A 144179-nucleotide genomic window follows, 5' to 3' on the forward strand; every position below is an offset into this window, starting at 1 on the left:
GGCAAGAAGAACTAGACTTCTGGTCAGTTGAATACAGGGTTATAAATACGAAATCAAATAGGGGTAATGCAGGAGTAGGTTTAATAATGAATAGGAAAATAGGAATGCGGGTAAGCTACTGCAAACAGCATAGTGAACGCATTATTGTGGCCAAGATAGATACGAAGCCCACGCCTACCACAACAGTACAAGTTTGTATGCCAACTAGCTCCACAGATGACGAAGAGATTGATGAAATGTATGATGAGATAAAATAATTTATTCAGATAGTGAAGGGAGACGGAAATTTAATTGTCATGGGTGACTGGAGCTCGATAGTAGGAAAAAGAAGAGAAGGAAACGTAGCAGATGAATAGGGAATGGGAGTAAGGAATGAAAGAGGAAGCCGTCTGGTAGAATTTTGCACAGAGCATAACTTAATCATAGCTAACACTTGGTTCAAGAATCATAAAAGAAGGTTGTACACATGGAAGAACCCTGGAGATACTGGAAGGTCTCAGATAGATTATATAATGGTAAGACAGAGATTCAGGAACCAAGTATTAAATTGTAAGACATTTCCAGGGGCAGATGTGGACTCTGTCCACAATCTATTGGTTGTGAACTGTAGATTAAAACTGAAAAAACTGCAAGAAGGTGGGAATTTGAGGAGATGGGACCTGGATAAACTGAAAGAACCAGAGGTTGTAGACAGCCTCAGGGAGACCATTAGGGAACGATTGACAAGCATGGGGGAAAGAAATACAGTAGAAGAAGAATGGGTAGCTTCGAGAGATGAAATAGTGAAGGTAGCACAGGATCAAATAGGTAAAAAGGCTAGGGCTAATATAAATCCTTAGGTAACAGAAGAGATATTGGATTTAATTGATGAAAGGAGAAAATACAAAAATGCAGTAAATGAAGAAGGAAAAAGGAATACAAACGTCTCAAAAATGAGATCGACAGGAAGTGCAAAATAGCTAAGCAGGAATGGCTAGAGTACAAATGTAAGGATGTAGAGGCGTATATCACTAGGGGTAAGATAGATAGTGCCTACAGAAAAATTAAAGAGACCTTTGGAGAAAAGAGAATCACTTGCATGAATATCAAGAGCTCAGATGAAAAGCCAGTTCTAATAAAAGAAGGGAAAGCAGAAAGGTGGAAGGAGTGTATAGAGGGTCTATACAAGGGCGATGTTATTGAGGACAATATTATAGAAATGGAAGGGAATTTAGATGAAGATGAAATAGGAGACATGATACTGCGTGAAGAGTTTGACAGAGCACTGAAAGACCTAAGTCGAAACAAGGCCCCGGGAGTAGACAACATTCCATTAGAACTACTGACAGCCTTGGGAGAGCCAGGCCTAACAAAACTCTACCATCTAGTGAGCAAGATTTATGAGACAGGCGAAATACCCCCAGACTTCAAGAAGAATATAATAATTCGAATCCCAAAGAAAGTAGGTGTTGACAGATGTGAAAATTACCGAACTATCAGTTTAGTAAGCCACGGCTGCAAAAGACTAACACGAATTCTTTACAGACGAATGGAAAACTGGTAGAAGCGGACCTCGGGGATGATCAGTTTGGATTCCGTAGAAATGTTGGAACACGTGAGGCAATACTGACTCTACGACCGACTTATAAAATAGATTAAGAAAAGGCAAACCTACGTTTCTAGCATTTGTAGACTTAGAGAAGGTTTTTGACAATGTTGACTGGAATACTCTCTTTCAAATTCTGACGGAGGCAGGGGTAAAATAAAGGTAGCGAAAAGCTATTTGCAATTTGTACAGAAACCAGATGGCAGTTGTAAGAGTCGAGAGGCATGAAAGGGAAGCAATGGTTGGGAAGGGAGTGAGACGTGGTTGTAGTCTCTCCCGATGTTATTAAATCTGTATATTGAGCAAACAGTAAAGGAAACAAAAGAAAAATTGGGAGTAGGAATTAAAATCCATGGAGAAGAAATAAAAACTTTGAGGTTCGCCAATGACATTGTAATTCTGTTAGAGACAGCAAGGGACCTGGACGAGAAGCTGAACGGAATGGACAGTATTTTGAAAGGAGGATAGAACATGAACATCAACAAAAGCAAAACGAGGATAATGGAAAGAAGTCGAATTAAAGCGGGAGATTCTGTGAGAATTAGATTAGGAAATGAGACACTTAAAGTAGTAAATGAGTTTTGCTATTTGGGGAGTAAATAACTGATGATGGTCGAAGTAGAGAGGATATAAAATGTAGACTGGCAATGGCAAGGAAACCGTTTCTGAAAAAGAGAAATTTGCTAACATCGAGTATAGATTTAAGTGTCAGGAAGTCGTTTTTGAAAGTATTTGTATGGAAGTGAAACGTGGACGATAAATAGTTTAGACAAGAAGAGAATAGAAGCTTTCGAAATGGGGCGCTGCAGAAGAATGCTGAAGATTAGATGGGTAGATCACATAACTAATGAGGAGGTATTGAACAGAATTGTAGAGAAGAGAAATTCATGGCACAACTTGACTAGAAGAAGGGATCGGTTGGTAGGGCATATTCTGATGCATCAAGGGATCACCAATTTAGTATTGGAGGGCAGCGTGGAGGGTAAAAATCGTAGAGGGAGACCAAGAGATGAATACACTAAACAGATTCAGAAGGATGTAGGTTGCAGTAGGTACTGGGAGATGAAGAAGCTTGCACAGGATAGAGTAGCATGGAAAGCTGCATCAAACCAGTCTCTGGACTGAAGACCACAACAACCACCTCCACATGATTTATGTACAATTAATTGGATTTTTTTTTAAATGACTAGCATTTTTTTTATTGTTTTGGTTCCTTCGTTCAGATATCAATTACATCAAGAAACACACAACAACATCCAAAATTGTTGAGATTACAACTTAATAACTATTTCAAATGGGCTGACCATACCACACAACTCCCGTAACTTCGTTTCCATACATGTATTTACATTTAGCTTTCACGTTACCGTGCAACCTCTGTGGTACTACTGCAAAGATCGATATACGTACTCATGAAGTCGATTTAGGTTTATTTACGTCACTATGACGTAGGGTTCTGCCCACCTAGCGTGAGATGAATGCTACACATCTTCAATAGCCACAGAAAATAGTCTGAAAACAGTGATATCTTTAATTATAAGAAAATTTATTATTATCAGGGATTTTTTGTTGTATTCTTTCTTCTTGTTCGAGTAGCCATGATGCTAGCAAGACGCACGTTAATCTGCCTTCTGAACTTACCATTCCTGAGAACGCATGCTGCTGCAGCGTGATTACCTGTAAATACCACATTAATACAATAAATGCTCAAAGTGATCTCCGTCAACCTCAATGCATTTGGCAATACGTGTAATGACATTCCTCTCAACAGCGAGTAGTTCGCCTTTCGTAATGTTCGCACATGCATTGACAATGCGCTGACCTATGTTGTCAGGCGTTATCGGTGGATCAAGATAGGAGATATCCTTCAACTTTCCCCACAGAAAGAAATCCGGGGACGTCAGATACGGTGACCGTGCGGGCCATGGTATGGTGCTTCGACGACCAATCCACCTGTCATGAAATATGCTATTCAATACCGCTTCAACCGCACGCGAGCTATGTGCCGGACATCCATCATGTTGGAAGTACATCGGCATTCTGTCATGCAGTGAAACATCTTGTAGTAACATCGGTAGAATATCACGTAAGAAATCAGCATACATTGCACCATTTAGATTGTCATCGATAAAATGGGGGCCAATTATGCTTCCTCCCATAATGCCGCACCATACATTAACCCGCCAAGGTCGCTGATATTCCACTTGTCGCAGCCATCGTGGATTTTCCGTTGCCCAATAGTGCATATTATGCTGGTTTACGTTACCGCTGTTGGTGAATGGCGCTTCGTCTCTAAATAGAACGCGTGCAAAAAATCTGTCATCGTCCGTAATTTCTCTTGTGACCCGTGGCAGAACTGTACACGACGTTCAAAGTCGTCGCCATGCAATTCCTGGTGCATAGAAATAGGGTACGGGTGCAATCGATGTTGATGTAGCATTTTCAACCCCGACGTTTTTGAGATTCCCGATTCTGGCGCAACTTGTCTGTTACTGATGTGCGTATTAGCCGCGACAGCAGCTACACACCTACTTGGACATCATAATTTGTTGCAGGTCGTGGTTGACGTTTCACATGTGGCTGAACACTTCCTGTTTCCTTAAATAACGTAACTATCCGGCGAACAGTCCGGACACTTGGATGATGTCGTCCGAGCAGCATACATAGCACACGCCCGTTGGACATTTTGATCACAATAGTCATACATCAACACGATATCGACCTTTTCCGCAATTGGCAAACGGTCCATTTTAACACAGATAATGTATCACGGAGCAAATACCGTCCGCACTGGCGGAATGTTACGTGATACCACATACTTATACGTTTGTGACTGTCACAGCGCCATCTATCACAAAGCGAAAAAAGTGGTCCAACTAAAACATTCATATTTCTTTACGTACTACACGAATATGTAATAAAAAATGGGGGTTCCTATTTAAAAAACGCAGTTGATATCCGTTTGACCTATGGCAGCGCCATCTAGCGGGCCAACTGTAGCGCTATCTGGTTTCCTCCCTTCAAGCTAAAGGAGTTTCGTTCTTTGTAGTTTTTTCGTTTGATGCTTACTTCGTGAGATATTTGGCCCGGTGACTATCAATGGACCATCCTGTATATACTGTGTGTGTGTGTGTGTGTTGGTAGGTATGTTTATGTGATATTGTACGTGTATATATATGTATGTATGTATGTATATGTGCCGTGTGTATGTAAAAGTAAAATACTTTTTTGAAGATTGTATTTTAATATTTAATCTCTACTCAGCTCGTTAGTGGCTAGTCGAATTGGTTTTCATTCTTAGCACACAATGACCGCTTTCCTCACGTTATGTGTGAGCTGTGTATTAGGCATAGTTTGTAGTATGTTGAATGAATGTGTTTCTATAGAGCGATGCCTCTCATCATCACTTTCTGTCATGATGAGAGAACTGAGAGGTTGAAAGCTGGTGTTGGCACATAGCCTACTCCTCACAAATAGTACCAAGAAGGCCATCGGACTTATCGTCCCCATTCGAAACTCTCTTTGCTTTGTGGGCAGCTATTAATGCAAAAGCTTTGTTCAACATGTACCTAATATTCTTGAACCCTTATCATCTGTATTTAACGTTTTCAGTCTCAGAGATGAATGTTTGATGTTGTCTGTTCAGGTAATCTAAAATATGATTCTCGTCGCAATTACTAACGAGAATCATAATCTTCCACAATTTTTATATTGTTATTGAGGCACATAATAAGTGGTGCTTTGTGCGGACATCAGAAAGTAAATTACACGTGAAGTCCCACACTAACACCGCTGTACAGCAATAGTGGCGCATTGTCAGAAGACAATATATGTATTATCCGGATGACCTGCATGCTCAGGTCTGCTGCAGCGGAGTTAACGGGCGCATCTCATTGTGCGACGGAAATGGAGCGACATCTGGAAACGTCCTCGGAAGTTGAAGTACGTGGGAAAGTACGATTTTTGTGGGCAAAACATCTAAATTGCACACAGATTCACTACGAAATTCTGGACGTACGTGGATCAAATGCTGTGTCACGTCCAGCCTTAGACAAACGGTGTCAACAATTAGACCAACGCTGCACAGACGTAGATGATGCTGATCAGGACACTCAAATCTTGCATCCTGCTATTTCCATCTTTTGGGCAAGCTGCAGGAACATGTGGAGGGGAAAGGTGTTTTAATACAGCAATTGTTGAATAGCTCCTTGACAAAGAGCATTCTAATATCGAAGAACTGAAGGATTAGTAATGTTGCAACCATAGTCTACAAAGACTTAGTGACTATGTTGTGAAATAGTGTCATGTCACTTTGACGTGTAGTTCAGTATTCAATAAATAGTTACTTGACCAACCGTGATAATATGTAACTTACTTTTTGAAGCCCCCTCATCTAACGAATTTATGATGTCGATTTACTGCTACACATTAACAGATTTGAAAAGTTGTGGCCTGTTTGCAACTAAATATCTAAGACTTTAGCCTCACGAGTCTGTTTTCTGATTCACTGTTTTAAGGTAATTTTGGGATAATGCATACAGGACAATATCACACGTATTCCTGCCTCACCACCTGCTCTATTCACTTGTCTCCCAGTCTGTGACATCTCCCCCTAATACTGTAAAATAACCAGTAAATTTAAGTGCGGCCGTCTACAAGTTTTCCCGTGGTAGTTCTGCAACTACGGCGCCTGAGGCAAGCTGTGTTTAAAAGCATCCAGTTAACATTATTGATCCAGATTTGTCTTAAGCAAAAATTCTTCTATCCTCATTAGAGATTAATATATTAATTACTGCTATAAACTCGGCTCCAGCACAGGAGCCCAACCTATGTCTGCGATTATAATACAATCGGACTTAAAAACTTCGTTGGTATCCACATGTGGTTTCAGCAAACTTTCTACGGGAATCATTGCAGTTTATAAGGGAGTTAAAATTTGGGTTATTTTCATGCAAACTCCTTCAGTTGGCTAACACTGTATTCACATTTTTTTGTCGGATTTGCGTAAGGAATGTTACCCTATGTATTTAACTAGACTTAAACCCTCCCCCCCCCCCCCCTCCTCTGAATTCAGATAATAATTTATCGTGCGTTTGGGGGGTTTCTCGATCCCAAAAAATACATGTGCCGCCATGATATGGCATTACATACATATTATGTACTCTACTACCCTGGTAATCTCTTTCTGATTGTAATGTACGCCTGACCTGTTGAAAGACGCTCTACTCTTCTCCGCACGGTAGTGAAGGCCGAGAAAACAGCATCGAAGATAATCACAAAATTGTCTCTTCCTCTCATTGAAGTCTTATACTACACTACACACTAAGGAATGCAACCTGTTCTCAGAACGAGATTGCAAAAAGCTAGATCAGTTTGCACCCCATGTGGGAGGCATGTTGTCTTTACTAATTTAGCCAGCCGCATATTGGACCCGAGGATGGCATTGTTCGTGCCGACATGAACCGATATTTGCTGTCAGCTACACTCAGTGCGCTCCATTGTCGCCGTCGATGGCACCTCAGTGTCGCAGACGAAAACTCCCCACATGCATACTGAGAGGACTCCAGCCTTTCTTCCCGACCTGCCTGTTACTTGCAGGAGATGCTCCATCCCCTGCTAAGGCTGCAGCTTGAAATGGCCAGAAAAGCCACCAGCGCTTGTCCGAATCTTCCACGGAGATCTACCACAGTCCCATCGAACTGCGTATCCCGTATTTCTTCAGTACTTGTGTGAGATGGGAGCTTCTGTAGCCCGTGCTAAGCTGGTGGTTTCTTATGCTAATTGTAAGACTGCTCATCAATACATATTGGGGCAGTGATTTGTTACATTGCGGAACATCTACTTGTTGTTACAACCTACGATAATCGACGACAGCCTGTGTCATCAAGACGTTGCTGTCCACAGGTTATGCCTCTGGTGGCGATGATTTTACATGAATCAAGATAATAATGGTGCATTCGGGACCAGATGACCTGTAAGAGGCCCATAGTCTCTACAACCTCGAAGACGGAATGTCTGATACTTTGGGTACACACGACCAGACAGGGATCAGATGCGGTAGTATCACCCACATCATGCCCAACCTGCATCCTACTGCCATGCCTAAGTTTAGCCGTGAAATGACATGTCAGACATGCGTCAGGTCGTGCTCCATTCGTTATGTTGCCAGGAGCGCTCTCCATTCCACACAGTAGATTTTGCTAATTAAATTGCACACGAGTGTATAAAGAACAATAGTGTCGAAGACCCGTCTGGAAATGGCTGACAAAGCAATGAGGCACTCAGAAAACAAAGTGTGATGTAACTGCAAGTTTGAACACGTACACATCATCGGCGGCTATTAGTGTTGTTACCAACTCCTTATTTTCGATTAAATGGTGGACTCAACTTATATACATTGACGGAAAGAAGGCACCACCCTCAAGGACAAACTCATTTTGTTACCAAATGACAGGAGGTTCATCATTGTTGGAGTATGTGATGTGTTCGGACCAAATGAAAGACAAATGTCAAGGACAAGCTCATTTTGTTGCCAAATGAAAGGCGGTTCGTCATTGTAGGAGTATGTGATAAGTTCAGACCAAATGAAAGACAAATGCCCCCGTGAAGAGCCTCCAAACAGTCACATCACTACAAAGTATACTTTCCTCTAGCTGCAATGCAGGCGTGTATTCTCGCATGCAAGCGGTCATAAAGCTGCCGAATGGCATCCCGCGATAGGTTTTCCCAAGCTTCATGCACGTTTTGTTGTGATGCGGTAATGGTTCTTGTTCAATTGGCGAGATATGTTCAGTGTGCGAGAGATCCGGTGAGCTTACTGGCCAGATCAGCTGTAGAACTAGATCACGTTGCGCCGCAGCAGCCGTATGTGTACGTGCACTGTCCTGCTGAAAGTGCACATCACCTTCCTGTCGAAGAAACTGCAGTAGCGCGGGGAAACAGCTTGTACGATGTAGCGGTCACTGGTTACTTTAACCAGCAGAAACACCAAAAGTGACCACGGGTTGTAACTGATCATTCCCCCACACCATGAAGGCCGCTCGCACAGTGCGTCGACTTCTGCATGTGAAGCCGGTCGGAGTGGACGTGCGGGTCTGGGCGCTACAGTCTAGAACCGAGCGACCGCTACGGTCGCAGGTTCGAATCCTGCCTCGGGCATGGATGTGTGTGATGTCCTTAGGTTAGTTAGGTTTAATTAGTTCTACGTTCTAGGTGACTGATGACCTCAGAAGTTAAGTCGCATAGTGCTCAGAGCCATTTGAACCATTTCCTGCATGCGACTGTACTACGTGGAAGTCCAGAACGTGGACTACGTGTGTTGGAAGGTTCCACAAATCACTTCTGACAACAGCGACACACCATCTTGTGCAGCAGTCCGTCAATACGTCGATCCAACTTCCTGCACGCCCACAATAGGGACAGGTTCAAGTGGCTGAAGGAAGGAAGAGTGGGTTTAACGTCCCGTCGACATCGAAATCATTAGACTCGGAGCATAAGCTTGGATTGTGTCAAGGATGGGAAAGAAATCGGCCGTGCCCTCTAAAAGGAACTATCCCGTCATTTGCCTGGAGCGATTCAGGGAAATCACTGATAACCTAAATCGGTATGGCCGGATGCGGCTTTGGACCACTGTCCTCCTCAAAGCGAGTCCAGTGTAACAACACTGCGGCAACTCGCTCGGTGTAAATGATTGAACGTGTTCAACAGGTGTACGTACACCGTCGGCGTGGGATGGTTGTCTTCACATCTCAACTAAGCACAGTTACTGCATGCGGAGCCAAAACATAGTGCGCACAGACATGCCTGCTGAGTGGCATCTGATCGTTTATGACTGTCAAAAACGCATCACTAACGCTTCAGCCCTTCAGTTCCTACGTATTGTAACCAGATACCACCCATTGCTGGCGGTGTTTTTTTCCGACAGCGCATAAAGTCCATAGTTGCAATATCTCAGTGTTTCACGGAGAGTCTCTGTTAGTTAAAATAATTACGGGTTGTTACACCACTTGTTAGTGACAATTAAGGGAACTTTAGAGTGTTCTCAGTAAGGATGGAACGTTGAAGAGTTCCGCTTCCAAACAACGATGAGGTCACTTCGTTTGATGAAAAGCCGCGGAGGAAAGGTATTGTCTCTACGATTCTGTCAATAAGATAGGGCAATAGCGGAATTCATCTGACCTAGACAAGGATTATTTACCCACGAAAACTGGAGAAGGAAGCATCACAATTATTTCTGTCACCATCTACATCCGCATATCACCTTACGGTGTGTAAGTGAGGTTACTTGATAGCACCAATATCTTTCCATTATGTTTTACTCCCTTCCTTGTTCCATTCGCCAACAGCGTCTGAAAAGAATGGTTCCTGGTAAACATCCGCGTGATCTACGAGTATAATAACCCTGATTTTCTCGTTGTGGTTACCTCGCGAGAAGTATGCGGGAGGACGTAATATGTTGCCCCACTCCTCCCCGAAAGAATGGTCTCTGACTTTTCGTAGTTAACAGCTCTCTGTCGCACAGTGTCTCTTTCGTAGCGTATAGTACGGTAATTTACTTAGCATATCAGTCACGCTGCCGCGCCAATTAAACGATCCCGCCACGAAACGCACCGCTCTAGCTGAGTATTGATATAGATTTCATACTCTTGAATTCATGTATTTGTACCTTCTTAGTCATTATGTGAGGTACAGTTTGGAGAAAGTAGGATGTTGCTTGATTCGTATTGGAACGTGGGCTCCCGGCTTGTGAGAGACCCTCCGATATGAACAAAGCGTTTCTTTTAATTTCTACACTGGAGTTCTTTGTGACGTTCTGATATCGATTAACCATACTCGGGGTGAAACTTGCAGGGGCTCATTGAAATTCCTTTATGATGCTACATGCACGGTGGATGTGGTATTAGTGAGCATAATGTCCGTGTGTAGAAGGGGGAAGGCGGGCGATTTATCTAGACCGAGGGCAGACCCTGATGGTCCGGAGACTCGGCACGAGCATTTCGAAAACTGCACAATTTGTCGGTCGCTCGAGGAGTGCTGTGGTGTGTGTCTTCAACACTTGGCGAACCAAGGTGAAACCACACCCAGACGCCATGTGGTTGGGCGGTCACCCCTTGTTACAGATGTCGGACGTCGTAGGCTGCGCAGACTGGTAAAACAGTACAGTCGGCGAACTGTGGCGGAACTAATATCACACTTTAGTACTGGACAGAGTGCAAATGTGTCTGAACAAACAGTGAACCGAACACTCCTAACGACGGGCCTCCGTGGCCGACGACCCATGCATGTGCCAATATTAGCACCACGACGTTGGCAACTACGACTGAAATTGGCATGTGGCCATCGGCACTGACGTTGGCGCAGTAGAAGAGCATTGCATGGTCTGATTAATCCCGATACTTTCTTCATCATGCCGATGAGAGGGCGCGAATCCTTCGTCTTCCAAGGGAACAATTTTTTCACGCCTGTGCTACGCAACGGAGAGAAGCTGGTGGCGGCTCCATGATGCTCTGGGGAACATTCACGTGGGCATAAATGGGTCCAGCGAACCTCGTGCAAGGCACCATGACAGTCAAGGAGTACCGTATACTGGGTACAGACTACGTACACCTCTTCATGACTATCACGTTTCCCGACGGCAGTGACATTTTTCAACAATATAATGTGCCATGTCACAAGCCAAAAAGTGTGATGGAATGGTTCGAGGACCACATTGGCGAGTTCCAATTGACGTGCCGGCTCCCCAACTAGCCCTATCTGACCCAGATCGGAAACAGCTGGGATTCGGGTGCAGATGTGGACTTCCCATTTCTTTCTGTGAACCCCGGCCTATGATCCGTATCATCCACTGCTAAATTTACGTAATACCTTAAGTCTTTCCGGACAGATACACTACTGGCTATTAAAATTGCTACACCACGAAGATGACGTGCTACAGACGCGAAATTTAACCGACAAGAAGAAGATTCTGTGATATGCAAATGATTAGCTTTACAGAGCATTCATATAAAGTTGGCGCCGGTGGCGACACCTACAACGTGCTGTCATGAGGAAAGTTTCCAACCGATTTCTCATACACAAACAGCAGTTGACCGGCGTTGCCTGGTGAAACGTTGTTGTGATGCCTCGTGTAAGGAGGAGAAATGCGTACCATCACGATTTCGACTTTGATAAAGGTCGGATTGTAGCCTATGGCGATTGCGGGTTATCGTATAGCGACATTGCTACTCGCGTCGGTCGAGATCCAATGACTGTTAGCAGAATATGGAATCGGTGGGTTAGGAGGGTAATACGGAACGCCGTGCTGGATCCCAACGGCCTCGTATCATTAGCAGTCGAGAGACAGGCATCTTATCCGCATGGCTGTAACGGATCGTGCAGCCACGTCTCGGTCCCTGAGTCAACAGTGGGGGACGTTTGCAAGACAACAAACATCTGCACGAACAGTTCTACGACGTTGGCAGCAGCATAGACTATCAGCTCGGAGACCATGGCTGAGGTTATCCTTGAAGCTGCATCACTGACAGCAGCGCCTACGATGGTGTACTCAACGACGAACCTTGGTGCACGAATGGCAAAACGTAATTTTTTCGGATGAATCCAGGTTCTGTGTACAGCATCATGATGGTCACATCCTTGTTTGGCGACATCGAGGTGAACGCACATTGGAAGCGTGTATTCGTCATCGCCATACTGGCTTATCACCCGGCGTGATGGTATGGGGTGTCATTAGTTACACGTCTCGGTCACCTCTTGTTCGCACTGACGGCACTTTGAACAGTGGACGTTACATTTCAGATGTGTTACGACCCGTGGCTCTACCCTTCATCCGATCCCTACAAAACCCTAGATTTCAGCAGGATACAGATACAGAAAATGTTCGACTGCTGCCCTAGCCAGCACAATCTCCAGATCCCTCACCAATTGAAAACGTCTGGTCAATGGTGGCCGAGCAACTGGCTCGTCACAATACGCGAGTCACTACCCTTGATCAACTGTGCTATCGTGTTGAAGCTGCATGGGCAGCTGTACCTGTACACGCCATCCAAGCTCTGTTTGACTCAATGCCTAGGCGTATCAAGGCCGTTATTACGGCCAGAGGTGGTTTTTCTGGGTACTGATTTCTCAGGATCTATGCACCCAAATTGCGTGAAAATGTAATCACATGTCAGTTCTAGTATAATATATATGTCCAATGAATACCCGTTTATAATCTGCATTTCTTCTTTGTGTAGCAATTTTAATGACCAGTAGTGTATTTCTAGAAACATGGTGGTACTGACTTAAATCAGTGTTTAACCATCGATCACGTAGTCAAGCAAATCTTTTCGTTTCTTTTCGCGTATATGATTATTTTTTACTGTTCAGTTATCCTTCTTTATAGCTGGCACGGACTATTTCAAAGCGTTCCTAAATTCAATAGCAATTTTATAACTATGTATCTCCTTGTACAAAAGTGTCGTGGACGAACGGTCTCAGAGGCTCAAAAACATTAAATACCTTGGCGCTGATTTCTACTGTTGTGGACCCTTTACGCTTACCTGAGATACTTTCGCTTCGGACGAAGTGTGCTCATTAATAACTATGTAACGAGTTGTGCTTTTTTTGCCAAATTTTCTATAGTATACCAGTTTCTCTGTTCTTCAGACAAATTTTTCCTTCACTTGGTTACGCTATTGAACTGTTTAGTAGGGATCTGGAAGTCACAATAAATAACATACCTAAACTCACACAGTAGTGTAGGTCACTGGGCAACATACATTACTACGTTCAATACAGGTTGTAGTATCTACGGCTGTTTAAAAAAATATTATCTGACTCGAAATGTGTTAGGCAGCACACTTTCGTTAGGCGAAGCTGTACGGAATACGCGTGGAACAACTTTCACACATACATAAAGCACCTGATCAAATATTCGTAGCAATCATATCGCTCTTCTTACTGTAATTTTTTGAAGCTGTTTCATCTATAAAATTCGGTCATTATTATGATTTCTTTCCTTTTGTTGACTCTCAACACTGAGTCAATAAGTCAAGATTCAAATTAATTATTCACTATATCACTGGAATAGTTTCGTTTCCCTTGTAAGTCTTCAGTCTTTAATACTTGCCCTCACAGAACAAACTATTTTTCGATTGGCTTTTCTGCCATAACCGCAGCATAAACTCAGAAAATAATTCTGGACGATGGATTCAAGCTAAATCTCCGTATCTACCAGTAGTTCATTTACAACGGAGCGATACTCATTTACAGTAGAAATGCTGCCGTAAATGAGTAAAGGATGAACTGATGGTAGATATGGACATTTAGCTTGAATCCATCGTCCAGGATTATTTTGCGACTTTATGTGGCGTTTATTAGTTTCCCGATCCGAAGAGAGTTGCAAAGATATTGAGTTCGGTATGTCAGAGATTCTAATGCGAGCGTTGTCTGTAATCGGGCCCTGAGGAATCAGGACTTGCTGAACATGATCTCTGTACGGGGCAGCTGTGTGAACCAAGGGTACTGCTGCCACAAAACCATGTTAGCGATAGACATCTGTTCGTTTATTATGGTTCTTGGACAAAATGACACAGTGATGACAGAATGAGCTTACAGACGCGGATGGGAGGAAAGGCTTCTTGCCATAGGCAAAATATAGGAAAAGAATTGTGGAGTAACTCGCGTACCTCTCCCGATTAATTGTTAAACCTTTTTGCTTTTTGCTCCCCCTCTGTGCCTGCGGCTTTCGTGGCCACTCGTATATCTCGCCATCCACTTGGTACGGCTCTGGTGGTGGATCCAGTCTCACCAGACAAGTAGCCGTTATTCAGCCTGGAGTTCGGCGGCATCGACACTGTTTAGTCCTGTACAGTGGTCGCTTCGAGCGGCAAATACGCAGCAATGGTAACTAAAATTTTTGTTTATCAAAATATTGATTATAAAAAATGGTAGAGTTTCTGCTCACATACCTTCCTTCACCCCTTGCACCGCGGAGTGGCCAGTAATTAACCAGATTTCTCTGCAACGACCGTATTTCCGATAAACTATGTACCATTTTCTATGTGAATCAATAGTAAAATTTTTATACTATAGTCTGGGAGACGAGTCTTTGGTATTGACAGCTCGGTAGCGTCTTTCCGTTGCCTAGCGACCGCAGGCAGGCAGCCAATGACGGCCTGACTTTGAGTGGGTAGCAAGGGCCACGTTGCCGCTCTGAAACCCGGTCGCGCGCGCTCATGAAACTTACCAGTGTCTCGCGTGCAGGCGGTGCGGTCGTTCGTCGTTTGTCTGAAGTTGAATTCGCAGTTTATTTCGTTTTTGTTGTTTTTAGTGTTTCTTTGTTTATGTTTCGTTGTAAACAATGTCTAGTGCGGCGGGTAGTACCAGCCCAACACAAGAAGTGAAACGGAGGAAGAAAAGTGTGCTACACACCCAGGCCCGTGAATTCGTGTGCTCTGTGAGGGATTACTTTGAGAAAGAAAAGGACAAAGGTGGGCCCTTAATTCCTGTTGTTCAGGTTGTGAAGAGAACTGCAGCAGCATTGAAAATAAGTAAGAACACTGTTGTAAAGATAGGGAAAGAACAGTATAGTGTAGATTGTGACGAAAGTGGCACAACAAAGCTGCACACACCAGGAAAGAAGCGACCGAGAAATAAGCAGGTGACAGCTTTGGACGATATTCAGAAAGACGCTATTCGTCATCATCTATTATAAGAGAAGGGAACATCCCACTCTATCTAAATTACAGGTGTCGCTTCAGAAAGACGATCTTTTTAAAGGGAGCAAATTTTCATTGCGTACAGTGTTGAAAGACATAGGCTCCAGCTATTCACTGTTTAACGGACGCAAAATATTAATGGAAAGGACAGATGTAGTTGCATGGCGGTGCAGATTTCTGCGCAGGATCATGGGTGTGGAATTCGAAAGTATAGTGTGGTTAGTTGAAACTTGGGTCAATGCCAGCCATTCTTTACGTAGAGGCTGGAATGATGGAACGCCCGAGGGGACAATGGCAGTGCCTGTTGGCAAAGGAGGGCGTATTATTGTCTTACATGCAGGAACATCGAAAGGTTTTGTGCCAAACTGCTTGAAAATGTTTCGGTCAAAAAAGACGGGAGATTGCCATGAAGAAATGAACAGTGTAGTATTTCAAGAATGGTTCGAGACATCGTTTATGACGAATCTGACAAGTCCATCAGTGATTGTTATGGACAATGCGCCTTATCATTCCGTTGTTCACGATAAGGCACCAACCTTGGCAACAAAAAAAGACGATATCATTCAGTGGTTGAAACGGCGAGGAGTAGATTTCAGAGAAGATTTAAGGAAGGCGGAACTGCTCGAAATTGTGGCACAAAAGAAACCCCAATTTACAACATATGTTATTGACGAGATTGCTAAAAGGCACGGGCATGAAATCGTTCGGCTTCCTCCATACCACTGTCACTTCAATGCAATTGAAGGAGTGTTGGCGCAGATAAAAAATTACATTGCTGCAAACAATAAAAAAATTCACGATCTCTGAAGTGGAAACTCTCCTTCCAGCAGCTATCAATAAAGTGACAAGCGAGACGTGGGCTAAAATTGTAAACAGCACTGCAAGTGCCATCAGAGAGGCGGCCAAAACCGAAGGGGTTGTGGAAGAATGCATCGAAAATTTAATTATACATCTGGGAGAGAGCAGTGATAGTTCGAGTAGTGCTGAGGAAGACAATATCAAATCAAATTCTGACAGTGATGTGAGTGGTGTTTTTCCATTACAGTAACTACAACGTATTCAGGAATGTAAGGAGGGAGTTTGCTATCGATCTACAACCAGATCATCATATTGTGAGTACTTTCTTCAGATTATAACTCTTAATACACTGACCAATTATTCTGTAGCTTGTAGTAGAACAAATTAATAATGCTAATACTTAACAATGGAAACCAAAACTGCTAATGTTCAACAACTTGCGAAAATAGTTTTCATTGCAGTTGTGAAGTTTAACAAATAACTTTATTATGTTTCAGCATCTTAGATACTTGTACTAAATAGCTCTTATCAGTTTTCGAGTTAATATATTTCAAGCATCAACTTTAAATAAATTCACGCGTACCAATACGACTTGTATTTTGTCTCGCTTTTATTTCTGCTGCAAGAGAATGCGTGTAGCAGACAGGGCGCCGCGTGCTGTGAGCCACGTTCGGCAACAGCGCCGTCTGCCCGCCGGAACTGTCAGTACCAATCACTCGTCTCACGGACTATAGTTAATAAATTTTAAATCGTTGCTGCAATACGCTTTTATTTGAGATTTTGTGGAAGTCGATTACAAAATTTTGGAAATTAATCGCTTTCGACAGCATAATTATATGGACACGAATGGCTTTCTATGTGTTAGCCGCTTGGGTAGGCTTATCACGAGTCAGCGGGAAATCGGGATTGCAGGAGGGAAGGAAAGAAATTACAGCTACAGTTGCGAGACGCAAACTACTCAAGTCATGGTGATTAGAGTTACGAAGTGAACGATCCATCACATAAGGGGTAGACGACAAGCTCTTCATCTGCTGTATCTCTTTCGCTGGAATCCGTTCCAATTTCAACCGCCGCATCAGCTTCCTTATCACAGTCCTCGTCATGTGTTGCATATTCATCCTCACTCTCCAGACCAACTTTGATTATTATATTCTCTATTACATTTGAAACGTCCCCTTTTGAAAATTATAAATGACTGTGCTGATAAACCTCTTACGTTATTTGATTTTCAAACAGTTGAGCAAAACTGAACGTGCTCAGACATTTCTCTCTTTACTCATTCTGATCATCAATAAACTGAGACACAATATTTTTAGCGCAACGCAATCCGACTTTCAATAATCCCTACAAAAGAATGGCCCTGACTAACAATAACCTATAATTTCATGAATAACTTACCTCACAAAAATCTTCGTTACTCGAACTACGGCAATATAGCGAGCGCCAATATTGCCAGCTAAATAAAAGATTCTAACTACTGAAGGCACTAACTACTTATAGACATAGTCAGCAAATTAAAGATTTTGATAGAGAACAATCAATGTATTTACCTTAATAATGTTCAAAAGTCATTATATATATATATATATATATATATATATATATATATATATATATATATATCAGTTCATGACTTCCAGTCTTACAAATTTACTCTTTCTGATGGACACACGTCCAGATCGTCCGCTCTCAAAATTCTGTCATCTCTCCACACATCCACCACTGCTGGCGGCTCACCTCCAACTGCACAATGATATGCGCTGTTCACATCCAACTGCCCAACACTACAATAGTGAATATTTCAACAATGCAAACCAGCCACAGACTGCACACAGCACAGCCTGTGATTTTCATACAGAGCGCTACGTGGCGTTACCAACATAAAACCTAAACAGCCTACTTACATATTCTCTATCTGTTATTAAATTCTCAACACTGGTTATCACATTCTCTATTATCTGTTCTCTTTTATGTTCTCTCTACGCCAATGTTCAATCTCAATTCCTTATACATGTTCACAAGCTTTTAATCACTTATATTTGATCATGTCAGATGGATGCTCTTTGTTTCTTTGCTTTAGGATGATTACATTTTTCTGTAATTTTTTGTTTGACGTATTCCAAATTAGCTCTATAGGACTTAAACCACAGTTGTATGGTGGGGACCTCAGAACAGTATAACTCTTACTTTTTAAAACTGCGTCTGTTTTAAAGACAGGCTTTAGCTGATTATAGCGCACAATTTGTAAACCATCATTTCTTGATAAGGTCGGTTCAAAACTGAATTTGTTCTCAATGGTCCATGCCTTTTTGCTTGTTGCAATGGTTGACACTTTGTCTGAAGGGTATGATACAGTGCGTTATTTTTTCATGGTACAATTCTCACGTACCCACGTTTCGCCCTTAAATAGCATTGTGTTATTTGATCCCCTTGCATTATTTCTGATTTCTCTCTAGTATTCTGCATACTTTTCAACAATGTCGATACGTTCTGTTACCGTAGTTCTCTTCATTTTTCAAATAAAATCCCATCTCTATCAAAATTTTTCGAAATGTTTCCATCCTCTCATGAAAATTTATCTGTTTTTGAAAATATGAGCAGTTTTCTCAACCTTGGGATGGCCATCTACATCTACATCGATACTAGTGAAATCACATATAAGTGCCTGGCAGAGGGTTCATCGAACCACCTTCACAATTCTCTATTAATCCTATCGCATGTAGCATAGCACACGGAAAGAACGAATATCTGTATCTTTCCGTACGAGCTCTGATTTCTCTTATTTTATCGTGGTGATCGTGTCTCCGTATGTAGGTCGGTGTCAACAAAATATTTTCGCATTCGGAGGAGAACGTTGGTGATTGGAATTTCGTGAGAAGATTCCGTCGCAATGAAAAACGCCTTTCTTTTAATGATGTCCAGCCCAAATCCTGTACCATTTCTGTGACACTCTCTCCCATATTTCGCAATAATACAAAACGTGTTGCCCTTCTTTGAAATTTTTCGATGTACTCCGTCAGTCCTATCTGATAAGGATCCCACACTGCGCAGCAGTATTCTAAAAGAGGACGGACACGCGTAGTGCAGGCAGTCTCCTTAGCAGATCTGTTACATTTTCTAAGTGTCCTGCCAATAAAACGCAGTCTTGGGTTAGCCTGCCCCAGAACATTTTCTGAGTGTTCCTTCCAATTTAAGTTGTTCGTAATTGTAATTCCTGGGTATGCAGTTGAATTTATGGCCTTTATATTTGACTGATTTATCGTTTAACCGAAGTTTAACGAATTCCTTTTAGCACTCATGTTGATAACCTCACACTTGTCATTCTTTAGAGTCAACTGCCAATTTTCACACCACTCAGATATCTATTCTAAATCGTTTTGCTATTTGTTTTCATCTTGTGATGACTTTAGTATTCGATAAACGACAGCGTCATCTGCAAACAACCTAAGGCAGCTGCTCAGATTGTCTCCCAAATAGTTTATATCGATAAGTAACAGCAAAGGACCTATAACACTACCTTGGGGAAGGCCAGAAATCACTTCTGTTTTACTCGATGACTTTCCGTCAGTTACTAGGAACTGTGACCTCTCTGACAGGAAGTCACAAATCCAGTCACATAACTGAGACGATATTCCACAAGCAAGCAATTCCCCTATAAGCCGCTTTTGTGGTACAGTGTCAAAAGCCTTCTGGAAATTCGGAAATACAGAATCGATCTGAAATCCCTTGATAATAGTTTTCTTCTGCAGATGACACTCCAAAAATTTTCCTCGAATAAATGCTTTATCGAAGTCGTCTAGAGGAACTAGGTGTTCTAACTTTTTCCCCAGTGTCTTCTGCTTACGTAAAGTCTTTCGCAATATATTTTAGTGTCTTTCTATCTTGCTCACTGTTGTTGTCCCTCGCAAGCTTGCTTGCTGTAGACGTGTCATTACCTGATTCTGCCTTTTTTTCCTTCCTGGCAAAATTGTAAAATTTCGAACATAAGATTTGTTTCACCTGAATGTCTCGACATCCATCTCTGCATTACACTTCGATAACTTATGGATAACGCCGTACTGCAATGCCGACGATATTTCACGAGACGCTGAACCACGTGACAGCATAAGCATAACTGACGTAAAAACATTGACTGTGCGTTGCGTATTTCTTAGTCATCAGTGTATTTGTTTCCTGTGACGTTAACGCTTGTTAACAACTATCATGGATGGCCAAGTGCAATAATATCGTTGTTAGGTACCATTTTGTTATGTGCAAATAATAAACAAAAGAATTAATAACCATTGATAAAGAATTATGGTGTGGAGTAAATCCCACACATTAACTCCGTAGAATAGTTGTCCACTGCAGTTGAAAGCTGGTGTTGTCGCTTGTTTGGCGTTTGTGATCAGTCCTGATGCTGCAAATGTACGCAGTTCACTTCAGTGGATTCTCGCTACTGATGTTGTGCCCTGCGTGTATTTGCAGCCTCGGGACTGATTACAAACGCCAAAGAAGCGACATTAACAGCTTTCCACTGCAGTGGACAACTGCACCACAGGGTTAATGTTAATTTCCATTTCATTTAGTGTCACATTATAGACTACAACGAGAGAAAGTTTCTTGTTGCTGAAAAGTCATCTGTGAGGAAACTGCGCGTGACTGTTAGCAGTCTTGAAACCTGCTTGATAGAAAAGTGTGGACGTTCCTTTACAGTGCCAGTCACTATGGAGTCAGATTGTTTCAACTTTATTTAGCAGGCTCAAGGCAAAATATCTGGAGGCAACAGAGTGGTATCATCATTTTTTAAGAAGTTCGATAACCAGATGAATAGTAAGGTATCGTTTCCTATTACTGCAAAAACAGGGAGAAATTATCAGGCCCACCAAAAACAAGAATTTGAAGAATTATTCGAATGATTAAAACGAGTGAGAGCCGAGCAACTATGTCGAATCACAGACCTGCTGATTTCCCTAGCTTCGGATTAACTGGGTACTTAGGGATATTTCATCCTCCAAGTCCAGATCTAACAACAATGTTAAGGAAGAGCAATTCAGTACATCCCCACACAGTTCACGGCAACGATGAAGTGGCTGTTCTTTTGCACTGGAAATCAAAAGAAAAGAAAAATTGAGAAATTTATTCAAGAGAAAAATTTCGTATATTTGTTACTCTAGCCACTGTATTGCACCCATAATTTTGACTGTTGCAATTTTTACGTCAAGTAATATGCATGATCGAAATTAAATATTAATCAGCATCATAATAATTATTTCTATCAGATTGCGTGCGGCATACTCTAACTGCCTTTGAGAATTTTTCAGTATTGGTGTCAGATTCGTTATTAGCAAAATCCCCATTATATCGGTTTCAGTCCTTAGAGACCGAGGTTATCAATTATGGCCATGTTTCCGCAATTCTGAGTCATCGTGCCGTTGGGTAAACTAGTGTTTGTTAAAATTTTATCAAATTTTAAGAGTTCGAGTGTGGTACTTGATTAAAACAAACAGAAGACCTCTTTCTCTCAGAAGAAGAGACTATGAACGAAGCTCGTCAGTTACGAGTTTGGTTGGAGTATAAGTTTCTGAGGTGGCGCCGACCTCTCGCACTCCATGACGCCACGGAATCTCTCGCCAGGTTGGACCTGTCACACGTAAATGATCCGCCTTTTTTCATTCATTCTTTTTCCCGGGCCTCGTCTCAAAAAATTTTGTGTCTGAAGCTTCGCTGATATAAGGCATAGTGTCAGTCCCATAGTATTTAACTCCTTAAGACGATGGCCGTGACGAACATCGAAATTGTTATCCTGTTTGATGCAGTTTGAAAACAGAGGAGACTGTATTCAATCCGGAAATATTAATGATTAAGTTGCAGATTTATATACTGAAACAGGCCCTTACGGAAATATGAAAAAATATCATGCATACTACTTAAATAAAATCGCCACTTTAATAAAATCACATTTTTATTCAGTTGATGACAAAATATCAGGCACCTTCACAAGGATGTAGCCAGGATTTTTTGTCAAAAACAGTGGAGGAGCCCGATTTGTTAAGAGGATTTTACAACGACTCAGTTATTCTAAAAATCTACATAAAGAACAATAAACCATTTTATTCGAAATTTGTTTCTGAGTTCTCATCAAGCAGAGAAATAATGTCGTCATTTAGCAGTGTCGTATATTGGCGAACCACTAAGAAGCTGTGATGTTCCAATCTCCCTTCACCATTCCAGGTCATTTTACACTCTTTCTCTTTCAGTCTGGATTTGAGCCGAGGAAGTGATCAGGAATGCACGAGCGCTTATCTTTTGGGGCACCGCTTTTGGAATATGGAGAACTGTGTTCGATAGAGAACCAAGAACAATTTTTGGTCGCGAAAATGAGAACGATTCGGAATTATTCAACCTCACACTTTCTCAAATTTCCTCATTTAAGTATATATTTGTCACTTCTTGCAGTGTAAGAAAGATTAATTTTGGCATTAAAGAACATCACAGCAACAAATACATGAGCCTAAATGAGGAGCATCTGGATTAACATTTATGTGTGATACGGCTTTAAGTGCCGGGAGTCTCGGAAGAGATGAGCGTCTCCTCGCCTTCGATGCAGCTCTTTCCATTTAATCAGAGGGGCTCCAACGTTAAGGGAATCTAATCTGTCAGGAGAGAAAGGTGTCCCGAAGAAGCTGCCTGCGGCCTATATTAAGGGACCAACCTCAGCATATGCCCAAACTGGAAACGAGAATCCACTGACAATGACTGTCGAGGTTTCCCGCGGATGGATACAAATCACCTCGCCTCTCGGATCCAGGGATTGCTAACTCACCGCCTCAACACGCAGAGCTTCCCGAAGTCTGTGAAGAATTTGGAAAAACTGATTGTTGTACATAGTTTTTTTTTTAATGCATGAATCCTGACACTGAATGTTTTTCTCTTACATATGCATGTTTAATTATTTGACAGTGCATGAATGAGTGCATATTGTAGCATTTAACTGAGCATGAAACTGCTCGAACTATGGAATCTGCTGTCGTCACATATCCCTTCCGCTCTCCACAACACCCTCCACTTCTCCCTCGCCATCGTTCCGTAACGGAACTGGTTTTCGTAATTGATACCACCCAGGTGGCCAGATTGAATGATATTTTGTCATTTTGGCTACTAATGATAGAATATTGAGCAAATTTTTTAAAGAGAAGCAGCCATCACCATTTAGGCGATATTTTTGTTGAACAACGCAATTTTTTGGCGACACATTCGAATCCAAGTGTATTTTTGTGCACACACTTTAATTTATTTGTTAAAAATTTACCGTCTCGCTGCTTTGTGAAATATTGAGATATTGCAACCCCAAAGTTCTACAAGCCTCAACATTACGATTCCAGTGCCAACATTAAACAATTTCAGATAGGTAATTAGCTATTATAGTAGTGCATACATATTTTTAACTTACCATAACGCTAGCGGACGAATCAAAATCGGTTTTCCACTTCTTTCTTGTTACAAACTTATCCGTAATTAGAAACTGTCACTAAAAGGTAGCACCTATATTAAATTCAACTGCAAGTAAAAACTGAACTGATTTACAACTGAGCTCAATCAGAGTCAAGAATTGCTCCTTGGTAAAACAGGGATGGGCGATAGCCGTTAGTGCTATGGATGTCCAGACAGTTCAGATGTATCGTTTGATACTGCGTGTCCCTTTTTCGCATGACTGAAAATGAAAATATATTTCACTAAAAACCAACGATGTCATGTGTACTTTCATTTAGGTGACAGGAAGGGTCCGGATCCCTTGGGTAGACTGATTCATTGCACAGCGCGTCGGCCAGCTTCTTTGTTGTACGAGTAGTCGTTTTATGTACCTGTCATTTCAGATCGGTAAGAAGAGAACTGATTTGCTGTTCAATTTCATTGCATCCCGGTCGAATACAAGTAATCCAAAGCAAGGCAATATCTGTTGCACTGCACAGCACAGCATAGTTGTAGACGCCAAATTGCTAACACCGAGCATTGTGCAAGGAATCGTGGTCACCCCAAGACGAGAGTGTAACCGTTTATAGAGGAGCCTAAATAACTAAAACTGGTCATGGCTTTAATAGGAAAGAAATTAATGAAATAGTGTATGCTGATTTTTAAACAGATGATCAGCAAGCCACGACTCTCGAGCACACTACGATATGTACTAAATGATATTATTAATGCATAGAATAACATGGTGTTTGTTTGTTACATGGTCGCGAGAAAGCAGAAACATGGTTTCCTGTGCCTATTATTAAAATGTGAAATTACGTTGGTATTACTGAAATGAAAAATGTTATGTTACGTAAAATGTTGACAGTCTCTGTTAGTGTTCAGCCACGAACATTGCATATAAATGTGAACGTTTGATATACGAGTAAGTGGTGTTATGAACAAATCAGTGTGGATTTGCAGAAAATAAATGCATGGTGTAATAACTGGCAGTTAACTCTCAATATCAGTAAGTGTAATCTACTGCGTATAACAAGACGAAAATGCCCATTAGTGTTCGAGTACAAAATAAATGCCCAGTCTTTGGTAGCGGTAACATCCGTCAAGTATCTGGGTGTGACTATTCGAAATGATCTCAAATGGAATGATAAGATTACACAAGCAACGGGCAAGGCGAACTGTAGATTGCGGATTACTGGTAGAATAATGAAGCGATGCAGTCCTTCAACAAAGGAAATAGCTTACAATACGTTAGTTCGTCCAGTCTTAGAGACTTGTTCGTCTGTATGGGAGCCTTACCAATTGGGTCTGATTCAAGAGATTGAGAAGGTCCAAAGAAGAGAGGCAAGGTTCGTGACTGGTACATTTAGCCATCGCGAGAGCGTTACAGATCTCATAGAAAGTTTCAAGTGGGACACACTTGCAGATAGACGGCGCGCTATGCGGAAGGGGCTGCTCACTAAATTCCAAAATCCGATCTTCGCCGAGGATGTAGAGCATATATTATTACCACCAACTTTCAAATCGCGCAATGATCACCATTCAAAGATAAGGGAAATTAGAGCTTGTACTGAGGCGATTTTCCCTCGCGTGATCCGCGAGTGGAATAGTCGGGAGGAAATATGACTTTGGCGCGAATTGTGCCCTCCGACACACCGATTGGTGGCTAGCGGAGTATATATGTAGATGTAGATGTTCGGCAACAGCACACAACTGTTGTGAAATAAAACATCGAGACGGATACATTAATAGAGATGTATGTACCCGAACTGTGAATTTTATTTCCAAAATGTTTACTTGAAGAGAGTTATTAACCCACCCTTATGATCAAGAGTATTTCATCTGAATGACTGATTAACATTCTGCCTGCAAGAAATCATCACGACATAACATCTTTGAAAAGTAGTACTTACGAAAATTGAAAATTTGTGCCAGACAGAGTGATCTTTGCCTAGTGCAAATATTTTGACTGAGAGTTATAGCGAAAGATTACTTCCTAATATAAAACATTATCAGAATCAAGAGACTATTTTCTTCAAATCGTAAGTGTGACAGTTACACTCTTTACTGATTTGGTATAGGCCGACCGGTTGTAGGCCCTCCAACCTGGAATCGCGCTGCCGCTACGGTCGCAGGTTCGAATCCCGCTTCGGGCATGGATATGTGTGATGCCCTTAGCTTAGTTAGGTTTAAGTAGTTCTAAGTCTAGAGGACTGATGACCTCAGATGTTAAGTCCCATAGTCCTTAGAGCCATTTGAACCATCTGATTTGGTATAGAATTTGTAATTTATGGGATCCACAGCAACAGAAGGAATACTGAATTTAGATTACCATAATTTCACGAGATTCTTCTTAAATAATGCTCATTAACAATAGCAGAGGTGTTTGTGCTCCTGATCCGTAGAAATTGGCAACTGAAATAATAAAAATAAATGTCGTGTTGTAACGCTACCGCCCTTAAACGGACGTACGTTAGCTGTATAAAGCCTGTACTGTAATAAGTTCACGGGCTTCACCTTATAAACAAGGATGTTAGTACATAAGTTGACCGCGTGTACCTAATAGAAGCAAGATCGGACTTGTACTCAGTTAATAACTACAGTGATGCATCAAGCAAATGTAAAGTATAATCGCTCGTTCGCATGGACAAGAAGTACTCACAGTGGATGCTACCTATCATTAATAATTCGGTCGCCAGCCTACTTAGGCAATGAGTGAGTTTTTCCTTGTACAAGTGAGTGCATGTACAAGCATAGTAACACGTAGTAATGATGCGTTGTATGGCAAAGTTTGGAACCAGAAAAATCCACTGAACGAAAGCTTTCTATTTTTCTACTAATTTGGACGAGCTAAATTTACACAATACCACACAGCAATGGTTACTATGAACTGCATTCTGTATATTGATCAGACTGAAATCGGGCATAGATTTTCCTAGGATAAGCAATTTTGAAGCCCACATACAATGACACTATTCAAATTGGAAAACAACACTAATACACTTAGGATTAATATAGAACTTAACTTTACTAGACAAATCTGATCAACACATTTCAAGGTTTGAAAGAATGGACAAGAGAAGGGGGGGGGGGGGCCGTGAAACTGTAATGGTCGTTATACTGAAACTGTTAAGTACTAAAAGGCAAATTAACACACAAAATTATCTATCTATGGATAACTACTCTTTTGTCTTACTTCTGAATAATTTAACTGTCATTAGTTCTGTCTCAGATTAATTAAATAACATCGTTAACTCAATTCAAAAAACTCTCTTCCAAGTTAGTCATACTTTTGTTCTTTACCAACATTTACAATAACACACAGACTTTTTAAACTTCTTTATAGCATAGATTGATCTACTGATAATTCTTATTAGCATTGATTTTAGATTTTCAGTTCAGGATACTCGGGTTGCACAATACGAGGTAAGGATCCTGTCTAGGTCAGTGATCAGGATAAGTCATGGCTAAAGCAATTCTGGTAAAAGTCACGTTATTATTGAACAATTAGAAACAGTTTCGACACTGGTCCACACAGATACACTTCTAAAGATGAAATAAATGTTTGACCTGTGCAAGTCGGTGCGGCGGTTGGCGGGCAGCGAGGTAGCGGGCAGCGCGGCACACATACAAGCACGGCTAAGGCTCACACTACATCGGCACTTTCCATCTTCTTAGCGTCGTAATCTTTCCAACTTTGTGCCTCAGAATATAGCCATGCCAAGTAGTCATCGGAATCGGTGCATCCGAGGCTCAATGGAATCCACTTTTCCCGGGTAGCCGCCTCGGTACGGTACGTGTTCCTCTGACCAATTCACCACTCCGACTCTTACTGTTGCTCGCCTCCGACTGACTACTGAGCCCGTTGTGCCGAACCGCGCCCAGTGTGCGTTTTCCCGCGCTCGCCTGCCTCCACCTTTTCCCGCTCCCCTACAGGTAGGGTATTCACCACAGGTTTTCTACTACACATATCCTAATGCATTACCTACGTATGGACCAAGTGTTTAAATTACAATATTCACATCTGACAATAGTTTTAACATTAAGTACACTTTCTTTTAATTATCACATTATTTGAAATCCAACATAAATAATAATATTCATTTCAAAAGTTGCTCACTGTTTCTTTAACATGACACGAAAAGAGAAAGAAATAAAATCAAACATTGTTCACACTAATTTATCGAAATTCATAAAGAAAAAAATTATTATATGTACAGTTGTCGTTACAGTGTGACTAGGGCCTCCCATCGGATAGAATAATAGAACAGAATAATAGTGACGACAGAATAGAATAATGGAAACGACAGATATTGCGTCCAGGGGTAGAATGTATAAATAATCTACCAAGGGTTAACGTTTTGCTATTACCCCTCGAAGACGTAATTAATACAAAACTATCGTGAGAGGTTACTTGAGCTGATTATATATACGAGGGGCGTTTGATAAGTCCTTGCAAAGTCCGAGGGAGATGGCACCACCAGCGCGTATCGAGGTCATGTTTAGTTAGTAGCACTTTTGGAAAGAACGCACACCAAGTTTCAGCCATATTGGTCTATTTCTTTGTGTTTGGCATTCGTGTGAATCAGGGAAATCGAGTGATTGTCAAAAAATGTACGAAAAGAATTTCGTGTGGTGATTAAACATTACTTTATGAAAGGCAAAACGCCTCAGGAGACTAGAGAGAAGCTTGATAAACATTACGGTGACTCTGTCCCTTCGATTAGAACAGTTTATAAGTGGTTTCAAAATTTTCGGAGTGGCCATATGGGCACAAGTGATGCTGAACGTTCTGGACGACCTGTGGAGCTTACAACTCCAGAAATCTTTGATAAAGTCCATGATATGGTGATGGATGACAGAATAGTTAAGGTGAGTGAGATTGCCAGTGCTGTGGGCATCTCGAATGAACGGCTAGATAATATTTTACATAAACATTTGGACATGAGAAAGCTATCCGCAAGATGGATTCCGCGATTGCTCACGCTTGACCAAAAACCGAATCATGTGAAGTGTTGTAAGGATGGTTTGCAGATGTTCAGGAAGAATCCGCAGGCCTTTAAGCGTCGTTTCGTCACTGTGAATGAAACATGGATACATTACTATACTCCTGAGACCAGACAAGAATCTAAACAATGGGCTACCAAGGAAGAATCTGCACCAAAAAAGGAGAAGAGCATTCCTTCGGCCGGAAACGTTATGGCGGCTGTCTTTTGGGATTCGCAAGGGATAATCCTCATCGAATATCTGGAAAAGGATGAAACTATTACAGGTGAATATTACTCATCGTTATTGGACCGTTTGAAAACCGAGCTGCCAGGAAAACGCCGGCGATTGGACCGCAAGAAAGTCCTTTTCCATCACGACAATGCACCAGCAGTTGTGGTCGCAAAATTAAAGGAAACACGATTCCAACTCGTTTCACATCACCCCTTTTCTCCAGACTTGGCTCCCTCGGACTACTATTTGTTTCCCAATTTGAAGAAATGGCTGGCGGGACAACGATTTTATCCAAACGAGGAGGTGATTGCAGCAACTAATAGCTATTTTGCAGACTCGGACAGTTCCTACTATTCGGAAGGGATCAACACATTAGAACCGCGTTGGACGAAGTGCATAAGTCTAAAAAGAGACTGTGTCGAAAAATAAAAAAGGGGTACCCCAAACATGTTAGTAGTTTTTATTTTTGCACTGACTTTTCAAACGCCCCTTGTATATTGTTGAACAGTTCGACAAGCGAACTGCACCAAGTCATTAACGAGCTACCGTATGTGTATTATTAACGTGACGAAACTTAGTGCGGATGCTTATCGTATAATCTGTTACTGAGACAGTCTGCGTTACCGTCATAACTGGCAACGCATTTCAATTCATCACTGCGCATTTCATACAGTCACCGACGTTCAACGAATGAATAAGATATTTAACAAATAAATTTGAATGAAATATCTATCTGCCTCATGCCTTTTACTTTTTTTCTGAATAACGTCTTGCGAAACCTGTTTGACTTAAATAATATGGAAAAAACATCTTTAACACAACAACTGACACGATGATTGAAGTGGCCGTAGTTAAATAGTTACTCTTATAAACCATACTGGTTCAGATCAGTTGTGCACATTTCAGAAATAAATCCATGTCTTCCATCAAGTGGGTCGGTGGCAAAAATTGTACATCTACAGGGGTTGCACAAAGATATCTAAACAGCACAAGAAGTGCACGTTTGAACCTAAATGCAGATGATAGGCAAGCCTGCAGGCTACGCCGTTGTATTTGACTTCGAACGGCACCTGTGCAATGCACTCAATACGTTGCAGGTGTCAGACGTGGTCATAACACAGGTCTACGTAGTTGTGGGTGCATAACGTAGAGCTAAATGAATTCGAACGTGGGCAAATTGTTGGTCCTCGCTTGTAGATCCTTCCGTACCGAGGGTAGCCAAAGGGTTTGGCCTATCAGGAGACACTGGATCAAGGATGTATAACGCATACAGGGAGAGCGAAGAAATATGATCAGCTAACACAAAAAGAGGAGGAAATTATGTGTTGAGTGACCGTGACAGACGGTCACTGAAGAGTTCAAAAAATGGTTCAAATGGCTGTAAGCATATAGGACTTAACATCTGAGGTCATCAGTCCCCTATACTTAGAACTACTTAAACGTAACTAACCTAAAGACATCACACACATCCACGCCCAAGGCAGGATTCGAACCTGCGAGCGTAGCAGCCGCGCGGTTCCACACTGAAGCGCCTAGAACCGCTCAGTTACAGCAGCCGGCTTCATTGAAGAGGATTGTGACGAATAATAACAGGACGACAGCTGTAAAAGTCACTGTGGAACTGAATGTCCCAATCGCGAATCCTATCAGCTCCAAAAAAAATAGGAAGGGAGCTCCATAAGCAGGGAATTGCAAGGCGAGCTGAAATTTCCGAACCGCACTCCAGTGATGAGAGTGCCTGTAACGGGAAAAGGCTGTGCTGAAGCCGTAAAACCTGGTGTATGGAGCGACGGAAAGTCATTTGGTGAGATGAGTCTTGTTTTAGCAGTGTCCAACTTCTGGCAGAATTTACGTCTCAAGAGCGAAATATAAAGGGAGATCGGCGATTATTTGGGCAATCATATCGTGGTATTCCATGAGCGCCATGGTTACTGTCCAAGGTCGCATTACTGCCACAGATTATGTGAGCATTTTGGCTGATCAGGTCCATCCCATATCGTGGTACTCCATGAGCGCCATGATTACTGTCCGAGGTTGCATTACTGCCACAAATTATGAGAGCATTTTGGCTGATCAGGTCGATCCCATATCGTGGTATTCCATGAGCCCCAGTCCGCAGCTCGTGGTCGTGTTGTAGCGTTCTCGCTTCCTACGCCCGGGTTCCCGGGTTCGATTCCCGGCGGGGTCAGGGATTTTCTCTGCCTCGTGATGACTGGGTGTTGTGTGCTGTCCTTAGATTAGTTAGGTTTAAGTAGTTCTAAGTTCTAGGGGACTGATGATCATAGATGTTATGTCCCATAGTGCTCAGAGCCATGAGCCCCATGTTTACTGTCCAAGGTCGCATTACTGCCACAGATTATGTGACCATTTTGGCTGATCAGGTCCATCCTATGGTACAACGTTTGTTCCTCAATGGTGATGCTGTGTTCCAAGACGACAGGGCCCATGTTCACACAGGTCGCATCGTCCAGGATTGGTTTTGTGAGAAAGAGGACGAACTTTCGTATCTCTCCTGGCTAACACAGGCATTATATCTCAACATTATCGAATTTTTGTAGTCTACTTCGGGGAGTAGAGTACGTGATCGTCATCCACTTCCATCATTGTTATTGAAACTTGCCGCTATTTTCCGACATGAATCATATAAAGTTTCTCGGGTCTCCAGCCGGTTGGTAGCGTTGAAATATCGCGACGTTTCTGGTAGTGTCATTCTACCCACCTTCTGGCGAAGTGTCGAGATTCGCCAGAAGATGGGTAGTATGACGCTACCCGAAGCGTCGCGATATATCAACGCTACCACCCGGCTGGGGACCCGAGAAACCTTCATCAACAGTTTACGCCGGGATAGCCTACAGTCACGTATAAAGAATGATATAATATTCCCTTGAGAAACCATACATGAGCTGTGTTTATCCATGCCGATGCGACTGGAAGCTGCTTTGACTGCAGGGTTCCTGCATCTTATTAGACACGATAATGTATTTTTTGAGTTTCCAAGTTTTAGTACGTGGAGCTCTCCCATGAATCAAACACACCTGTGACTATTCAGATGGTTCAAATGGCTCTAAGGACTATGGGAGTTAACATCTGAGGTCATCAGTCCCCTAGACTTAGAACTACTTAATCCTAACCTAAGGACATCACACGCATCCATGCCCGAGGCAGGATTCTAACCTGCGACCGTAGCAGCAGCGCAGTTCCGGACTCAAGCGTTTAGAACCGCTGGGCCACAGCTGCCGGCTACGACTATTCGTGCTGTCCTTTGTATTGTGAGTGCAGTTGAATTGTTACTTTTATTTGGCAAAATTGTGAGCTTAGACTGGGTGTTTCCTGAGATAACACACTGTTTATTTTGGAAACAAGATAACGTACACTTTATTTCCGAAAACGTAGTTCAGGATGAATCTCAGATATACCGTATGTTCAGTAGTCTCGAATAACAGAACACAAAAGCGTGCACTATTGAATGCGTAAATTCTAATCTCTTTCAGTGTTACCTAAGATAAAAATTCACTAGTTTCTAAGTTTTTTCTATTTTTAGGTGAGAAAATTTTACTATATATTCAGTACTGAGACTTGCTTTTCATATTTCCTCACGTTTGCTTACACGGCCTTCAAGTTATAAATGCCAGCATAGAGAGAGAAAGAATGGGTGTGCTCAAGCGACTGTATAATAGAGGTAAAGGGAGTAACAAACGAGGTAACATTAAACGGACACAGAGCCGTATCTCACTTCTATACCCGACCCCGCTAAACAAGAGAATATCGCGCGCACAGTTTGACAACAGCGCTGCACGGAACGGAGCAAGAAATTTCTACCGCTGTGCCACCACCGACGTTAGCGCTATATGCAAAGCGTGAATAATGTAAAAGCACGATAAATACTGCTGCGAGATGTACACTGTGCAACGTGGAGCGGCGGTTAGCGTCCCTGGTTGCCATGTCGTGGGCTGGAAGTCCAAACCCAGTCACCAGCAAACATTTGTTATTTAATATTTATTTCAGTGCTGAATGCTGTATGTGCTTCAATAACCACCCTGCTTTCAGATTTGGACTTGATTGTGGCTACGACATGGCTATTTACGCATTAAATGAAAGATTCCAGTACACTATTGTAGTGAAAATTTAAAAAAAGGATTTTCTCTAAAGAAGTGACGTTGAAACACGATACATGCATAGGAGAGTGACACACGTAAGTAAAGAAACTAGGAAATGAGAATTAAAACGTCGAACCCATAACAGCTGTACAATTTTAATAAACATATTTGGAACAACTAATAAAGGATTATTATTAAATATTTTGGAGAATATCGAGATATATGCCCATTATAGAGATGAACCGTCAGTGCTTCTCAATGAACAGTTGGATTTTTGTGAAAAATATTTTTATGATCTCTTTATTCTATGAACACGTATGTATTCTCTTGTTCAGAAAATCATAGGACCCAGTTCTAACCATGGCAGAAATGTACCTTATAACACTACATAAATATTTATATCACAGTCTTAAAATTCCAACTAGAAATATTACGAAATATGACTCCATCTTTATAAATCAGTTTTATGACATTTTAAAAAAGTGTATGTAATATCATAGCACTCTGCAGCTGATCATTCCAGTATTACATATATTACCAGCGGCAAATAAGGTTAATATAAGACAGACAGACTGCATCTAGCATAGGTGTACACATGCAGCCGAGTGACAACTCACATATCGATATGATGCCGCAACGCCTAAGACCTTCACAACGTCGTTGACTTTGAAACCATTGAGGTAGTACCACCTAAGCCCATAGAGGGCACACTGAGTATACATGGTCTTTACAATTATTTTAAACCTTTTAATTGATATTTTATACAATTTTAAGTAGTTCCATGGTTGTAAAGAGATATTTTATACATAACTATTTTTATGTTATTATTGTACTTTGTTTTTTTTACGTTTTGACAAGTATGTGTACCCGTTTTACACTGATTGGTTCACGTGAGGTAGAGGGAGAAGAGGTAGGCGGAGCATCTTCGTATTTAAACGTATGCCCGTCACTTGCTGGCACCAGTTGACTTCACAGCAGCTGAGAAGAGTGCTCCACCTACCATCTTCGAAGGATGCCATGGATATAACAAGTCTTATTGTATTTTATCCTTATAAGCATTTTGTCATATTTTATTGTCAATCTAGTAAGGTTTCTATTACTTTCTAAATTAAATGACAAGTCTGATGATGGTCATGTGATATGACCGAAACCGGTCCCCTATCTTCTTGTAGCATAACAATTGTGTTCTTTATTTTTATTTTTTATCTTATTTTTATCTTAACTGTCAAGAACTATGTATAAATATAAAAAAAATATCTGCATAGAAGTGCCGCAATGAAAACAGCCCGCAAAATTTTTTAGAATAGTTTATAGTGCCACACAAGTTCATAACTTGTAGCTGGAATCTTGACGTGACACAAAGTGAAGGTGGATGGCAATACGCGAAAGAGGTGGTAAGTATACACATGATGTAACAACTGATGATACACCAAGTACCATAAACACATGTAAAGAGGTGGTAAGTATATGGATAATGTAACCAATGATAATATACCAAGTATCATAAACACTCGTTATTGTCTCTTAGAACATCAAAAGGGCACTATGCGTCCGTGAAACCATAGGGCTGAGAAACTTTTTTGAGAACCCGTTCATTTCAAAAATATTTAATAGTAAGCGTTTTATACGCCCTCCGAAAGAAACTGCTAGTTAACAGCAATTGCGTTATGTCTCCTGTTTCCTTGTCTGACATTCTCAGTGCGGTTTGTCCTTTACAGGAACTCGATGTAAGTAAGAATGAACCGATCCACGGTAAGTACACATTCTTACTACAGTACAGTCCTGTTAATCCGAACTAATTGGGACCGGACCTTGATCGGATTATCGATTTGTTCTGATTAGCCGGAATTATGGTGACAAGTTTCTAGAATGAAGTATACCAAGCAGATAAGTAGGTTCACCATGGTAACAAATGGGAACAAGTGTGGGAACAATGGCTCACTCTCACACCCTGCCCCCGTTGTTGTGCATTGTTGAGACCTTTGTAGGGTCTGAGGTCAGTGCACTGCCAGTTGGATCGCAAAGCGCTTGGTTATAGTTATCGATTGCTGGCACCCGTAACAGTTTTATTGTATTCGTTCAGGTGTAGTAGTGTTCGTATTTTCGTCATGAGTAAACGGAAACAATGTATGTTTGTGATTGGAAGAAGAACCGAGTGAAACTTGAACAGCCCTGTGCAACGTCTTCGGGAAAAACACTCGAAATTCGGCAGACTTTGAAAAAGGTCCCAGTATGGCAGTGAATGAAGCTCTTTTCCTTTGGTTTACGCAGGAAAGAGAAAGGGGAACTCATTTGAGTGGAGCACTGGTTCAGGAGAAGGCTGTTTACCTGGAAAAGTTAATGAATGGTGATGAGTCTTTTAGTGTGAGTATGGGTTGGTTGGACAGATTAAAAAATCCATCAGCTAACAATTACTGGAGAGAAGCTTTCTTCTGACCATGATGCAGCGAAGGAATACGCGGGTGAGTTTGAAAAATGATAAGAGAGGGAAACTATTCTCCCCAACAAATTTATAACGCTGACGAGAATGGCCTTAATTTTAGGGCATTTCAAACAAAAAGCCTGGCATCAAAAGCAGAAGACCATGCTCCTGGTTTTAAAAAGTGCAAAGATCGTGTGACTTTATTGGCGTTCAGCAACGCTGCTGGTAATCACAAGCTGCCTTTGATGCTAATCGGCAAATCTGCTAGGTCCAGAGCTTTTAAAACCTACAACATGAAGTACCTGCCCGTATATTATCGCAATCAGAAAAAAGCATGGATGGATGGTAAGCTGTGCAAAGAATGGTTTCACGGCCAGTTTACTCCCTCTGTTCGACGGTTTTCTACGGTCAAAAAAAAAAAAAAAAGATCAAATGTGTGTGAAATCTTATGGGACCTAACTGCTAATGTCATCAGTCCCTAAGCTTACACACTACTTAACCTAAATTATCCTAAGGACAAACACACACACCCATGCCCGAGGGAGGACTCGAACCTCCGCCGGGGCCAGCCGCACAAATCATTTGTCTTCCCGTGCAATTCTTCTGATTGATAGCCCGCCATCTCACCCGAGCACTGAGGGATTATGTGATGGAGAAATTGTTTTTGCCGCCTAATGTTACAACACTTCTAGAGCCGATGGACCAATGCGTACTGCTAACATTAAAACATTTACAGAAAAAAATTTTAAGAGTGCTGATCCAAGATGATAGCATTCTTTTAGTGGAAGAAATTTTAAAAAATCAATATGAAGGATGTTGTTTATTGGGCCGTTGAGGCATGAGAGATTATTTCAGAAAATACTCTGAGAAAATCGTGGAGGAAACTGTGGACATCTCTTGTATTTCGGGACAACCTAGTTGAAAATAAAGTGTAAAATCTACTACAAATGATACAAAAATACCTGGATGTGAAGAAGCTAGTGAAGGAGACGTAGATGAGTGGATGGCAGCGGATGGGGCATGTGTGGAGAAACTTATCGACGCTGATTTAGTTGCTGCTGTAACTCAAGACCAGGAAGAAGTGAACTGCTGTGACGGAAGTGACAATGAGCCTGAAAGCGACAAAGGAGAGCTGGTGCCACACAGTGACGTAGCAGCAGAAGCCCTTGACCTCGCGCTACGTTATTTGGAGTAATAGCCCACTGCTACACCTGCTGATTTGATATGTATGAGACGACGGCGCAACTATGCGTCATATAACAGACTGTCTTCATTACGTCAAAAAACTATGACTGAGTTTTTGTCATCTAAAAAGTAGGGATAAAATATCCACTGTATTTTAGTAAGTTTCACAGCTTTTCTTTCATTGTTATGCACTGTTTAAACATAATGTTTTCTTGCCGATTTTTCTAATACGTGTTTACTGCACTGTGTAAATTAAAACAGTGTGTATGTACAGCAGTTAACCGCACAGTTTTCCATACTTAAACATTTTTCCGTGTTCGGATTAACCGAACGTTCGGATTACTGGGGTTCTGATTAGCGGGACTCTGCTGTATAGGGTAGTTCCCACTTTACTGGTTATCTCACATTCTGGAAACCAATCATAATTTCTAATGACAGGTTGAATTTTAACTTGATATTGACCTCTACAGCAGTTTAAATGCCGACAGTCTTCTGGCCATTATTCATTTTCAAATTTCTGCATCACCTTAAAATCAGAGAGCGGTAGAGTGATACTCATTACAGGATCTGCCTTGTCACTGCCAAGACCTAAATGGGCTGAGGTCCACAGAAAGGAGATTCTTCGATCTCTGCTTTTGTTGCCGGCCGAAGTGGCCGAGCGGTTCTAGGCGCTTCAGTCTGGAACCGCGCGACCGCTACGGTCGCAGGTTCGAATCCTGTCCCGGGCATGGATGTGTGTGATATCCTTAGGTTAGTTAGGTTTAAGTAGTTCTAAGTTCTAGGGGACTGATGACCTCAGAAGTTAAGTCCCATAGTGCTCAGAGCCATTTGAACCATTTTTTTCTGCTTTTGTTCTATAGTGTTTTTCGTAAAAATTCAAAGGTTTGGAGGTTCATATTAATGTCCCACTTTGGGGGAGGGGGGGATGAAGGGGGTGTAACGGCGCTCAACGGTGAAATTACCAGCACCAGCTTTCGCTAGTTGACGGATTGCAATGTACTTTATTTAGACTGTAAGTGGTGACGTAAAGCCATCACTTGCCAACGCTGCGTTCGCCAGGAACCAGAGCTTCTTTCCACTACGCAGGACTGTCGTAGAGAAACGTGGTAGCATCCACTCGTGACGGAAACTGCCCAGTATTAGCAAACACACTCGGTCGGGGTACAGCGATACAAATATAGATCAAAATTCCAGCGTTCGCAGATGCCACCGATTTGTAGCACACAAAATTCATTCTACACGCTGTTCTTCGGATCAGCTAGACAAATCGTTTAACACACGCAGGAAAATATTCAGAGTTGACAGACTCAAAGCACGTATTATCAAGAATTAAATTTTTACTGATACTAATTTTTTGTATATGTAAACAGTACGAGTAGCCTTGGAGCGCTGCAAAGCATCTTAATTTGGTCTCGCATCCAAGCTGTGCAGAATGTCTACTGCAGTTACATTTGCCTTCCACACCCTGTGTAAGTGGTAAAGCGGAGAGCACACGGTCCGTCCCGAAGGAAAGGTGACTGATGAAATAAAATAGGAGACGTTTATTTTTAGTTAATATTACTTCTTATTCAAAAGGGACCCCTTGTGAGCAAATTCACAACCGGCAGATTTGGAAAAATTGTTCGAAACAGTCGGCCGTTGTGGCTGAGCGGTTCTAGGCGCTTCAGTCTGGAACCGCGCGGCCGCTACGGTCGCAGGTTCGAATCCTGCCTCGGGTATGGATGTGTGTGATGTCTTAGGTTAGTTAGGTTTAAGTAGTTCTAAGTTCTAGGGGACTGATAACCACAGCAGTTGAGTCCCATAGTGCTCAGAGCCATTTGAACCATTTTTTTTTTTTTTGGGAAGAGACGGAAGTCAGACCGAGCCATATGAAGCGAATAATGCGGGTGTGGCAACAATTGATACGTTAGTTTGGGTAATTTTGCCATGGCGACGGCACATGTGTGCGGGCGCGCACTGTCTTGATGGACAGACTGCTAAACCTGGTCGTTTTCGCGTATCTTTTATTGCAATTTGTCCAGGAGTTTAGCATAGTATTCTACAGTAATTGTTTGCTCAGTGGGGAGATAATGTACAAACAGAATCCCCTTCGCATCCCAGAACACTGATGCCATGACCTTTCCCGGCGAAGGAATTGTCTGCTTTCATTGGTGGCGGTGAATCAGCATGTTTCCACTGCTTTGACAGTTGTTTGCACCCACGTTTCATCTGTGGTCGCAAACCGGCACAAAAAATCTTGTTCATTTCTCCTAAAATGAGCCAAACATGGTTCTGATATGTCCATTCTCATGCGTTTTTGATCCAGCATCAAGAGTCGCGGCACCCATCTTGAAGATAATTTTTTCATTTCTAATTTATCAGTTAAAATGTGATATACCCTTTCAGATGACATCAGGCAAGCATGAGCAATTTCACCCACTTTCAATCGGCAATCCTCCATGACCATTTGGGCAACTTTGCAATGATTTCTGAAGTACTGACACATCTTGGCTGGCCACTGCGCAGATCATCATCTAAGTTCTCACGACCAAATTTAAATTCATTTGTTCACTTGGCAAGAGTTGAATATGAAAGAGCAGAGTCGCCTGATGTATTCTGGAAATCGGCATGAATGTCCTTTGCTTTCATACCTTTCTTTACGAAGTACTTAATTACTTCCCGAATCTCGATTTTTTACGCCGTCGCAAATCAGTACGCGGGAACAACAACAGAGCCACGTCACCGACACGGCTTTCTTCCAAGAGCACGGGCGTCGCACATATTTACAGGCAACAGTCCAATGAATATCACGTGAACAACTCGTTGCCCTCGCGCTGACCTCTCTTGGTGATTCAGAGAACTTTTCAAACCACTCTCGTCTAAGGCGGGTGCTCGAGCACCGCGACATAGTTTTGAGCCAAGAGGTCGCGTACAGTGTGCGCCAGTGCACCATCATGGAACAAAAGCTTAACGATATTCAGAAGTAGCCCGGGTAGTCCTCGCACATCAACGATTTAAAATACCGAAGTAGTAATCTGTAGTCAACGTTTCACATTCTGGAGCGAATTCTTTGTGGGTAATTCAGTTTGAATCAAAGAAAGTGGTGGGCAGTGTCTTGGCACGACTCTTCTCTTTTTTTGGGCTGAACTTTTCCAATGGCGCTTTGCAAGTGGTTCATACTTAAAACATCACACGTCATCACCTGTTACGATGCAAAACATGAAGTCTGTATCCCTAGCAGCGAATATTTTCATGTCTCTACAGTGTTCCCCAATTAACCTGGTAGATGCAAAACCATCATGTAGACGAAATTAAACACCGTTTGAACATTTTCTGCCACTCGAACTGTCAATGAGGCTCCTGGACGTGGATCATCTTCAATGTTCTCTCTACCATGACGAAATAGTGCATACCAGGTAACAACGTTTGTATGACTTACTGCTTCACTGCCATAAACAGTTTGTACCATTTGAAATGTGTCTGTGGCAGTTTTACCTAATCTAAAACAAAACTTAATGTTCATGCTAGCTCCACTGTTCATTTCACGACCAAGTTCAGAACATACTGCTTAAGCTTCGATTACTACGAGTAGTCTGCGACGCCAGCGTTGTTAAATTTAAAACGCAAGGAAGTCGAATAACACACTAGTCAATTCATGCATTCGTCTATAAATGGCATTAGTATATACGCGAATAAACCTTTTCTGTGGGACGGACTGTGTATACAGCGCGAGCAGAAACAGTCTGAAAAGCTTGTAATGGCGTTGCAGGGTAGGTTGTGCTGAGAAATAATTGTTGAAAAAAAATCAATACGTTGCGGCATTTCCGAATTAATTAGCACCGAAGTCAGCCAATCAGGCCTTGTGCGCAAATTCAAGCGGCCCAGCAAAGATGGTGTTGCCAAACGTGCTCTTCGTTTAGTTTCCTAAAACTGAGCAAGGCAGCGATACAAAAACTGGATATGGGACGGTAGCAACAGTCTCGTGCGCTATCGTCTGTGCTATGATATTTTTTTTTTATTAATTTAAAGAGTGGAATCCTCCAGGCCCGCGACGGCATGGTGACCAACACAGAGGTTTGTTATTTTTAATCGAGGAGTTCACAGAACGTGGGTCTGTGCTGTTGTCGGTGCCTCTGGGTAGGCTTAGGCACTAACACGGGGCCCATCGGGGTCACAAAATGGACGAAAGTGATTGATGAGTGCAGGTTCAAGGGCAGAGGGAAAAAACTGCCAAGCAAGCGCCACGAGGAAAAACCCCTGCGACAGTTTGCATGGGTGGTAAGAGCAGTTGAAGGTTTTATTGCTTTCTGCGACAGATCATGCAAGGGTAAGGTTAGTTACTGGGTATTGTGCAATGCTAGGTGCAAATTTCATCGCTAAGGCTCGTCAAAATGAGTATCAATCCGAAACAATGAGAGATACGGCTCTGGCTGGGCCTCGACAACCTCTCTCGGCCAGCTGAAGCGCCTCCACAATTGTAACGTGCCATCGACTGGTTGTAAATCTATCGGAGAGGGTGAAGGTTACGTGGGTTTTGGTTTTGTATATTGTGCACATTGACTTCCCTGCTTTGCCGGTTCGTATGCTCTGTTCATCATAAGAATAAACCTGATGTAAACAAACACAAACGTGATGACTGGTCATAAGCCGTAACACACGCACACTGGTATTGTAACGCTCTTAGAAGTAGGTCCTGCCTATGTGTTAGATATATTATTATTAAGTTACGTTAAATGAAACTTTAAATATTCTAATATATTAAGCTATGTACTTGTTATTTCAAAAATCGTGTACAGTCACAGTCTTTGTATTGTTGTGACCAGATTGTCGCGCTGTTAATACGCAGTATAAAAATGGCTGAGGCTGCTTCTCCTGCTCCTTAGTGAAACACGCTGCTCCTTAGTGAAACAAGCGTGTGGAACACGGTTAAAAAGTGTAGAGAAATAGGTTGCTCTTAATGTTTTACATACATTTGCAGCAAAAATCGCCTTTGAAGTGTTCCGAGGGACTGCATTTAAAACAGCTAGAGATATAAATGCGTATTGGAAATATAGCGGAATCGGTAGCGTAGTAGACTGAAACATCTCGTGCAGTTCGTGGATCGCTGGTTCAAATCTCACCTTAATCATCTTCTTTTTTTCGTTCAGTGTTAAATATTTAAATACCCGCACTCGTAATGGTAAAATTCACCATCATTTTTAATGAATTACTCACGTCGTCTTGTTTCGAAGCACAAATTGCACGCGAGATTTCAGTTTCCATTTCAAATATAAATTCTTAATTATCGATATTTTATGAAAGATTGCTAATAAAGGTTGCTTAAATTAAGAAAACATAATTTAAATTTTTAGGGTAGAAATGAAAAACTAAATACTCAATGTCCATTGTATTATACTACAGGTGTAGTCTCACACGAACCATAGTGATAGCGTTGCCGGCCGGGGTGGCCGAGCGGTTCTAGGCGCTACAGTCTGGAATCGCGCGACGCTACGGTCGCAGGTTGGAATCCTGCCCTCGGGGCATGGATGTATGTGATGTCCTTAGGTTAGTTAGGTTTAAGTAGTTTTAAGTTCTAGGGGACTGATGACCTCAGAAGTTATGTCCCATAGTGCTCAGATCCATTTGAACCATTTGATAGCGTCGGAGAGACATGAAAAACAATAATTTTCACAGAATAGAGCACACCATACAAATGCTGCATTGCTACGTTTGCCACTGTACCATTACAATATGAAACCAGCAGATCTGGAGCCAAGTTAAGGGATTTGACTCGAGAAACCAGACTGTTAAGCTGTCAGACGTACTGGAATTAACGCACGCAGCTTTTTCAAACGTTCCAGCACAACGCTGGCGGGATATAGAACGGCACATCATAAAATCAAATGGTGCAAATGGCTCTGAGCACTATTGGACTTAACATCTGAGGTCATCAGTCCCCTAAAACTTACAACTGCTTAAACATAACTAACCTAAGGACAACACACATATCCATGCCTGAGGCAGGATTCGAACCTGCGACCGTATCGGTCGCGCGGTTCCAGATTGTAGCGCCTAGAACCGCTCGGCCACTCCGGCCGGCACATCATAAAAGAAAAGGAGAAAATGCGGCGCCTATATGACTTCGTGGATTCTGTCGTTGATCGACTCGTTATCCACGTAGCATATGACAGTTCCAGAACTGAAACGTGTTTCACTAATTCGGATAAGAAAGGAGCTAAGAGATTACCAGAAGAATGACTCTAATTAATACCTTCAGTGGATTCAGTATTCAACAGCACAGTGAAATCCCTACATGGTCGCGGAGGAGGTTCGAGTCTTCGCTCGGGAATGGGTGTGCGTGTTTGTCCTTAGGATAATTTAGGTTAAGTAGTGTGTAAGCTTAGGGACTGATGACCTTAGCAGTTAGGTCCCATAAGATTTCACACACATTTGACCATTTTTTTTTTTTTTTTTTGAAATCCCTACAGAATGCTTTTGCATCACACACAGCTCGCTCAGAAAAATTACCCTGTGTTTAAGTTAGGAATTTTCATCACTCCTGTTTGTAATTAAAATACTGTGTTAGGCGAGAACGACGGCGTTTTAATATGCCTTCTGTCTGGTCACGTAAGAATCGTGTGCTAGTGCTGGAGTTTTGCCGAAGATTATTTCATTCTCTTTAAAAATTAAATGACATTCAAAGCTATATCATTTCTCCGTTCGTCTCTTTTTACATCTGAACTGCAACTGCTCACATCATTGCAGCTTAGCTGGATCAACTGGCTGGCCCGTGCTGTCCTAGTATAATGCGCCGGTAAATCCGTTGTCCCGCGTTATCGCTCAGTTTATGTAACAGCATAAAACGTATCCTTATGATCGTACTTGACTGTACTGGACACAGCTTGACTTCCGCTCCACGTGAAACGAAATCCATTAAGATTCAAGCAATGTTTACATCAGGTTTATGCTTATGATGAACAGATTATACTGCCAGTCAGCTTTGCTGAGATGTAGGGGTTTATCCGTATTTGCGTTATTTGCTCTTCCTCGAGAGCCATTCTGAACACCATACAAGATCTTAACTATCCCAAATGTCTAGTGCCCGGAAAGACAGACATAATGTTCCCTCTGCTGTGTAGAATCGTACGGCCACGTAATGCTACAGCTTGAGACAAGAAGTGGGCTTGTTTGCGTAAAGAAAAGTATGGCTCAAATGGGTCTGAGTACTATGGGACTTAATATCTGAGGTCATCAGTCGCCTATAACCTGGAACTATGTAAACCTAACTAACCTAAGGACATCACACACATCCATGCCCGAGGCAGGGTTCGAACCTACGACCGTAGCAGTAGCGCGATTCCGGATTGAAGCGCCTAGAACCACTCGGCCACCGCGGCCGGCAAAAGAAAAGTATCCACACGAACAGTGCGACGATGTGTGGAGAACCACGGACCACCATCACAGTAACAATAATGTTGCTGATTCCGTCGACGCGACATCAGAGAGATGTGCACCGACAATAGTGCTTCTAACGATAACACTGGACACAGGAGTCGAGCCACATCGTACTTTCAGACGATTTCCAGTTCTGCATATACTTGTGTGGAAGTGCCCAGGAGAACGACCGTTGCCAAAATGCATCCGTCACCGTCACATAGGCCCACCACGTGGAGTAATGCTATTGCGTGATTTGGGTACACTGCACGATTACCTCTAGTTCGCATACCAAGTAATTTGTTGAGCGGCCGGTACATTTCCTACATGTAACGGCTGTGTTCTGTCTTTGGGGTCTCCGCGACGTTATATTTCTACAGCAGCGGTGGTCAAAAATAACGCCCGCGGGCCGTAACCTGGTTCAAGTATGACGGAGCCGGACTGTTCAGATATTTAAAAATATCGGTAATCTGATATATAAGTATTGATTTATTATTTGATGTTCCGTACATCAAAATCTAGCTGCCTGTTTAACTCCTTAGAGTATGAATTGAAAGGAAAACGATACACAATCACGCTTGACGATAACCACTTTGCTAACAATGGTACTGCATGCAAATGGTACAATAAAAGGTTTCCTCACGTATCGGAAATGTTCACAACACTGTATATCGAATTATCTGTTCTTTGTTCTCATTTCTGTAAACGCTAAAGTCTATTCACCGAGAGCTTGGACGAAACATAGACAGTGTCACGTGAGCGACTACGCTCGTTTCCAGAGAAAGCATTCGGTATTCACGTGATACGTAGGGGTGTGGAAAATCCTTGGCGCACGCTTTGCAGCTGGCGGCGTTCGGCCGGCTGCCGAGCTGTCACAGCGGACCGTGACAAACCTGGGCAACGATGTACGAAATAAATTTAACAATAATATTAAACTGAGTTCATTCTGTCGAAACAGGTTTATTTTCATAACAAAACGCTCCATTCAAACACAATTAATTGTTAATTTTAATAATAATACCAGTAATAATAATGATTAAGGACGAAACAAGGTTCACTCTATCGAACTTGAACTGTTTTCATTGAGATTTATAACAAACCGCTCCTCTCTCTCCTCTATAATGCAGTCTAATTTCCACATTTGAGTTTCCACTTTTTCTACGACATGGGGGACACAATTGTTCCAATCCTCTGCAGTCAGTGTTCTTACTGCTTCTTCTAGCAGTACTTTAACTTCGGCATTTTGTATGTTTTGTTTTTCGCTGCAACATAGCCTTTGATTCTGGACCACACTGACTCGATGGCGTTTAATTCACAGTGGTACGGAGGATTTCTGAGAATAGTTTTACCTGCATTCTTCGTCATTTCATCATTGCGTATTCGTTGTGCGCTGTTCTGTGATTTTTAAAATATATCTAAAAGTTCTTTCTTCAACATACCGTCTTCGAAATCGATGTTTTTGGATTTTAGCCACTCTGATATTTCGTGCTTATTGGAATTCACATTGGTAACTTTTTCTTTTCTCCGAGAATGGTACGGCGCGTTATCAAGAACAATAACCGCATTTTCCTGAAGCCGAGGTAGAACATCTTGAAACCGTTTCTCGAAGGTTTTGGCGCACATCTCCTCATGATAATCTCCACTTTTCTTGGATTCGGAAGTCCACAAACATCCTTCAACGCCGGCCGGAGTGGCCGAGCGGTTCCAGGCTCTGCAGTCTGGAACCGCGCGACCCCTACGGTCGCAGGTTCGAATCCTGCCTCGGGCGGGCATGTATATGTGTGATGTCCTTAGGTTAGTTAGGTTTAAGTAGTTCTACGTTCTAGGGGACTGATGACCACAGTAGCTAAGTCCCATAGTGCTCAGAGCCATTTGAACCATCCTTCAACGAACCCTGCTTTAGTGCCAATGTGTGCGATAATCAGACGTTTCCCTTTACCTGATGGGCCCTTGCTTCCGGTGGATAATCCGGACAGAAACACATGTTTTGAGGAATTTATAGTGTCATCTACCCAGACGTAACATCGGGTATGTCCTGCGCTCACCCACGTCTCGTCCAAATAGTAAATGGGTCTGCCTTCATCTCTCAATCGTTTAATGATTCGAAGATAACGCCGCCTACATAAAATGATATTATCCCTGTCTATTAGCATGCTATCGCGCCCACGCCGGACATATTTGAAATTCATTTCTCTCAATAACTTATAAAATGTAGTTCGAAAATTGCCCAGATCTGCATCTTCGTTCACGACTGTAAGCACTTTGTCAATTGTTGACAATTCGTTACGAAAAAAAAAATCGTGTTCTTTCCTTCGTATGGCATTTCTATCGAAGTCATCAACACTTTCAGAAAGTTTCTGTCGTAATTTTCCTTTCTTGGGAGACTTCAAAGAGTTTGTGGCTTTGTACTCACTTATCGCACGATACACTGAAGAACGTCCAACACCTGTAGCTGCAGCTGCAGCTGTTTTAGAAACAATGTCACTCATCGACTGCTCTGGATGTAACAGTTCCGTTTTATACACATTAAGCACCATGTGCTTCTCAGAAGAACTTAATGATTTCTTCTTTGCTCGCTTCTTAGGTGGACTCAGAACTGACACGTTGACCTCGCTCGCTGAATCCGTGGATGACATAATGAGGACAGCCGTATGTGATGTTAATGAAATAAGTGAATATATAAAATAAGAAACCATGCGATGCTATTGGGTGCGCACATAAACAGTGAATGCTCAGCGTGACTACAAACACATATACTTACTCTAATAATCAACAACTTGCCTTTCAAGCGTCTTTACAGACGAACTTACGATATCCTGAAATCGCCGCTGCACAACACCCACTAACGAGCTCACACCTGCAACTGAGGCGGCCACACTGACTGAGCGCCGCGCCTGCGAACCGCACAATGCATCGCACATAAAGGACAAACGGTTGCACCCATCGCATTCGAACAAACTACAAAATTAAATTCAAACTTTTCTGAAACTTTTCTCGCTTACACCCCCCACAAAAAAAATTTAAAGGGGAAAAGTTTGTCACTTACAAAATTTCGAATGATGATTTGGTAAAAGTTCTGCATCAGACGTGAGATTTTAATTTATTACTTCACTATTACTGACTCTATTGGGCAGAAAATTTGCAGACGTCATCAACGTATAGTACTGAAGGCAATTATAAAATTATTATGCTGTGCGACACACAGTTTAGGAGATATGGCGTGATAAATATAGAGTAACGCGAAAAAACAACTTTTCCTGAAAGCTTATATATTTCTCTTTTTCAGTGACAATAAATTTTAATGTAATGTAACAAAAGGTGTCGGAAGGTAGTTCTCGGATCACTGTATCACGTTCAGGTGCCAAATTATAAAAAACACGACTTTAATTTTTAATTTCTGACGCCCCTGCCTAGTACACCCCTCGACGGCAGCGCTGTGGTCACGCGCCTTGCCGTGTTTACAGTACGTCTCTTGTTTCGGTGAATGGAGTTTAGTGACGTAGCAGTTGTAATGTCAAAATTGGGTGGTGGAGTTAAACGTTGCACCATCTGTTCGTAGCGCCTAGCGCCGACTACGTCATAATTTCCCCTCAAACGTCTCCATCCACCGCATAAGGCCAATCTTGTCATTTAGATTTTCGTTGTTACTTGCCAATTGAAGAAACAGCGCACTAGATGCGTGAAAGTTGTTTTTTAGTGCAACTGGTGTGCTATTTCATCACATGGGGAATCTTGTTATTCTATTCGACCCCCCTCCCCCCTTCTCGCCGAGTGCAATCGGACGTTTTCTTTGTGCCGCCTGTACTTGCTTCATAGTCACAAAATATCGGCGCTCCATTGCCATTTCGAAACCGTCATATGAATACATCGATGATAATAACCGTCGACACATATCGATTCTTTCCGGGAGAAGTATCGATATATCAGCTGTGCTTCCGTCACGCGACGCTGTCTGTACGAGCGTGAGGGGCAATGCGATGGGCGCCGCATTTCAGTGGCAATGCAGTCGCAGTGTATGAAATCTTATTTATATTTCATATTTTTGAAAAACACATGTATTATTTAATCAGTTTTGCCGCACTGAAGGCATATAATTTTTATCTTGTACAAACTGTCGACATATGAACAGTCGCAGACAATTTCACACACTTTTGCGCTCAAGTCGACAAGTAACTGTGACTTCTTTAATTTCGTAATCCAAAATACGTCTTTCACACACGTATGTTGATCAAAATATTATAGCACTTTTGCAGTCTTATTGTGGAGACGTGGAAACTCTACCCGAGGAAAGTTGTGTAGACCTCATGGATAATGTTAACGTTAAAGGTATTCGTCTTTAAAATACGTCTTGCGTTTCAGATCAGTCTCTTACATCCACTCATGCACAGGGGTACTTTCAACTGAAATGGCAAACGGTCTCGAAAACAGATGTAAGGTTGGCAGTGTCCTCAAAACGAGTAATCAACTAAACTTGTAATTATTTCGAGGCCACAATGAGTTCAAATCTCGCGTTTTCTTTAACACCAGTGAGCTTAGGGAACTACACTGTCCCGGCCGCGGTGGTCTAGCGGTTCTAGGCGCTCAGTCCGGAACCGCGCGACTGCTACGGTCGCAGGTTCGAATCCTGCCTCGGGCATGGATGCGTGTGATGTCCTTAGGTTAGTTAGGTTTAAGTAGTTCTAAGTTCTAGGTGACTGATGACCACAGATGTTAAGTCCCATAGTGCTCAGAGCCATTTGAACCATTTGACCTGCACTGTGTAAGTCAGAATGTGTCCGTTCTACACGTGATTTTCTCTTTAAATCTATCCCCAACAAGTCAGAAATTTGACCTGCACTGTGTAAGTCAGAATGTGTCCGTTCTACACGTGATTTTCTCTTTAAATCTATCCCCAACAAGTCAGAAATAAGTTGTATCTCTAGTTCCGATGCTCTGCTGTAGGCAGTGTGCAATCAAATCCACTTACAATGTGATGTTTACAATCTATTCCGGATGTTCTAATATTCGTTCCTGCACTTTTTTTTTTATTCGCAATTTCAACAACAGTGAGTTTTACATCGAAAAATCATTCCACGTATGGTCCTTGATTTAGCCAAAGTGCCTTGCAGTAATATACAGTATAAAATTCCTTACTTTATTTATTTATTTTTTTACGCGTCAAGTTCCGTAGGACCAAACTGAAGAGCAAATCTCCAAGAACATGGAACGTGTCAGTACATGAAATTACAACGTAAAAATAGTAACATACAAAAATAAAATGTTTATGAACCCAAAAAAAAGTAAAGCCATAAGTTTAAGCAAACGCAATCAACAACATAACATAAGAATCAGCTTAAATATTCAAGGAACTCGTTAACAGTACAGAATGAATGACGCATGAGGCACTCTTCAGTTTTCATTTGAAAGCGCGTGGAATACTGCTAAGATTTTTGAATTCTTCTGGTAGCTTACTGAAATGGATGCAGCGGTATACTGCATACCTTTCTGCACAAGAGTTAAGGAAGTCCGATCCAAATGCAGGTTGGATTTCTGCCGGGTATTAACTGAATGAAAGGTGCTTATTCTTGGGAATATATATATTGAGCGACCAGTGTCAAAATACCCAGACTAGGGGTCGATAAGAAGTTCGCGAGCTTACACCACTTATTGCCCGAATCGCTCGTTTCTGAGCCAAAAATATCATTTTAGAATGGGAAGAATTACCCCAAAATATAATACCATACGACATAAGCGAATGAAAATAAGCAGAATAGACTAATTTTCTTGTCGAACGATCATTTACTTCGAATAGTAAAAATGGCAGCATTAAGTCTTTGAACAAGATCCTGAACGTGGGCTTTTCACGAAAGTTTACTATCTATCTGAACACCTAGAAATTTCAACTGTTCAGTTTCACTAATCATATGCCCATCCTGAAAAATTAAAACGTCGGATTTTGTTGAACTGTGTGTTAGAAATTGAAAAAACTGAGTCTTACTATGATTTAGCGTTAGTTTATTTTCTACAAGCCATGAACTTACGTCTTGAACTGCACTACTTGAAACCGAGCCATTGTTGCACACAACATTCTTTACTACCAAGCTAGTCTCATCAGCAGATAGAAACATTTTGGAGTTACCTATAATTCTAGAGGACATATCATTTATATAAATAAGGAACAGGAGTGGCCCCAACACTGATCCCTGGGGTACCCCACCATTTGACTGTACCCCCACTCAGCCCCACATCACAGTCATTTTCAACACTGTGAATAACAACCTTTTGCTGTCTGTTGTGAAAGAGAATATAAAGTTTTCAGTTGTTAAATGACTTCTACAGCCGAACTGTACATTTTATAGCAAATTATGAGATATAAAATGATCAATTATCCTTACAAACGCAGCCTTTTCATTAACTTTAGCAAACACTGATGGCATAAAAATAGGTCTAAAATTGTCTACATTATCCCTTGCTCCCTTTTTATAAAGTGGCTTTACTACTGAGTACTTTAATCGTTTAGGAAAAATTACAAATATGACTAAAACAGGGCTAACATGTGCAGTACAGTAATTAAATATTCTACTAGGCACACCATCATATCCATGAGAGTCCTTAATTTTCATTGGTTTAAATATTGACTCAATTCTCTCCCTTGTCTGTGTCACAAAGGAGTACTTCAGACTTCGATCTTGGAAAGACATTTGCCAAGAGAGTTATATGATTCCCTGTTGAAACTGAATGTTTATTTTATTCACCAGCAATGCCCAGCAAATGACTGTTAAATACTGTACATATATCTGATTTATCAGTAACAGAATTATTTTTGCTATTAACTGACTTTATATCGTCGACTTTGTGCTGCTGACGTTTCAATTTTGTCCTGTGAATTAGCTATAGTATTTGCGTATCACATACTCTATTCCTTTCTAATGACATTTTAAGAACCTTACAATACCGTTTGTAATGGGTTTCTATAGCTTCATCGTGACTACTTCAAACATTTTGATATCAATCCGACTTTGTTCGACATGCCAGCCTTCTCCCACTAGTCAGCCACCCAGGCCGCCTTTTACTGCTAGAACCTCGTTTAGAACGTTCTAATGGGAAGCAAATCTCAAAGAGCATTATACTTGTCATCTATGTTATCGGCACTATAAACATCCTTCCACTCTTGTTCCTTAACGAGGTTTAAAAAACTCTCTGTTCCCATTGGATTAACTTTCCTGCAGAATTTGTAATCATATTTGACATTTGTTTCAGTACAAAAGCATTTTAGTGTTTAGATTTGTGCATCATGGTCCGAAAGGCCATTTACCCTTTTACTAACAGAATGCCCGTCTAGTAATGAAGGATGAATAAAAATATTGTCTATGGCTGTGCTACTGTTCCCCTGCATCCTAGTTAGAAAAAACAGAGTCTGTATCAGATCATATGAATTTAGGAGATCACCCAACATCATTTTTCTTGTACTATCATATACAAAATTATTATTGAAGTCATATAACTAATTTCTGGTACTTATGAATTCTTCTCGGGTATCAGCCGAGTGGTGGCGTCGTCTTGTCGCAACGTTTCGATGAGTTTCGTACCCATCCTCTTCCGGCGAAGTGTCTGCTGCTGCTTTCATCTATTACTTTCCCCTCTTTGGGGAAGTGTGAGGGGGAGTTTGTAGCCTTTCAGCTTTTACTCCCCTGTGTACGTGTGTGTGATTTTTCTATAGTTTTTTGGTGTCTGTGATATGTGATGATTGTTGTGAATGTGTCTGGTATTTGCCTGAGGTAGGCGAGATGATTGGTGCTATATGGGAAGGAACAGGATTAGGGATTGGGTATTGGGATTTTCTCTTCGACTTAATCGTCGAAGATCGTCATAGGGCGCTTGTGCTTTTCGCGGGACATGTCATACCGACCTAGGGAGTGGAGGAGTGCGTTTCCGGATCTGGAAGAACCCTCATAGAAGGCCCTTGCCAGATCCTGGAAACGCTCTCTCAGGAGTGGGATTTCGGCTGCGGCGTGCAGGTCGTCTGTGGGGAATCCAAGAGGTAGATGCAGTGCCCTTCTGAGGGCGCGGTTCTGCAGCCTCTGGAGTTTGTCCAGGTGCCGCTTTGCCGCGTATCCTCAGACAGGGCACACATACTCCATTACTGGCCGGATCAGGGCCTGGTACACATTTACTGCTACTGGGCAGGGAAGGGAGCTGGTTGTGTTCAGGATAGGGTATAGGATGGACATTCTGGCGCAGACCTTCCTGTGGACCTCGTCTATGTGGGGTTTCCACGTAAGATGAGAGTCCAAGTTTACGCCAAGGTACTTGGCGGTTCTGGGCCAGGGGAGTTGGGTTCCATTTAGGTGAAGGTGGAGGGGAGGGGGGGGGGGGACGTTGAGGAGGTTCGCGCCTTCCGAGCCTGCGGGTAATCAGCATCGCCTGCGTCTTCTCAGAGTTGATGGTGATGCGCCAGCGACGGGCCCAGGTTTCTGTGTCGTCTCAAACCCTTTGTAGCCCCTACGAATGACCAGGTCCTTGTTCGCATTTCTCGTGTTGAAGGCTGTGTCGTCTGCGTACTGCGCAGTGTGCACCAGGGGGGCCTTTAGAGTGTCCGCAGTGTACAAACTGTACAATACGCGCCCCAGGACCGATCCCTGTGGCACCCCAGCACGAATACGCCTTCTGGTGGAGGTGGCAGTTTCTACTTTGACGGAGAAAGTCCTATTCGTGAGATAGCTCTTGATCAGCCGAACTATGCTCCCAGGAAACCCTTGTGTGTACAACTTGTAGAGTAGCCCTCTATGCCATACTGAATCAAAGGCTTTGGCTACGTCTAGTAGCACTATCCCGCAGTAGCCTCTGTGGTTGAAGCCCTCTGTGGCTGCTTCAACCATTCTCATGACCTGTTGTGTGGCAGAGTGGTTCTGCCGGAACCCAAATTGGAAATCCGGCAGAATTTGCTCTCTGGTAATATGTTCTTGTATGGGTCTTAGCAGGAGGCGCTCATAGATCTTGCTGAGAGTTGACAAGAGGCTAATCGGCCTGTAGTGCTGCGGGAATAGATGGTCTTTCCCTGGTTTGTGTATCGCGACCACTTCCGCATGTTTCCAGCAAGCTGGGAACTCGCGGGAACGAGTAATCTCTTTGAGGACGTTCGCGAGGTGTGTGATCGCTGTGGGTGGGAGTTTTTTGACTAACTGGTTTGTGACACTATCGTGCCCTGGCGCCTTTTTTGTAGGGAGGGACCTGATTACTCTTGCCACGTCCTCGGGGGCAAGAAGTATAGGTTCGTCATCTGGGTCCTCCTCAGCATTGAGGAAGACAGCCAGTTGACGACTGACTACCTCTTCATGCTCTTCATCCTGGGGTTCTGCCGTTTGAAACTGCTTCTCGAAGGAGTCGGCGAGGGCGTTGGCCTTCCTAACATGGCTGTAGACCAGTCCCCGCTCGCCGTGCAGTGGCGGCATCCTAGCGCGTCTTTTTGTGAACTGTTTGGTTGCTTGCCATAGTGTATGATCGTCTACTTTGAGAGCTGTGAGGCGGTTTTGCCATTACTGGTTTCTGTGCTCATTGAGCGCTACCTTCAGTTCTCTCTGTAGACGATTGAGCAGCCTCCTGGTGGCCTGATTTCTGGTGATCTTCCACTATTTTGCCACTCTGTTCTTATGTCGGATTTGAGCTAGCAAGTGTTCCGGGAGCTGTATTTCCGGTGGAGGGCCATCCCTTTGTGGAGGGGTGGCCTCTTCTGCTGCCTGCAAGATGGTGCCTGTCAAGTCTTGTAGCGCTTGTTCTACTGTTTCGGCAGTAGTTGGCGGAGCACGAGCGATATCAGAGGCGACAGTTTCTTGGTATCGCTCCCAGTCTGTGCGTTTGTAAGACGTCTGGTACTGTGGGAGTGCTACCCATTCTCCCACATCGACTTCTAGAATCACTGGGTTGTGGTCGGAGGACATTCTGTTGATTGTCCTTGCGGCCACAAATCCTGCGATCCTCCTAGTGAGAGCGATGTCCAACACATCGGGCCTGCTTCCGTTTTTCGGAAAATGTGTGGGCTCGACTGGACCCCATGTTTCGAAGTGGTGGGTGCGCGCTAGTTGTTGCAGTTTGGCGCCTGCTCTGGAGGTTACTCTAGAATTCCAGTCAGGGTGTTTGGCATTGAAGTCTCCCCCTATTACGAGTTTGCCTTCAATTTGCCCTAGAGCAGCTATGTCTCCCTCATCTATCTGGTCATGTGGGGGTCGGTAGACTGCAACAATTGTTAGGGGTCCGGTGGCAGTGGTTACTTCCACCGCCACTGCTTCGATTTTATTGGTAGCTGGTAAGAATACCTGGTGGTGGGGGATCCCTCTTTTTATGTGTATGGCCACTCCTCCGCCTTGGGTTGGCCTGTCTTTGCGCTAGCTAACATAGTTGGGGACTGTCGCTTTTATTCCCGGTTTTAGGTGGGTTTCCCCCATCATGCATATGTCGATGGAGAACTCCTTCATGAGTTCTCTGAACTCGACCTCTTGATTAACAATGCCATCTGCGTTAAAGACGCACATTGTCAGGCCTTGGATGTTTGGTTGTCTATTCGTGATGGGGTTTTGATACTACTGAGGAAGTTGCAGAGGGGAGCGACTGCTGGACTGTTGCCTGAAGGGCAGCGAGGATCTGTGTTTTCTGCTTCTGGGCTTCCCTGAATTCCTTCATCATTTCCATGGCGAGGTTCATGGTCTGCAGCATTACGCCTAATAACTGATCCATGGGGGTGGAGTGTGTGTGGGGTTCCCTAGGGCTTTCTCTGTCATGGTGGACCTGGTCGTTGTTGCTGTGTATTTCCCGGTGTTGTTCTTGTGATAGTGTCTGGTGTTGTGGTGGTTGGGCAATGCTTTCATGGTTCCTCGGGGGAGAAACCACTTCCGCATATGTTACCCTTGGTGTGCCCAGCCTTGGTTTTACCCAGGCCTTGTCTGTGTGTGTTGTCATGTTTTGTTTTCTTGTGTGTCTGGGTGGGTTTATGGTGTTTTCTTTTCGTGTGTGTGGGGGGGGGGGGGGGGGCGGCCTTTGCGCCCTTGACCTGCTGTGTATGTCGTTCATGGATCTCACAACTTTGGTAACCCGCTGTGTGGTTTTTGCCACACAGCGCGCACCTTATTTGCGGGTCCATGTGTTTTATGTTGCAAGTTCTTGTGTCATGGGCCTCGGCGCATTTTCTGCACCTCACTGCCATGGAGCAGTGTGACGCAATGTGGTTGAGGCCCTGACATCTGAAGCACTGCACCGTCTTGTTTTTGCGGCGCAGTGGTTCAGTGGTCACAGGGACTGCCAGGATCATCTTAATATCCCTTTTGTTTTGTGGGACGTCTGGCAGTGTGACCTGATACAGGGGCCATTTGCTCCATATGTTTGCCGGCCGAAGTGGCCGTGCAGTTAAAGGCGCTGCAGTTTGGAACCGCAAGACCGCTACAGTCTCAGGTTCGAATCCTGCCTCGGGCATGGATGTTTGTGATGTCCTTAGGTTAGTTAGGTTTAACTAGTTCTAAGTTCTAGGGGACTAATGACCTCAGCAGTTGAGTCCCATAGTGCTCAGAGCCATTTCTCCCTATGTTGCCCATCTGCTGGACCGCCTTGACGACGTACCGCTGGGCAGTCAGGTCTGTTTTGATCGCCTGGGGGGCCACTCGTCTCGGTAGGTCTCTGATGACAATGTTCCGTGTCGTTGTTGTGGGGAATGTGTAGTGGGGTATGCTTTTGTTGTTGAGAAGTGTTTTGATTGTGGTGTAGTGCTCGAGTGTGTGTACTGTTATTTTTATTTTGTCACCACCAGCAGGTTTTGCCTGGAAATTGCCTCCCCCGATTGCTGTTTTCACATTTCGAAGAGTTCCTCATAATGCTGAGTAAACTCCGCGACGATCGGAGGGAGGTGGTGGGTGACCTGATTTTGTGTTTGTGTTGTTGTGTCTTGTGGTGTCTCTGGCTCATCGGCCACCGCCTGAAACCTGTTCGGGGTGGGTTCCACTCCCCGGGCCAGCAGAAGCCTCGGCTGGCGAAAGCTTTTCCTCGCCAGCACGAAACCATCCGAATCCTGCCCGGTTACGCGGTTCCCTTCCAGTGCCGGTGTTTCCTGGTCCCCTCCCAGGACGACGACAGGTGCTGTCGGGGGCGCAGGCTCCTCAGAGGGTGTGGAAGTGGTTGGGCATATCTATATAGCTGTCGTCCGCTACTGTAGGCCGACCAATCACGTTCCTCCAGAAGGGGGTACCGCGTCGGTGTTGGCGGGGGGGGGGGGGGGGGCGCGTCGGTGTTGGTGTGGGGGGTGACGGGGGGGGGAGGGGAGGGGGCACTGCGCGGCCCGGCGTCGAGACCCGGTGGCTACCCAATCTGTCTGCGGACGCCGCTTCCTTCAGATCGGAGCTTTCCTGTCATATTTTGTCAGTTGTGGGATTCCACGCTGCACTGAGCTGAAAACCGCTATCCCTGTTTACTAAATTGTTGTGCAGACGTATCTCCAGTGCCTCTTTGAAGATCGAGTCCCAGAAACCATTGGCGCTGCACAGCTTCTTCGTTTTTTTCGAATTCTCCTGCTTCAGGTAATACATTTAATTTCGTCTTAAACATTCTGTCATCAGTTCTCAGTACATACTGTGGCTGTTTAAGTCTTTCTGTCTAAACGTAGCTGACACCATATTCCTTTAACTACTGCAAAAATTTGGCTCTGAGCACTATGGGACTCAACTGCTGTGGTCATAAGTCCCCTAGAACTTAGAACTACTTAAACCTAACTAACCTAAGGACAGCACACAACACCCAGCCATCACGAGGCAGAGAAAATCCCTGACCCCGCCGGGAATCGAACCCGGGAACCCGGGCGTGGGAAGCGAGAACGCTACCGCACGACCACGAGATGCGGTCTTAACTACTGCAGCCGTTACGAAGTGATTGTCTTGCCATGCCAAACCGATCTGCACAGTCCAACGTGTAACGCGAACACTGCTTGACAAAATGACGACTAGATCTACCATTACCGCCTCTCTTCCCCCGGCTGCCAGCGTTCGGGTAGTTTATAGGCGGAGCTTGGCGTGCTTCCTTCGCTACCCACACCACCCCCTCCGCCCTTCAGATTTCGTTCAGGATGCTGTGAACATGCTGCACACGAATCTCAACAAACATGCATCAGTCATGTGTTTTACATGAATTCCTTTCTTCTCACAATCTTCAAATGAATCATGAAAGTCTATTTTTGTACATTTTTTTAGCGACTTTACGACTGGTTTGTTATTGTGACTGAGATAGGCAACGTCCTGTATTAACATAGCAAATTCCACGCCGTTTTTCATAACTGGCCGATATACACTAAAACCAGTGAACACTAAAACATAGTGAAGATTACATGTGATTAAAGTGATCTTGACACAACACATAACCTGCGTGAAAATATACAAATGATTATGGTTACAGATTAGTACATTACGATCTGATTTTAAAAATTCACTGCAGTGTGCCACCAGTTAAATGCGAGTTCCATAGGACATAAATGAGTATTTTGTTACGATGTGGCACTTGTCAGTTAGCTTACAAATGTAATATGCTATATCATTGAAGAGTATAGCAGCATGCTGAACATTTCATTAATCTTAAGCTATCTTCTTTTTACATGTGGTGATTTATTCTTCTATAAAGATATTATAGAACTACTTATTTAGAAATATACACACACATAAATACAGAGAGATTTCGTGATGGTGTTAACAAACTTTCAGGGATGAAGGTGGTGAGTAAATGTATCAATCTGCGGTAAGGGATCCTGGCCTGGAAAACGACCAGATCGAATGTTATAGGCGGAAATCATTCTGACAGCTGTTGCTAAGACTGTAAGGTATTCAAGGTGGCAATACTGACAAAAACAAGAAAAATATCTAGTAAACATGAGCTCTAAAAGGATACCTTATGGGCCATGAGCACTGTTCATCTTCGCTCTTCTTAAGTACAACATATCTTCTACTGAACAAGTGCAGACGTCCGTCTGTTTTATTCTGTCTAAATACAGTCTACGATCGTGGCATCTGTTTGGCCCACCTTCTACAGTAGCCCAGTTGAGAGTCTCTATGCAGTCGCTGCCGAACAACCCTGTCATACCGACGTGACATTCTCCTCAGCAGGTACGCATGCTGTTTGTCTGCCATGCCTGGCCACCTGTCTTATGCCTCGTTCTTCGATGTCTCCTTTGACCCTCAGTATAGAGCGCGTCTACTTCTACATCTATATCTACATGATTACTCTACTACTCACAATAAAGTGCCTGGCAGAGGGTTCTATGAACCACCTTCAAGCTGTCTCTCTACCGTTACACTCTCGAACGGTACACGAAAAAACGAGCACTTAAAATGTTTCTGTGCGATCCCTGATTTATTTTATCGTCATGATCATTTCTCCCTATGTAGGTAGGTGCGAACAGAATGTTTTCGTAATCGGAGGAGAAAACTGGTGATTGTAATTTCATGAGAAGATCTCGTCGCAAGGAAAAACGCCCTTGTTTTAATGATTGCCGCTCCAATTCACGTATTATGTCTGTGGCTCTATGTCCCCTATTTCGCGAAAGTAAAAAACGAGCCACCCTTGTTTGAACTTTTTCGATGTCATTCGCTAGTCCCACCTGATGCGGATCCCACACCGTACGACAGTGCCCGAGAATAGGGCAGACAAGTGTGGTGTAAGTAGTCTCTTTAGTAGACCTGTTGCACCTTCTAAGTGTTCTGCCAATGAGTCGCAGTCTTTGGTTTGCTCTACCCACAACATTATCTATGTTATCGTTCCAATTTAGGTTATTTGTAATTATAGTCCCTAATCATCTAGTTGCATTTACAACCTTAAGATTTGCACGACTTGTCGCGTAATCGAAATTTAGCGGATTTCTTTTAGTACTCATGTGAATAACTTCACACTTTTCTTTATTCAGGGTCACTTGCCACTTTTCGCATCATATCTTTTCTCTGTTACCTCCTGATGTTCGCTTTCGGCTATTGATCCGCCGGATTAACTTCACGCTACCTGCCACGTTCCCGATGGGTGTCAACCCTTCACCACCTTGGCTTCGTGCGGTGGCCCTTGTTCACCTTGGACTTCATTCGCTTCCTAAGGACTCTACTCCAAATTCGAGATATCACTGTAAGTGTCTCGATCTTTGCATGGAACTTAGCTATAGTACCATCGTGTACACTAATGGTTCTCGGACTGAACATGGTTTCGGGTGTGCATTCGTCAGCGACACCGACCATTTTATTTATCGGTTTCCGAAACTGTGCTAGGTGGTTACAGAAGAGCTCTTCATCCTGTATCAGGCCACACATTGCATCTGGTACACAGGCTTTTCAGTTGTGTCTTCTGCTCCAAGTGGCCTTCAGAGCCCCTGTGTGCTGTACACAACCCAACAGGTCCAACAAAGCTTCCAGTTCCTTACTCTTGAGGGAGCCATTGTGATGTTGATGTGGGTCTCTCGTAGCGTCGGTCTGACAGGCAACGAGGCTGCTGACGCTGCTGGCTCTTCCAGACCTTCCGATGATCTTCGTGTTGCCGTCTGTCGGCAGGTTGCGCCAGTTTGTCATCACCACTGGTCTTCCCTTCATAGTAACAAACTCCAGAGAATTAAACTTCTCCCAGTTGCCTGGATGACTTCCTCTCGGCCCTTTCGCCGCGAAGAGATCATTTTAGCTAGGTTGCGTATTGGGCACTGTCGTTTTAGCTATCGCCGCTTGTTTGGTGACCCCCTCCACTTTGTGCTCATTGTCAGCAACCTTTGACGGTTCGCCATTTGCTGACCGAAGGCCTTTTTTTTAACCACTTACGTTCTATAGTCTGATTTAAAGTAGTTGTCACTTGACGTTTGCACTGCGAAGTTGCGGCGTTACAACGTCAAGCACTGGCTGGAGGCAGCCGCCTCAGCGCATCGCTACCCCCAGCGATAGAAAATCGTTTTAAAGCCTGTATCTTCTACAAAAAGTAAGTAAAAAATTACAAACCCACATATGATGTATATCTCTATAATGTCTCTCAATCTGTCAAATATCTATTCTTAGTTTTAATTAGGACAAGAATTACGTTAATTTGTTTGAAATCATGTAAATTCTCGATTTCGCAAACAGCTTCTAACTCATCAAGTCATTACTGAAAAACTATTGGTGTCACAGCAAAATATTTTTTTCCATTCATTACCAAGATAATGCACTCGGCAAAGAATCGTTAAAGGTTTTCGTAATGCATCACGTTTCCTGTATATAAATTTCTGAAAATAGCGTTTTTGTGCAACCCTATCAGCACTGAACTCGAAACAAGTATGATGTTTAAAATCTCTATCTCCTATAAATATTATGTAAATATTTTGAAATTTACGTACAGTATCGGTCTCAGTGGTATCTATAAGCATATCAAATATCTTTTCTTAATTTTAATTAGGGCCGTTGTTACATTAACTATTGAAGTGTGAGAAATTTTCGCGTCCGGAAAAGTTTTCTTCTTTAGATTGCAAATCTCGAAAACTATTACACACACTGAATAACATCTTGGTGTGTATACAAAATGAAATTGATCAAGTCTTCGACACTTTGTTGTAAGACACCTTCATTGTTCCATGCGTCCTGTATCACTCCTTTCACGTGATGCACTACCTTCTGCCAGTCTTCCGATGTCACAATTTCAACTGCCTCTTTCAAAAGGCGTTCCACTTCGGTTAATATGAATTTCTTATTTTCTGCAGCAATATGCCGTTTAACCTGAGCCCAAATCAGCTCTATTGCGTTGAAATGGCAATGGTAAGGAGGAAATCTGAGCACTTTATGCCCGTATTTTTTTGCTGCTTCATCCACAATGTAAATCGGATTCTTCAGCATGTGTTGCGATACAAGTTATAGTAATTCTGCCCTTGTCAAATTACTGTCGGACTGTACCTTATGTTTCTTTAACCAGCTAACAATGTCGTTTTTCCTCGTTGCCTTTGTGGGTGCTTTATCTTGTATTACTGAGTGATAAGGAGCGTTATCCACAACAATGAGAGAGCTTTTTTGTTAAGTTCTGGAGCACACAGTCTTCAAACCATTTCTCAAAAGTATTGTGGTTCATCTCTTCGTGGTAGTCGGAGGTCTTATTTGAACTGACTAGCAGCAGACAATTTGGAATGAAACCTTTTCAATTTCCGGCAAGTGCTACAATTATCTTTTTTCCTCTGCCGATCGGAGCTGCCATACTACCGCTGATAGTACCGTCTGTCCAGCCTTTTTTAAAATTGTATCCTGCATTCACCCACGTTTCATCAAGCCAAATGATATCATCAAAATTTGTCCCCACTAATTCTCTAAGAAAGCGGCATCGCCAGGCTGCAATATCTTGGCGTTCCATTAGTAACTTTCTGCCAGAGATGGATTTATAGCGGAATCCTAACATTTTCACGACTTGTAACAAAGACGATTTACTACCCTGAAACAGGTCAGCCGTTGTGAGGGTAGCATGTAGGTTTTTGAGTGTTGGATACTCCTTCCTCGAATAAAATGCGTATATTTGACGACGAATGGCATCTTCCTGAAAAAGAGTCAAGTTTTGTGACCCTCTTCTCTAGTCTTTTTCCCAGGTGTCTCCTATTCAGATGATTCACTTGAGCCTTCTTTCGCGAATTTCTCCTTGCAGATTCTTATTACTGATCGTTCGCAAACTTGCAGAGCAGCTGCAGTTCGCTCCACCACCTTATCCAAAGGAATGAAAGGCCCTCCTGCATCCCCCTCTCTCTCCAAACACTCCCTTAAGGAACACATGTATTCACGCACCTGACTGCGCAAAACGACGCCATGTCCGCCACTTTTTGAAGGTCTGCGAGGAGTGTGCAACCTCGGCCTCCCTCTCTTGCGACTGCTTTCATCAGACATCGTAAACACGCGAAGCTACAAGTCACTCAAATCTCTTACCCGCACGTCTGCAATGGCTCGCTGAGGACTGGGTGGCACATTGCCTTAGTCAGCTCAGCAGAGCGAAGTGGCAACGCAGTGGCAGCCGATATCGCCGGTTGCCATTGGTTTATTGGTGGCGGGGGCCCTGCAGTTCGTTGCCTGTCAAGTGACAACTAGTTTAAATCAGACTTTTAATGTATGTTTGCCGTCCGAGTTACCAGTTGTTTTAGCGGATGACGTGCAGGCTGTCGACCGCATTTACTTTTTATCAGTGTTAGGAATGTGACGAAGGACATTTAATCTTCATTCCGAGACCTCCGTTGTCTCTACGGTGCATTTTGGGAACTCTTCTCTAAGAGGAATTCTTTGTTTTTAGCTCTCTTTCCTTCTGTCGATTGGGGTTTATATGTAGTTGCTTTTAACTCCTTTTTCGTCTTACAGTGTGGTAACTGTAAGACGGAAGAGTTGTGAGGGGAGTGCGGGGAGAGGAGGAAGCAAGCATTGGCTGGCGAGGATGACGAGCCGAAGGGGGGGGGGGGGGGGTGGAGGACAAGGCACGTCTATCAGTTGCAGTGCTGGCACTACAAATTGCGCGTCATGCTTACACGAAAGCAGACGAAAGGCTTGGAAGTAAAACTCGCTTTAAATGTTGTTCGTAAACGAAACTGAAATCGTCATGTACATTAAAATATATATATATATATATATATATATATATATATATATATATATATATATATATATATATATATATATATATATATATATGAATGTATGTATGTTTGTCTACTATGGGCTCAAAAACCATTTGGAAATGTACTGTAATATGAATGTGTTTCGAAATAATACAGTAACCAGTGGTGTTTCCATACAGAGCAATACGGTAGCAAGGAAAAATGAAATATAAGGTGATTCGGACGAAATATTCGCAGCATTCAATCACACGCAGTATAATTTTGCTAGCATCGCTACGTAATACTGGTTTCCTTCTAACCGTAGGCCTACCGGTAGGGGTTCTTGGCGACTCCCGAGATGGGCCAGCAACTGCCTCTTCACTCATTTTGATAATGTTTAGCACAACTGCACAATAAAAACACGCAGAACAGTACAGCGCAAAACAATAACGAAGCAGACGACAATGGCCTTGTACAACACAGTCGGCTACGTAATGTTGGCAGCAGTCGAAACTGCGTGCCTACCGAAGCCTCCCGACGTTTACCGACTTCTACCGATTCGCGACTAGGGAGAGGTCTGCCATCTAAAAGTTTACACACTGTATTGTTCTAAGATTCAGACATGGTCGCGTACGACCTTAGTTGTTTCTGCGCCCTAAAACAAAACATACAGTTGGGAATGTGGACAACGGTCAACTGTATAATAAAACCACGACAATGAAAATCTGTGCCGGATCGAGTTCGAACCCGGATTTCCTGCTTTCCACGAAAAGTTGCCTTTCCATTTGGCTACCCGAGGACGACTTACGGCGACATCCAAAGATCAGTATGTCGTCAACCGTGTGTCTATATCTTGTTCTCGTACATAATTGATATATATTCTCGATTAGGGGAGACATTTTACTCGAAAGCCACCTGCCCCGTGCCTGTGTCTTTCCGAATGCAATGATCCTTTGGACACGCATACATGACGGATGTGCGAGTACAGGCTGTACATACATGTTTGTTAACATGAGGAACTTTGGAAATGGCGGTCAGCCGTGCTCCGATAGCCAAATCGTAAGGCGACCACTCGCGCTAAACGGGAAAGCCGGACTCACGTCCCGGTCCGGCACAAATTTTCATTGTCGTCATTCCGTTATTTAGCTGATGGTTGTCCATATTCGGAACTCCTAACACACTTCATGTTTTTGATAACGGCTGTAGTTGCCACAGTGCCTCTAAATGCGGACGTGCATACATCTCCGAAGCAACTTTACACTCTAATCGGAATAACACAGGCACTGCAATATCGTATTTATCCGCCGATACCGGGCAAGCAACTTTCACGTAAAAGTTCCCCCCTGTATGGGAATATACATAATGGATGTACGAGTACAGGTTATAGACACGTGGCTGGCGATATACTGTATGTATCATTGGGTGTGGTCGTGAGTAGTGCTCGGATAGAAAAATGGTAAAGCGGCAGCTCGCGATAATCGGTAAATCCGGTTTTCAGTCCCGGTCCTGCACAAATTTTCATTGTCGTCATTCCATTATTTAGATGATGGTTGTCCACAGTCGCAGCTCCGAACACAGTTAAAGTATGTGATAGTAGATTACCTTGGTAAACAGCTGTTGTTCTTACTACGGTCGTTACACACACACAATGAAAATTAAAGACAATGGCTGAAGCTATAAAACTCAGAGCAATGGATATTACGGTGTAAATTTGCTTATACTAGAAAGCACGCTTAAAATAAAAAGAAGTGGGTTAAAACTAAGCTGAAAATTCATTACGGCACTTCCACAGCGCTCGTGTTTCTGCTTTAACAACGCAGCAGACAGGACCTGCGGACTGCCATAGAGTGCCGTTACCAGAGCAGATAAAAAGTTCTCCACCATTTATTTCCGTAACGTGAAGGGTATACTTTCCTACCAGTGTGAGGTAATGTCCATGCTCACGTTCTCGCTATTATTTAGGTGAAACGATACGGCGACTACGCTATTCATCACGAAGTCTTTTCCCTGAAGCAACAAACTGCGGTTACATACCTAGCTATCGGTTCCCACCAACGTGTGCAATGTTCGGGTTGGGTCACAGAGGCAAAATATTTTTCCTCAGCTCACACCACTACACGTGGGTCATTTTTTACTATACTTTATGTACAATGACGGGGAAAAGACGCAACACCAAAAAGAAAAAAAAACTGATGTAGGACAATGAAATATCGGGCGCGCATTTGTCTAAGCAACATTGCAAGATCACATGTAAGCGATAAGCCATTACAAATGTGAAATGTTAGTACATTAATAATTGGTGTAACAGCCAGAATGTTGAACGCAAGCATGCATACGAGCTTGCATTGTGTTGTACGGGTGCCGAATGTCAGTTTGTGGGATGGAGTTAAATGTCTGTTGCACATGATCGATCAACACAAAGACGGATAATGTTGGTTGTGGATGACGCTGGAGTTGTCCGATGATGTCCCATACGAGCTCGACGCAAAACACGTCTGGTGATCTAGCATGTCGAGGCAACACGTCGTCACACTATAGAGCATGTTCGTTTACAACAACGACATGTGGACGAGCGTTATCCTGTCGGAAAACACGCCCAGCAACACTGTTGATGAATGGCAGCACAACAGGTCTAATAAGCAGATTTACGTACAGGTTTGCAGTCAGTATGTATAGGATAACCAAGAGTGCTCCTGCCATCATTCGTTGTTGTACAGCACACCATAACTCCAGGTGTATGTACATGGTGTCTAGTCCACAGACAGAATGAGATTTTCACTCTGCAGCGGAGTGTGGGCTGATATGAAACTTCCTGACAGATTAAAACTGTGTGCCGTACCGAGACTCGAACTCGGGACCTTTGCCTTTCGCGGGCAAGTGCTCTACCAACTGAGCTACCCAAGCACGACTCATGACCCGTCCTCACAGCTTCAATTCTGCCATTACCTCGTCTCCTACCTTCCAAACTTCACAGAAGCTCTCCTCAGTGCACACTCTGCTGCAGAGTGAAAATCTCATTCTGGAAACATCCCCTACGCTGTGGCTGAGCCATGTCTCCGCAATATCCTTTCTTCCAGGAGTGCTAGTTCTGCAAGGTTCGCAGAAGAGCTTCTATGAAGTTTTGTAGGTAGGAGACGAGGTACTGGCAGAATTGAAGCTGTGAGGACGGGGTGTGAGTCGTGCTTGGGTAGCTCAGTCGGTAGAGTACTTGCCCGCGAAAGGCAAAAGTCCCGAGTTCGAGTCTCGGTCCGGCACACAGTTTTAATCCCCCAGGAAGTTTCATAGTCCACAGACAGGTTGGTTGCAGGCGCTCAGCTGGCCTCCTTCTAGCCAATACATGTTCATCAATTGCACCGAAGCAGAACCAGCTTTCAACAGAAAACACAACAGACCTCCGCCCAGCCCTTCAATGAGCTCCCACTTGTCGCCACTGAAATCGCAAATGGCGGTATTTTTGGTTAGTGGAATGCACGCTACAGAGCATCTGACTCGGAGCTGTCCTCGAAGTAAACCACTTGTAACAGTTCGTTGTGTCACTGTGTTGCCAACTGCTGTTCAGATTGCTACTGCAGATGCAGTACGATGCGCCAGATCCATACGCCGGACACGACAGTCTTCCCTCTCTGTAGGGCCACATTACCATCCGGAGCCTGGTCTTCTTGCGACCGTTCATGCCAGCAGCCATGTACAGCGGCTACAATCGTGCCAAGTCTTTCTGCAGTATCGCAAAAGGAACATTTTAAACGTCTCGTAGTCCTATTACAGGACCACGTTCAAACTCAGTGTGGTGTTGATAATGGCGTCTTTGTCGCCTTAAAGTTATTCTTGACTAACATTAACTAACCACGTCCAGTCTCAGACGTAAGTAACGCCCACGACAGTTACAGCGTGTATTTAAAGAAAACCTTATTTTTAATCTCATCTTGTTGTTGTTGTTGTGGTCTTCAGTCCTGAGACTGGATTGATGCAGCTCTCCATGCTACTCTATCCTGTGCAAGCTTCTTCATCTCCCAGTACCTACTGCAGCCTACATCCTTCTGAACCTGCTTAGTGTATTCATCTCTTGGTCTCCCTCTACGATTTTTACCCTCCACACTGCCCTCGAATACTAAATTGGTGATCCCTCGATGTCTCAGAACATGTCCTACCAACCGATCCCTTCTTCTAGTCAAGTTTTACCATAAAGCCCTTTACTCCCCAATTCTGTTCAATACCTCCTCATTAGTTCTACCCATCTAATCTTCAGCATTCTTCTGTAGCACCACATTTCGAAAGCTTCTGTTCCCTTCTTATCTAAACTATTTGTCGTCCACATTTCACTTCCATACATGGCTACACTCCATAAAAATACTTTCATAAACGACTTCCTGACATTTAAATCTATACTCGATGTTAACAAATTTTTCTTCTTCAGAAACGCTTTCCTTGCCATTGCCAGTCTACATTTTATGTCCTCTCTACTTCGACCATCATCAGTTATTTTGCTCCCCAAACAGCAAAACTCCTTTACTACTTTAATTGTCTCATTTCCTAATCTAATTCCCTCTGCATCACCCGACTTAATTCGACTACATTCCATTATCCCCGTTTTGCTTTTGTTGATGTTCATCTTATACCCTCCTTTCAAGACACTGTCCAGTCCGTTCAACTGCTCTTCCAAGTCCTTTGCTGTCACAGACAGAATTGCAATGTCATCGGCGAACCTCAAAGTTTTTATTTCTTCTCCATGGATTTTAATACCTACTCCGAACTTTTTCTTTGTTTCCTTTATTGCTTGCTCAATATAAAGATTGAATAACAACGGGGATAGGCTACAACCCTGTCTCACTCCCTTCCCAACCACTGCTTCCCTTTCATACCCCTCGACTCGTATGACTGCCATCTGCTTTCTGTACAAATTATAAATAGCCTTTCGCTCTCTGTATTTTAATCTCATAGTGGTGCTAATAGCGCTACTCTTACATATATGGGGCGAAATTTGAATACACATATTTCAGATGTAGAAACACACTGACCAATTTTCGTTTATGCCACTTGCGATTTTTTCCCGTCGTCTATATCCGAATCTAATTTAGTTGTAGATTTTATTAAGAGACATAAGCACACACACAACAATTTTATAAACCGGTTAATTCCTCTAGAAAATATCATGAAACATAAATTATTTCGTTTGTTTCCAAACCAGATTCGCAAGAGATCAGTCAAATATTATTTTGACTTAACCGTTACTATATCAGTGGAAGAAAACGAATTTAGCAGTAATACTGATTTTTTTCCCCCTACCGTTGTGTAAAATCGAAACCTCCAGAATAATTCACAGAATATCTGCCTAAAAATACTATACACGTAATATGGAACGACACCATAATTGTTTCCATTCACGGGAAGAAGAACAGACAAAACGCAAAAAAGTGCGAATATATTGTAGTCCTTTGTTAGTTGCACACAACTTTTCTTAAGAAAATTCACACAAAAGCTCTATAAACATACATAAGTTGGTTTAAGAAGTGCTTGCCAGTATATCACAAACCGGCCTTTGAAAGCTATAACGCTATACATAAAACGATGCAAGGATTATTTATTTAACTTTGTCCAGGGTTTACATATTCCAAGAAACGTTTCAACACCATGTCGACGGAAGCAGTCTTAACAATACCTGAATAAAAAGGAATCGAATCTAAATAGGTCATTTATTTCAACATTCTAAGCAGAGGACTTTGTCTAGACCACTAATGTTGTGAGGATCTCCTAATCGGTCTTTACTCTCTCTACTGTTACTGCAGCCTCTCTCTGCTTTGAGAAGCAATAACAAAAGATAAGAATCGTTCGTTTCGCCCCTCAGTAGAGCGGTGCACATCTTAATGGATACCAAAGAGAGTACAAGAGCCACTCTCTGAAACGTCTGAAGAGGGAAATAGTTTCTCATAAGATTTCTCATAAGACTGAAAGACACATGAATAAAATTTTACAGGTTGAAAGGTGGCTACACTGAGCCACAGCGCCAGAGATCGCTAGAGAGCATTCTTCCGCCGCCTCCACTGGCGGTGATTATTGAGATGTCGTAGTGGGAGTGCTTGTCCAGGACTCGTAGTAGTCAGTTCGTGTTCAGATGTGCTAGTAGGGAGTGCTTGCTGAGATGTGATACTGAAAAGTTCTTGTTGAGATGTGGTAATAGCGAGTCGGTGTGGAGATATATTGTAATGATTAGAGTGATTTTGGTCAATATATGAAGGTAACGAAACTTGATTATTTTTCATTATTTCCATGTTTTAAATAATGCGTCATTACAGGTTCAGTCAACAAAGCATCTGGCTTGTGTTCTTGGATTAGAGTGTAATTCTGGTTCTCTTGAGTAATTATGGTATTTTTATTTTCTTTAATTAATTCAGTATAAATTATATTTAAAATTTCTTGTGTTGTTGAAGAAGAACCGTGCCAGATGCGTACGTTGAGTTATACTTCCACACGCAGAACAGTTACACTTGTGCTTTGGTTTCGTAGGTTTTATAGTTGCTGGGGACTTAATTAATTAATTGTGTTAATGAAAATTTCCATTTCATTCTTTGTTGTTGTTCTATGCAGTCAGATAGCGTAATAATACTAGTCAGGGCCAACCGTTACGAGACTTCGTAACCGAACAGACAGTTACTGAAACAAAAAATTAAAATTATTTTCATTATATATTAATTAAGCCCCCATGCAAGGTCACAATGTCGTGTCGGCCAGAACTGTTAGAAAATTAAGTGTTGATAAGATGGGAAGTTGACATTAATTGTAGTTCAAGTATTAGTATTTAACTAGCTATTTACAGAATGTGAGATAACTTCTTTTGTTAGAGTGAACACACGTGTAGTTTATGACGTTATGTAGTTATGGTGTTATTGCTACCAAGCTGATTTTTCACTGATAATCATGTAATGTTACTGGACAAGTATTAGTAATTTTTGAACAAAAGTATTTCTCGAAATAGCAGTGAGAGAGGACGGGTCACTTTCTCACTAATTTTCGTATTCAAGGGTACTCTTTAATGTTGTTATTACACCCTAGCCCTTTAACTGCTCTGAACGTGTTAACGCGCGCCTTCGTACCTGTCCCTGTGTCCTCTGAACGTGTTTATGCGCGGCACCAGTTCTTCTACGTAGTACTCTGAACGTGTCTACGTGCCCGTTAACACGTCCAGAGCAGTTAAAGGGCTAGACATCATTTTTGTGAGACGACAGGAAGTTATCAACTTGAACAGGCATTGATGGGAGTATGTACGTTGTTAATGCATGTGGGATCTTCATGGTGGCTTTCCTTCGAGAGGTATCTTTTGGAGTTGAGAACAAGCAGGCAGTTTCGTCATTTAAAGCAAATCTTGCAGTGAACATTTAGGGCTTTAACACATGAATATATTAGGGAAATGAACATCTTGTAGCGCTTACTAGGGACAGAACGCTGGCCCCAATAATTTCTCACACCATTGTGCAAACAGTGCTTTCGGTCGAAGAAGCGAAAAAGCTGCCTACCTGGATCTACATGTTAGGCGCCTCCGGCCACGGCAGGGACAGGTACGTAAGAGAGAAGTAGGTCGCCCGGCCAAGGCATTTTGACGGTGTTCTAAATGCTCATTGCGTAAAGGGATGGCGGCCATCAAAATTCGTGAGTTTCCATGTTCGCCTTGGATAGCTGTTGTCATGGGTGCTTTTAGGTCGTGTCGTCCCTCTGCCTGCTGAGTTTTTGGGAAGCCTTGGGGCTTTGGAAGAATTTTAGAACAGAGTGCAATATTTATGGCGGCTCCGAATTCTCTGTGTTGGGACACAAAAGCAGTTCTCTTAGTTTAGCCGAGGCCCTAATCGGACATGCTGTAACGTTAGTCCCATCCAGATAATGATCTCTGTGATAAATTTGTTGTTCGCTTTAGGCTTAAATGGAAACTCAAAACACGCTGCCTAAAATGGCTATGGAAAAAAACCGGTCAGGAGCTACGCAGATGAGTGGGAGCATGGTTTCAGACCATTTCAGCATTGGGTGACAACGCCGTCAGAAGTACTAAGAACAGGAGAACGTAGCATAGTCAAAATCTAAGAGTAGAGAGCGCTTGGAGTAAAGTTGACAGGTGTTTGGTGAAGAAAATAAGTTAATGCTAAGTGTTGTGTGGAATGAACATGTTGGTTGATGAGTGGATGCAGTGACATCCTATCACAGCAGTGTGCATGATGGTAAATAATACTAACAAAACTCTCACACACAGTCTAGCGACACTTCACTCAAATTTTTAAGATAATTGTAGCTGTTAAGGATGTCACGTTAAGTCAATACGATACCACTTATTTCTTCTGTTCGTTTTTATGACGATTACTCAAATAATAGCATATACATTGATACTGTATTTCTCTCAAGAAGCTTGTGTTTGTGTGGCTGTTTTATTCATAAGAAACTATTTGCAAAAATTGATGTAAAACCTTGGCACTGAAGCATACCATGAGGACAGTGAAGGTCTTGGGAGCTGTCAAACCCACTATCAATGCATTCTGTGGGGCCTCGTGAGGCAACACCATGCGGCTGGTGACATGACCACGAGGCAGCTTGAAGGAGGACGCCTGCAGCGCAGGTGGCCCAGAAACTTACCAAGTGGAGGTCCAGTCGGCAGTGATCAATGAATGCCAGGACAGCTGGGGGTTAGCCTGCGCCTTTGCAGCATAATGAGAATGAAAGTGGAGGGGAAACTGCTCCACATACCACAACTGCCATAAACCAGCCTACTCTGGGAGGCTATGAATGGAGGCGGCCCACTGGACAAAAGCGGTCTACCATTGATGTCACATCACTCCCTCAACAGCCTGGCAAATGGCCTGGTGCAGAGAAACTGACAGCTGACAGCAACCACTCACCGAGCAGTTGCGAATGTCATCCAGTGGACAAGAGGCCCGTCCCTGACATCACGCCACACCCTCAAAAGGTCTGCAGACATTCTGGCGCCCCAACAAAATCTGAAGGAATCTCCCAGTTTTACACACCCCTCTACAGATGGCGTTCAGAGTCGGAGGGCAATGATCTGTATGAGTTGCTCCTGCAGTCATGCATCATGGCGGAGATTAGCACTGGTGATTGTGGAGACAACTTGCTAAACAGAAGCGTCTTGAAAGACAAGAAATCATCACAAGGAGTGGGGCTGCACACCAAATGCAATGTTGTCTCACCACAAAATCCAAGGGAAGACTACACACCTTCAGCTACAGGGTTAAGAGACGACAAGACAAGGCCAGAGACGTCACTTCCTGAGCTACAGGTGTTGGGCACCATCCATTAACACCCGTGTCTCATTTCCAGATGTCCTGTCCATCACACCTGACAGTGCACCAGACTGTCAATCGCTGCCAGGTCGGGATGATGCCAACAGCGCAGCTGCCTTATTGATGTTGCCATGGACAAGATGAAGGCCCAGAGCCATTCGCCGCTGCTCCTACATCAAGCACTGAGTGAAGGGCAACCCTCATTCTAGCCCAACCTAGCTGCACCTTGATTTTCCAATCAGTCCAGAGACCGTTTGTGTGTGTGTTTAGTGCCTTGTTCTATCTGTGTGACTTTGCAGATGTAGATTGTCTCCCCAGGGACCATTGTGGAGGGAGCAATAGGATGTTTCGTGACGCTGATTCTCGTGTAATTCTGTATGTTTTCTTGTGGAACTGATTTAATTTTTTGATACAGCTACTCTGGTGAACATAGTTTGTCAAGCATTTATGTAAATTCTGTCTGTAAAGTGTGATGTGCCAATGACTTTATGGTAGTTGACATAATATTACACTGCCCCCTCAGGAATACCCACAACACATGTCGTGTGTTACTTGCTTGTTTAGACTCTGAGAATGAGTGTGTATCTTAAATTATAATTATTGTCCATTTACGTATAATGTATGACTGGAACCTGGTGGATGACTGAGCATGGGTAAACCAGTCAGGCAGAGAACAGTTCGAAATCCACAGAATTGTATTATGATTAGGGACATTAATCGTCTCCGACCTTAGAAATAGTGTGAGTGAGGTAAAAAATATTGCTGTGAGACCTTTTTAACCACTTAGTAATTGCTAGCTGAAGTCTGTGGTGTAGCAACGTCCCTAGAGTCCACATGAATCAAACTACACTCATCAATGTTGATATGTTCTTCTTGCAGACCTGCAGCTTTGTGTGAGTGAGTGACCCCTGTGCTCAATGAAGTTAAGTTAGGATGCTATTTTATGTGCGACCTTGGTTGGCAAAGTCGCCCCCCCCCACACTTACATTATCTTTGCGAGATCTCAGTACTGTTTCATGATTTCCTCTGTTCCATGCCACATCATAACATTTTGAAGTGAGACACTACACATGACGAAATGAACCGTAGGTAAGGGGGGGTGGCGGTGGCAGTGAGGGGGGATGAGTCACTCTCTCACTTATTTTCATATTCAAGGGTACTCTTTAATGTTGTTATTGCTCCATAGACATCATTTTTGTGAGACAACAGGATCAACATCAGCGGCACTCATGGGAGCATGTACGTTGTTAATGTATGGAACATCTTTATGATAGCTCTCCTTTCAGTAGTATTTTCTGGGTTGAAAACAAATGGCTCAGATGGCTCTGAGCACTATGGGACTCAACTGCTGAGGTCATTAGTCCCCTAGAACTTAGAACTAGTTAAACCTAACTAACCTAAGGACATCACAAACATCCATGCCCGAGGCAGGATTCGAACCTGCGACCGTAGCGGTCTCGCGGTTCCAGACTGCAGCGCCTTTAACCGCACGGCCACTTCGGCCGGCGGTTGAAAACAAGCAGGCAGTTTCGTCATTTAACAATAAACTTGTAGTGGACATTTGGGGCTTAAGCCACAAGCAGCTATTAGGGAAAGGAATATCTCGAAGCACTTACCAAGGACAGAATGCCGGTCCCAAGAATTTCTCGGAATGGTGTGCAGACAATGCTTTTGGCCAAAGAGGCAAATAAACTGCCTACGTAGATTTACTTCTTAGGCTTCTCTGGCCGTGGCAGGGATGGGGATGAAAGAGAGAAGTAGGTAGCCTGGCCAAGGCATTTTGACAATGTCATAAATGCCCATTGTGTAAAGGTATGGCAGCCATAAAAATTCGTGAGTTTGCATGTTCACCTTGGACCAGTCGCTATCGAGGGAGCCGTCAGGTGCTGTGCCCTTCTGCCTGCCGAGATTTTTGGGAAGCCTTGGGACTTTGGAAGAGTTTTAGAATGGAACGCAACATTTATGACAGTTCTGAAATGGTCTGTGTTGGGACACAAAAACACTTGTCTTAGTTTAGCTGAGGCCTTCGGTCAGACATGCTTTAACATTCAGCCCATCCAGACAATAATCTCTGTTATAAATGTGTTCTTCACTTTAGGCCTAAACAGAAACGCGAAAGATGCTGTGTTAAGATGCCTTGGGAAGCACAATTCGGGAGCATAATATCTTCTCCTCTCTGTGTGGGAATTTAAGAGTCAGAGATTTGCTGCTTCTCCAGAAAAGAAAAGAATATTATTAACTTTGATTAGTAGTGGCTGAAAGGTAGAACAGATTAGTTAGTGGAGAAACATGGCGCTCGTGAAGTCTCGTGATTGACACAAAACTCTTGTGTGGGCAGTTGCGTGAGTGTTTGGTGAGTTTACCGAGGTTTGATGGAAAGAAAGGAGTGGAGAATCCTGGTCTTTTGATTCAGACTCCGGTCTGGAGAGGATATTCTGGTCTTCAGCCTAGTTATGAGTAGGTTGCTCTTGGGACACTCGCCTTGAGCGTGACTTTGCACTGGCGATGGTCTTGACTGAGGAGCCTGTGGTGAAGTCTTATCTGTACCAACAGTTTAGACTTTTGTCATTTGAGATAACTCACCGTGATGAGGACTGTGTTATTTGTATCAGGTCTGTCGCCTTGACATTTGATCTCCTTACGAGCACTACCATATAAGTGAGTCAAATTGGTTCATGGTATGACAAGTGGACGGGAATGTCACACCCTGGATTCTACTGAGATCTCAGGGCTCCATCAGAGAGTAAATGCAATGTGTCTAAAAGATCGCCAGCCAGCGACTTTGCATATTTCGTGCCCACGGTAACGAATAACAGGCGGCATACATCGCTATGTTGCAGAATCTTGCACCATGACCATCGCTTGAGACAGTGCTATGCATCCAGAAAAGGGTATACTACTGCTTCTCTGGCTTTTAGGGCAAACAGAATCACAGTCTCGCCACTTGTTTTCAGTTGCACCAATGTAGAATAACTTCTGTGTAGAATAAATCCACCGAAGTCTATTCAGCGTTAGGTATCCTTTGATTACGTTATCCATGTTTTGAGACAGAGTAAACAGATTAAACAGATAAACCATAGTCTTCGCGACCAAGTCACCAACCAGTTGTTGCGTCTATTTGTGCTGCCAACAGTTCACGATTGGCTTGTCATCTCGCTTAACCTATGTTATTGTCCTATTTTATGGTCAATAAACTTTTGCCATAATTTTTATGAAAGATTAATTCTGTGTTGATACATTACTTTCCCATCAATAATTGACTACAATAATGAGAGGACCACAATTTCATTAAACTATATTAGCATGAAAGTCTTATTTAAGATTCTGATAAAATGATGACCTCCAATGCAGGCTAGCGACAACAACCAGTCTCAAAGGGCAGAATCAATTTGGCAGGTGCATGGGTCAGGTAGATAAATGGAAAGCTTGTAACTCAAAGTGATATGCTGTCAGAGCGTAAACTTATAGTCGCCTGTAGCCTTTCAAATCAAACCGCAATACCTGTGTAGTCTTGCAGTAGACATGCAGTAACAAAAAAAAAAAAAAAAAAAAAAAAAAAAAAAAAAAAAAAAAAAAAAAAAAAGTAATAAATACAGCAGACAGGAGGCAGATTGTAATTCATTGACGAATGTCTTGAGGGGAGTGATTTTATCATGAAACGCTTCATATTTTAAGAAATTATTCCACCTGCTCTTAGCTACTGCTTAAGTATTTGCGATATTTATAATCTGAAGATGTCAAAAGAACCATGTGATAGGTTACGGAGCTGTTCGCGTGGATATATTACTCAGATAATCTGCTGACATGGTGGAATGCATTATAAGAATGCAGCTATGCTTAAAAGACAAACTGATGTAGTTTCAAAACCGGTGCTGTTCCTTGAGCTGCTGTGAAATAACTTTTGCTAGTGGTGGCGCAATATGCTCAGCGACAAGCATTTATAAGCTGTTATGCACCATCTACTGAAAATATTTCTGAATTAATGTTTCGTGTGGCGCCCAGACGTCCAAACTCTGCTACAAAACATATTTGTGAACGGACGAGGCCCATGGGGAGTTATTTTGAAAGTTCGAAATGGACGCAACAGGGGAGATAACGATCTTTTTATAGGGGGCTGTGGTTCCATCCATGTCATGCTTTTAGCAAAGACACGGCATAAACACGTGGGAAAGAGGCCATAAAGCTGAATCTTTTTTTCCTTTTCTCCCAATTAATTTTCAGTGTCGCTGGTTGGTCAAATCTGTGTATGCGGAGCAAGGGGCGGTCTCCCAGCTTCGAATGCCGCGCTCCAGCTCATGATTGGCTTGCACTAAAGTGGGAGAAGTCTAAGATGTAAATGTGCTATGCTACCGACCTGGCTAGTAATGCTGAGAAAATGAGAACACACTCTTGTACTGGCGCTTCGCTAGTAAAGAACTGCAGGTCTTCACCTAAACGGTGAGATTTGTGTCCTTTGCTAGTGTGCCAGTCACCATCTGAACCGTCAGAGGTACTGCTTCTAGCATCACGCACACAACAAGTGATGCATACATGTACCTACTTGTCTTGAGTCGGCCGTCTAAACGTTTGACATATTCCGTCAACCATAGTCGTGGCATGGAGTCAAATTGGTTTGGCAGACCAGCAAACGGGTCCACCAGCACACTGGAATACTCAGGGTTCTCAGAGACTCATAAGGAAGTACCTGCTTTCCGAATTAGCTCAATGCGCGACCACATACTTGTATTTTTCGGGCGCACACCATTAATAACAGATTGGTGCCGTCCATGAGTCCAGTCGCTGAGCGCTTCGTGGTGTGCTGCCCTGACCTGCAGAAGGGTCGAGTATTCGCTACTACAGTGTAGGGCTCCAATATATGTTTCTCAGTACCCTGTTCTTTGGAACCATATTTTTCTTTATGGAATAGTAGAGTATAGATGTTTGATAGTAGCGTAGTTTTGGGGCCATACCATGGATTCACATGTATGAAGTCAGGTAAAGCGATTTGTTCTGGTTAGTGTCGTGTGATGATCCCCAGCTGATCACTTTGTTCACCATAGACCGCATATTAGTGAAAGCGTTTGTCAAATGAAAATGTTTCTGTGACGTTTCATTAGCCATTTATTGTCTTGTGATGCCAAGAATGAATAAATCTATTGTTATTTAGACAACAACTCCTCCTAGTGTTCTGATTAACATTACCTTTGTCATTTTTATTAAAGTAATGACTGCAATTGAAAGTAGGAAGCTTGCAAATTGGCAAACTGCTGACAGGATCTAAGTCCTTGGCACTTCCGTGATGCTGTCATTTTGCGTCCTTGCTAAATATGTCCAGTCCACATTATGATGAAATAAAAAAAAAGGAAAAATATGGTTCATTAGTATGTTGTAAATACATAATTCTCTGATCGTGTTGTTTATGTGTTTATTTGTTTTATTTGCAGTGTATTTGTGTCAGTGACTTCTGTGTCACATGTCGTCCGTTTTCCCCTCGTTGCTAACAGCGTGGTCGCATTATTTTTGTGGTGTTTACTATTGCGTTTGTTTTTTATTTGGTTGTTTTTTATTCTGAATCTCGTGTACTATTCTCGTAGTCTCGAGCTGCATACGGTTTTGCTAAAAAATTTTTTTTGACGTAATTGTATTGTACTGCATATGTCTCGTGAGCTAGATAATACGGTTGTCCACGTGTTGCACGGGTAATTAAAGTTTGTTGTGGATAGAGAATTTGAATGATAACGAGAAGTAGGGCACGGAGACAAGTAGACTGGGAGCGGGAAAATAAAGCTTACGTGATGGAGAAGGAGCGCAATGAAACGGTAGACGGACAGTTTGAACGTAGGGTGACGTTGCTGTTGAACGGTGTTAGCAACAACGATGCTGTGCAGGGAAATTTAGGAGACGAAATCGATATGGCTTTTCTTAAGCGGACAAACTGTGTCAGGTCGCGTGTGATAGAAGATGTGAGCATACCACAGCACATTGAAGCAAAGGTGCTTATCATAAATCCGGAAAGAGAAGACAGGGTGGTATCAGAACACAATTATGCGGATACAACACCGCAGAAATCAAGTATGAGTTCGGTCGATCACTGTACTGAGGAAAAGGATAAGGACTTCAATCTGGCGGCATTTTTAATGGGAACGGAGAAGAAACTTGATGGACTAAACGGAAAGGAGGAGAAAATTAATGAGACAAGTACGAACATTAAAAATATCGGTGCTCAGGTAAATCAGATGCTAGAGGAACACAAGTCATGGGCAAATAAACTCCAGGAAACCGTACATAAAGTAAACACCGAAGTAATCAAAAGTTTAAAGATTTCACACGATCTAAGGAGACGGCAGAGAGCGCCAAGACAATAGCAAGTTTCGCAAGAGTAGCACTTGAAGCATCGAAAGCACGTAAACGCACATAACAGCAAGGACGAGAGGCAGTGGTCAATTTGAACAAGAAAGTCGAAAGCGTGGGAAAGCGGCCAAATGACGCGGAGCAGCGTATCGACACGAAACTACGCGAAGCCACGAATCTTCATGCGACAGCGGCCATGGACAAATCAGCATCTGAGCTGCGCAAATTAGGGACTTGTTCGGACGTGACATCTGCAGCTCGAGTGAACTAGACTGAAGAGGTCCGGACTCTCCTTTCGTTCAAATCTCAACAGGAAGCTATCAACACGCGTATGGAGAAGAAATAGGAGGAGGCGCTAAGGAAACAATTTCAAATGCGGCCAAGCACGAACGCAACAAAACCAGAAACAAATCTGGACGGGACGGATAACTGCATACCGTTAGCAGCGAGCAGAGGACATTGTTAGATGAACGTCGCATTTTCATGAAGTCATGGAGGCAGCACAAATGAGGGGACGTCGAAGGAGAACATCCAAAGGACTGATATTTTTTGTAGGACGGAAGTTGTCGACGAAACGCCATTTAATTTTCAACACTTCTTGCAAATCCAACAATTCGAAATTTTCCGAGATGAAGGTAATTTTACTCACCCACGTACTTGGATATCACAATTTGACCCCTCTTTACCTCCGAATTGGCCGTTAAAAAAAATTAGACTTTGTTGTGGGCACTTGCAAGGGGCAGTTGCGGAGAAAATGTGCGGAATATCAGCGACGTGTAGAAGTTACCAGGAGTTCAAGGACAGCTTCCTAAGAGATCTACTGGTCCAAGGAGACACAACAGTGCATAAGGCACGAGATGATTGATGTCAGAGATTCCGAGAGTTCAGGCTAAAAAAGCCCAGTCAAGTTCCTTGATGCAAAGATTGACAAGAACCAGTATCTTGATGTACCGTGCTCTACCGGTGAATTCGTACGTCACTGTCACACCAAACTTCCGTCAGCATATCAACAAGTATTAGCTGGCAGCTGTAATGTGGAGCTCAGTGCTTTCCGTAACACTCTTTACGAATTACAGTACGCATTCCGAGCAGAGAATATCAGAGAACACAGAGGAAACTCTGACAAATACGTCGTAGGCCCTATGTCGTGTCCACAATATAACCATTAAATAATAGGAACGGAAATGTACGGAATGGAACGCCTTACGGAAACCATTCACGGTCGGGAAATTTCGGGAATAATGAAGTTGAACAACGAAGAGCCTGGTATGCGAACCGCAATAGTTATATACTACACGACAGAGGCTGGAATGGAAGGAGGAATCAAGGATACGGACCACTAAACAGCGGATGGCGAAACCATGGATCCGGTTTCAATGATAATGGAAGATGTGCGCGAATGAACGACGGAGGAAACGTAAGTGGAAGTCAGGTCGAGGAAATTGAGATTCCGGGACAGAACCCAGGTCGAGGGGCGCCAGGAAATGACAACCAACGCCACTGACTTTCTCAACAAGGCACAGATAGTTTAATGGTCGGTGACAGCCGAGCATAAGCATAGTAGCATAAGTTTTGTTTAGTTATAATAGCTTTAAGGACAACAATTATTTCTTCAGATACTTTTGTGATTCACTATGGTAATTAACATAGGAACGTCTCCCATTACTGCTAGTCGTAAGAGTTAGGCATTGTCAGAATTTCACTGTACAAGCATTTCTTCGTAACATGTCTCAAGTTTATAAATGTAGAGCTGGTCATGAAAGAGCTCATTAATTACAATTGTTGAGTGTAGAAAAGTGCCGAATTCACGACCGGAACTTTTTTGTTTATTTGAGTTCTATTTCGCGCGAGTTAATATGTTCTCATAACAGTTTTGCAGTTTGCACGGAACGACAGAATCAGGTGTCACAACAACGACAGAATTTTGTGTCTTGGAGTCCGAAACAAATTCACATGTATTGGAAACGGAATTCTTCTCGTAATATCGTGGAGTTAAGCTCCAATTATATTTCTTCTGTTTATTGTGTGTGCATTACAGTAAACTCCCTTGTACGATCCGGTATATAATTCGTGTTTTAGTGCCTGAGAGGGGCGTCGTTGAGATTAGTTTGCGAGACCCATGGAGGTATTTTGCAGGATGGTCGTGTATTGTCCAAGCGAGAGGCGTGTTGACTTTCTTGTTGTTTCGCCGTGATTTGTGGCCAACTCCCCGTACAATGTGTCTTCGCTGTGGCTGATTATTATCATCGCCAATGGCGCGATATATTCGTGGTTTGTATTTGTCTATGGATGTTGCCTTTGGTGCGATGTTTCTCGCGAATGAGATATTTTATTCGAGTGTGGTTACACAGATGAGCTATCCCTTCTGATGCAATTGTTGTTCACCGTGGTTACTCGCTTGTGGTTTTCGCACGTGGTTTTTCGCACTATTGTGCGATGATATACGTGTGGGCTTTCGCGAGTAGTTCGCGAGCGCCTGAGTGGTAGATCTTGGGCGATAGTTTGTACTACGTGGCATGAGCACGGAATGTGCGAGCACTTTGGTATGTTTTTGCAGAGTGAACGAGGCACACCATCAATTTGTGAGAAAGAGAAGAATGGAAGAAATGTAGCTTTGCAGTCAAATGTTGATAATACCTTGTGCTTTTTTATTTTTGTTTCAGGAGCTGGAGTGGAAAATTTGTACACCAACCTGAGAAAATTTTGTGTCAATTTCAGCAAAAAGAGAATTTTGCAGAATAATTATTTTGTCACACAGGAGAGCGAACAGATTGGTGACATCGACACTCATGGAGATTCACGCCATACACCAGCGCTGGTGCCACCATAACGACAGAGTAATGGGAAGTATAGTACCTCCAATAGTTCATATTTTTTATTGAGAAGTTGGTTTCTATGAATAAGTAGTAGACTTAGATAGTATGAGAGTGACTGAAGTGAATGTGTAGTCTAAGCCGGCTTAGTACTTTGAATTGAATGAAAGGTTGTGGGAACTTAACACGTCACTATCATACATGACAACTCCTCACCACTACTTAAGATTATAAAGATTTAGACACAGAAAATTAATAATTTAAAATTAATGCTGTAATAAAATCGAAGAATAGTTGTAGAATAGAATAATATTTTATTTTTGTCAAAAGAGCTCTGTAAACCATTTTTTTTAATTCTTGGAGTAATCATGTAAAGCAATCCTTTACAATTTCATTATAATTCTATCTGTATTTATGGTGTAAACATATTTATAAAAACATGGCATTAAATCCTCATGTAAACATTGTGTAGACTATGGGAGCTGAGTGCGTGATGATGTATCAGGCAGTTGGAGAGGTTGCATCACCGGAGTGGCTATAGCAACTGAGCAGACGGGAAGCCAAGGACTGAAGTGGCACTTAGGGTCGTCCACCAGCCCTGTGAGCTTGGGACTGGCGCAGCAGGCGGCAGTGACCCACATAGTGACCGCAGGGCAGCTGGTCGACATGTCATGGGCTGCGTGAATGGAGGCAGCTGCGGAATATCCTCTTCGTGCCAAAAGCTGTCAACGAAGTTCCTGAGGGACCTACCGCTGAATAGGAGGGCGAGCGCGCGCCACTGGGATAGGGCTGCAGAGTGCTGGAGGCATGGATCAACACAGACGGCAATGGCGAGAGGTGATTCCCCTCAAACTTGTGTCCATATGCTGCCCAAGTCATCCCATTAATGTCTTCGACAGCGGCAACGCATTGCCGCCTACCACGTCATCCAAGACGGTCAGTAATCTAGATGCTACTGATTGCTGGCCACAGAAAAGGTCCTGCCACACCGAGGGTGCTGCTTGTACTGTATATGCCGAATAAAAGCGGTAACCCACATTGGCAAACTCATTGCACATAGCTGCCACATCTAACCTGTTACATGACATGTGTCATGCTGTGTTTATTCATGTGGCAATTGTAAATTTAAAAATCAAACACCTTAAAGACCTTTGAGAAGGGAACTGTAGGAGGTATTTGTTGTTTTCAATTCGTTTGTTTCGTATGTGCCTTGATGATTTCACTTTTTACAGGATTACATGTATTTTCTTTGTTTTCTTACCAAGTTTTGTTTTTTCTTAATGAACTCATGTATTATTTTTCGTTTTGTGTGAAGATTCACTTGTTTTATGTCACTTATATCTTGTTTTTTGTGTTAACACTTACGTCTTTGTACTAAAGGAATAGACTGACATGTGTTAAATAAATAAGTTGAACAGGTGACAAATGCAAAATGAACACTAGGAATCTTTTATACTGGGTGAATGTAAGAACGTTTGTGATCTATGTTCTGTCGAGGTATGAATGCAGCCATGTGTTTAATTGAGCACTGGTAGTAATTTTCCATGGGGCAGAGAACCCTCAAGAAAACATTATTATATTCTGGTTAGGGAAATAACCTTCTCTGGCCCCAATTTCATGATGAATGAGTAGATAAATGTCTGCATGACCCTGTAACCATTTAATAATTGTCATTGAAGTCCGGATCTACAAGATTATGACCCGATGTATGCCCACCACATTTTTATTTGTTTGTTGACTTTTGTAGGCATACAGCAGAGATTGTATGCATGACCCCTGCTTGAATGTGGTAAAGACAGGGTATAACAGTCCGCTGGGGTTTATGGTGAACAAAGATTGATTCTTGTTTATTTCTTTGATAATGAGCCCACCAAAGTGTCACAATTTATTCTTTTCCATGTCACGCTAACCAATTTAAAGTGTGACACTCACTAAGAATAAATTTGAGAAGAACGGGAAGGTTGTGAGACATTGCAGGGCACTCTTACTTCCGATACGGTGTTATGCTTCTTAATGTTCTTAGGTAAGATGATCTCTATTACTTGGTTGCTATACTGGATGCGATATGACTTGCTGAAATTGTTGGCAGTAGCTAATGCTCTAGCTTCTGTGCTCTAGTGAAGGAACAGTTATAAGCTTTACCTGCGTTCAGAGGAAGAAGGTGCTGATTTAAACGACTGCAGTAAAAGCGTACAGCGGCTGAGGGCCGAGGGGAGAGTTTTTTCTGCAGAACCTGGGTTAAAAATGTTGTGTACTGCTCAGTTCCTCGGTCTCGTTGTGCAGACATGTTGGATGGCGCCGATCGTTTGGCAGCTGCGTCCACATAGGTTGGCTGGCGCCAAAAAGTCGCTGCTGCTATGGGCAGGGCTATGATGACCGGCAATAAAGCAGAGGATACGCCCTTGCTAGGCAGGAAGCCGATGATACGACTGTGTGTTTCTGCGAATTTCAGTGGGACAGGTCAGTGACGTCCAGACTCTGCTACAAAACAAATTTGTGAAGGCACGAGGCTTTTAGTGAGTTTATGGCCGTTCTTTGGAAAGTTCGAAATGGGCGCAACAGGGGAGATAACGATCTTTTTATAGGGGGCTGTGGTTCCATCCAGGTCATGCTTTTAGCAAAGTCACGGCTTAAACGCGTGGGAAAGAGGCCACAAAGCTGAATCTTTTTTCCTTTTCTCCCAATTAATTTTTAAAGTCGCTGGTTGGTCGGATCTGTGTATGCAAAGCAAGGGGCGGTCCCCCAGCTTCGAATGCCGCACTTCAGCTCATGATTGCCTTGCGCTGAAGTGGAAGCAGTCTAAGACGTAAATGTGCAATGCTACCGAGCTGGCGAGGAAAGCTGAGAAAATGAGAAGAACACACTCTTGTACTGGCGCTTCGCTAGTAAAAAACTGTGAGAATCGTGTCCTTTGCTATTTGCCACTTAGAGCCTGTGCCAGTCACTTCTGAACCGTCAGTGGCACTGCTTCTAGCATCATGCAAACAACAAGTGATGCATACATGTACTTACTTGTCTTGAGTCGGCCGTCTAAACATTTGACATATTCCGTCAAGCATAGTCGTGGCATGGAGTCAAATTAGTTTGGCAGACAAGCAAACGGGTCAACCTGCACGCTGGAATCCACCGGGGTTTCAAAGGCTCATAGGGAATTAATTGCATTCCGAATTAGCCGAACGCGAGACCACATACTTGTATTTTTCGCCGGTCAGAGTGGCCGTGCGGTTCTAGGCGCTACAGTCTGGAACCGCGTGACAGCTACGGTCGCAGGCTCGAATCCTGCCTCGGGCATGGATGTGTGTGATGTCCGTAGGTTAGTTAGGTTTAAGTAGTTCTAAGTTCTAGGGGACTGATGACCACAGCAGTTAAGTCCCATAGTGCTCAGAGCCATTTGAACCCTTTGTATTTTTCGGGCGTGCACCATTAATATCAGGTTGCTGCCGTCAATGACTCCAGGCACTGAACGCTTCGTGGTGAGCTGCCCTGACTTGCAGAAGGGTAGAGTATTCGCTGCTGTGGCCTAGGGCTCCAATACATGTTTCTCAGCACCCTGTTTTTTGGAACCACATTTTTTATGGAATAGTAGTGTACAGATGCTCGATAGTAGCGTAGTTCTTGGGCCATACCATGGATTCACATGTATGAAGTCAGGTAAAGTGATTAGTTCTGGTTAGTGTCGTCTGATGATCCCCAGCTGATCACTTTGTTCACCATAAAAAAAATGGTTCAAATGGCTCTGAGCACTATGGGACTTAACTGCTGAGGTCATCAGTCCCCGAGAACTTAGAACTACTTAAACCTAACTAACCTAAGGACATCACACACATCCATGCGCGAGGCAGGATTTGAACCTGTGACCGCAGCGTGTTCACCATAGACCGCATATTAGAGAAAGCGTTTGTCAAATATAAATGTCTCTGTGACGTTTCTTTAGCCATTTCTTTTTGTCTTGTGATGCCAAGAATGAATAAATCTATTGTTATTTAGACAACAACTCCTCCTAGTGTTATGATTAACATTACCTTTGTCATTTTTTTAAAAGTAATGACTGCAATTGAAAGCAGGCAGCTTGCAAGCTTATAAGTTCTAAAGTCTTAACCACTGGCTGAATTAATAATAACAACCACATGTTGCGAGCATCAATGAGCAGCAGAGAATTACGGTTGTGTTCAGTACTCAGGTTGGCAGAGTAGTACTCTTTCTTTTTACAACACATTAGTTTTTTCAAATAATAAGTCGTCAGATGCAAAATAAGAAATAAAAATTATAAACAATCTATGTTGAGTTACCTTGGAGCAATACATATTGCTTAGCTTTTTGTAGCTACAGCTTTGCAGACGGTACTAACTCCTTAGTGAAGAAAAATCGTAATAGCGGAGATAGCAACGAAAACTAATTACTTGTTGGTTTAAATTGTGAAATAGAGTCATATGGTGCAATACTAGAAACACATCATCCTAATGTAGGTTTCTTGCGATTTGCCTAAAATGATCGGTGAACTCCAGAGTGCTATTTGTGCAAGCACTCTTGAAATTTTGTAAAAAGACACTACTGCAATACCTCAGCATATGATTTTCTTCAAAAAGTTTCTTTTAAAATATAAAGGGGTACAGACATTTATTTCAGACCCAGAAAATATTCAGATTGATAATGGTGTCTAATAATAGTCATTTTAATCTCTCGCCATTGACCGTTCATGTAATGTATGTATGTGCGTATGTATTCAACAGGGATATAGGAACGACGGAGGGTTTCGTCCCGCTGTAGCCCTCAGTGGTTCACAACACCACAACAGGCCATAGCAGTCTACCCACCCCACCGCCTCCCCACACTGAACGCAGTGTTATTGTGCGCTTCGGCCCCAGTGGATCCCCCCCTGCCCCCCCCCCCCCCCCCCCCGTTAACGTCTCACATACCAAACGAGTGTATCCGCAAATATTTACGTAGTAGTATAATTATGGTGTACGCAGAAACGGTGTTTGTGCATTAATCGCCGACACAGTTAAACTGAGGCCGAATAAGGGGAACCAGCCCGCATTCACCGAGGTTAATGGAAAAACGCCCTAAAAAATCATCCACGGGCTGGCCGGCCCATTGGACCTCGACACTAATCCGTCGGGCGGATTCGTGCCAGGGACCGGCACGCCTTCCTACTCGAGAAGCAGTGCATTAGACCGCACGGCCAGCTGGGCGGGAGTGTAATATAAGTTTTATAATCTAGTAATGAGTGTTCACCTACATATTAGCCTATAAAGTTGGGCTGATTGGATCATTTAATATAAACCTAACAGTTACAAGTTTTGGCGTTCAGGATGCTTCCCGTATATTAAGCATCAGCATGGGAAATGCTCTTATCATAGCACAAAAAAGACAAATATGTCTTGGGCAGGGTCAGGGATGTAAAAGAAGGGAACTAGGTTAGCGACTTATCTGTCAACTTCAAATACATTTAAATCAGAACATCTTGATATGCGCTCACTCTTTTACTAGCTAGTATTGATCCCATGTCACGCAATTTAATGAATTGTGTCAAGTAAAGTACCATGGTATATGATGTCATATCGTATGACATGACACATGCCATCAAGCCTCCAACATGTCATTTGTCATATTGTGCAATGTGACACAACACGTCATTAAAGTTTAGGATTCACGTATCCCCACTTTGGGATACTTCCTATTTTAGATGGATACTCTCGGATACTGCCTGTTGTAGGTGCATCCCACTTTATAGTTGCACATAAATTTGTGTCTATTTTGTTGTTACACCCCTCACTATACATTTGATATGGGATGTGTTTTGGGGAGAAATGGTCTCCTCGGAGAAAAAGTCGACCCCCGTACTCTCAATGTATGCTCTTCAGCCATAAGATTTTATATATTGTTTACTACGGATCACGAATCTTCACGATTCTGGGCACAGTATCAAGGACTTTAGCCTCTAACTTGCAGGATGCAGGTGTGCCAACACATTGCGGCTAAGAGAGCTCACTGCGTAAAAAAGTGCGAATATGTCAAGATGGTTTGACTGAAATATTTTTGAAGCTGCCAGAAAAGTCGAGAAGCTAGCTCCTTTTCATTACATCCCTAACTCCGCCGAGGACATGATCGCCTTTTTTTTGGCTCTAAGAAGGGTTTTGTTCATTCCAGCTCCCAACTTTTATTATACCATAATTTTGACATCAAGCCCCCATAGCTTGGCAAGCGATGTTGATTTTGTTGACTCGGGATACGACTAATCCGGTATAAGGTCTTTTGGTTGAGTTGGGCATCGTTAGTCTGCCTTCTCTGCATTTGGTATGGCTGAACATGTCCACTACAGCCTGCTGTATTGTAAGAGCCCACAGGCCCCACCACCACGTCGAGAGGATGCCCGCTGTATCGTGGCAGCGGATAAAGCTTTCACAAAGCAACAGAACAGTCTCTAATTAGATGTATTTGTCTGTCATCGTACAAAATTTGAAATGACTCGCGCAAGTCTGGAACACAGACGTCGCGAATTAATTAATTAAAACACTTTTTTTGCACTTGAAATGCGAATGAGGATAGATTTTTAAAAGCAAATTTTCAGTTTTATTGTAATAATGCATTTGTTATTTGATTCACTTTAAACAGTTCCCGCGCATTCAGTTCACGTAAGATTAAATATCACGTGCTAGATTTTGCTCGACCTTAATCCATCGTGTCTCGACAACGGATAAAGATTACTGGATGAAAAAATTTCGTTTCGGCTTTACCCATTTATCTCCCTCCGTGCAAAATTTTAAGCGATTCCTACAGGATTAAAGTATAGAAGTGAAGGGCTTCAAAAAATTCCTACAAAACGCGTTTTTTCATGTAAAATCCAAACGGAGGAAGATTTTTTCAAACGGTGAAAACTAATCTTAGGCCAAAATTCGATACATTGTTGGACCAAATTTTAAGCATCAGTCTCGCTCCAGTACAGAGTTATTTAAGGGCGACCGTTTTTGTACGTGAAATCCGAACGAAGGTGACTTTTTTCAAGCGTAAAATCCTAACGGTGCACACACAAATGGTACCATTAGCTGAGCACTAACTTCAGCCCAATTAAAATATTTTGCAAAACGAATTAACCTATTCGTACGATCTCCCTGGACGCGTAGCTCCGGTTCGTCGCTCAAACGTTGCGTAACATATTGTAACATAGCTGTAGTAAGACAGATGTTCGAATAGTTATACAAATGGCTACTGATCCGGGCTAAACCAGAAACCTTTTATCCCTTGTCCATAGCTCAAATAGGAATCGAGCATCGAAACCTCCCAAACCGCGACTTTGCCTGCGGCCTTTTCATGTGTATGCACTGTAACAATTGTTTTCTTCAGACCGGACCGGAGCATAAGGTGACCATTCCCAACTGTATGTGGACATAAGAAACGAATCTTCTTAGCCCGTGCAATGTATACTGATGCGAAAATATAACTGCGTACGCCGCGCGGAATTAGCCGAGCGGTCTAGGCGCTGCAGTCATGGACTGTGCGGCTGGTCCCGGCGGAGGTTTGAGTCCTCCTTCTCGCATTGGTGTGTGTGTTTGTCCTTAGGATAATTTAGGTTAAGTAGTGTGTAAGCTTAGGGACTGATGACCTTAGCAGTTAAGTCCCATCAGATTTCACACACATTTGAAAATTTTTTTAAACTGCATACACTTTTCACACATGAGTGATTCTCAGATAGTTTCTTTTTGCTAGGGGAAAATATACCAGAACTGCTATTTGAAATGTGAGGATACTAGATTAAAATAATTTATGAACATTTTGTGTTTCACTTATTAACTAAGTGACTTACCTCTCAGTCCGGCTTATCTTATTATTGGCTACACCTCCCCTTCATCTCTCCCTCTTATCTTCCTAAACTGCGAAACTATCAATGGGCGATCTCCGTGCAATTATCGTTAATTTAGAATTTCCAATTTTGAGCATTTTATTTATAGTGAAATTAATTAAATTACTTGGTTGCAATATAGGTTAAGTAGTTTTTGATAACTTAACATTACACTCGCCACCAAAATTAAAAAATTTCGGTATTTCCATCACAATTTACTTTCAAAAACTTTCATTCGGTGCTGATTTTCATAATCAGTTTCGAAAATTGCTTGTATTTTTCTAGTGTATGTTTATGTGGTTCATTTTAGTTGAATGTAGATGCCACCAATTATTTACAGGATGATCGAAAAACTTGTAGTAGCTGACCTCGGGGAAGATACATTTGGGTTTCCAAGAAATGTAGGAGCACGCGAGGCAATACTAACCCTACAACTTACCTTAGAACGTAGGTTTAAGAAAGGCGAACCGACGTTTATGGCAATTATAGACTTAGAGAAAACTTTTAACCATGTTATCTGCAATACATTCTTCGAAATTTTGTAAGTAGCACGGTGAAATACATGATCTGCAGTTACCATAGTCGAAGGACATGAAAGGAGAGTAGTGGTTGTCAAAAGCGGTGAGACAGAGCAATAGCCATATGAGATTTAGTCTGTACACCGAGCAAGCAGGAAAGGACACAAAGAAGATTTTGGTAAAGGGAATTAAAGTTCAGAGAGAAGAAATGAAAACTCTTGGGTTTGCTGGCGACATAGTATTCCTGTAGGAGACAGCAAGAGATTTGGAAATAAGGTTGAACGAAACAGCTAGCGTCTTGAAAAGAGGATATGGGACGAACATCAACAAAAATACGGCAAGGATAATGAAGTTCAGCTGAATTAAGTAAGGTAATACTGAGAGAATTACATTATGAAATAAGACACTAAAAGTAGTAGATGATGTTTGCTATTTGGCAGCAAAATAACCGATAATACTAGAAGCAGAGAGGATACGAGGGTAACCACAAAAGTCCTGCACGCTGCGCATGCGCGACCGTTACGTTGGCGTGAGCAAGGTGTGAGGGAGACTTGAGGCGAGACGGTTGTACTATGTGTTTGCCGAGTAGCATCAGGTTTGCCATGCGTCCCGTTACATCGGGACCACCATCGTTATGGTCCTTCTTGTCCCAGCATGACCCAATTTTGTCCCGATTTTGCAAATTATTCTTACGGGTTAGGCTCAAGTACTCCAGTAACGCTATCTATTAGGGCAACATGTAAATACAGTCTCAGTTAATATTATTTACGTCAACAAATTTCTGTTAGTAAGGTCCTTTGACAGATGGCGTCTCACGTTGTATTTCCCGTTCCGACAGCACCTTCTAGGTCTTAGGCCATCATTCGAGAAAATACCAAACTTCTCCAGTTGCCTAGGACGGGGTTAGAATTATTTAAGCAGCGCCACGCGGAAGAATCGCACATTTCCCATTTGAATAGCGATCTGATTATACAACTCTTTTTAAACATAATAAGAACAACGAGTGCAAGTTAGTAATGTCTGAAGTGGTTACTTCGGGTATATAGGGCTTGAACTGCATAGTGATGTGTACGTCGATGATTAAAACGTTATTGTCGACTGTTTACTGTCTAATATCTTATCACAGATTATGAAAATGCTTAAGGATGGAAAGAGAAAGTGTCACTTTTCGGATGATTACACAAAAGAACAGTCTTATGTCAAGAAAAGACGTATGGATCAGGAAGCATTGTGTGAGATTTGTAGTTGTTTCATTTCAGTAGCTGACAGGAGGTAAGGCAAATGTGAAGCATAAAATTTCTACGAAGAATCATACAAATAGATTCGCGGCAGCATCGAAATCAAACATTCATGATTAAAGAAGAACCCAGGAATAATTGACCGTTGCTGATGCAGAACTAACAACAGCTTATAAAGTTGTCAAACAAAATCAGTCCTTCACTCCTCTTGACTGCACCGTAAAACTGAACATTGCAATGCATTCCGACTCCAAGTCTCCGCAAAGCAGTCTGCAACCAGGTCCAAAGCTACAGCGACTGTTAAAAATATTTTCGCACCACACTTCGCGCCTGAATGCATAAAACAGTTGCAAAAAGTTTCATTTTTCGGCATACGCACCGACGCGTCGAACCACAAGGCCGAATCGATGTTTTCTTTAGTTGTTCAATACTTTACTGAAACTTACAGTATCGAACAGAAGCTGTTGAAGTTTGTTTCGCTGAATAACGAAACATCTGGGACTACTGCAAAGTTTTGTCTAGACTCTTTAAGACAATTGCAGATTCCATTACATAAAATAATTGCTTTCTGTGGAGATAATGCCAGTACCAACTTAGACGGCTTCATCGATGTGGCCGGCGGAATGTGTTTCACCAAATGTAGAAGGAAATGGATGCCCTGTCCATATTCTCCACAATACTGTCGACACTCAAATAATCTCACGAAAATATTTGTAAGAACAGGAAAGCTGAAACAGTTCCGTTTATTCGTTGATGTCAATCATCAGACTCTTCTATCTCACTCAAAAACAAGATGATTGTCGTTAATGCCCGCAGCTGAGAGAATTCTTAAGCTTTGGATTCCATTAAAACAATTTTTTTACGCCGAAGACAGGCCACCTACAATAATTTAATTTTTTTCAGTAGTTCGATCAATGAAATTTGCTTCATGTTTGTGCAGTCAAAATTGGCTTTGTTTGAAAAAATATGCAAAAAGTGTGGAGAAGAATAAAGTCTCGATAGTTGAAATAAGAAATGTATTAACCGTCACTCAAAGATATCTGACTGAATGGAACAAACCTAGATGAATGAACAGGTTAAAGAATGTGAACCCTAGCCAGGAAATAATATGATTTAGAAATCTGGGGAGAAGACAATGGCTTTCTATACATAGCATTTGATCACTTAGAGAAATGGCCTATTTCTTTTAGTAAATTTCAAGTATTTGATTCGACGATGCTATCTGAAACCCCAGGTTGGGGATGATTGAAAACACTATTATATACCTGACTAGAAATGGTGCGAAGATTTCACGTAACAATTGTTGTCAGGGATATTTGTATCGGAAGAGCTTTTTAGAAACAATTCGTCACTCCAGGGAAGAAAGGTGGATTTACTTTTTAAGGAAACCGAAGATCCTAAACGGGAATTCCAACTGCTAAAATTATGGGAGTATTTGTTTTCTATTCCAACGCCTCTGTGCAAAGAGTATTTTCGCTGACGTCGGCCCAGAGGACAGACGAAAGAAATCGACTGGGGCCATAGATTGTGCAATCAGTCTTACAGTGCCAGTTTAACTACAGGCTGACTTGCACTGAGTTTTATAAAAGCGTAAAAGAAAAGACTTGCTGATAAAGGTGAAATCTTCCGAAATATATATGCTGTACCAGCTACTTCTGCCGCAACAAGTTCCAGCCAGTTGTGTTCTAAACAAAAAGTAATCAAATTAAATAAATTTTTTACTTCATTTCTACACCCTCATGTCAGGGAGTCTCGACGAGGTCCCATCTAGATACGGCAGCGCTAATTCGTGTGGCAGAGTAGTGAGTAATTCAGTTTTAAAATGGAAGGTGATATCGAATGAGGTCGGATTACATCAAAATCGAGTTCCTACGTGGAAAGAACCCAAAGGAAATTTATAACGCTCTGCGTGACGTGTTTGGAAATAGTTTGGTGGATCGTAGCACATTGTCACGATAGTGTACTCGCTTAAGTGAAGGTAAGCACGGAGGACAATGCAAGAAGTGGAAGGTAATCAATTGCAGCATGCTACACTTCTCAGGTTATTGTTAATGACATTATGAGAGAGAATGGACGAAAATCATGTGAGGAAATTGCAGAAATATCTGTCACTTCAGTTCACGTAATCATAACTGACAAGATAAAGATGAGAAAAGTTGCTGCCGATGGGTTCCGCATGATCTGAGTAAAGAGCAGAAATCAGGTCGCAAAAGAATCGCAGAAGAATTCCTTCAAGGTTATCGAACAGAAAGAGAACAGTTTCTGAAACTGCTGCATTTGATGAAACCTGGATACGAGATTTTGAGCCGCAGCTGAAGGCTCGGCTGTCACATTGGAAAATTTCCGACTCGCCATGCCTGAAGAAATTCCGCCGGCAACAATCAAAGGTGAAATTGATGATGGTCTTCGCGTATCACGTAAATTGAGTCTTAGCTGCAAATAGAGCGCTCCAGGTGATGACCGTAACAGACGCGTACTACAAGCTGTATCTGAAAATGTTTTGCGCCAGAAAATTCGTCAAAGATGGCCTGCGATAAAGCAACACCGCTAATTGTTCTACCAGTGGGAGAAACGCTCGACAGGTATGGATGTAAATAATTCCCCACCCGCCATACAGTCCTGATGTGAACCCACCAGTCTTTGAGATGTTTCGAAAACTGAAGGAGCAACTCAGTGAAAAACGTTTTAATACTACTGATGAAGCTTTCAGTGAAGTGACCTTAGTACTCAGACGGCTCAAAAATAAAGGTGCCCTATCCGGTATATGGAAGTTGGCAAAAAGTTGGGAAACTGTCATAAACAAGAACGGAGGTTATATTGAAGTCTTGAAAAGGTATTTCGTAAAATAAATTATATTCTTCCACAAGAAAGTGTACGCCGTTATCTGTATGAAACAGAAGACATTAGTATAAATACATGTTTACATGAAAATACATGTTATTAATAGTTGCATAGTTACCTAATAGTTAATTCAATCACCACCATTATCGATTACAGCTTGGCCCCTTAGCCCTTTCTCCGGTAAATCGTCCCCTTTTCCAAACTATAAACATCGTTTGACTCACTTCGCAATGAATGTCTTTGACTTTCTAAGAATTTTAGCAGCAGCTCCATATGAAAGCTTTGAATCCTTTGGATGACTTACGCGGAACACTGCCTCGCGATGCTTAAGATAATTTGCGCTCATTTTCAACTGCAACCGACAAAAAAAAAAAACTCTACTCTCACCCTGTTTAACAATACACTGTGCAAAAGCGCACTGATTATAGATTCTAGACCACTACCAGAGATGTCGCTGCGAACGTTACATTTAAAATTATGGCGTGCACTTTCTTGTGGAACTGACTGTATATCTTACAGTGTGCAGAAGTTTTAAAATGGCCCTTGTAGAAAATGTAATCTGGCAACAACAAGAAAAGCAGTTCTGAAAAAGAGGAACTTGCTAACATTTAATACAGATTTATCTGTTTAGAACTCGTTTCCGGAGGTATTTGTCTGGAGCGTCGGAAATGAGACGAAGACGATAAGGAGGGAAGACAAGAAGAGAACAGAAGCTTTTGTGACATGGTGGTACAGGAGAATGCTGAAGATTAGATTGGTAGATGACTAGTGACGAGATACTGGATCGCACTGCGGAAAAAGTTCATTTACGCCACAGCTTCTATAAAAGAAGAGATCAGTATAATAGGACACGTTCTGAGGCATCAAGTAATAGTCAGTTTGCTAATGGAGCTTAATTCGAGGAGTAAAAACTGTAGGAGACATAAGCATGAAAACAGCAAGCAGCTTGTAGGTTGTAGTAGTTACTCAGAGATGAAAATGATTGCATAGGATAGACTAGCGCGAAGGGCTGCATCAGAGGAGCCTTCGAATAGAAGAGCACATCAGCGGTAGAACCCAGAGCAGGTTTTCCATTGTGGGGAACACTGACTGTTCTCATACACCTTAATCTCCAGTCATGCGTTCAAATGGTTCAAATGACTCTGAGCACTATGGGACTTAACATCTGAGGTCATCAGTCCCCTAGAACTTAGAACTACTTAAACCTAACTAACCTAGGGACATCACACACATCCATGCCCGAGGCAGGATTCGAACCTGCGACCGCAGCAGCAGCGCGGCTCCGGACTGAAGCGCCTAGAACCACTCGACCACAGCGGGCGGCTCAAATGTGTTACTTTTTGTGTTTATCTCCACCAGCTTCATCTTTGGGCACTGTAGCTCTGTGATCGACCGACACAATAGCCTTGCGGTGGTATATATCATCGATCGCAGACCTACTGTGGCCAAGGATGAAGCCTTAGTTGCCAAAAGCATGCCTAGGATCTGACCGAACAAAAAGGGTGTGTGTGCGTGCGTGTGTGTGTGTGTGCGCGCGTGTGTGTGTGTATCGAGGGGGAGGATGTTGGGGCATAATTTCTTGCTGAATGGCCAAATAACTACCGATTTCACGACAAATGGGTCTAGCTACCCTGCTACTAGATAGTTTGTCCCGGCTTCTTCGTATCCAATGGATACGAAATTAGTAGCTGCGACGAAAAAAAAAAAAAATAATACAGATGAGTAGAGATTTTTGTTTTGTATAATAATTTAAAACCGATATCCGAATTCGCATAGTTACGAGTAACAGGCGACAAACAGAAACGGACACGCATCTGAGAAGTGAAAACTATTAGGAATACCGCCTACAGCTGTTCTAGTTTGTCTCGATTGCTGTCGACACAAGCTAATTAATACGCAACTCGAAACGGGAGGTCTTGCTCTCGACTACCACACCATATTGATTTTTGAGGACAGCGAGAACATACCAGACTCGGCAACTCGGTTCTCGCATTGCCCACTCCCAGCCCAGAGACGTTACTCAGGGCCAGTTTTTTTTTTTTTTTGTCATCAGTCTACTGACTGCTTTGATGCGGCCCGCCACGAATTCCTTTCCTGTGCTAACCTCTTCATCTCAGAGTAGCACTTGCAACCTACGTCCTCAATTATTTGCTAGACATATTCCAATCTCTGTCTTCCTCTACAGTTTTTGCCCTCTACAGCTCCCTCTAGTGCCATGGAAGTCATTCCCTCATGTCTTAGCAGATGTCCTATCATCCTGTCCCTTCTCCTTATCAGTGTTTTCCACATATTCCTTTCCTCTCCGATTCTGCGTAGAACCTCCTCATTCCTTACCTTATCAGTCCACCTAATTTTCAACATTCGTCTATAGCACCACATCTCAAATGCTTCGATTCTCTTCTGTTCCGGTTTTCCCACAGTCCATGTTTCACTACCATACAATGCTGTACTCCAGACGTACATCCTCAGAAATTTCTTCCTCAAATTAAGGCCGGTATTTGATATTAGTAGACTTCTCTTGGCCAGGAATGACTATTTGCCATAGCGTGTCTGCTTTTGATGTCCTCCTTGCTCCGTCCGTCATTGGTTATTTTACTGCCTAGGTAACAGAATTCCTTAACTTCATTGACTTCGTGACCATCAATCCTGATGTTAAGTTTCTCGCTGTTCTCATTTCTACTACTTCTCATTACCTTCGTCTTTCTCCGATTTACTCTCAAACCATACTGTGTACTCATTAGACTGTTCATTCCGTTCGCCGGCCGAAGTGGCCGCGCGGTTCTGGCGCTGCAGTCCGGAACCGCGAGACCGCTACGGTCGCAGGTTCGAATCCTGCCTCGGGCATGGATGTGTGTGAAGTCCTTAGGTTAGTTAGGTTTAACTAGTTCTAAGTTCTAGGGGACTAATGACCTCAGCAGTTGAGTCCCATAGTGCTCAGAGCCAGCCAACCATTCCGTTCAGCAGATCATTTAATTCTTCTTCACTTTCACTCAGGATAGCAGTTTCATCAACGAATCGTATCACTGATATCCTTTCCCCTTGTATTTTAATTCCACTGCTGAACCTTTCTTTTATTTCCATCATTGCTTCCTCGATATACAGATTGAAGAGTAGGGGCGAAAGGCTACAACCTTGTCTTACACCCTTCTTAATACGAGCACTTCGTTCTTGATCCTCCACTCTTATTATTCCCTCTTGGTTGTTGTACATATTGTATATGACCCGTCTCTCCCTAAGGCTTACCCCTACTTTTTTCAGAATCTCGAACAGCTTGCACCATTTTATATTGTCGAACGCTTTTTCCAGGTCGACAAATCCTATTAAAGTGTCTTGGTTTTTCTTTAGCCTTGCTTCCATTATTAGCCGTATCGTCAGAATTGCCTCTCTCGTCCCTTTACTTTTCCTAAAGCCAAACTGATCGTCACCTAGCGCATTCTCAATTTTCTTTTCCATTCTTCTGTATATTATTATTGTAAGCAGCTTCGATACATGAGCTGTTAAGCTGATTGTGCGATAATTCTCGCACTTGTCAGCTCTTGCCGTCTTCGGAATTGTGTGGATGATGCTTTTCCGAAAGTCAGATGGTATGTCGCCAGACTCATATATTCTACACACCAACGTAAATAGTCGTTTTGTTGCCACTTCCCCCAATGATTTTAGAAATTCTGATGGAATGTTATCTATCCCTTCTGCCTCTTTTAAATTCCGATTCTAATACTGGATCCCCTATCTCTTCTAAATCGACTCCTGTTTCTTCTTCTATCACATCAGACAAATCTTCACCCTCATAGAGGCTTTCAATGTATTCTTTCCACCTATCTGCTCTCTCCTCTGCATTTAACAGTGGAATTCCCGTTTCACTCTTAATGTTATCACCGTTGCTTTTAATGTCACCAAATGTAGTTTTGACTTTCCTGTATGCTGAGTCTGTCCTTCCGACAATCATATCTTTTTCAATGTCTTCACATTTTTCCTGCAGCCATTTCGTCTTAGCTTCCCTGCACTTCCTATTTATTTCATTCCTCAGCGACTTGTATTTCTGTATTCCTGATTTTCCCGGAACATGTTTGTACTTCCTCCTTTCATCAATCAACTGAAGTATTTCTTCTGTTACCCATGGTTTCTTCGCAGCTACCTTCTTTGTACCTATGTTTTCCTTCCGAACTTCTGTGATGGCCTTTTTTAGAGATGTCCATTCCTCTTCAACTGTACTGCCTACTGCGCTATTCCTTATTGCTGTATCTATAGCGTTAGAGAACTTCAAACGTATCTCGTCATTCCTTAGTACTTCCGTATCCCACTTCTTTGCGTATTGATTCTTCCTGACTAATGTCTTGAACTTCAGCCTACTCTTCATCACTACTATATTGTGATCTGAGTCTATATCTGCTCCTGGGTACGCCTTACAGTAAGGACCAGTGGCGGCCTTAAAAATTCTGCGCCCCTAGGCACACATATAACATGAGCCCCTCCCCCTCCTCCCGCAAAAACAAATGTTTTACATAATAACTATTACCTATTCCCCGATCTCTTCACAATTGCCGTTTAGGGTGGGAGCGCTGTGAGCTGTTTTCGTACTCTGCTATTCGTTGATCTGATGGACGCGTTAGCGGTCTAGTCCCACTCAATCAAAATGTAATATGGTTCCTGAACTGTACTTAGTGTACGGCACCGGATAAAACAAACTTAAAACTGTATTGTGTTAACACATTCTCCTGTCGAAAGACAACAGAAACGAACACAAGGAAAATAACTTTCCATTTATGGCCTAAAAATTCAGCAGAGCATGTAGGAGACAACGGATTTTTGTTATACATTTACTGTTGATATGTTCTTTTACGCGAAACCGTTGAAAACGAAAGTAAAAAAGTTGTGTTACGATCTAAAAATTGAAGCGAACGTGTCATACATTAGAAATTAATATGTACTTTTACGGAGATGCGTTCCAAATTAAAACTAAACTGTCGTTTTACGATCGAATAACTTGAATGTGTAGCAGATAAAAAAACACGTTCGGTATTAATACGTGAATTTACAGGCAAGCGTAAGAAATGAAAATGAAATAGAGATTTCGATGCACGAACTAATAACTAAATACAGACGAACAAACACAGAACTGGATTTTCTGTCACATAATTTTACAGACTAGTGTGGAAAAATTAAATTTGTTTTATAATCTAATAGTTAACGTGTAAGGCATTAGGATCTCTGCAGCTAGATGCCGCATAATAAGTGTACACAATACCTTTAATCCATGTAAGGGCTGAACAGTTTTGTACTGCAGCTACTGCTCTCACCATAGCTCTTTCTAACGGTATTAGCAAAGGTTATATGTAACTATCGACAGAACTGAACTACGTTATTTATTAACACTTTTTCATCGGAGCGTACTTCCGAAAACGTATAATTCCGCGATAACTATACATTTCAGCAGACGCCAAGAATACGCATCAGTTGTAATATACTGAAGTATCAGTATGACTTGATTGTACAGCGCCGAGCGACCTGGGTCATTCGGGTATTGTTTAGTATTGTCGGGCGCCTTCGGTCACGTCTGCACGTAAACGAGGTTTAGTTCAGCGTTCTGCCATCGGCAATTGTAAAATAAACAGGTAATGCGTAGTTTGTCTATCCAACGAATATGCTCTAAGTTATAATAAAAATCACATAATAATCTTAGATTTTTAAAACATATTTAATGTTTCCACATTCCACGTGGGAAAAATATATCTAAAAACACAGATGATGTGACTTACCGAACGAAAGTGCTGGCAGGTCGATAGACACACAAACAAACACAAACATACACACAATCATTCTTCCCATGGTCTATATGTACATAACTGATGAAGCAACCGTTGGTCTTTAAATATGTCTGCTTGTGTCTGTATATGTGTGGATGGATATGTGTGTGTGTGCGAGTGTACACCCGTCCTTTTTTCCCCCAAGGTAAGTCTTTCCGCTCCCGGGATTGGAATGACTCCTTACCCTCTCCCTTAAAACCCACTTCCTTTCGTCTTTCCCTCTCCTTCCCTCTTTCCTGACGAAGCAACCATTTGTTGCGAAAGCTAGAATTTTGTGTGTATGTTTGTGTGTCTATCGACCTGCCAGCGCTTTCGTTCGGTAAGTCACATCATCAGGGAAACATTCCGCATGGGAAAAATATATCTAAAAACACAGATGATGTGACTTACCGAACGAAAGTGCTGGCTGGTCGATAGACACACAAACAAACACAAACATACACACAATCATTCTTCCCATGGTCCATATGTACATAACTGATGAAGCAACCGTTGGTTGCGAAAGCTAGAATTTTGTGTGTATGTTTGTGTTTGTTTGTGTGTCTATCGACCTGCCAGCACTTACGTTCGGTAAGTCACATCATCTTTGTTTTTATATGTTAAATGTGATTGAGACAACATATGGAAAATTTTTGAAGTTTTCAGAAGTTTTATAGATGGTTTTTAAAAATTTTATAATTTGACATTAGCTTATCAATTGAGATAAGGATTTTGCCCTCAGCATAGTTTCAGAACCAGCATTTGAAGCAATAAGTTGGGGCAGGTAGCACACTGCATCACGTAGGGCAGGAGTGAACAGCAGACATGAGTTACCAGCTAGGTAAACTATGGGCCAAACAACTGTTAAACTGTTGTGGAGCGGTCATTGAGAGATTTGTAAATGTCTGCTTGTGTCTGTGTATGTGCGGATGGATATGTGTGTGTGCGAGTGTATACCTGTCCTTTTCTCCCCCTAAGGTAAATCTTTCTGCTCCTGGGATTGGAATGACTCCTTACCCTCTCCCTTAAAACACATATCCTTTCGTCTTTCCCTCTCCTTCCCTCTTTCCTGATGAAGCAACCGTTGGTTGCGAAAGCTAAAATTTTGTGTGTATGATTGTATTTGTTTGTGTGTCAATCGACCTTCCAGCGCTTTCGTATGGTAAGTTACATCATCTTTGTTTTTAGATATATTTTTCCCACGTGGAATGTTTCCCTCTATTATATTTATATTAAAGTCAATAACAGTACTGAAAACCATGAGACTTGAGTAAAACTTTTCATGACCTGCTTTATGGTTGTGTGATCTTTTACATTAGTCATATGTGGTGTCACCGCCAGACACCACACTTGCTAGGTGGTAGCTTAAATCGGCCGCGGTCCATTAGTACATGTCGGACCCGCGTGTCGCCACTGTGTGATCGCAGACCGAGCGCCACCACACGGCAGGTCTCGAGAGACGTACGAGAACTCGCCCCAGGTGTACGACGACGTTGCTAGTGACTATACTGACGAAGCCTTTGCTCTCATTTGCCGAGAGACAGTTAGAATAGCCTTCAGCTAAGTTAATGGCTACGACTTAGCAAGGCGCCAATTGTATCAGTGCATGTATCTTACGAGTCTCATTTGTATAGTCAAGAGAGATGTACCAAAGGAAGCATTAAAAGTTAAGTATATTCCAAAGATACGTATTTTCTTTATAGCAGTCATAACGTATCCTGTTCCAGACTTGACGCCAGTCGGCGTGTGTGTACGCGTGCCTTTCGGCTTCCTTCTCAGTGTGGCGTAGCTCGCTTGTTACGCCACAACATCATATTTATTAATGAGCATAGTGATAATTATACATTCTACGGTTCTGTAATGCTTCATCACATAACTAATAGAAACTTGTCTAGGAATTTTCCATTTCACATCTTTCTGTTGATTTAAAAATCTGTCGGATTGGTCTTTTAGGTGGATTTAGATTTCAGTTTCTTCCACCACATCCATGATTTTACCTTTCTGTAACTTTCACAGCATTTGTAGTGATTTATCTAAATTAGGTATTTTTTGGTTGGCATTTTAAGTGCGCAACAAAGATGGATGGATGATTTTTGCTTATTGTCATATGTTCTTTAAATTGTGTACCAACTGTCCTTCCCATCTGTCCAATACAAAATTCTGAGTGTTCTATTCTGTGGATAAAAGTCTGTTATGAGGAGGATATCTGAAGGTGTATCTGCAACGATAATTACTTTATGTTTAAAGTTAGATAGTGTCAGCATTAGCATTATCCATGATCACATGACATTGCACCACACACTGGTTGTAAGGGTAGATGGAAACTGGCAGCCTAAAGGCATTCATGCAATTTTGCAAGGCCTGCATCACCTGGAAGTCACAGTTCTAACCTTTTTGGCTGTTATTTTAATTGCACTTACAGGCTGGGTGTTACCAAGACCTTCTCTTTCATGCAGTAAAAGTAATTACAGTCTGACTAAAATTACGTGCTAGTCACACATCCTCAAATCAGACCCCTCAGCATCACATCTAAACTGTTCACTGTTGTTAAAGTGCCACAGCAATTTTTCAATTCACTTACATTTCATTCGACATAAAAGTTTTCTGGGTATGGTACAGCATCACATTGTATAAAAGTACTGTTAGAGAAAACCAATATTTTAACTACTGTTGCATCATCCTTCTTCTGGGTCTACTGGAGCATTCTAAATATGCAATGTCCCTTATATTTCATTATTATTATTCACTGCACATGCCATTTGGTGATAATTTTAAAAAGGTAGTTCATTCTATTGGTCACTTAAGGAAGAATGAGAGGGAACTTTATTTTGATAAGTTACTGTGGTGGAGGGAGAGCTTATCCTCTGTTGTCTATTGACTCTTGTATTATGTGCCATGATTGGTGGTCACCAATGAATGAGAAGTTGGCTCCTGTTTACCAACTGCTGGACATCAGTCACGCAGAGGCAGTTACTCACTGGTAGTGTCAATGCCTTGTGTTGACAGTGCGGTCTGTTGGGCCCTGATTGCTGCCAGCCAAGATGGGGCAGGCCTCTATTCATGTTCTTAGGATGTTTAAGTATTTGAATGGCATTTCTGATTTTGCATTTCCTCATAACCGGCTGCTTGGCTAACACACAGGCTTTGCTGAATTTTATTTCTATTCCATAATCTTGCTGATGTTCTGCCACTGCAGATTTGTTGTGTTGCCCTAGATGAACCTAGCTCTCGTGTTCCCAAATGGGAGCTGCTATCGACCTGCCAGTCTTGCCATTGTATCCCTCTCCACATTCCCATTCCACTTTGTACATGCCTGCAGTGTGTAATGCATCTACCTTGTCGTTAGCGGACCCTAGCATGTCCTGGATCCTGCAACCACTACAGAAGACAGACTGCACCCAAACCTGGGGAAGGTGTTTGCCTGTTTGGTCAGTATCATTTTTCACATAAGGTAAGCGCACTGCTGGATGCAGTTTGTCTATTTTTTGCTTATCTTGGTTACTTGTATTCATCAACATGGCTGTGTGGATTGGCTAATGGCTGTAGCCATTGGCTAGAAACATTGTGTGTAACCTTTCAAGCTCAAGTGTTATGTATTGAGCATCACTTAGGCACTGCACATGGATTACCAAAGAGCGGATGTCCTAGTTGTTCTGTCTGGGTGGTGGTAGGATTGAGTGTTCAGATTCCTGTTTGTCTGTCTGTGTAGGCATGCGGTATACTCTGTGTCCCAGTGTACCCTCCATTGCCCTGTATGCTTCAACGTCTAGGAATGGAATTGCACCATTCTTCTCTACTTAGTGTGAGCTGTATGTTCCATCCATGCTGATCAAATATTCGTGAAACTTGAGTTACTCCATTTCACTGTGAGGCCATATAGTGAATGTGTCATCCACATAGCTGAACCAGCAACATGGGCATAAAGCAGCTGAACCAAGGGCCATTTGTAGTGGTTTTCGTAACATTATTTTCTTCGTTTGTTGTCCTCGGTGTTGACATACTGCGTTGCTACACTGGCTGAAAAATGGGGTTTGTAATTTGGACACAGACTATGGTTAATAATGTAGCTGACAGGTGCACAGTTGCTTTTCACAGATGTTTTACTTTCACTTTTCACAACCCCCCATATACACATTTAATATGGCCAGTGCACTACTGTTTAACTTTCCATAAGCCTCATTAATAATCCGCATTTGAACATCCACATACTGCTACAATAGTTTACAGTTGTATATCTACAAGCAGTAAAAGCCTACCCACACAGTTCAGTCTTTCATATAAATTGAACAGTCACTTTCATTGCTTTAACACAGGGCCCGTTGGTGTAACACTTATTTCTCTGTTAAGTTGATGCATTGTTGTCATTCTAACCAACACAGGTTCCTTGTCTGAAACTCGGCCGTGGACTGACTGTCATGACCAAAAATTGGGCCCTTATATATCCTCACAATAATGAGTACTGAAACTACACATTGTTCAAAGTTAAATTTACAGAAATTACAATTAAAACTTAAGTCACTAAATTAATTGAATACATCGAAAAATTCAGTCCTATTAAGTTTCTTCTACTACAAGCTATAAGCCAAATTATTTGTTTAAATGATGAAATAAACCAATATCATTATGCAAACAATACTTTGGACAAAACTGTTAATAACTATCAAATTAATTAAGGGCTGTATTTGCTAACATGTTTACAAATATAGCAAAATAAATACTTTCAGAATACTAATAGTTGTTCCTCCAAATGTTTGTAATTATTACAGAATTTATATTTGTTTATATGTCAACAATAGAATTTACATTATGAAACACTTACTTATTTCACCCTTTAATAAAAGATACTAACTAGGAACAGTCGAAATAAATTAGAAAATCAATTACATACCCAAAACTAAGCACAAAAATAGATCTGGTGTTGTAGTCTTTAAAACTGAGGACCAACCTTTCCTTTTTATGAAAATGCACAATGCACTCATGTATGTTAATGGCAAAGAGTTAAAACTGAAAAAAACGAGTTTAAGGAGGCAGATGGCAAAAAAAGATGGGAAATAAAAATATCCCAGCTTGCTTTTTCACACGTTGCTTCAAAGACTTCCATGAATATGTTGAGTGCCAGCAGAGACAGTGGGGACCCCATTGCTATGCCATCTGTCTGCTTGTAGTATTCGAACGGCAAGGAAAATACTATGAGCAGACAGATATTGTAGCAATGAAGTCTCCCCTATCTCCGTTGGCATCTGAAATATTCATGGAAGCATTTGAAGCAATGGCCCTTGGTTCAGCTCATTTACACCCATGTTGCTGATTCAAATACATGGATGACACGTTTGCTATATGGTCTTATGGTGATATGGAACTACACCAGTTTCATGAATATTTGAACAGCATGCATGGGAAGATACATCGATTCCTAGACGTCAGAGTATACAGGGCAATGGTGGGTACACTGGGACACAGAGTATATAGCAAGCCTACACAGAAAAACAGATATCCTACCATCACCCAGTGGCGAAGAACTCAGTCATCTGCTATTTGGCAATCTGTGTGCTGCACCTAAGTGATGCTCAAAAGATAACACTTGAGCTTAAAAGGCTATGCACAACGTTTCTAGCCAATGGCTACAGCCATTATTCAATCCACACAGCCCTGTCAACGAATACAATTAACCAAGATAAGCAAGACATGAGTAGCATGGAGAGCTGCATGAAACCAGTCTCAGGACTGAAGACCACAACAACAACAACAACAAGCAAGACATACATAAACTGCAGCAAGCAGTGCACTTACCTTATGTGAAAAATGTTACTGACCAAATAGGGAAATGCCTTCATCAGGTTGGGGTGTAGTCTGTCTTCTATAGTGGTTGCAGGATCCAGCACATGTTAGGCTTCACTAAAAACAGGGTGGATGCATTACACATTGCAGGTGTGTTCAAGATGGAATGCAAATGTGGAGAGGGATACATCAGCAAGACTGGCAAGCCAATAGCAATGTGCATTCAGGAACATCAGCACTATATTTGTCTAGGGCAACACTACAAATCTACAGTGGAAGAACATCAGCAAGATTGCGTAAAAGAAATAAAATTCATCAAAGCCAGTGTGTTGCTCAAGCAACCGGTTATGATGAAACGAAAAATCAGAGAGGCCATTGAAATACTTAAGCACTCTAAGAACATGAATAGAGAGGATGGACTCAGGCTTGCCCCATCTTTGCTGCTAACAATCAGAGTCCAACAGACCGCACCTTCAACACGAGGCACTAGCACTACCAGAGAGTAACTGCCACCATGTGGCCGACATCCAGTACTTGACTGGCAGAAACCAACATCTCATTTGCCAGTGACTGCCAATCATGGCACATAATACAAGAGCCAATAGACAACAGAGGTTAAGCTCTCCCTCCACCACCGTAACCTATCAAAATAAAGTTCCCTCTCCTTCTTCCTTAAGTGACCAATAAGATGAACTATCTTTTTAAAATTATGACACAATTCCATGAGCAGTGAACAATAACAACAAAGTATAATTGACAGTGCATACCTAGAATGCACCAGTAGACCCAGAACAAGGCTGCTGCAACCGTGGCTGAATGGTTGGTTTTCTGCAGCAGTAGTTCTGTACGGTATGACGTGCTACCATACCCAGAAAACTTTTATATTGAATGACTCTGGCAGTGGAAGCCTAGGTAGTTATATTGCATTTCATAGTTAAACTTTCTTTCTTCTTGTTTTTGGATCCCAAATCATGGGTACGGCAGTTTTATTTTGTATTTCATCACATATGATTATGACACAAAAAGCAACACACACACACATACAATGCTGCTAATGAAGTCAAATGTTCCGTATGCAGCACTAACAGGATGCTGCTGGATACTTCCACATAAGACATGATTCACAGCATATATGCAGTTTTCATAATCACAGAGATTTCCTTACACAAGATGAGCTTTGCACAACATTGTGTGAGTTTTTAAAGGCTGTAGTTCTTTGTTATGATTGTGACCATAGTTTTAAGTGTAACTTCTTAACAGAGAGTAATGGTAAATATAATGAAGAGAGTTTGATTGTTATTTTCATTCAATTAATTGATTAGATGTAATTTTATGTATCTTATTTTGCTCCTACATTTTCATTGTGGTACTGATTTTTTTAATTGATCATATTGTTCTTTCTGTCATTCTTTTTTCATGTTGAATCTGTCTTTGTCGCCTATAATCTGCAACCAAGTGCCAACCAGGGCTGTTCATCAGTTGGTAACACAGCAGAATGTGTAGCCAGTGCAACGATAGTTTCAGGTAACCAATGAGAGTGAGAAAGTACAGTTTACTTTTAGCACTAAAAACTGTTTCTTCTGTCTTGAAGATGCTCATGAATATTAGGTTTAATCACTGTGAATAAGGAAATAATGATTGTAGTTCTGCTGCAGATTGTTAACCACAATTTTCTCAGATACACTGCACATCACAAGGTTGGTATTAGCTTAAGATACAAGTTTAAATCCAGGGCTATAAAATGTGTCTTCTGCCTCAGTTTAGTCATTGATCACTTAATATCAGCTGTCAACAGAGAATCCTGCATTTCTGGCATACCTCATGGTGGCCACCTCCATTGTTGCTCCATGTTACACACTAACAAACATTTGTGAACTGACTCACCATTTTTTTTTGTGTCACCTACATGGGGACTCAACAAACAGCACCACTGCTGAGGGGTCAGAATTGTATTGCTAACCTCAGCAGCACTGAGTGATGTGAACTCTCTGGTGGTTGTAGTCATTGTTTAGCTAGTTAAGAGATCTGACATTTTTTGTAACCTGTGTGTTAATGAGCAATAGAGTATCATGTGTACTTAATATTAAGTGTAATGTATATTCCATTTACCTCAACCATACATTAGAATCACACCCGCAGAAGCAGACAGCAGGTGCAGCAACACTGTATTGGCAAGAGATAGACGTCAACTAACAAGTAATCTTAATCAGACGATAGGAACTCATATGACTGCCTCCATAGCTGAATGGTTACCATTGAGGCCAATGTTTCAGAACAACTCAAGTTTGATTTGCAGTAGTCACAGGTGCACTGACGGTCTGCACTAACACACTTTTTCCTTTAATAAAATATTCTCAGGTTTCAAGCCATGTCAAGTCGTTAACTGCCCATGAGCATTTGGCCAAGGTCCCCTTGGCATTTTCAAGTGGTCAACTGTAATCTGAATGCCACTGCCATGCTTATATAGCCACTCTGCACCAGTGATGTCACTGATGCCTAGTTCCATGCCATATATAGCAACGTTTTGCTGGTACGACCTCCGCACCCACTTCAACTCCCCATTCACTAGATTCCCTGCAATCCGCCATCTTTATTGAGGGTGCTGATCAATATTTTGTTCTCTGCTGCTTTATGTATTATGCTGTCCCAGAAGCTGTTGGTCCACTTGATAACAGAAGTATCATTTTCCACTGCATGCAATTGCCATATATGGTGCAGGATCAGCCACCAGTGATGGCACAAGCAGCGGTGCAGTTATATACAGGGTGGTCCATTGATAGTGACCAGGCCAAATATCTCACAAAATAAGCATCAAATGAAAAAACTTTAAAGAACAAAACTCGTCTAGTTTGAAGGGGGAAACCAGATGGCGTTATGGTTGGCCTGCTAGATGGCGCTGCCATAGGTCAAATGGATATCAACTGTGTTTTTTTAAAAATAGGATCCCCCAATTTTTTATTACATATTCGTGTAGTATGTAAAGAAATATGAATGTTTTAGTTGGACCGCTTTTTTCCCAGTCATATCTCCACCAACTTGAACATTCCCCTGCTGACATGCAGGGTCCATGGATTCATGAGCTTGTCTCCATACCTGTACACATCAGTCCGCTCGATACAATTTCAAACATGAGTCGTCCAACCAGGCAACATGTTCCCAATCATCAACAGTCCAGTGTTGGTGTTGATGGGCCCAGGCAAGGCATAAAGCTATGTGTTGTGCAATCACCAAGGGTACACGAGTGGGCCTTCAGATGTTTCATTGAATGGTTCGCATGCTGATCCTTGCTGATGGTCCAGCATTGAAAGCTGGAGCAATTTGAGGAAGTGTTGCACTTCTGTCACATTAAACAATTATCTTCAGTCATGATTTGTCCTAATCTTTAAGGATCTTTTGCTGGCTGCAGCGATGTCAGAGATTTGATGTTTTACTGGATTGGTTCAAATGGCTCTGAGCACTATGGGACTTAACATCTCAGGTCATCAGTCCCCTAGAACTTAGAACTACTTAAACCTAACTAACCTAAGGACATCACACACATCCATGCCCGAGGCAGGATTCGAACCTGCGACCGTAGCAGTCGCGTGGTTCCAGACTGAAGCGCCTAGAACCGCTCGGCCACCAGCGGCCGGCTTTACTGGATTCCTGATACACACAGTACACTCATGAAATGGTTTTTGGGAAAACCCCCATTTCATCCCAACTTTGGAGATACTGTGTCCCATCAGTCATGCGCAGACTACAACACCATGTTCCAACTCACATAAATCTTGCTAACCTGCCATTGTAGCAGCAATAACCAATCTAAAAACTCTGCCAGGTACTTGTTGTCTTCTACAGGCATTGCCAACCTCAGTGCCTTATTCTGCCTGTTTATATATCTCAGTACTTGAATATGAATGCCTATACTAGTTTCTTTGGTACTTCAGTGTATATCAGTGTGAAGTTATTTTTCAACAGCAAGATATATAAGATCAAGTATTTTCAGTTAATCAAACTAATTTTTTCATATTAGGGAAGCTTAAGAAGGTGATGTCTGAGGCTGTGTTCATGAACGCATTTACTTTCCAGTTTATTTTTTTAAAGGAAGGGATACAGAAGAAAATAAGAAAATGGCACAAATGTTGGAAAAAAAGATTACGTCTCATTTTTTTCTCTTGTATGGAATGTTAGTCTTGCCTTGAATGATATTACAGAAATAGTTGGCCAACGTACTAGGTGTCCACTTCCCTTCATATCATTTTTCCATGGTATGTCTTTATGGAATGTTTCTCCACATTAGTCAGATACATCACTGCTGCTCACTGGGCAGAAGTCAGTGTGAAAGACCAGGAAATGTGCTTTCAAAGACATGTTGCAGCCAGGAGCTTGATAAGCAATGATCATTTGGTTCACGACTTCTTTGTAATTTGCAGCTCCTTCTTCCAAGGAAATTTTGTGATGCTTTCTTGAAACACTGCCTTGCTCGCACTTCTGCATCAGTCAGGCACATTTCAAAATTCTGATCTACTGAAGTTCCCTGGTCTGAGAGCGCACAAATACACCTATAATTTTTGCTGCTGAAAGATGACAGAATTTTTCACCAAGAAATGCAGACCCTCTGCCAATTTGATCCATCATCTTTACAAATTGTTTAATTAAACTGAGTTTAATGTGAAAAGATGCAATGATATATTCACAAGCTATCAGACTTCAGTGCTGATTATTCCTCCCTCCTCACCACATTACATTCGGTTCAGGAGGTTTTTGTAGTACATTAACAGAAAAAATTAGTATGCCTGGAAAGACAACATAGTTTTTGATCTGATGACAGCATATTGCCATCTGGGGACTAGTAGCTCTACTGATAATGGTTTCAATATTGTACACTAACAGATAGCATAGTGGCATAACTACCAGAATGCCATTGGTGTCTATACTTCAATATGGAATGTTCACTGCCAGAAGGCTCAGTGCAAACATTTGAAGCAAGCAGGCAACCATGCCAGGGAGATGCAATAGCGCTTACTAAATCCAAGTGAGTGAGTTAGAAAGGGGTCATTCTAACAGACGAACTGGCCCTTTCAGACAAATAGCATGCAAATTGACTTGCTGCATCAGTTGTGCAATGATGCTAGTATCAATTGTCACGTGAACATTCTCACACCTGTAGATGAGGTTCTGAATGTCCACACAGCATAGACACATGTTGGGATCATCACACTGTAAGGACAGCAGTGGCAGATTGTACAGCTACCATGCAGATAACAGGTCTTGTGAGTCAAGATGTGTTACCACATACCACTGCAACTGGTTATTTGCAGTGGGACTATGGGCACACACACCTCTAACCCATCTTCCACTCACACAATAGGATTGATGTGCACAGCTTGACTGGAGCTGTCACTTGGAAGATGGAGTGGCATGCTATGGTATTCAGCAATGAAAACAGATTCTGCCTGCTCCAACTGATTGTTGTTTGTGTGTATGCTGTAGACCTGGTGAGTGCTGTCTTGCAGAGTGCATCTGCCCAAGACACACTGACTCCAGGCCTTATTGACTACAATGCAATAAGTTACAACTGTCTTTCATCTTTAGCGTTTCTGGAGGGGACAATAATCAGTGCTCAGTTCAGGCAGAATAAAGTTGGCATATTCTTTGGGCATTCTTCCAACAGGACAGTGAAGTGTTGTTCCAACAGGATAATGCTCACCCACACACTGCTCGTGAAACTCAACAAGCTCTGCAAGAAGTGCAGTAACTTCCCTGGCCAACATGATCTTCAGACTTGTTTGGAATTGAGTATGTGTGGGATATGATGGGACAAGACTTGGCTTGTTTTATTTGTGCAACTTATCAACCAACAACTCTCACAAAGCTACACAAACAGGTCAAGCAGGCATGACATAATGTATTTCAGGACAGTATTCAGCATCTGGATGCCATTGACTAGATTCCAGAGCCAACACCTGCACTGCCACCCATTGAGACAACACCATGTACTAATATAGGTGTTTCAGCATGGGTCGATACCTGGCACCTCAGAACTGCTTCTGCTATTGATCTGTGAATGTAATCATTTCATGTACTTCATATGCATGGTACATCAATAAATCTTGAGTGAGCTGGAAACCTCTAAAATGGTGTGCTAATTTTTTTCTGGCACTGTATATACTGGGATTTTCTATCACAACTATCCTACTTGCACAGGAAACAAGCATATTTTGTTTAGCATCGGTGTATTTCCAATAAAAATGCAATTACTTTGAAATCAATATGTCTTCCAATTATGCTCACTGTATGTAATTAATTTGAGAATATTTTCTGAAATTTTCTAACCCTCTTCAGCCAATCTGGCACATGCAATTTGGACAGTTACGATTTTATTTCCACTGTGGAGGCACCCTTGAAACTTATTTTCAATGAACCTATGAAGAGTCTTCACTCCTGTGCATTGTATTTGAAATCTAGTGCTTTCATTAAGTTCACAATATTGTTGCAAAATGTCAGTTCTGCCTCAATTGCGAAGTATAAAATACAAACTGTGTTATGTGTCTTAACTCAATGAGTTGGTACTCTGGTGGAGAAAAAACCTGTAACCTCATATCAAGCACTTCTGCCTTTTGCTTATGCAGTCCTATGTCACACACTAAATCATTTAAATCTGGCTGCATTGATAAGTGTGGTGTTGAACCACTACACGAGTCCTGCTACAGATGCTCTTTTCTTTCAGGAGATGGTGCGATTTCTTCATTGCCATCCATTCAATGAAACTATCATTTTATTTGTCTATTTGCCTTGAAGGAACTGTAGGACTTTCAGAGTGTGGAATGGGCTTTGGTGTATAAGGCAGGCCCAGATAAACAATGAGTTTCTTTGATATGTTGTTTGTAAATCCCTAAATAGTCATCAGACAAAACTAACAATCAGAGATTTTTTTTATTTTCTCCATACTGTAGGTACAGCAAAAAGAAACAGAATTTTTTCCTTTCTACTAGTTAATTAATTTACAAAAAGAGTGCATGATGTGAAGGTGGCACCCACTCTTTATCTCAATGGCTATTTATCGCAAATGTGAAGTCCCCAAAGATGCAACAAATTGTCAGGCGTATATCAGCAGTGGTACCGATGAGGCATTTTTCTATAAAAATCAAAAATATATCAGCATACACTTTAACTGTTACTATATAAAGACATCCACCTTCACTCCCTTCCTCTTTACTTACTTTCTTATCTACTTGTTACTTTTTGTATTTCAAAAACATCAAAATTAATCATTTCAAATGTTGTAACTCTTGAGACTTCCTGACAGTGGCTGTCAAGTTACGTTTTATGAAATCCATGTTTATGGCAGTATGACAGTATGGCAGTGTGGAGTACTGACATCTGAAGCACTATAACAGGTGTGATAAATATGGAAGTTAACATTTCCAAATATTATTTATGATTTTTTCTCTATTAACTACAAATCGTGGTTTTCTTACTATTTTAATGTTAAAATTACTGGAAAACTATCCCTGACAGTGAAAGTCTGATTTCAGAGTTGAGTTTGTCATCAAAAATTCATATAGATTTATGCACTTTAACTAGCGGAGCAGTGTAATAAACATAATACTGATGCAGCTTAAGTTCATAAATGAAAAGAAGTTTCCAAGAGTGAATGTGCTACCAAGTTTCTTTTACGCTCAACCTGCACTCACAATGAAGGAAAAAGCAGTAGTTTGAAGATTATATAAACAAGAGGCAAAAGATTGTAAGTAAACTGTAGCCAAATATTATAAGAAAGTGTAGATCAAACAATCGAAAATCCTCAGTGGACAGATACAGTGATCATGTAGATGCAATTTGAGCTTGTGAAAATATGTGTACATTTTTACTCTTTTGTCTTTTTATTACATCTGTCTGCAACTCAACATCTCCTCTTATGGTGAGTAGAATCTATACATTCATACTGTTGCTACAAGAAAATATTGTTTTTAAATCTATAAGTAGCAACATGCAGATGCATACCATATACCCATATTTCTAGAATGACAACAGAAGTTGCTTTATAAATAAAAGTGAAATGTACCCAGTGAAAAATACTCTTTATTTACGGTAATCGCAAGACAGAAAAACCGATAACAATTGAGTGTAACAACTGCTGCTAAAGATGGTCATGCAAAAAAACAAAGGTAACATGTTTACCCCTTTTCTTGAGTGGTTCTGTTTGTACAGTCTAGTGTGCACAGTGTGCCAAACTCCCTGTACTCACTGCCTGATACACTTTTGGCAGGCAGTCGGCAGAGTCTTGTTACATTCCGAATGTGAGTTCAACCAATGGGTAACCAATTTTGATCAAGTTTTGCAAGGACATTCTATATTGAAAATAAAGAAATACATGTTTTGGCTTTTTCCTAAAGACTCCCTAGTTTTGGAGGGAAAAAAATCTAGCTTAAAGTTGATTGTGGAAAATCATATTTTCAGTGCTACACACTTATACAGTGCATAAAAACAAACGTTTCTTATTAATACAATATGGGGTCCAAAATTATTGTTGTGGTCTTCAGTCCTAAGATTGGTTTGATGCAGATCTCCATGCCTCTAACCTGTGCAAGCTTGTTCATCTCCCAGTACCTGCTGCAACCTACTTCCTTCTGAATCTGCTTAGTGTATTCATCTCTTGGTCTCCCTCTATGATTTTTACTATCCACACTGCCTTCCAATACTAAATTGGTGATCCCTTGATGCCTCAGAACATGTCCTACCAACCGATCCCTTCTTCTAGTCAAGTTGTACCATAAAGCCCTCTTCTCCCCAATTCTATTCAATACCTCCTCATTAGTTATGCGATATACCCATCTAATCTTCAGCATTCTTCTGTAGCACCACATTTCGAAAGCTTCTATTCTCTTCTTGTCCAAACTATTTATTGTCCATCTTTCACTTCCATACATGGCTACACTCCATACAAATACTTTCAGAAACGACTTCCTGACACTTAAATCTATACTCGATGTTAACAAATTTCTCTTCTTCAGAAATGCTCTCCTTGCCCTTGCCAATCCACATTTTATATCTTCTCTACTTCGACCATCATCAGTTACTTTGCTCCCCAAATAGCAAAAGTCCTTTACTACTTTAAGTGTCTCGTTTCCTAATCTAATTCCCTCAGTATCACCCAACTTAATTCGACTACATTCCATTATCCTTGTTTTGCTTTTGTTGATGTTCATCTTATATCATACTTTCTAGACACTGTCCATTCTGTTCAACTGCTCTTCCAAATCCTTTGCTGTCACTGACAGAATTACAATGTCATCGGCGAACCTCAAAGTTTTTATTTCTTCTCCATGGATTTTAATACCTACTCTGAATTTTTCTTTTGTTTCCTTTACTGCTTGCTCAATATACAGATTGAATAACATTGGGGAGAGGCTACAATCCTGTCTCACTCCCTTCCCAACCACTGCTTCCCTTTCATGTCCCTCGACTGTTATAACTCCCATCTGGTTTCTATACAAATTGCAAATAGCCTTTCACTCCCTGTATTTTACCCCTGGCACCTTCAGAATTTGAAAGGGGGTATTGCAGTCAAAACTGTCAAAAGCTTTCTCTAAGTGTACAAATGCTAGAAACGTAGGTTTGCCTTTCTTCTATGACAAGTCGTAGTATCAGTATTGCCTCAGGTGTTCCAATATTTGTATGGAATCTGAACTGACCTTCCCTGAGGTTGCCTTCTATCAGTTTTCTCATTTGTCTGTAAAGAATTCACGAAATTATTTTGCAGCTGTGACTTATTAAACTGATAGTTCGGTAATTTTCACATCTATTAACACCTGCTTCCTTTGGGATTGGAATTATTATATTCTTCTTGAAGTCTGATGGTATTTCACCTGTCTCATACATCGTGCTCACCAGATGGTAGAGTTTTGTCAGGACAGGCTGTCCCAAGGCCGTCAGTAGTTCTATTCAAATGTTGTCTACTCCTGGGGCCTTGTTTCGACTCAGGTCTTTCAGTGCTCTGTCAAACTCTTCACATAATATCATACCTCCCATTTCATCTTCATCTACATTCTCTTCCATTTCCATAATATTGTCCTCAAGAACATTGCACTTGTATAGACCCTCTATATACTCCTTCCACCTTTCTGCTTCCCTTCTTTGCTTAGAACTGGGTTTCCATCTGAGCTCTTGATATTCATACAAGTGGTTCTCTTTTCTCCAAAGGTCTCTTTAATTTTCCTGTAGGCAGTATCTATCTTACCACTAGTGAGATAAGTCTCTACAGCCTTACATTTGCCCTCTAGCTATCCCAGCTTAGCCATTTTGCTCTTCCTGTTGATCTCATTTTTGAGACGTTTGTATTCCTTTTTGCCTGCTTCATTTACTGCATTTTTATATTTTCTCCTTTCATTAATTAAATTCAATATTTCTTTTGTTACCCAAAGATTTCTACTAGCCCTTGTCTTTTTACCTACCTGATTCTCTGCTACCTTCACTACTTCATCTCTCAAAGCTACCCATTCTTCTTCTAATGTATTTCTTTCCCCCATTCCTGTCAATTGTTCCCATATGCTCTCCCTGAAACTCTGTACAACCTCTGGTTCAGTCAGTTTATCCAGGTCCCATCTCCTTAAACTCCCACCTTTTTGCAGTTTCTTCAGTTTTAATCTACAGTTCATAACCAATAGATTGTGGTCAGAGTCCACATCTGCTCCTGGAAATGTCTTGCAAATTAAAACCTTGTTTGTAAATCCCTGTCTTACCATTATATAATCTATCTGATACCTGCTAGTATCTCCAGGCTTTTTCCATGTATACAACCTTCTTTCATGAATCTTGAACCAAGTGTTAGCTATGATAAAGTTATGCCCTGTGCAGAATTCTACCAGACGGCTTCCTCTTTCATTTCTTAGCCCCAATCCATATTCACCTACTATGTTTCCTTCTCTCCCTTTTCCTACTATTGAATTCCAGTCACCCATGACTATTAAATTTTCATTCCCCTTCACTATCTGAATAATTTCTTTTATCTCAACATATATTTCATTAATTTCTTCACCATCTGCAGAGCTAGTTGGCATACAAACTTGTACTACTGTAGTAGGTATAGGCATCGTGTCTATCTTGGCCACAATAATACATTCACTATGCTGTTTGTAGTAGCTTACCTGCACTACATTTTTTTATTCATTATTAAACCTATTGCTGCATTAACCCTATTTGATTTTGTATTTATAACCCTGTATTCACCTGACCAAAAGTCTTGTTCCTCCTGCCACCGAACATAACTATATCTAACTTTAACCTATCTATTTCCCTTTTTAAATTTTCTAACCTACCTGCCTGATTAAGGTATCTGGCATTCCACGCTCCGATCTGTAGAATGCCAGTTTTTTTTCTCCAGATAACGACGTCCTCCTGAGTAGTGCCTGCCCGGAAACCCGAATGGGGACTATTTTACCTTCAGAATATTTTACCAAGAGGATGCCATCATCATTTAACCACACAGTAAAGCTGCATGCCCTAAAAAAAAATGATGGCTGTAGTTTCCCTTTGCTTTCAGCTGTTCGCAGTACCGGCACAACAAGGCCGTTTTGGTTAGTGTTACAAGGGCCAGATCAATCAATCATTCAGGCTGTTGGCTTTGCATCTACTGAAAAGGCTGCTGCCCCTCTTCACGAACCACACATTTGTCTGGCCTCTCAACACATACCCCTCCATTGTGGTTGCACCTACGGTATGGCTATCTGTATCAATGAGGCACTCAAGCCTTCCCACCAATGGCAAGGTCCATCATTCATGGGGGGTAGGGGGTGGGGGTCCAAAATTAGTAATGCTAAAGTTTTTAATGTTTTTGTGTTTTCATGCTGTTGCTGACACATCATTCAACTCATCTAGTAGAATGAGGTCAGTGGTTGAGGGATTAGAATACCAAACTGCTGGCCCATGTTCGATTATTGGCTGGGGCTTTTTGTTGTTAAATTTTTTTTCAATGTAACTGATAATATTACAATAGTGGGAATACCTTCCTTTGCCATTATTTTTTAAGTAAAACATCAGGACGTGTGATTAATGACCAAATAAGTATATGTACTTTATTGACAGTTTTTTCATTGAGATACATGATGCACTATGGCAGCATTTTCACAGATGATGGTGTAGAATGTCCTGCACTGTGAAAGTGATACCACTGACATGTACAGTCTTAGACATAAAAACTGACCACCGTCTGACCACCACAGAGACTAAGTCCGAGTGGTTCACTTAAGGTGGCTAATAAAACTGACCATTCCTGACAATGTAAAGTCCGGCCATCTGCACAATCTGGCAATGCTGTAAGATGCAAAAGTGCCAGGAGGAGGTGTTGTCTACTTGCGAGATGTTCTTGGGCTCTGTGAGCCTGTGGTCTAGTGGTAATAATTGTGTATTCTAAACTTATAGTCACATGTTTGAGTACAACTGTATCCTTTTTATTTTTTATTTATTTATTTATTTATTTTTAAGCATATTTTGGCCCTCGTCTAAAGTTACGAGTCTGATTGAACATGGAAGATAATTCGCTTCACATTCTACCCACCAGTAATAACAAATACTACAAGAAAAACTCGACAGGACAAATCGTGGATGCATCGTGATTAGAACAGCTTATGATCCAGCATCTCCTCGCGCTGCAACGGCTAGCTAGTGGCCACCGGCCAGATGTCAACCACTGCCTGAAATCGGGCGCTGTCCAGGTGAATGCAGAAAAATTCTGTCAGTGTATGTATCAACTGTCATTTCCCAATCTGAAGTTCTAGTTATCATCTTGCAGTTAAACACTGGATTTTGCGTACTTGAAAAACATGAACTATGGTTAAGTGTTTTAAAATTGGATTGCAAGTGGAAAAAAATGTAACATCTGCAACATAGTATTTATGTACTTTCAACATTGCAGTCCAGTCAGCAATAGTGATAATCTTATAATCTTTCTTATATATTCTTATATATAGTATTTACTTTTGGTACAACAGAGGGGTGAATGCAGAGGAGGCAGCTCGAAAGATTTGAACTGTGTGTAGAGCGCATGCTTTTGGGTAAAATACCCCAGTTCCTGTTTCAACAAAGATCGTTCCAGCTTGAATGATTTTCCACATTAAGAAATCTCAACTGCTGGTATAAGTGATGGATTACCATTTAAGCATCATGTGACATTTGCATTCAACAGACAAGGTTCAAAAGTCTGGTATAGGAGTACTGCATGCTCTGATTTGAAAAGAACAAAAATCAACAGAGTGACTATTATTGCAGTTTGCTTGAAACATCATCAGGTCGCTCATTGAGTATTCCTATGCAATACTGTTACTTGTGACGAGTTATGATGCCTTTATCATTAACTTTCTAAGAAGAAATGAAAGGCTGAGTCCCACCAAAAAACTTAAACTCAAGCAAAGCATAGTGTGAAAATAATAATTGCAGTCTGATAGCTCCAAAAGTGTGTTTTGCACTACAAATTCTTCCCCAAGGGTGTGTTCACCACAGCTGAAATTTGTTGCCAACAATTCAGACACCTTTCGGTTGCAGTGTAAGAAAGTCAACCGATAAAGCTACATCATATGTGTTACTGTTTGATAACACTCGCTGTTGATTTGAGAAACAAAACTATCCCGGAGATTGATATGGAAGTCATCTCTCAGGCACTTGTATTGATAGGGAAGTCACCTCTCAGACACTTGTCCATCTGATCGTATACGTGTAAAATTTTACCTTTCCTGCTCTTGATAGATCAACTTCATTACTTCATTTCTGGGCAAAAATGCTCTTCAAACTACACTGGTTTAAAGACATCATTAGAACTAGTACATTTCTACAGGAATAGAATTTGTAAACTAATTTAGCATTGTCAGATTGTTCTAGGTATTGTGAAAGAATATACAGTTTCTGAATAACTTCTCTTTGATGATTACAATTGTGTTCAATAAACTAATGAAAACACAGTTATAATATTCACTCTACTAATACAAATTAAATTAAATTTACTACAGAAACATCATGGTGGCAGTAAGATGATTGTTCCTATTTCAATACGAATTAGTAGGATATTACCGACTTTTGGCTTTGGAAAGGCCTGTATTTACTTCATGTCCTGTATCACACTCAAGTATTAAGAAAATGTGGCAGTTCATAGATAAAATTATGTAATCACAACAACAAAAAATATGTCAGCTGGAAACCAAAGTGGCATTATGAGTTTTGCAGTACCATAAGGCTTTCGCTCTGACACTAAGGTGTACCGGAAGTAGCAAGACAAATTTTGCTTGAGCATTGTCTTACGATTCCGTTATTGAGTTTCTATCACCCTGCTTGTAGCTCTGCTACAAAAGAATTAAAAATCTGGCTTTCAGTGAGTCTCGGAATGCAAATGAAAGCAGCTTGCACTTGATAGACAAGCATGTTACCTCAGAGCTGCTTTTCACCTGAAGTGGGTAGACATCATTTTGAGGTTGAATTGTTGGCAAATGTCAATCAGACATGTGCTATGGTGTTAGTGTTTCAGTGTGCTGAATTTTATCAGCATGTTTTAGTATGAAGTGAAAAAATAAACAATTTAGGGTTCTGAAGCATAGCATGACCCCAGATTCTTATCACAAGTCCTATTGAAAATGTAAAAAGCAGGGAGCTCTCCATTCTTTTGTCCAAAAATCTGTTTACTTTCATGCATTATTACCACTTGTAGATTATTATTTATGGGATTAAGTTCTTCAGCAGAATCAGACTTATGTTATTGTGCTAATTATGGTATGGAAAAAATGCAACAAAGATGAGTTCCACCAGAGCAGTGAAGATATTTGCACATGTTTGTATTCAGCAAAGACTGCCAGCTGGCACAACACTTTATAGAATTCATGCGGCAGGCAACACAACTGTGAGTGGACTTCAGACTTCATTCAGTAAGTGGTCAGATGGATTTAAATGTCAAATTAAAGTCACTTTCCAAGCCATGTTCAATCCAAAATGAGATGTTATTAAGGAAGTTGAGCATTCTAGCAATTACACTTCGATAATTCCCATATGAGTATTTCGATAGCCAAAAGAACCCGTTAGTGTGAAACCATCGGGAGCTACATTAATATGAAACTGCAAGAACTCCAGACAACATGTGCACTCTTCCCTTCATTGGGTAATCTCTTACTGTTATTTAGGATTCTTTCTGTCCTAGACATAATGCAAATGGAAATTCACATCCATGAGGCCCTTTCTGCTATTCTTGACAAACTTCAGCAACTTGTGAACACTGTGAGTCACAACTGTGTGATGATAATGGTAGAGGTTGTCAGTGGATGTGGTGGTGTTATGTTGTCAAACTGCTTACAGTAATGTTAATGGTGGCACACATAATCTAGAGCTGATGACCTATGTAAGTAAAGATAGTGTGGTGGCGTCATCGCTTCTCTTTATTTGGTATCAGCTTAAGTAATCTGGTTTAACAAACATAGTACTCCATTCACAAGCTGCTAATGATACAGTATGACTACAAAGATCATCATGCGGATATTACATTATTTCTGCAGTGAATTGCTTGACAAATATTGCCATCAGCTATGTAGCTGAAATGACTCACTACTCAGATACTCTATGTTGCACTCGGTTATGTGATCAGCTTGCTACAATCCTGCTTCTACTGTTTGTAAATACTTGTATACTGATCATTCATTATTTGACTAAATAAGTGCTACCATCTGATTCACATGTATATGACATGGGTTAGCACAATCACAAAGCAATGACTACAGAATGGAAGCTGTTGTAGTTGCGTTACATTGATGGCAAGACAAATGTTCACAAATCACATGTATTGCTTCAAAAAACAATTTCATCTTAAATATCAAAGGAGAGACTTCCACACTGTCACAGGGCACTGAAATACAGCACCAACAGCAGATGAAAATTTGTGACAAACCGGGGTTCAAACCTGGACCTCCTGCTTACTAGGCATACATGCTGACCATTGCACTATCGGGACACACCGCCCAAGCTCCCAGCACAAGGTATCTACACACTCTCCTTGTCAGATGCAAATTCCCATCTCAGCTGCATACCAAATCGGTCCCCCCCCCCCCCCCCAAATCCATTATTCCACTTGCTCACAGCCACACTGTATTCCCACGAGGATTCGGATGATGATGTGCATCTAGCACTGAAAACTTTCAATGGCCTGTCGAGACCTGAATAATTATACAGGATGTTCTAGGAAGAATAGTAAATTTTGTAGGATGTGGTAGTACAGTCAGATTGCAGAAAAAATGCCATACAACATGTGCCCAATTTTTATTGAGTACATACAGCTGGGTTCAATGTATTTTTGTTTCATTTGTTTGTCCTTAAAGGACCCCATTGTCTACACTTCCTTCAAAATTCACTTTGGCATTATTGGAAGGGGTTCCTTTGGCTACAAGAATGCGTAACTTCCTCCAGCACGACTAGGGCCCAGCACATTCTAGTCTCAGGTGACACATCATCCAAACCTAACTTTTCTCGGAAGATAGATCAATAGATATGGGCACTTTCCTTGGCCACCAAGGTCTGCGGACTTTATCTGTTTTAATTTTTGCCTGTGGGGATGGTTGAAAGGCAGTCTACAAAGAAAAAGTAAGCCCAAGAGCCAATTTGATCGTTTGGATTATGAATAGTGCAGCCCTCATAAAAGTACGCACAGACGAACTCAGAAGAGCTACACATGGTGTTATCAGGAAAAGTCAAAAGGGCATTGACGTTGGTGAGGGAATTATAGAAAATCAACTTTGAATGCCCTTATTTGCCTTTGCTTCAAGTTTGTTTGGGTTAGGTAGTAACAGCTGTATCTCTGTACTCAATAAAAAGTGAACTCATTTATATGGAAAATTTTTATGCAATTCTTCTATACTTCCACCTGCTAAAATATTTACTATTCCTCCTGAAACACTCTGTATATGCAGATATGTGTGGTCTCTGTTCTTTTGAACATGTCCAAAAGAAAAGACACCATGAATCCTGGTTCGAACCTGGTCAGACACGAATTTTCATCTGCCGCTGTGGTTATATTTTAACACCTTGTGACAGCCTGGACATCCATCAGTATTTAATTGATTAACAAGACTGTCTCTTACTATTTGTAGTTTCTGTTCTTTTGGACAAGTCCAAAAGACCACACACACACACAGATACATACACATATATTTCTACCATAAGCACTATTCGGAAAATGTTTGGCAACTCAGCGATAGTGACAGACTGGAGCTGCATTAACCTACTCATTTCACTCACTATAGTTGTAATTTCCTGAACAATTCCTGTTTAATGAGTGACAGCAACAGTGCCTCTCATTGTTTACTTCATGGGAAACTTGCTTCTTTCTGCCCTAGCCTATTCTACAGCAATGAGTGAATGCTCGCTTTCTTGTTACCTCACTGGATGTGCTACTGCAACAGTAGCCAAAGATTCAAATCCCACAGGGAAAAGTATACTTCAAGTCAAATGGTATTGCTCCTCCTCTACTGTCATTGAAAATGATCACAATGAAATTAATTATAAAAATCCTACAAAACCCTTGAATTCATACTGCAGTGCTGTGCAGATGAAAGAAGCAGTTTTTCACATTTATCAGATGACAAATGGAGTATGTCAGATTCCACTAATTATGACTTAATTATTATTTGTTGTTTCACAGGCATTTTTCTGTTGCTTATTGTAACTGTTTTTTGAGTGTTAGAGCTGGAAGAATAGAAACAGCAGATTTTTGTCGTGTGGAATATTTGAATTCACCTTAAGTCTTCATGTTTTGAGCAACATCAGAATATCAGTCTTCTGGCTGGTGTGCCAATGAGAGTGATCTCAATAACAATATTTTATAGCAAAGATACATTGCCAACTCAACCACTGGAAAAGCTCCAAAATTGTGAATCATGTCTGGTGAATGCACTTTCAAGGTTTTGGTCCGATTAGGACAATAAAACACAAATAATTATCACAGTTATTAATTTATGACCTTTTGATTTCACTCAGTGCAACAAGTAGTTACACTCTAGGCCCTAAACCTAGTTACAGAAATGTAAAAACATCTCATTGACATATAATGAGGATATTCTGTCCCTTGTCACCCAAAACTTTGAGACGAAGCTATAGTCACTTCTGAGGTCACTCACAGAACACATCAGCTGGTATCCTTCATGGCAGTATAGCTGAAACTCAGCAACAATGCAAAATATGTTGGGCAACTCTGTGACTGTTGAGTTGCTTCCTTGATGGCACAGAACTATCCTGCTAAATCCACTTGATATTATCGTTACATATCAGTTGACTAATGTAAGTGAATTTCTCTTGAGATGTGACATAAGGATATCAGTTAATCCTTTTGCATCAACGAAAGTCATTCCACATGGTAAAATACAACTACTCTCATCTCTTATGTTGTGATTTATCTGCCATCGTGATTACTGGGCAAGTGAGAAAGTCATAAACACCGCACCTTTTCGATCGCTCCTGGGTAACGTGCTTGCCTTTCAGGTGCACGCTGGCTTTGTTTGCCTTTTGACACCCACTGAAAGCCAGATTTTTAATTATTTTGTATCAGATTTGCAAGCAGGCAGATAGAAACTCAATAAGGGAATCTTAAGACAATGCTCAAGCAAAATCCATCTTGCTACTTTCAGTACACCTTAGTGTCAGAGCAAAAACCTTATGGTACTGCAAAACTCACAATGCCACTTTGGTTTCCTGCCGACATATTTTTTGTTGTTGTGAATACATAATTTTATCTATGAACTGTTTTATTTTCATAATACTTGAGTGTGATACAGGACATGAAGTAAATACATACTTTTCCAAAGTCAAAAGTCAGTAATATCCTACTAATTCATGTTAAAATAGGAACAATCATCTTACAGACACTTAATGCTTTATTAAGATAGACTGCCTTCATAAATATTTCCGTAGCATGTTGAATTTAATTTGTATTAGTACAGTGAATATTATACTTGCATTTTCCATTAGTTTATTGAACATACACTCCTGAAAATGGAAAAAAGAACACATCGACACCGGTGTGTCAGACCCACCATACTTGCTCCGGACACTGCGAGAGGGCTGTACAAGCAATGATCACACGCACGGCACAGCGGACACACCAGGAACCGCGGTGTTGGCCGTCGAATGGCGCTAGCTGCGCAGCATTTGTGCACCGCCGCCGTCAGTGTCAGCCAGTTTGCCGTGGCATACGGAGCTCCATTGCAGTCTTTAACACTGGTAGCATGCCGCGACAGCGTGGACGTGAACCGTGTGTGCAGTTGACGGACTTTGAGCGAGGGCGTATAGTGGGCATGCGGGAGGCCGGGTGGACGTACCGCCGAATTGCTCAACACGTGGGGCGTGAGGTCTCCACAGTACATCGATGTTGTCGCCAGTGGTCGGCGGAAGGTGCACGTGCCCATCGACCTGGGACCGGACCGCAGCGATGCACGGATGCACGCCAAGACCGTAGGATCCTACGCAGTGCCGTAGGGGACCGCACCGCCACTTCCCAGCAAATTAGGGACACTGTTGCTCCTGGGGTATCGGCGAGGACCATTCGCAACCGTCTCCATGAAGCTGGGCTACGGTCCCGCACACCGTTAGGCCGTCTTCCGCTCACGCCCCAACATCGTGCAGCCCGCCTCCAGTGGTGTCGCGACAGGCGTGAATGGAGGGACGAATGGAGACGTGTCGTCTTCAGCGATGAGAGTCGCTTCTGCCTTGGTGCCAATGATGGTCGTATGCGTGTTTGGCGCCGTGCAGGTGAGCGCCACAATCAGGACTGCATACGACCGAGGCACACAGGGCCAACACCCGGCCTCATGGTGTGGGGAGCGATCTCCTACACTGGCCGTACACCACTGGTGATCGTCGAGGGGACACTGAATAGTGCACGGTACATCCAAACCGTCATCGAACCCATCGTTCTACCATTCCTAGACCGGCAAGGGAACTTGCTGTTCCAACAGGACAATGCACGTCCGCATGTATCCCGTGCCACCCAACGTGCTCTAGAAAGTGTAAGTCAACTACCCTGGCCAGCAAGATCTCCGGATCTGTCCCCCATTGAGCATGTTTGGGACTGGATGAAGCGTCGTCTCATGCGGTCTGCACGTCCAGCACAAACGCTGGTCCAACTGAGGCGCCAGGTGGAAATGGCATGGCAAGCCGTTCCACAGGACTACATCCAGCATCTCTACGATCGTCTCCATGGGAGAATAGCAGCCTGCATTGCTGCGAAAGGTGGATATACACTGTACTAGTGCCGACATTGTGCATGCTCTGTTGCCTGTGTCTATGTGCCTGTGGTTCTGTCAGTGTGATCATGTGATGTATCTGACCCCAGGAATGTGTCAATAAAGTTTCCACTTCCTGGGACAATGAATTCACGGTGTTCTTAGTTCAATTTCCAGGAGTGTAACTGTAATCATCAAAGAGAAATTATTCAGAAACTGTATATTCTTTCACAATATCTAAAACTATCTGACAATGCTACATTAGTTTACAAATTCTATGACTGTAGAAATGTACTCGTTCTAATGGTGTCATTAAACCAGTGTAGTTTGAAGAGCATTTTCATCTAGAAATCAATTGCTTTAAAGGCTGATTGATCAAGAGTGGGAAAGGTAAAATTTTACAAATATATGATCAGACAGACAAGTGTCTGAGAGATGACTTCCCTATCAATACAAGTGCCTGAGAGATGACTTCCCTATTAAACTCTGGGATAGTATTGTTTCTCAATTCAACAGGATGCATTATTATGCAGTAACACAAGTGATGTAGTTTTGTAAGTTAATTTTCTTACACTGCAATCAAAATGTGGTGAGTTGTTGGCAACAAAGTCTAGTTGTGATGGACACACCCTTGGGAAAGAATTTGTAGTGCAAAACACACTTTTGGAACAATCAGATTGCAATTACTATCTTCACACTACTCTTTGCTAGATTTTAAGTTTTTTGGTGGGACTCAGCCTTTCATTTCTTCTTAGGAAGTTAATGATAAAGGCATCATAACTTGTCACCAGTAACAGTACTGCGTAAGAATGCTGAATAAGTGACCTGATGATGTTCAAGCAAAGCTGCAATAATATGCACTACCATTGATTTTTGCTGTTTCAAATTAGAGCATGCAGTACTCCTACACCAGAGTTTTGAACCTTACCTGTTGAATGCAAATGTTGCATGATGACTAAATGGTAATCCATAACTTATATCAGTAATCGAGATTCCTTAATGTGGAAAATCATTCATGACAGAACAACATTTTTTGAAACAAGAATTTTCGTATTTTACGCAAAAGCATGCACTCTACACACAGTTCAAATCTTTCAAGCTGCCTCCTCTGCATTCACCCCTCTGTTATACCAAAAGTAAATACTGTGTTGCAGATGTTACACCTTTTTCCAGTTGCATCTAAATTTTAAAACACTTAACTGTAGTTCATGATTTTCAAGTATGCGAAATCCGATGCTTAAATGCAAGATGATAACTAGAACTTCAAATTGGGAAATGACAGTTGATACGTACACTGACAGCAATGTGACACATTCATCTAGGCAGCACCTGATTTCAGACAGTGGGTGGTGTCTGGCCGGTGGCTGGTAGCTAGCTGCTGGAGTGAGGGGAAATGCTAGAGTGTAAGCTGTTCTGATCGCGATACAGCCATGACCTGTCCTGTGGAGTTGTTTCTCAAAGTATTTTTTATGACTCGTGGGTAGAAAGTGAAGCGAATTATCTTCCATGTTCAATCAGACTCATAACTTTATACGAGGGTGAAATGTGCTAAAGAAAAAAAATAAATGATATTGTTGGGCATGAGTATAAGTTTAGAATACATGACGATTACCACTAGACCATGGGCTCACACAGCCCAAGAACATCTTGGAAGTGGGGCATCACTTCCTCCTGACACTTCTGCATCTTACAGTTTTGCCAGATTGTGCAGATGGTGGGACTTAGCATTGTCAGAGGCAGTCAGTTTTATTGGCCGCCTTAAGTGAACGACTCGGTTTTTGTTTCTGTGGCGGCCAGCCAGTGGTCAGTTTTTGTGTCTAAGAGTGTACCTCTCTTTGTCAACTGTGTGATATTTACTTTTTCTGTCAGGTAGAGAATTTCATCGGGATGATGGAATCGGGCAGATCATGGCGAGAAATTGATTTCTCATTTTAAGGAAGGTCTCCACATTCACGAAGACTTTCAGGGTTTGATGATCATTTAAATGCATTAATCTACAGTGATCAATGTCAGTGTACACCAGAACTGGCAAACAGGGTGAAGTGTGATAATTTGACCATTGTGTGACATTTGCATGCAGTGTAGAAGCCTCAAAAGTTAAGTGTATGGATACCACATGCACTAAGCCAAAATCACAAAAATCAGCAGGTGGCCACAAGGGCATCTCTGCTTGCTTGTCATCTCAATTGGCTCCTGAACAACACTGACCACTCCTTTCTTGTATCATTATTGGTGATGTGTGTTTACACCAACATAAGGAAAAGAAAGGAATGGTTGAGTCCTAACAAAGCAGAAACTGCCTGTACAAAGACCCACATACATTTACAAAAAATGATGTTATGCATCTGGTGGCACAGTGTTGGTGTGGTGTACTATGAACTGCTTCTAGCCATAACTGCTGACATTTACTGTCTACAACTGAGACGTATTGTAGATGTAATCAAAGAACACTTATCAGGAAGACTATGTGAAGTGATGCTACTCCACAATAGAGCCTACCCATATTTTGCTATACTGACAGAAAACACTGTACAGAAGTTGGATTGGGAAACCATTCTGCACCCACGTTATTCACCTGATCTTGCACCCTCAGATTTCCAGTTTATCCTTACTCAATTGAACAATCTTCAAAGTACTTCTTTTCCAGATGAAAATAAACTCCAAGCATGGCTTGATGCGTTGTTCACCTCACAACCATGTGATCTCAACAATTATGGAATGTAAAAGTTACCACATTGTTGTTAGAAGGTTGTAAATAGTCAAGCAGAATACATTATACAAGATGGAAGTCTCTGTTTGTGTCTCTCTTGTTTATTAAACTTACGGAGAAACACTACACATTTGTGCGCCAGCCCAATACTTATTTGATTATTAATCACACTCCCTGATGTCCTATTTCAAAAAAAGAGAAAGAAAAATATTACAATTATCAGAATGTTATCAGACACATAGAAAAAAATACTGAACAAAAAAAAAGTCATGACCAGTAGGTTGGTAGTCTAACGCCTTGACTGCTCAATTACTGATGTTGGTCTTCTGATTGTGAAGAATGGTGGATACCCAAGCTACAGCATGAAAATACAAAAATGTTAATAATCCAAACATTATTAACTTGGGTCTCCTCAATGTATTAATAAAAATGTTTGTTTTTAAATGACCTTACAATAGATAGCATTGAAAATATATTTTTCTGTCATCAACTTGGACCTTAATTTTTTCAAAACCTAAGGAATGTCTTGCAAAAAGTGGAAACCCTTACCTCTTTTCCTTTTTTTACTTTTGTCCATTTTTTAAAATATAGAATGTCACTTGATCAAACTTGATCAAAATTAGTGATCCACATGTCTGACCATCACCTCCACATAGGTTTTCCAAGTCATGATGTAGCCACAATTTTGTGAGAATTTGTCACAATGGCTATTGACAGTGTGTGTGAGTTGCATATCATTTACAAAGGGCAATCTACCCTAGTTTTTGGCATAACTTTTGGTTTGTTCAGTTGTGGGTCAACTGATGATGTTCACTGAACAAAACTGGTTGTGACCTTAAAAATGTTTCTTAATACAGCTGTCATGGTTCTTACTAAGATTAACAATAGTCAGAGCTTCACACATAACACGTTGCCACCACTCATATCAGTTTCTTTAAGCAACCTTTGTTTTCATCAAAAGCAGTAAAAAATGGGAGAGCAACAGATAGCTGGCACTGAACCCACCTACTATGAGCTCAGGACACTTCTGCCTGCATCCCAGACAATAGAAGCCGGGATCACAGTGCTGCATACAGTTGGGGCCATCCCAGCCAGCTGTACACACACACTCCCTGGTATGCGGGTCACAGGAGCTGTTGTTCTGGCAGAGACATGTCTCCGAGCAGTTCTTGCCATAGCTGCCATCCTCGCATCGGGTCTCACAACTCACACCTGTTCCAGGAAAGATAACACTGGGCCAATGTTAGGCAACAGTTCAAAAATACCTCCCCCCCCCCCCTCACACACACACACATGCAACACACACAGACAAACAGAAACAAACAAATGCAAACATGCACACACAAATAAACAGCACATGCGCACTCACACCACAGAAATGATGCACATGCACACACAAACAACAGTAACGAATGAATGTGCATGCACACACAAACAAGAGAAATGAAAAAATGCACATGCACACAAAACAACAGAAACAAACAAATGAGTATGCACACATAAACAAACTAATGTGCACATTTATGATAACTTTTTTTGTTGTAGGTCTACCAGGAAACCCACAATGTTTCTGTACAGCTGTGTATCATTCAAAACTTTTGCTGCAAGGAGTAATGTGTGAGCTATATCGTAAAAATGGTTTGGTTGGTTTGTCAATTTGAGGTTGGGGACCAAACAGCAAGGTTATCAGTCCCATCTGGTTTGGGAAGGAAGAGGAAAGAAGTCAGCCATGTCCTTTCAAAGGAACCATCCCAGCATCTGCCTGAAGCAATTTATGGTAATCACAGAAAACCTGAATGAGGATGGTTGGATGTGGGTTTGAGCTGTCGTCTTCTTGAATGCAAGTCCAGTGTGCTAACCAATGTGACACCTTGTTCGGTAAAGATGGTTTTCCCCCAGGAGAAAGCTCAATGTGTTTCATGGCTAGCAGAAACCAATTCACCAATGACTGTGCAGCAAAAATGTGTGCCTCATTTTAGAAAGAAAGATATCAAGTTAATCAGAACATAGATGGAAACTTTTTTGCAATGAAGTTGGTTCATAAATGGACAATCAGTGGCAGACCATCTGTTTGGGAGTAGAATGTGCAGGAATTTTGATTCAAATTCATGACATCACCATAGAAATCTGTTAAAAAAAGTTTCATGGGAGCTTCAAGTGCAAAAGAGTACAGTGCATAAAGTGGTTCACAAATTTCTTAAACTGTATGCCTACAATGTCCAAATTGTTCAGTCATTACAATCAGAAGATCACTCAAAATGTCAATAATCTGCAGTGGATATGCTGAACCATGTGGATGAGGACAATGATTTCTTGAAGCATGTATGTTATTCTGACAAGACTACATTTCATGTTTGTGGCTCAGTTAACCACCATAATGCCTGTATCTGAGGAACAGAAAACCCTCATATTATATGATAACACATTTCGGACAGTCAAAAGGATAATGTGGGTGTGGGTTAATGTGTGATTGTGTGATTGGCCCAGTTTTATTCCTTAAAAGCACTGTAAGTGGATATGTTTACCTAGACCTGTTAATGAAGTATGCTGTCCCCCAGATACAGGACATGCAATGTTCTACCATCTTTCAGCTAGATGGGACTCCCCCACATTGGGGTCTTTAAGTTTGTGATTTTCTAATGAAACCCTAGCCAACAGGTGGATTGGTGGAGATATCCCAATCACCATGGCCCTGAGATCAACTGAAAATACCCCCTCAGATTTCTTTCTTTGGCGGTTCATAAAGATGTTGTGTACAAAATAGCAGTTCCTGATATCAAGACATTGCAAACATGGATCATAGATGCATTGGCACAATCACACCAGACATATACAGAATGTGTGGCAAGAGATTGAATACCAGCTTGATATTTTGCGTATTACTAGTGGTGCACATTTTGAACTGATTTACATGTTGTAAGGCTCAAAACTTAATGAGTAGAGGCATATGTAATACAATGCATGTTACATTTACTGTATCCAATATAGAGTTACACTCTTTGCTAGCAGGGTAAACATTTATGGACATTCCATATACCTCATCAATTTAGGTGCTGAGAATCTTAAGGGAATGAACCACAGCATCATCTATTTTGAGACTGTAAGCATGTATGTGTACTCCTGACATTTGTTTGATCTTACAGTGAACCAGCTTTATCTGCGCTGTACACCTATACTAGTATATATGAATATTTGCAAAAAATTGTTTAATCCATTCCTCTGATATTCACTTCCTTATAGGCCCAATAACAAGTTTTCATTGCTGTAGAAATGCTCATTGCTACGCTGACACTTATTTGTTCATTAAAGCTGATAGTTCTTGAAGGAAGCTCCACCACAAACTCATGGCCCATTGTTTCAGCATTCAAGTCTGTGAAATGAATGCTGAGGATCTCAAAACCTTGAAGAGTGTTGCTGCCCTCACTACCAGACCAAAAGTTGATATTCATATTAACAACATACATTTCAGAAATTTTACAGTGATGAAGTTCACAACAGGTTTCCGTGAACTGTTTTTTAAAGTAACATTTTTCATTGCCGTCATGGGAGGCCACCATTTTCTGTAAGTCACATCAAAGGAAACCACAATGTGCTGTTTCTTCACCATTTGTAGACACCTTGCAAAATCTAGCGCAATGTATAGGTGGAAGGTAAATATCGACCTTCAAACAGAAAGACAACAAAACTGTTGTATCAAACTTCAAACATGCAGGTTGAACAAAAATATTGGATTTTGAGCCTAAGTGAACACACTGTTTTTTCTGAACCTCACGCCAGAGAATATGCTTAATGAAAATAATGATGATAAGAAACATGAAATGTTGGGATGGATCATAATTGTGTGTGTGGTGCATTTGGTATCTATTCTTTATGTTCTGCCTCTTGTTCCTCATTAATTACAAACTATGCAATAATCCCAAAGGCACTATTGCTATTAGCCTATATATCAAAATTTGGTGGATTAGCATTAACAATGATAATAACAGTAATAATAATAATAATAATAATAATAATAATAATAATCCTAAATATTAATTAAAATTTGTTTACATCAAGTGGCTACACAATTTTTATATAAGAAACATAGGACACTGAGGCTTGGTTAAAACCAAGTGATACCCATGAGACTGGTGGTTAGTCCACAAATTTTATTTTCACAAACATCTATTTACCCCAAAAATTTGTGTCAGTGCTTTGGACCCTTATGGTTCTCAGCCCCTCAACTTTTCCAGAAGGAAGACCTTTTGGCCATTGTAACCTAACTTCTCATATAATTTTTAAAGTCAGTTCTGATTTAACATAACAGATACATCCAGCTGCAAGATAAAGTTGCTTGAAATTATCCACCTCTTTTTCAAACCAGTATGGTCACAAAAATTTTAAGAAAATGATAATGTGAAAAGTAACACAAAATTATCAGTTTTTAGTATTGTAATGTGAAATCAGTGATTTTTAAGAGATAGTGTGAAATTTGTAATTTTGCTGTGTAAAAATGTTATCAATCTGAGGACAGTAGTTTATTAATATTTGTGACTGATAGTTATTCAGAATTAAAACTGCATTTTGACTTCTGATCTTCTGAAGGCTGAGGCTAGAGAACAAAATTTAAAGTTATGTTTTGTTCTCCATGAACGAACATTGATGTAGTGACAAAAATACCCCCAAAATCAGCATAAATATCAAGGAATTTGGAGAAGAACAGTGAATTTACAAAAATCCAGAATTTGGTAAAAATTGCACGAAATTGGCTAAAAAGTAACAAAATTTGGGAAAAAAACACTAAATGTGGCAGAAAGTAACACCTAATTAGGCAGAAAATAACAACAAATTCTGCAAAAAATACCATAACACAGAATTTGCCAAAATATAATACCAAATTTGGTGGTAAAATAACACCAAATTCGGCAATAAAATGACACTAAATTTGACAGTAAAATAGCACCAAATTTTACAAGAAAACACAAAATTTGGCAAAAGACAATGAAACTGGCAAAAAGAATTACACTTATTTTGCAAAACCAACGCTGACTTTGGCAGAAAATGATGCCCAATGGGGCAAAAGGGACACAAAATTTGGAAGAAAAAGAACCAAAGCCAATTAGTGAGAAGTATTATCTAATTTATGAAAATAAGACCAAATTTGGAAAAAGATAATATCTATTCTGACCAAAAGTAACACTGAATGTGGCAAAAAATAACACTGGATTTGGCTATAAAATGATTTTTTCCTTTCCCTGGCAATCAATCTTTCTAGTTATATTTACTCTATCATGTCTCAATATGCAAGCCAAGTTGTTGCAATTGCTTTCCTCTTGCCAGTGAACTCCCCATCACAGATCCTATGGATTCATTTATGTAGTGACTCAGAAAAACCAACTTCTATTTTTATTTTATTAGAATTGTAATGAATGGTCAATTTACTTCTTATAATTCTATTTTTGTGATTTATGACCAAAACCTATGGTATTACATATATCTCTCATGGCTACTTGTGACTTATTTTATGATAAGCATATTTCCCACTAAGAATACAGAAATTTTTTTGACTTCACAAGTGAAAAGATTAGTGACCTCATGACAAACAGAAACTGATTGTTGTAGCAGTTTTTATATACCAGGCACTCTGTACTACCACAACATGTAAGGCAGACCTGAGGTGGTAACACATATTACCAACATTTCTGTAAAACCAATAAGTTGGCTGTAAGTATGTTTCCCTAGGTCCACAAAAGACATATTAAGTTTCTTGTAAGTATATTTCCCAAGTGTCTTGGAGAAACTACTTTGGTGGTAAGTACACTTCAGAAGCGCTTTTAAAACAATGTTATTTGGTGGGATGTATACTTCCCATGATGCGAAGAGCTATATCTCATGACAAGCAGATATTGTAGCTGGTGCAGAGGATTACCATTAGATGCCAGGAGCATACAGAAGTGGTATCATGTGTTCCCACAAACACAGTAAAGAAATACAGTCACTGCTGGTAAGTATACTGCCGAAGGACCACAATAGGGCTAAGGAATCATATTCCCTTGTACAAAAAGTTTCAAACATCTGATTACTTTAATAATGCATTAGTGTGCTAAATATTTAGTATTAAGCGTGTTGAACCTTTAACCCTTTCTGATCCACTGTCAGACTACATCCAACATTATGATTTTTTGCTACAGCTCCAATGTCCGAAAATATTTGACATGTTTCCATTATTGTGCTTTCCATCTGCTCCATTATTGAAATTCGCTGACTGCATGGCAGAACTTAGTATGAAGGTCTGACAACTCTAAGTGTGTTGCGTTCATATGGTTCAAGTAAGTTTATGGCTGGTAGAAAACATGTAAATGATGATCATATTACCAGGTGGGTATCTGAAGCACTAAGAACATAGGGGAATTTAATGATGAAAGTGGTTGGAAAGAAACTTCCACCATGTGCAGTGATGTACGTTCTAGTGCATCAGAATCACCTGATGGAATGGAAACCAATGAAGAGAAAAACCTGTAGCAAATACCTGGAAAGTTTACTGTGACAGTGACTGATCTCATGAAGTTTCCTTTTTTGGTCACATTCATACAAGTGGAGGAAGAAATTATTCTTCCAAATCACTGAAGTTGCTGCAGTGAACAGCTATATTCTTTACTCAACAGAAAAAAATGAATGTGTTGAACAACTGCAGACTCACCTTTTCTACAGAAGGAATCTAATCACACAACCATAAACAAACACCACAGGAGTTTCAAGAACTAGTGTAAACAGAAGTAAAGTCACCATTTAAGCTGACATTGCATTTTATTTTTTAAAACATAGTGTAATAGCATCTAAACCCTCACATCATTACCTGTGTAAAATAAATGAGACTTGGGAAGAATGCAGTGAGTAGAAGAATTGGAATGGAAAGGATTAAAGTAAGGAATGATTTGAAATAATATTTACAGTTTGCTGGAAGTCACTAAGTGCTCTTATTATAGAACACTGAAAGAATATATTCTAGATAATTTGTGCTCCAATTTTATTAAACTGTTTTTTGTGCATTTCAGTGTTTATGAAGTCAATACCTCCTGAATAATGTTTGTGACACAATAGCTCCTGAACTGTGTATCATCAAAAGAAATACTATTTCATCTACATTCAGTTGTATGTTGATGGTAGGCAATGGAAACCTTTTAACTCCATTTTTCTAAATTTTACATGAGAAGCAAAACTGTTTTTAAAAAATATATAGAGTGATACAGAGAAAGTTCCTACATGTGTAACTATATAGCAGATGTCTAGCTATTGCAGATTAGAGAAATCCAGGAACTTTCAAATCTCTCTTTGTTGATGGAGTTACTAACTACTGCCACTGAGAGTTTTCACAGATGGGTGGAGTTAAGAGGTGTTCATTGCTTACAATTGATATGTTGACACCGCTTGCAAAATATGTTGAAAATAGAATTAGTGGTCAAGAAGTAGTCAGCTGATAGGTATCCCTGCTTAAAAGAAAGTCCCTCTAAAAAAGGACTCACCTTCAGAGGAAGTCATGTTTCCAATCAGAGAATGAATTAGCATACTTCATCAAAATAAAAGAGGTATTAGAGATAAAATTAGTGAACTGCTTATAAATGTTGACTCTGACACTATAAGTATATCAGAGCACCACTTAAATAATTTGACAGTTCAGAGGCTTCCTTTACCAGGATACAGATCAGTTGGCTGTTTTTTGAGGAGTTCTTTGCTAAATTGGTGGTGCGGGGTGGGGGGGTTTGTCATCTACATAAAAAACAGTATTCCATTTAAGTCTGCAGACATATCACGGCACTGCACTGAACAGATATTTGAATGTTGTGCAGGGGCAGCTGAATTTAGTGAAACTAAACTTCTAATTGTTGTTCTTTATAGGTCCCCTAACTTTGACTTCAGAGCATTTCTGCTCAAGCTGGAGTGGGTTCTTGATTCACTTTAAGGAAGTACAAAAAATTGGTTATATGTAGTGACTTCAATATTAATTTTGTATGTGACTGTGCAAGGAAAAGAATGTTGGAAGATCTCCTAAATTCATATGATCTGATACAGACTGTGTTTTCTCCAACTACAGTGCAGGGGAACAATACTACAGCCACTGACAATATTTTTGTTGATTCTTCATCACTAGATGGGCATTCTGTTAGTAAAAGGGTGAATGCCCTTTCAGACCATGATGCACAAATTTTAACACTAAAAGATTTTTGTACTCAAACACATGTTGTATATAATTACAAGCTACGTGGAGAAGCTAATACAATGGCAATATAGAGGTTTTTAAACCTTCTTAAGCAACAAGAATGGCAGGATGTTTGTGCCAGTAACATACATGACAAGGCAAAAGGTCGCCTCGGTGGCTGACTAGTGGAATAAGGATATACTGTAGAACAAAGTCGGAATTATATTAAAATGTTAGAAGTAGTCACAATCAGGCTACAGTAGTTCATTCAAACAGTATTGTAAGGTGCATGAAAATGTTATTAGAAAGGCAAAGAGTATGTAATATGCAAATAGAATATCTAACTCCCAGGATGAAATTGAAACAGTATGGTCAGTCATAAAGGAAGTGTCTGATCAGCAGCACAAGGTCAATGATATGAAGTCAGTTCATAGTAAAAGTATTTATATTGTGGTTAGTCAGACGTATGTAGAGTATTTAACAATAACTTTCTGAGCAGTTTACTAGCTGAGGATGTGGCTCTGAACTTTTCTTCAGGGGAAATGTGGTACGGTTCCACTTTGTGGATTGCCATTTTGTTTCCAGATCAAGGTGATGAACCCACGTTTCTTCACCTGTGACAATGTTTGACAAAAATCATAAAGATCAGTTTTGTAACATGCAAGCTATTGTCCACCAAAATGGTGGACAAGTGTGTCAGCACTACCAACACAGATGTTCTTTTGAGCAGCAACATGTTTGAGTGTGACCTGCTCATCAACTCAGGTGTGTGTGTGTGCATGTTTCAACATTGCAGAAGTCACAGCTACGTGCGGCTATCCAGCACGTGGGAGGTCCAACAGGTCTGTGTAATCTTGTTGCAATGATGACAAATGCCTCGTCCAACAAGTTGCCATGCTTTCATTCACTGCCAGGTCTCCATAGACATTCTGCAAGCCCCTATGAGTATCTGCAATGCTCTGATTTCCTGGGAAAAAAAGGAGCTGAAGCAGGAATATTCCATGATATCCCACAACAAATGCCACATTTTTCAACTGAAACTGGATGAGGAAAATAATGGGTTGCATTACTTATTAAACGCACATCATACATTGCACTAAATGAAAATAAATTCATGCTACACAATTAATATTGGAATGAAAAAAAAGGAAGAAGAAGAAGAAGAGGAGGAGAAAGAAGCAGCCTATGTTTAGTTGACTTTATCAAAATTAGGAAAAAGAAATTCAAAAAACCTCAGTGCTTGAACAGAGATTTACAAATACAATCTTACATTACTACATAAGTCTTTTGATAGCACTCACATAGAAACTTCAGTTATTTATACTCCCAAGGGGTGCAGAGTTTAGCATTTGACATAAAATTTAATTTAGTACTTCTACCTGTTCCTGAAAACAGAGGTCTTTCTTTATAGGTGGTGGTTGTCATTGATTGAATTGACTTAGAAGCTTGAATTTTTATACCATAAAGGGACTGTAGACATTGGTATTTGACATAAATTTTGACTTCATACCTCCAACCATTACTGAGAAAAAATGGATCTTAACAGTCAGGCAGACAGATGAACATCAAACTGATCCTACAAGGAATTGATTGAGACATTGAAACACAAAAAGAGCTCATAAGATGGAGCCTGTAATGTTATATGCATTTAAGTGAACTATTTGGCCATCTAGGTTTGGTACTGAAGGGAGATGAATTTGCTTCTTGGTTGGGTACTTGTCAGCATGGCTGCTCCACGTGGTACAAAGGCAGTCAGAACATTGCTGGATATGTTTAACCCTAGAAGAGGGATAATTTAGATGACTGTCGCTAACATGACAGGGGTGCAGAAGATGCACCTGTAATGGCAGTGTTTAAGACAGTCTGAAATATGGTTACTTACAGCTCTTGAAGTTTCAGTAATAAAATCTGAATACATCTGTAATTGTAGAAAACTGAGATGCATCCACTGAAACAATATTATTCTCAATATCTTAAAAACTGCAGGAGTTAATAATTTACAGTGATTGGATACCATCACAACAAATCTTGAAATTGGTAACTCTTCAATGCTTTGTGTATTTCAACAAACAATGTCTTGGATGACAGCATAGCACTTTAGCTATCACCCCTGAATCTATTCCATTTATTGATTTATTACTTTTCATATCCTTTCTATAATGCTAATGCCAGTCAGAAAATTGTATTCTCCACAAAAACACAGCAATACTTGTCTCACTATTTAATCAATATTTTGCTATTTTTTCCAGCAACTTTACTTGAATATTGATTACAGTTGACATTAAAAACCACTGTGGTTTAAAAGTGGACATGTATGTCATGTATGTATTAGGTGCCACTGAAAAGAGTACTAGAAGAAGCTTTTATTTTTATTAAATGTTGTAGAAAGTGGTCAAACTGAGCCAAATCATGTCTGTAGAATACAGTGACAATGCAAATTTTGTGGGATGTCATTCAGCCAGCTAGAAGTAGGTAGTGGTGGAATACTACTGGAGTCTAGTGAAGATAGGTATTTTTTTTTAGGGGTGCTCTCAAGAGTGCAATTCAGGACACTTTTAGATCAGGATGTGGAAGAAGGCAGTCCTACCTGAGGTAATGTGTGATATTCAGACATATATGTGATAGATTCAGGGCAGCAGACATGTGCAACTTGATTCCCAACTTTATTGAGCCATCCTTTTTAAACAGAGCCACACATAGCCCAATTACCCATGTCAATATGTAGGTAAAGTCACAAGTCATGTTATAAAACAACTGTGCCAATAGAGCTAAGCAAGTATTCTGAGCACACACAGAGATTTGGACTGATACCTGGGTCACAGCTGATGCTGTTGTTGCTGTGGCACTGGGACATCTGCATACAACTGAAGCCAAACCAGCCCAAGTCACAGGGTTGCTCCCACAACTCCCCCATATGGCCGGGGCGGCACCTGCACATACCCAGACATCAGACATATGAGGTTTACTACTCTCATACCTGCTGTCACAAGTGCACTTTTTGGCTTTATAATCTTTTGTATGTAGGTGTCCCCAACTGATGTAAATTTCTCAAAGGAAGTCATTCTTTGCATAAGCAGTTTCTTCTTTATTTTTAAATCAACACTATTTCATAATTTGGTAATTACAGGATGCATAAAAAAAAAGAATTCCTTGGATTGCCCATTAAAAAAAATGGATGAAAGCAATTTTTTCTGGTTAAGTGGCGATATACATTTCCTCATAAATACAAAACTTATCAATCCTTTGACTGGTACAGGTTTTATACATCATATAGAACATCCGAGCACTTTAGAAAATGGAAGCCAGCAGAAAACAATGTGTTTTGGGAAGATCTCATATGTGGCAACCAGTACTTTTCATATTTGTTTATTACAAAAAATATAATTACAAATTTCAATAAATATAGCACAGTAGCTCCCAAAGCACTGATATTGAGACTGAGCCATCCATTGCACATAGCACATAGCTTGTGTCATGTGATCGTGCTACCCAGTTACAACACATACTTGGAGAATAGGACATGTAATGTAGCCAGCCAACAACAACATTTCTGTGAAGTATATGAATAGGAAAAGTTAATGGATTAAATTAATATACACATACTATAGCTACAAGAAAAGCTACGCTTCGACATATAACACTGAGTGTCACAAATGTTTCCCAGTTTTTCCCCTGTCCAGCTAACACAACATGTGTAGGAAGTTAAAAAAATGAGGTACAATAATTGAGCACCTCCTCATAAACCGGTTCCGTTGTCAATGATAAATGACATTTAAGGTCTTGTAAAGGGACAGTGGGTGACAAATTGAGTCATTTGGAATGATGAATCATACCATGTCCTGTGGCAATCTGATGGAAGGGTTTGGATACACCAAATGTCTGTAGAATGTTACTTGCCACCATGCGCAGTGCCAACAGTTAAGCATTAATCAGGTGGTAATGATTCAGTATGAGGGTATTTTTTGTGGTTAGGGTGAGACTCCCTTACTGCACTTACAAAAATGGTAAATAGTGGAGGACATGAATCCATTTTACAGCATTGTGTACAGCATACATTAGAGGGACAGCTTGGAGATGATGATAGAATCAGCATGACAGTGCACCCTGTCTTAACACAGCATCTGTGAGGCAATGACATTCCTCAAACAGACAGGCTAGCTCAGAGTCTCAACATGAACTCATTAGAGTACTTTTAGTGTCAGAACACTGATATCACCCCAGACCCCAGCATCCAACATCATGACGATCTCTGGTTTTGGCTTTTAAGGAACAATAGACTGCCATTTCCCCATTGATATTCAGACAAATCAGTGAGTGTCCACATTAGAGTTCAGGCTGTCCATATTAACACTTTGCTGTCCGCACGTCTCGTACAAATTTATTCCCTTGGCTCTGGTGGCACTAATTGGATTACTCGGCCATCCTTGACACTATTGGGAGATACTTGTTAAGTTTTACTAATCTTATTGTTAGTTCTCCCAAGTTCTCAACCCTGTTACCATACTTTCATGAAATTTTGAAGATATGCATATGTAAATAAATACAAAATTTGTTTCATATATTTGTTTATTATATTGTCTTTGGTACTTAGTATTTCTCTTTCATTTGATATGCAGCAAAACAGTCTTCAAGATGAAATGCAACTATACAAGACTTGCACATTAAGTTTTCTTTTTTTTTTTTTTTTGGGAACATACATGGCAGTTTCTTCATTTTCGTTTATTCGTTTTGGAAATAAGTATTAGTTGGTGTTGCTTTATGTGACTGGAAAGTCTGTCGACTGGATCATAATGAGACGTATGCAACGTAGTGGCAACCTCCAAGTTTTGTTCAGAAGCAGGTACATGGTCTTTTATCCACGAATCAGACACTCAATAAAAAAATCATGAAATCAGACTGTTGTGTTCTGTATTGAAATATTGACATGTACAGAATGTATTAAATAATGTGCAATGTAAGAGGTGCGTGCAAACATTTTTTGACTATTTCATAGTTTTTCTGTAGACAGGGTAATAACTCAAATATTGGTCTGCCTGATCCACTCCTTTCATGTATTTGTTGTAGTCTAACACACGTTCAGGTTTTTTTATTGTGTAATTGGTTTTTCTACATTTTCTTTGAGTGTCAGTCAAAGTGGCATTATGTATTGTAGAGATCACTCGCATCATTTTAGTTTTTAAAACTCTCTGTACCTGTGCGAGTACTTCAGCTTTCTGTTGGTGACAAGCTTCAAACACATTGACTTTTGCATGCTTTAATTTTCCCAGAAATCCTCTATTTTGCCATATTGTTCCACAAACTCAAATTTTCTTTTCAAGTAACTTCTCTGAAGTTCTACACTGTTATAATAGTTATCCATGTAGAGGTGATGGCACTTTCCTTAAGAAGGTGTAAAAAGGCTGTCCAGTGCCGTAATATTTCTTGAATGAGGAAATGTATCCTGTACTCAAATCACACAGCATCTGAATGAGTAAGCCACATTTTGTAATTTTCAACAAATAGTAAACTTTAAAATTTAACCATCCACACAACAGTATCATTCCTTCATCAATTGAGATGTTCTGACATAGATTAAAGTTTCTTTAAACTTTTTGGAAGAATAATGAATTATGAATTGCACTTTTAAAAGCCGGTTGGCATTATCTGGCTTACTGTTGTTTCAGAAAAAATGTAAAAATGGTAATATTTGTCTGAATCAGTTGCGGGACATCGTTTTGTGAAATGTCGTTGTGTGTATCAATGGATTCGTTGACCAATAATCATTGATCCTTGCTTTTTGTACAGTTGTCATAAGGATAGCAAGCCCAAATCATTTTCTAAGTTCGAGTCCTGTAACATTGACAAATTTGCCATTTTTTTTATCCAAGTTCCTTCTATTGCAATTTTGACTGTAGTACTTGTTGGTTTCATTGCTAATATATTCAAATAGATCATTCCCAAAATACAGTTCTATGATATCTTTGATGCTCTTTGTATCCTTGGGAAATATGTTTGGACCTGGAAATCCTTCAGATTTACTGTTGGTCCTCAGTAAATCAAAGTCTGACCATTGTGCACTCTGTTCTTTGTCTGATGCATGTGAATCAGTTGGCAACCATAGCATTCACCGAATTCTTCTTGGACGTATTTTGCTATATTCTGATGATTCTGCTCCACTTTCATTTTTTTGATATCCAATATCTTCTTCCCAACCAGCCGAGTTGTCTGGAACATCAGACAAGATGTCCATGCATTCATTGTAAATAATCGTATCGTCTCTTTCCTCTGCCATAATGAAAGGGCACAAGCACTTATAAAAACAAAAAACTTGTTGACATGTGTAACTTGTTGTTACCTAAACGAAATACTAACATAATGCAAAAGATACTAAAGTGCTGTCACTGGCCACTATGCGATACTGTACTCACGACACCACTGTGGTATCACCAGCCACTGAGCGATACTATGCACACGACGCCACTGTGGTTTCTCCGTATGGCATAGTGCTAATGTACACTAATAGGTGACTGGATGATCTTGATCAGATAGTGTATAAGAATCAATCAGAAACTTTCTATTTGAGAGAGTTGCTGCAGTGTATGTTCAATGCAGCAACATGGATATGGGTATACAAGCACCAACATATTGGCGCATTCATGTCTTTCCAAAACTCGTGTGGTAAATGTGGGAACATGAACTATGATGATGCTATTATCAAATGTATTCAAAATTAGGAGTAGATAAAGGAGCAAAATAATAGTAGAATTAAAATTAAGAGACTGTTTTTCGTTATGGCTCTGACACTGCTGGGGAATGAGGCTGTACAGAGTTACACATAATGAGGAGTAGTAACGAGAAGTTCTTAGTAAAGTTGTTACAGTAATGTCTTAGCATCTGGTTGGAAGAAGTCTGTGGAGAGACTTCTAGTCTGAATAATAAAAATGTACTGTGGAAAATGTCTATAAAACATAACAATTCTGGGAAATGGACAAGAAACAAAATTTTACAATTATATGCGTTAATAGCACTATTTGCATTAATACAGCCACAAGCATTCTGTTGAAAGTAAGGAGAACTAGTGTGAAAGAAGCTGCATAAATATTCAGTCAGATATTGATAAGACTCATATGGTGCAAAGACTGGCAACTAGGTTTATATGTTCAGAAATGTAAAACTGCGCACTTCACGGAAAAAAAAAAAAAAACAAAAAAAAAAACACATAGTAAATTACGACTATAATTTCAATTAGTCACTATTGGAATTGGCCAACTCGTACAAATATCTGGGTGTAACACTTCATCGGGACATGAAATGGTATTATCACATAGGCTCAGTTTATTGATAGAACACTATGGCAGTGCAATCAGCATATAAAGGGAATTGCTTACAAAACACTCATGTGACCTGTTCTAGAACATTTCTCACGTGTTTGGAACCTATACCAAGTAGGACTAACAGAGTATATTGAATGTATACACAGAAGGGCAGTTGAGTGGTCACTGTTTTTTAAAAATCCTTGGGAGAGTGTCACAGAGATATTGAAGGAACTCAACTGGAAGACTTTTGAAGATAGGTGTAAACTTTCCCATGAAAATCTATAGACAAAGTCTTAAGATCCAGCTTTAAATGCACCTCAGAGGATAGATGTAGATTTAGATGTAGTTTTTTAAAAAATCTTGTGCACTAATTTAGATATAGTTTTTAAAAAAATCATGTGCACTACTGCAGGAGAAATTTCTGGTTTGCGTTATTTCATGTCATGGAGACCAGAATTGACCATGATCATCTTGCAGCATGACACTATGTAGCTATTTCCTGTTGGGTCATGTGAAATCATGTGTTCATGCAAACAAGCTGAGAATGGCTCCTTGGTTGAAGGATCAATCTGGCATATTACTGTGGAAACCAATACATAAATGTGCAAAAATTTCATTAAAATTTTTATATAAAGAGTAAGTGTTGTCAGCTGATTATACAGTTCTTATTACAAAAAAATGAGTAATGCAGCTGTGTACAGTAATTATTTTTCAACAATCTTGTAGTAGAGCCATGCTGAAATTCACGTGTCTATTTCAAATCCCAGCAGCTACAACTTTGAGGAGTATAATCTGTTTCTCCTTGTGAAGTGAAATGTGGCATTCCAGATCTAATACAAAATCAAATTTGTTTATGGGGGTAGTGTGATGAATTACACTAATGTGTACAAGTGGTTTTGTGAGTTTGGAGCTGGCAGAAGAATGTTCATGATGAATAATTGTGACTGATAAAATGGTGAACA

Source organism: Schistocerca nitens, chromosome 9 (assembly GCF_023898315.1).
Source record: "Schistocerca nitens isolate TAMUIC-IGC-003100 chromosome 9, iqSchNite1.1, whole genome shotgun sequence".
Lineage (NCBI taxonomy): Eukaryota > Metazoa > Arthropoda > Insecta > Orthoptera > Acrididae > Schistocerca > Schistocerca nitens.